This window comes from Chroicocephalus ridibundus, chromosome 6 (assembly GCF_963924245.1).
Source record: "Chroicocephalus ridibundus chromosome 6, bChrRid1.1, whole genome shotgun sequence".
Taxonomy (NCBI): Eukaryota; Metazoa; Chordata; class Aves; order Charadriiformes; family Laridae; genus Chroicocephalus; species Chroicocephalus ridibundus.
Genome location: NC_086289.1, coordinates 75,121,077 through 75,265,255, shown reverse-complemented (window position 1 = coordinate 75,265,255; position 144,179 = coordinate 75,121,077). Strand labels below are relative to the sequence as shown.

The window sequence follows — 144,179 nt, the reverse complement described above, 5'->3', positions numbered from 1 at the left end:
GGAAAACTGTTTTCCAGTGTGGCAAAGATTTCAGAATTCCACATTTTCTCCCCAGTCTTAAATAGGAGCAGAAACGGCAATCCCAATTTCTGAAAACTGGCAGTCTGAGAGAAACAAAACCTGGTTAGATGCTGCTTGGATCTTAATTAAAAATTTTGGCATTATTTCATGCTTAAATATTATTTTTTTCTGTAATACATTTTTCCTATAGAATCATGTGTTTCTATTTGAAAAATAATATCTTTCATTATAAAATGCTGGACAAGTCAAAATATTTTAAACTGAAAAACGAGATATGCCAAAACCAAGAGCTTCCCACAAGAAGCATCAGTTTTTAATTAATATTTTTGAATTAGAGAAGCGCTGAATTGGAAAATTCCCGTACAAATCTGCTTCTACACCCTGCTTAACAAGGGCTCGATGCAGAAATGGTGTGGCTGGCGGTGGTGTGAGGGCAGTCTGCGCTAGACTCAGCTGGGATCCGGAACCCACGCTAGCAAGGGAAGTGGACAGATCTGTTTGAATTGGGCACGCATTTTGGAAAAACTTTGGAGAAGTCCATTTTCTTTCTTCTCATTTGTGCTACTCACAGGCCAAAAGAAACACCTCCCATCTGAGAAGCTCTTAAGTCAGTCTTTCAGAAATACTAATGACCTGCAAGTGTCAAGGGAAGTATATGGGAGCGGTGGGTGTCCAGGATCTCTAGGAACAGGCTTGGCACCTCCGGACAGCAGGGATGATTGCATGGGAACGTTCCAACCCAGTCCTCTCCCACTGTGAGTCAGCCTTTTTTTTTTTTTTTTTGGGTAACCACAGCCCATAAGAAGCTTACAGCGCAGTTCGTGTTGAAACATGGCCATGGTTTTCAGAGATTGCCTTTAATTCCAAGTAGAAACCAACTGTCTAGCCACATTCACATACGGGATTTGGCTATGGCTCCAAGTGCTCTCACCAAATACCATTTTGAAGAACATTTCTGTATGTTGTGTTCACACTTGTTCAGGAAGATGATCTTTTCCCTGTCGTTTGGCCTACTGGGCATTTCCATCCTTGGTTCTGAAATAAACAACTAGCTAGATTAAACTTGAGAGTTTATTTTCTGAAGCCCTCTTCCTCATCTGCCCTCATCAGATCCTCCACGCCCCAAACTCTAAGGTGCCCAGCCTTGGCTAACGTTAATGAAGGAGACCATCAAGTCTCTGAGATACAAACACACCTTCCCACACTACTCCCAACATAGGGACTATGCTGGCCCCTATTACAGCCAGAAGACTGCCCCCATACCCCAACCAAAGCAAGGTCCTCCTCATGCTTCCTGCTGAGCATTGGCCTCTCTCTTCAGTTCTAATTGCTCATACTGTAGCTCAGGGGTTTTCTAGATGTTTGCAGATATCTGGAGATATATTAGATTGAGTCCCACTCATCGTCACTGGGAACATTTGGTTCCCAGCAGTAATGATGGAGCAAAAGGCAAGCCTTGCTTCAAAGCTCTTCCCCTCAGAGCACAGAAGACAGGAGGGCAACGGTGGTACGGGGATGCTTGGGGGGTTTCTGGCCCCGAGCCGGGAGCGCATGGACCTCCTGCTGACCAGGCAGGGCCACGCTCCCGCTGCTGCTTGTGCCATCCGCCACGCGGCCCATGTTTCAGACACTGCCTTTTTTGAAATCCACATAGCGTAATTGATAACTGTGTGAAAAGCCTTGGGGGCCGGACAAGATAATAGCAGTTTTACAAGAGACTAGAAGACACCAAAAACTTTTACGGTGTTTTTGATGTAAAATTATTATTTTTCCCTGCTGCTCAATGCGCACAGTAGCTGCTGGCACAGTTTCAACGGTTAGGGGGGATGACATGTTATTTTTACATTTTTGGAGTGGTTTTTGGGCCCGGCTCTCACCCACATTACAGGGGGAGAGCGAGGAACAGGGGCTCTGTTGAGAACCAGCGAAGCCCCGACTTCCTCTTGCAGTGTGGACAGAACCAAATTTTGTTTAGACTGCAGCCCCAAATTGAACTGCAGCTCTACTCTCCGCAAGCTTCTGACTGCGTCACTCTTCCAAAATTGTTTCTACCGTAGGGGGCAATGCCCAGGGAAAGGCACGGAGGTTAAGGGCTTCGGTTTAAGAAGACGCGGTGCAAACCGTCACAGCAGGAGCTTCTCCTACCAACGTTTCTCAGTCTCAAATCAGAACACACCATGGATTTCAGCCCCGGTTGGGGCTCTCCTTAGTCATGAGTGCTACAGACAGAAAATATGTCAAACAATGTGACAGCTTAGTGAGTCAAGGCAGAAAAAAAAAAAACAAACAAAAAAAAGGAACTAGTTCTCCAGAGAGCCGAGTCTAACAAACTCATTGCATTGGTGTCACCATCCAGATTGGAGACCGTGCCTCCAAAGGCAAAGGGCAGGAGCTAGTTTGTTTAATTTCGAATATTTGCATATCTCTTTCTCTCACCGCATTGATATCAGATCTGCAACAATCTATTAAAGCTTTCATTTGAATAGCCATTATATGCCTGAGAATGGAGACCGGGCTCCTTGGGGGCGCTTAGGAATAAACAAATCATTTGTGGCACATGTGTTGTTCAAGCTTCAAGCAAGGTAAATGGAAAATACAGATTATGGTGCCTCAAGTCCTCTCCATTTTCCCCTCTTGTCAAACATTCCCAGATTCTTCAAAAGGAGAATCTAGCCATATTATTAGCAATAAAATGGCTTATAGCTGAAATTTTGAAAAGATTTAACAATGTTCTTTGCAGGAATTGTGTTTCTCATTACATAAATCTCCAGGCTCTCGGGCAAACCACCACCACAGCGAGCCATTATGTCCTGCTGTGGCGGTGTCTCCGCTGTAAAAAGGTAGATTCAGGGCTTTTTGACTTTCTTGTTTTCCATTCTTATTCCTTTTAAAGGAAAAAACCCACCACAGACCCACAACAAACCAAACAATATATTCCCCACCGCAAAGCCCCCGCAGATTCATCTGCACTGCGGCAGATTCAGTCCCCATTCACACCAGTGGCCCGTGAATGGCCAGGGCTGGAGAGAGGACATCCGCGGGTGGACGGGGGGCAGGTGGGCTCCCACCTCACCCTTCGCCTCCCCAACCTGACGGTGCCGGGACAGAGATGGGGGCAGACGCAGGCCCCAAAGAACCCAACACACCGTTCAACGGCTCAGCCAGGAGCAACCTCCTTGCCCTCCACTGTGTCTCCTGCTCCTGCCCTTCCGAGCGACATGAAAGCCAAAATTGCCACCTCGCTTAAGCCAGAGGGTTTCTGTCGCTGCTCGTGGCCTTTCCCAGCCTGTCCCCCGAGAAGGACGTCCCCCGCAGGCTTTGTCCCTCCTGCCGATGCCTGCTGCTCTGTGACCTGCTGAGCCCCAGATGCGCCTGTCAAAGGGCGGGTGCGGATCCTCGGTCACCTGCTAATGTGGCTTGGAAAGGAAATGCTAGGGGTGAAATAAAATAAGATAAAGTGAAATCACAGCAATCAGATGCTGGAGCCGATGCAACCACATTTTTAAATCTTCTGTTGAAAAATACGCTGTCAATTGCCAGGCAAATTTCTCAGGTTGATATGGCAACTGGAAACACTGGAAATCAAAAAGCTGAGCAAATGTTCTTATAGGAGAAAAATAGTCTCGCTCCTGATCAGCAGGGATTTCCATGCTCTGCTCCTCAGCCTGCCTTCCTTTAAATTCACAACCAACGGGAACAGCAGTGTCATGAGATGATGCTGGTTTTCTTTCCGTCATCAGAGGCTTTCTTGGAGGCTGCGGTAACACCTTTGGGCTTTTGTGTGACGGATCTACAGTGGCCGCGCAGCGCTCAGCCTCTCCCCAGCACTGGCGTCCACCTGCCAGCACGGCCCCATGCCCCCACCAAAGTAGTAATATTTCTCTTTCATTTAAGGCGGCCAATATGCGGAGGGTAGGGTGGAAAAAGAGACAGAGCTCCTGGCTGTCTGTGTTACGACTGGATCACTTGTATCACTTCTAGTCCCAGCAGAAATCTAGAAATGTCCCAAGAGTCCTGATCCCTCTCCAACACACCCTGCAGCCTGGCCCGGTGGGAACTGGTCACCAGCCCACACCAAGGGAACGGCTCAAACTGGGCAGGAGAGCCGCCAGCTGGCAGGTTGGCTGGGAACAAAGGAATTAATGACCCGTAGGTGTCCAAAGAGCAGCTACAGGAAGAACATAAACAGTATTTGCTTAGTTTATGCACTGCCTCTCCTCCATGCCCAGCCAATTTAGTAGGAAACAGGAGAGGGAAATGGTCATTAAGCACCCAAGGCTGCCACTTGGGAAGAAGAACCAAAGAGGACATTCACGTTCGTGTGCCAGCTTCCTACTCCAAAAAGATTTAGAGGGGAGAATTAGGATGAGAGGAACGAAGGAATAGCTTGAAGGCAGCATTTCTGCAGAACTTGAATGCTGAAATTGCAGCTCTAGCAGCTGGAACAAAAACAAGGGTCCTCAAGAGAAAAACAGATGAGAAGACCAGAAAGTTATCCACCCCTTAAGAAAAACCAGGACTATACTAGTCTGGTATCTGCCTAATAAATTTTTTCATTTCTAACCTCTTTCTTTCAACCTCAATTGCTTAATAAATAATCTATAATTTACCACTAAAGGTATAATTTACAAATAAAGGCAAAAGTGATCTGTTCTGGATATGCGAAGCGGCGGGCGCAGCTGCCAGAGATGCTGGGCAAAGGAAGACGGGGCTTGACATGAAGCGCTGCGATCCGTGACGGGGACTTTACTGCTTTGTGCTAAGCTTTGGGGCGGGCAGGAGGCGGCAGCTGCCTTGAGAGGTGCGGATGGCAATGTCCTCAGCAGCTCTGGACAAAGCCAGAAGACTCTGATGTCTGCTCTGATCATCGCGGGGTTTGACTGGAGCACGCAGTCCCACTCAGCCTAGGAGGCAGGGACGGGAGGAGACTGGAGGTCCTTGGGCAGTTTTGAGCTGGGAGTCTCCCTGCCAAACCTCGGGGAGCCCCGTGCTGCTTCCCATCACGGCCTCCAGCTGCTTCATTGGTGTCCTCGGGCAGGGGGCTGCCCACCGTCAGCCCGCCAGCAGGGGCGGAGGGGCTGCCAAACCCCTGGCAGCAGCCTGCTCTCTGGGAGGACACCTGCTCAAGCGGACAAACCCTCCTTCCCCCTTTGCTCTCTCGTTCCCAAACGCCGAAAGGGTTTGATGATCATGACAAAGCCTCTCGGAGCCAACTGACCGCATCTTCTCAAGCCACAGTCCCACAGATCAAACAGAGTCAATTAATAATTATCCTCTGGAGGAGACAAGAGAACATTGAAAAACCCACCACAGAAGACCAGAGGGGATAATCAGCTCTTATTTTATATTTATTTTACCTTTCCTTTAAACAAAGGGTTGCTATTCTTTTCTCTCCCCACAACGAAGTTAATAGATTTATTCATCAAGTTTTCCAAATTTAGACATCAAACTGATGTTTTTCTCCCACTGCTACTTTTATTCTTAGCAGCACTTACATAAAGGCAAGTATTGCAATATGACAAAAATACAAACCTCCTCTGACCTGGAATGTACCAGCGGGTAAAGTACAGGGGAAAGTACAGGCAACTTCTCAACCAGGTTCTCCAAAACAGCAAGTCTTAAAATAGAACTTAGGGTTTTTTAATGCTGTTTTCTCTCAAGATCTACCTGGCCCCGGAGTACTAGGTTGTGCCCCCGCGTTAACACAGTGGCTCTGGACGATGCTGTGCTTTGCGGGAAGGCCAGGGCTCCCAGCCCCGCTTCAGCAGCAGCATCTCATGCCATTCGGGGTTCGCACCTTCTCCCAGAGCCCGTGTCCACGCTCTCGGTTTGTCAGGTGTCAGCCTCTTCCTAAATCCTGGTTTTCCTCCCGACCCGTTTCTCCGCAGGCACAGCCACGCTCAGACCTCGACGGAGATCCCAGGCACGTACCTTAAGTTTGTGTTCTTGAACTTGGCCCAGTTTGGGTGATTTGGGCCCAGGCGAAGCAAAAGAGGCTCCAGCCCTGTGTGCTCCCCAGTTCCTCCCAGTGCAGCGGGTGCTCCGTGCTGGGGGGCCGCGGCCAGCGATGCCCGAGAGGGGAGCACGCAGCAGAGGAGCTGCACCTCCAGCGGCTCCTCTTCCTGCAGAGTGGGCGACCTGCAAGAAACACGCACTGCAGGGGCTCTGCTTTCCCCCACCTTTCCCATTTCCCAGACTGACGCTGTTTAATGTTGATGAAAAAGGGGCCGCCCGCCTTGGCCACCCGTGGGCTGCCCGCTGAAGAGCCAAAAATACACCCCCACACATGCCGCAGAGAAAGAGCCACAGGACCAACTTCAGGATCCAGTAGAAAGACACCGAGTGAGAGCCAAGACCAAACCTCACGTTAAACGACGCAGGACACTCTCAGATGTAATTACCACTGGAAGAGGGCAATTCGGGGTGCTGTCGTCAGCAATGGTGAGCCCTCCCTGCACCGCTCATCTCTACGACAGCACCCGTGTCCCCGCGCTCCACCCTGTGGCATCCCGCGTCTCTGCCCAGCAAAACAAAACGCAGCCCCCAGGAAAAGCTGCAGGTTTCCACCAGCTTCTGCGACGCCCGAGTCCCACACACTCCCGTTGGCCCCGGTGGTGCCTCATTAGTTTGGCTTAATCAAGTGACGAGCATCGCTCAAGGCCGGGGAGCTGCTGTAGTCAATGCGGGCTATTCTCCGCTGGACAGCCACATGTCACAGCCATTAGCGTCAATGGGAGTCACAAATGCACAGCGGAGAAAGGCCCCAATGTGTCTAACGCGCATTAGGAAGGAACAGAGGGGCCAGTTCAGCCCCAGGGTAAGAGCCTGCGGCTCGGTCAGGCCTTGCAGCGGCGCTGAAATTCAATCGGCTTCAGTCCAACTCAATCACCAAATACAAAAAAACCAAACCAACCAAACCCAACCAAACCCCCGGTATCACCTGGAAGGTGGCTGAGTCCTCTGTAAGGACCCCGGAGGAGCCAGACAAGGGTGGTGGTGAGGGCAGCAGATGGGTGACCAAACACCAACATGGCAGGGCTCCAGCCTTTTGGCAATGCAGCTTCGGGAAAACTTCCACTTCTGGGGTATTTCTGTGGCAGATAAAAAGCCCCCAGTCTCTAGGGTGGTCAAAGTGATAGTTCTCAACAGAACTGCAAAAAACCAAGAAAGAACAGGAGAGGATGGAGGTGCTGAGGACAGCCCAGAGCGTGGCCAACACGAGCAGGCGGTGCGTTGACAGCAAGTGCAAGACAGGGGCCACCGCGTCCTCTGCGCGCGTTTGGGGCCCATCCTTAGCTGACAAAAGAGGGACTCTTCATTGACATCAGCCTGCCCCTGCCGAGGATCTGGCCTCCTATGAGTTACGCCTGAGCCAAAATAGTCAACTGGATCTTTGAGTTTCCCGGTTTTGGGGAGGCCTTTCTACTTTCCTTTTTCTTCTTTCTTTTTCCATTCAAGTTTCTACTCATTCTCTTTGAGATCTGAAATAAAATTTAAACAGATATTTTGAAAATGCATTTCTTAAAGTATCACCCCAACTTTGTAGACGAGTTCTCATCTGTGTTCGCAGCGTGAGAAGAGAGAGCCCGGAGGGTGCCCGGGCAGGTATTTCAGCGACGTGCATGTCAGAAATGTCAGGCAGTTACACCAAATGGTTTTTAAACATTCGCTTTTCAATTTGTGCTTAAACGAATGCAGCCCCGTAAATATTACCATTGGACACGTGGGACATACTTACCCCTCACGACACTGTGTGACATGTTGGAGTGTCACCCAGACACAGGGCACGGCCCTCCTGCACCCGCACCTTTCCCATGGACATCTCCCCTAGAACTTGGGCCATGTTGGGCTTGACTTGCCCTTTGTGAAACAAAAATCTCATCCAAAATACGTAGCTCCGTATCAGACCACAGCTATTGCACTGGTACTCCTAGAGTTAATAGCCATAGTATATATCCCAACAAACTGTCCTTAGCTTTCTCCATATGTTAATTCCCTCTAATCCTGTTATCAGTACAGGTAGTTGGACAAACAGTATGATAATAAAGCAGCATTTATAATACATGTCCTTCAGTCCTAGATTAGCCACAAGATTTCCCAAGCAGTTAGGGATTTGATTTACCTACTGTGTGCAAACCGCCAGTAAGAAGAAAGTACCCGGGAAAGGATATTTGCTCCCACGCTGCATTGTTTACCATCCGCTTTCCCCTGGATCCGTGTGTATGTCTGATCCACGCAATTTATTTCTTCCAGCCCCTGATGGTAGTTTAAGGCAGGCTCTAAAGACCTGGGACATTCTCAACACGCCGAAGGAGATTCCTACGAGCGTCAGACACCCTCCTTCGTGTCTCCCAAGCGCTGCCCCTTTCACCACCAAATCAAGGATTTAAAAAGCCAAAAGAAGAAAAAAATGAAGAAGCTCTTTTCCCCACGACTGCCACAGGTGCTTACTTAGTTCTGGATAAATACAGCCCCCTTCCCCCAACCCACCACCATTTTTTTTTTTAATTCCTCTCAACGTGTCGTAGCTTTATATGAGGCTAATGGAGCAAGGCAATGCTCAAACGTCAAATTAAACCGCACAGCTCTGTAATCACTCAGACTGACATGGCATAAAAGGATAATTAGTAGTTCATTACATGGAACATTGTTTGTTCAGCTAAATTGATTTCTCTCAGCTGCCCATGTTTTCTGTTTACTTAGTGAGTGCTCCACTGCACATTCTTATTTGTGAACTAGGAAATCCCTTCCCCTGAACTTTTTTTTTTTTCCCCCTCTAATCAGCACTGAGTTTTTAAATATAGTTTGCCGGAGGTAGGTGAACCTCCAAAATTACAGACAGGTGTGTGGCAACAATGGCCCGCGCGGAGCGGTACGCAGCGCCGAGCAGGCCGGGGTTAAGGAGACCTGCCCATGTCCCCCGAAAGGGCCACGTGCGCCCATCTGCTTTCCGCATAGAAACTCCCAGCCTGCTCCTTTGCTTTTCAACTTACAGCGAACTTGCCTTTCTCTCCTAGTGGAAAGAAAAAAAAAAGTAAAAAAAGTAAAAACAAAAAAAAAAAAAACCAAAAAAAAAAGGGGGGCTCTAATCCTTCAGTGCCGGGAGTGGAAATTCTGCAACAAAGTCTTCTTTAAAGCCTCCCTTTTGCTCACTGGGACCCAGAGAAAAGAGGAGATTGTTGTTTTAAACGTGCTTTTCTTTCCGCTTGCAATTAGGGCCGAGGCACAACGACCCAACTTCAGATGTTTCTAAACTAGCTGCCTCACGAAACCGCTCCGCTCAACTGCATGTCGGAATCCTGACAGCAGCTACAAGCAAATGTGTTGGAGTTACCAACTCCCACACTCTGAGCGGCAGGCTCAATACATCTCGATTTTGCGTAAAGCCCTCACCTCTGGAGTCCTTTTTATTACATTTGGAAAAGTGTTCTTGTTTGGGTAGAAAACGTGACCCCGAATACGTCAGAACACGGGAGAAAAAGGGACGTCAGCGACAACACTTCTCTTTTTGGAAGCCTATTTGAAGACTTTTGCTCCGGTGCTGGCTGCAGCGTGGCAGGTGCCACCGCGGAGCCCCACTGCGCCGCGCTCCCCAGGGCACGGCAACAGAGCGTGCTTTCGGCGCTGGCGTGTTTGAGTTGGAAGCCACGATTGTTTTAACTTGATTTCTGAAAGCAGTTTGCGCTCTTTCCCACCGTGACCTTGCAAGAGACGCGGGGCTCACTCCCTCTAAATTTCAGCGATGCTCAAGGCCGGGTTCCTCCGTTTGATGGCAATATCAACCTGAAATATTCCCACGTCCTGCTGCTCGTTCCGGCCTCCACCACCCGCCCCCCCGCCTTGGATGTGTTGCCACAACACTGTGAAGCGTATCGCTGAGCTGACGCAGCCAAAAAATATTTTATATTTGTGCCAGGTTACTTTCTGGGAAGCCCAGACGCCTCGGCCAGCCCACACCGTGGCCCCACGGATGGCTGTTTGGCGCCATGGGGCACCGGAGGGAGCAGCCGGGACGAGCCGCCGGGTGGGAAGTGCTGGGGCTCACGGCATCGTCAGCAAACGAACTCGGAGCTGCGGGTACATCAGCCCCTCGCAACTCTTCCACCCCGGCTTTGCTCATCGCCTCCGCGGGGATCCGCAGCACATCCTAGCCAGCGACGGCAGAAAGCAAAGCAATTTTAGTGCCACGTAAACCTCTCCCGATTTTTTTTCCCTTTCCCCGTCTCCTCTCACTCACATGGCAGGGACCGCTTTCACTATGTCCACGGCAACAGATCATTTTCTTTTTCCTTTAATCACTATCTTTTTCTACCCACGGATCGGTGCCTTCCGCATCCCTTGATTTATCCCCATCACCTAAACACAAATCACCTTAAACTTACATTTTTCCCCAGTGCGACCAAACCACTTCCAACCACACGCTATGAAGAAATCAGCGTCTTCCCTTCGGGAATCCCTAAGCATCTCTGGAAGCCATTTCGGGCTCTGGAGCCCACCCAGGCCTCCAGCAGCAAACCCAGGCATAGGACAGTTTGGGGTGGAAGGGACCTTTACAGGTCCACGAGGTGACTCTTGCACCTCTAACAGCTCAGGGCAACAGGGAACCCCCGTCTCCTTTGGACACGCACATTCCTCCGAGCAATTATTTCTTTGCTGGCTGGCTTCGGGCAGGTTTGCAGTGAGTCTCCCAAGGAAACCAGTCTGCACAGGGCCACGCCACCGGCTCGGACGTGCGGGGGCCTGCCCGGCCCCATGGCAGGGGGGCACCAGGCTCGCTCCAGCCCCCCGGCGAGTCTGGAGAGCCACGGGATGGGGACGTGCTTTCTGCTGGCGAGGGCTGGGCAAGCATTATCCATTTTCACCGCTGAACCAAAACCTGCTTAGAAAAGGGCAGAACAAAACCAGCGTATTTCTCCTTTCTTAACAAAATGGAGAGAAAAAAAGAAAAAAAAAGGAAAAAGACACTTGTGCTTTATGTAGGGATACGTAAAGGGATATTATTGATTTGTCTCCTTCTGCCCTGAAATGAAATAAAAATAAAATTCTATTTGAGCAGTTGCAAGAAAAACAAAGGATGAAAGATAAGCCGTGAAATATCTTGTCAATGGTCTCTTCCCTCGATTACCGGCTCAGCGGCAGAGCCCTTGCCAAAGGCATCAGCCATTTCACTCCAATTCCTTCCTCTGCTGAAACTACTTGAAAAAATGACTTGAAAAATTTGATTTCCACCCGTGATTACCTTCAGTGTGATGGAAACCTCATTTTTTGAATGAGGAAACTATTTACTAAAAGAAAATAGGTCCAGAGTGCATCCTGACCACAAATAGGAGCATCAGCGACAACACTCCCTGTGAGAGCGACCGCTCAGGGACCACTTCCAGTGGCATCTCCTCAGCAGCGTCTGATTCCTGCAGAAGAAACGGAGCTTTTTCTGCAGTCCGGCATCACCCTTTCAGGATACGGTATAATATTTGTGCCGTTGCCTTCTCCGGTAGAACCGAGAGGCATTTTACTCTAGGGCTGATTTCTCTGATGTAGTTTTTGTTTAAATCGTTGAATGGTTTGGGTGGGAAGGGACCTTAAAGGCCACCCAGTGCCACCCCCTGCCCTGGGCAGGGACACCTCCCACCAGCCCAGGTTGCTCCAAGCCCCGTCCAACCTGGCCTTGAACCCCTCCAGGGATGGGGCAGCCACAGCTTCTCTGGGCACCCTGGGCCAGGGGTTCACCCCCCTCACAGCCAAGAATTTCTGCCTGAGATCTCATCTCAGTCTCCCCTCTGCCAGTGCAAAACCCTTCCCCCTCGTCCCATGGCTCCCCTCCGTGCTCCAGAGTCCCTCCCCAGCTTTCCCGGAGCCCCTTTAGGGCCTGGCAGGGGCTGGAAGGTCTCCCCGGAGCCTTCTCTTCTCCAGGCTGAACCCCCCCAGCTCTCCCAGCCTGTCCCCACAGCAGAGGGGCTCCTGCTCCAGGCTGCTCAGGGCAGCGCCAGCAGCTGCTTTCCCACCTATCACAGCTGGAGCGAATTCTCCTGCTCCCCACCACGGCTGGCCGCTTTCTGCCACGCTACTGGAGCATCGCGCCTGGGGCCGGCTGGTGCAGAGCGCGGGTGAGCCACCGCCGCAGCCAAGCTGCAGCTTCCCAAGGGGATTTTGCCTCTCCCCAGCTAGGGGAATAGCTCTGCAGCAGAGCCTTGCCATGGAAACCTTGGCAAACCACCGTCTCCTCCAGCTCTACTGGTGTCCCCTCGATTCCCTGGTTCACTCACGGCGCTGCGGGGCTTCTCTCTGCTGCTGGCTGCTGGTCAGGAATGCGGATTTGGAAAATGGACAGGTCTTGTTTCTGCTGCACACCAACGTCAGCTTGCACGGCTAAAACCCACACCAAAGGGCTCGATCTTTAAACGGGTTTCAGTCATTGTTGGTGTTTTTTTTTTTTTTTCCATTTTTCTGGAAAACTCCTGCAGCATGTAGCCCTTATTACGCTGTCTGTCCCCGGACAGCTTGTTCACAGCAAACTAATTGCCTGCAAATCATTTGTTTGATCCAAGATACATCTTTGAAGGGAGTTTCCACAGACTGTTCCTGGCATTTAATACAAAGTTACCAGCCATAATGGCATCCAAACCAATCATTAGCTCATCTGCTATCTTTTTTTTTTTTTTCTCCAAGGGTGCAAATTTCCAAGTATTTGGACAATTGCACCTTCCTCCACAACTGTCTCCATTTGAGGGCAATTAGGTCATCTGGGTTTGGACACCTCATTGCACAGACTTCTGAATGCGTCTGGTCCGGTACGAGCCCTGCCGGAGCCAGCATCCACCGTCCCCACGCATTTCCCAGATCCTACCGCCCCTGCAGCAACCAAACTTCTCCCATAGTTGTTTAACCACCCAAAACGGAGCAAGCAGTTCTGCAAGCTAACGAAGCTAACGAAGCCTGGTTTCCTACACAGTCACCTCTGCTCACTGCCTTTGGTGTCTGAGGATGAAGTTCCAGTAGAAGTATTTGACGTAATTGGTGATTTATATGTGTGGTTTTTTCTCTCCTATATTGATTTTCTACCATTTGGGCCCCTGTCCCAAGACTAATTGGAAACCTCTTGAAACCTGTAGGAATTACTGATCTTCATGCTCTTGTCAAGCTCAGGTGAAATCAGCAAATGAATTCAAAAGTCATCAGCAGCGGACAGACGGACGTGGACAACACACCTTTGTAAGGCTTCGGTCCCGTGGGAGAAGAGGGGAGCGCTGCCGCCCCCAGCGCAGGAGCCCTCCAGCAGGCTGGGCGGGGGACGCTCGCAGGCGCCGGGGACAGCCCTGGCCCACCTCTACCAGCCCTTCCGGCGACGTCCTTCGCAGTGCTGGGGCGTAAGGGAACCACTCCCGCTGGGTACGGCACTGTCGCGAATTTCACTCGACTAATTTAACTTCCATTTTTCACCATTGTTTTAAAACGCCTGGAAGCAGACTAGAACCCCCTGTGCCTTCTCGCCTACTTGACGCAGGTTCACGTGCTGCGTTCTTGGTAGCCACCTTCCGCAGTGGCTGATTCCTCTGATTCTCCTTCATCCAACTTAGTGCTTACTGACCTGGGAGAATATAACCTCTTGTACTGGAGACGGAGTGATGTTGAGTAAACAGCTGTTCGTTAGTTTTGCCTTTCTTTTAAGGTAATGGGTAATTTTTGCACCCCGAAGATTAGCATTGTCCTTCCCAAATGATTCCAGACCATTAAACAGACCTATATTTCAAAAAACATGTTGAAAACACATTAGTATGTATCGAGTAGACTGGAGCAAGCTTCTAAGGCTAATTCGGTGCTACCACAAAAACATTGACTGATGCACAACATTTCGCTTGCTCCAGGTGACACCTGGTGTCACCACCAGACAGGTGACAAGAGGAAAGCAAAAGTTCAACCACTGGTGAGAAGCTGATTGACATGGGCAGAGCCAAGGACCAGAAGACTTATGAGGTGGAGTGAACCCACTGTACGCTGTTCCGACAGTAAACAGTCAATTTTGAACTGGTACCTTGGAAGAAGTTTAGCCTTAGCTGAAGAGATCCATAAACCACACATAAAGCTCCCTAGTGAGTAGGTATTAAACACCACCAACCACAAAAAGCCCCTCTCTACATGTTATCCAGCTCCCTCCCTTCTCCTGGAGAATTCTGCACAGAACAGCGATGCTGCAATGAATAATTTTTCTCACAGGGATGAATACATAATTAGATAATAAACGCATCTCTGAATCTTTGAGAGCAGAGTTGCCATCCGCTCTGTATAATGAAGGCTGGAGAGGAGCTAATTCACCTGTCACTGACTACACTTCTGCTTACTTAAGTTTGTATAAAAAAAAAAACCCCAAAAAAGCAGCCAGAAATCCAGCAATCTCTTAGGACAACGTCCGCGCCGCTCGCTCCTGTGGAAGGGCTGCCCGTCCCGAGACCCACGAGCAAGCGCCTCTTTCCCACCCTTCATCCAACTTACTGCTTACTGACGTGAGAGAACATAACTCCTGCCATCGGACCATAACTAATGAAGTGCTAAAGCGGCTGCGAGCACTTGTGCGGCTGCTGCGGAGGCTGCACAGGGAGAGGAAACAAGTCCCGCGGCAGAGCCAAAGCCACGGCCGCCAAGAGCCTTCTAGGGCCGGGCGATGGAAGCTCCAGTCAGACACCGAGGCTTGTCGGTTCTCCTGGTTTTAGACCCCGATCATACAAAAACCCTCACGCACGTACAGTCATGAATACAAATTGTGCCTCTGAAGCCAAGGGAGCTTTTCACGTGAATAGATTTTAAAAGAAAATGTAAGGATTTACAGGATTAGGGCCTGAAATTCTTGGCTTTATGTCTTCCAATGGAGTTCTACAGTGCCAGTTACACTGAAGAAATGCTGTCATTTTAAGAGACCGAATGTTGTCAAAAGCCAAGAACTTCGCTGGAGATGAGATTTGGGGTCTTCTTACTTGGCCAACCTGATGAAACAGGATTAAGCTCCAAATGAGCCAGATTGCAAATTGAGGCTATAAAGGTCAATGATCCTTATTTTCTGCCTGGTGAAAACAGGTGTTTGTTCCTCTGACTTTAGCTCGTGACCATGGTAATTTTGAGCTATTATCTATATTTTGGTCCAGACCCAATAAATAAAAAAATGTTTGTTCCTATATTCAGTGTATAGTACAAGACTTCCATCCCTGATTTTAGAAATAGCTTTCTAGGGCAGCAGCAGCGGCTAATTGCTTCTGAGCGTACTGCGTCAGCCATACACTAATTCAAAGGTACATCTCTGGAAACCTGGGTCGTAAGATAGCAAAAATAACCCAACAGACACGAAGATCAACAATGAATAAGTAAATTTCCAACAAGCTACAGGTCAGGGGATTTTGCATCCAGCCCAGGTCCACGATTGACTAAACGGCAGCGGGGTCGTCCCCAGAGCTTTCTTGTTTCTTGCTGCATGAAAGTGAATGCGACCATTTCGTCAGTAATTAACCTCTTCCTTCACGTTTGGATTAATAAAATTAAAACCCAGTAAAATGTAAGTAGAAAGGAAAGGCCGGTATAAACCAACACGCACTTGCAGAATCGCTTATTTTGGTCAGGGATAGAAAGATTAAAGTTCTCTCCCTTTCTTACACTGTAACAGAAGTGGGTTTTTTGGGCCTCCAGTTTCTGGCGAGGAGACCCGAGGAGGGGGGCGAGAGGGGCATGTGAGAGCGTAGAAGGCACACGGGGTACAGACTCCAGGAGTTAGGAAATGGGAGTTACGGAGCAAGATGGCCTATTTTTTATACTCTTTAATGTGAGGCCTGTTTTTTTTTAAAGCTCTCAGCAGGCATAGCAAAGTTTTCCAAGTCGTCACCTAGCAACAAAACCCAGAAAAACATTTGCAAAGCAGTTTTGCATCACTGCCATCCCTGGAAGAACTAACTTGTTGAAGGCTGAATTTGCTATGGAGAGGGACTGAATGCTCCGCTCCCATTCAGAGTGCTGAGACGGGCAGTCCTCTTTCACCGAGAGCAGAAATTCATCAATGCGCACACACACACACACGGAGCGTTGCTTTGGAGGTGTTCTCAGGCAGAGTTTTTGGACCACAGGGGTGTGGCTCCAACTGAAAAACCGTGTGAAAACAAATAAAAACAATTTCTTCCTGTACACTATATCATTCTGTCTTAACAGCTTGTGTTTACACGCACATTCTGCACGGCGGGTAACAGGATCAATCCTTAATCTCAAAATATATTCTCAAAAGGATTTCACTTCAAATTAAAACAAATGTGATGAAAAAACCCAACCCACCTCTTCAGCGGAGCCGATCACCGTTGCTAGATCTGTTTGACGTCCCGGTGAACAGCCTGGCTTAATACACCATATATTTCCATGAAATTAAATCATTTTCATCAGTATGTTTATTAAAAAAAAAAAAAAGGAAAAAAGATTTGCTGAAAGATTATCTTTTTCTTGTAAGATTCCCCCTCTTCCCTTCCCGCTGAACACAAGGAGCTTTCATGACCACCAAGGGCTTTAACTGTCGTGAGCGATGGGAGCAAGACCCTGCGGGACCTGCCACAAAGGCTCTGCCCACGCAGGGCGAACTCGTGCTTTCTCAGACACCCTCCAGTTTGCCCCGTTTGCCCACCAGCTCAGAGCCCAGGAGCAACAGGACCGTGCCAGCGCAGCACCACGCCAGGGGAGCCAGCCCAGGCTCTCGCCAAGGCTACCCGGCCCCGTGGCATCGCCCTGCTGACTTGTGCCTCTGGTTTTCATTAGCCCCCCCCGCTGAAGCTTCTGTACAATGTTACGCCGCACAGCGTAAGCAAATAATGAATTTATTTTTCCATATTTAGTGTGCAGAAAGGCTATAGATATTATTGGTCCAGGAAAAAAAAAAATAAATCAGCTAATAGTCAAATTACTTAGTGATAATATTACCAATATTTACACGTTCACCTTCCCTCACTGCTGCAGTGGCTGGAATGCTGCGAATGGGCCAGCCCCGTGGCTAATACCTCCGTGGGCCGCAGCACTAAGCAGAACGGTCACACTAAATGGCATTTAAACTCAAGATCTTCCCCGTCCAGGTTGTGGATACACTCGCGAGAGGCATGAGTTGTTGTCCGCAGTCACCTTAGAGCAGGGTTTGGAGAAAGCAGAAGAATTTACCGGAGGACGTGGTTTAACCCCCCGTTGGTTATATGCAATCACTGCGCAGCTTTGCGTACGGTCTTCTTGCAGGGCTGGTTACGTCCCTCATCGCTGAGGCAGTTCTCCACAGCTTCCAAATACTTCCTGGGGTATTTTTGGCTTTGTTGCTTTTCCTAGCTCTCGCCAGAGAGAGGAAAGCATTTGGAACTCCACGGGGCTTGCGGTGAAGAAAAACTCACTCACGAGTGTTCCCATTTTATTGGGAAACGTTTGCAAAGGTAGAACCTTTTCTTTCTTTTCATTGCAGCTGAATAAATGGTTTAACGCCGCACTCTTAAAATCTTCCCAAAGTGTTCCTGGGCCGTGGGGAGCGTGACCGCAATCGCGGGTTTGTGACCCACCCCCTGGGGGTTAAGAGCCCCCCACGGCTCGCTCAGAGGACCGGCTGCTGCTTCGCTCCCAGCTTTATGCGCTGCGGTCACGGGGGTATCGCGCACGCACCGCGGGCGCAAGGGAGTGAGGAATCAGGCCCTTCATCCCCGTGTCGCTCAGCAGACCCTGCTGTCGTCTGCGGTGCCGTGCACTGCCAAGGCCTGCGCCTGCAAGCATAAGAGGGAGGACTGACCCTTCGAGTCCTCATTCCTCTCATTTGATCTCAGCAAACCTTTCATCCCGTCACTTCTTCCTCTTGTGTTGCGTCTCATCTTTTTAACATCTCTGTGTCACCTCGACTCAGTCGCCATTCACAAGGCTGGCGAGGGCACACGCAATCTATGGAGGGGTTGCTTTCCCCTCCCAAATCATCTCCAGCGTTACCCCTCTCTGTTCCTCTTGCTCTCATTTCTTACGTTCATTTTTCTGCCAAACTGTCACCAGGTGCACAGTGGTTGTTAGGCTGACACGGGAAGACGGGACTCTCAAAAATCGACGTGCCTGCGGGCACATACGGCCGTCATTCATGGACTGTGAAGCTGTGGCTGAACGAGTGACACTACCGACAGTCTCTCGCCACTACCGGCCTGTAGAGAAGACAACAAACACACAACAAACGTTGCGCATACGCCTGCAATTCCTTGCGCTTTCTACCCGATACCAGTTTAAGATTACAGTCAGCATTTTAATAGCGCGGGACACATTGTAAGTACTGAGTACGTGGCCTTCAGACACAGACAGTCCTGCAGCAGGATGCTACACTCAGAAGAGCACTTTTTGGAGAGACCAAATTTGTCTAGTAATTACAATAAGAGCCTGAAAGTCAAGATGCTCGGCTACTGCTACTTTTCTTTAGTCTCTTCTTGCAAAACGGGAGTAGTATCTTCCTGTGATACTCTTCAGGCTCCTTTGCAGTTTCAGTGACTTTTGTAAAAGACATTGAGATCTTCAGGAAGCCAATAACAAAGCAGAATTTGATGAGTAGGGTGCCATGGTGGAGACAACTGTACATTCCAGGCAAAATTCATATCCTCGTTCCCCATCCAAACCAAGGGTACGTGAGCTGCTACTCTGTGCAAGCCACTGCCCAGGTCAGCTGCCGTTGCCTGGTTTAGCCGCTATGTATTGCTTCATATTAATAACTTCTCATTTTCTTCTATATTTATATATTCAGAATGACAATTGACATAGCTTCCAGCTGCTTCATGCTGAAGCAGAACAACACGCAGCGGCATTTTAGGGCCATATTAACAGTTTATAATAATAAAGATGCTATCTTGGAGCCCTCATTAATGTCAATATTGCAGCTGTACATACTGCAAGTAGATGCATAACCAGTGATTAAAGCTTGTGTACAACAGATGGAAACAAGATAAGGTCAAATAAAAGCTGTAAGCTAGAATATGTAGTCGGCTACTCACTGAAGCCAGCAGAATTCCTGAAATATCTGTGGTCTAAAGAGCTGAATAGAAGCCTTTTAAGGAAAGCTTGTTAGGAACACACAAACTATAGGTCACACGTATGATCGCTGCTAGCCCGAGACGGAGGAGAGACAAACAGAGCTGTAGAAAGAGGCAGGAACTCTCTGCAGCTGCGTCTGTCCTGCCTGTGGGGCACAGGAGGAAGATGCCACCTTCTTAATAGGATGCTGGCACTGGACTAGAAATAAGGGTGGGACACGGTACCTGCCAAAACCAGACATTTTTGCAACAAGGGTTGTACACAACACACTGAGGCGTACTACAGGAACCAGTTGAGAAGCGGTACGGTAAACTTAGTCTAACACCAGAAGACAGTGGGGACAAAGACAAGCAACCTGCCGAGACGCTCTTCCACCAGCGCGATGCCATCGAATTACGGGATCAGCTTTCCCCAGGGCCTTCTCTTAGATGAAGTATTTGGGATCCAGCAGGCTTGGCTGAGCAACGGGCATTACGTTAAGCCGCCTCCTTTCACTCTTTTTGTTGGAACTTGTTTACAAAGCTTGCTAATAATTAGCATCTCTGGAACTTCAGTCTCGCCAGGAAATTTAGCTCAAATTGGCTAATAGCTTCAATTGTTACTGGAGAGAAATGAGTGATGTCCAGATCTGACTAAATAAAATTTCCTTAGGAAACCAGACTTTAAATTACGTGCAGCATTCTACAGAGGCTAGCTCAAGAGCCATCCCAGAAAAATAATGGAACAGTTTGTTCAGTATTTTAATAGCAGATAATTAGCGCCAAGGACATAATTCGTACCAGTGTATGTATTAGTGTACTTTTGACACAGGTTAGGAATTAGCAGACCTGTCTGGGAGATGTTTTTGGGGATGGGAGGGTAGAAGTATTACAGGGCAGGCTCATGAAGACAGTTTGTTAACATAGGGTTCTTGAACTTTTCCACTCTAAGTGGAATTTTGAGTTAAAACTTCTGCCACATGGAATCACATAGTATATACTTTCTATAGCTGGAAGCCGTCTTTGTGACTGGTGCAATTTTAAAGGGAGAAATACCAATTAGCAGGATACCTCTAGAGAGATGCACAGAAAAAAAAAAGAAAAAGAAGAGAGAAAGTATTCCCCTATGGTCTGGCCGCATTTAAAGATTTTTACCAACAACCTGGGTGACGATATACAATTCTTGCTGATAAAGTTTCAGCAGACACCACCAGGATTGGTTACCATTCCAGAGCGCGCCGAACGTCCTGGTGAAGTGATTGTGATTCAGTTTGGCTGCACATAATACAGCCAAATGCAAGGTGATACATCTGGGAACCCGCGGGGCAGATTACAGCTATAAGATGCAAGGCTCCGTCTTGGAAAATAGCGACCCTGAGCGAGACTGAAAAAGTCAGTGGAGATAACAGCTTCAACATGAGCTCTCAATGCAAAGCTGCAGCTAAAAGGGCAAGAGCGTCGCCTTTGTGTAGGAAAAGGGGAGTATCAAGTTAGAGGTGGGGAAGCGATCCTGCCTCTGCAGGGAGCTACGCCGAGATCCTGACAGCAACACTACGCCTAGCTCAGAGGTCCACTTGCGTTTCTGGAAACAGTGGAAAAAGTTCAGGAAGGACCCACGCAAACAATACAGGAGCTGGAGAACGAGACACCGGGGGGAAGATCCAAGGGGCTCAGTACATTCAGGTCTTTGAGGAGGAGCCTCAGTCGTTACAAACGTTGAATGAAGAGGCTTTCAGAGGGAACAGGCAATTTGTGCTCCAAGAATTCATTTTGGCAGTATCTGTTGCCACAGGAGCACAGCAGAGCCTTCTGGGCTTCCAGGCAAGACGGCGCTACCAACGCCCGCTGGGAAGGCATTACACCTGGGAAAACCAGGCGCTGGCACGTGCCATGGGTTTTGCCTGGACTCCATGTAACAGCAGAATAATTTTATTTCTCTGCAGAGAAAGATTGTCAGGAGAGACTAGCACGCTGCCGTGCCCAAACTCTTCTCATCTAACCTCGTATTGACTGCTCAGGAGGCCGGGTCTGCAAAACACCGAGTGCTCGCAGCTGTAGAGGGATGAAGGCTTTTTAGTAGTATTATTATTAATTTTATATTCATTTTAGCATTATCATTCAATTTATCCCAACTGATCCAGTCTGCCCTTATATGTGCATATATAATTATATGTAAATACGGTAACTTATATCAGCTAAAGGGAATTTTGCCTGGAAAATTATTGTAATGGTGCAAATCTCTTTGTAATAGTCCTAGCCCTGCACATCTGGGCGGTGTGGGGGGATATTCCATTGATGTTCCCGCATGGAAACAGGCTGTGAAGACTGTGCTGCCATCAGTTCCCTCCCCCTCTCAACTACCTCAACGAACAGAAATCCTGAGATTGAAATTCAGAAGTTACCACGTTTTACAACAAGATACTGAGTTAACTCTGTTTTCTAACTCCCTCTGCGAGGATCTGCTTTAATTTCTAGGGAAGCCAGCGTGGCTCAGGGAAGGTTGGGGCAGTTCACACGACTACCTTAAAGAAAGCCCCAGAAGCCCGAACTGCACACAGCGGTAACTACTTTGAGTTTCTGCTAAGTGATGCTCCCAGTTTTGCCGGCTGATGTGCAGCTAATCCCCAAATACTTGCGCCGGTGAGGATAACCCCACCCACTAATTACCTGGGGAGAAAATAAGAAGCATCCCAGGTCAGGTGTTCGTGCTGCGGAAATACCTGGCGGCACACAGAAACCAACGTTGTCTCCTGACAAGCCGTACATGACGCATCATGTTGTGATGCGAGGGAAGAGAGGCTTTTCCGTGTTTACCACCCACTGCTAAACTCGGCGTGAGGAAACGCCGTCCGTAGGGTTTGCTCAGCAGAGAGAAGCTGCTCGGCCCTCTCAGTCCCTCGGCTCTCCAAACAGCTTCGGAAAGCTGGTGACCGCTCCCTTAGAGAAACAGGTCGGAGGCCTTTAAAACAAACCTCCCACCTAAAAATGTTTTCCCTCAAGTCCTAGGAGCTAAAGGAATCCCTTCCTGCCCGCCCGTGAAGGGTTATCCTCGTGGCCTGGGTGAGGTGCAGCCCTGCGGCTGGCAGCTGTTGAACTCACTTCTTCAGATTAAGGAAGGCGAATGTTTCCCGTGCTTGGGCTTGGAAACGGAAAGCCTTCTCCATGCCTTAACTCCCAGGGGCAAAGGCAGAACGAAGACAGCTTAAATGCCCAAGCTCTGGTGGGCACAGACTGGATTTTCGTCTAGCTGAAGGCAAGAACAAAGACGGAATGATGTCTGACGGCTCAGAAAGAGCTGGCGATTGAGTATCTCGAGCACATCTTTCAACAGCCCCGTTCTGTTATGAGGGCATTCAGAGAAGGCTCAGGGGAATACCTTCAGTTACACCTACCCGCTTCCCTGGGAAGAGAAATTCGAGGGAAGAAGAGTCCCAACAAGAAATTACATGTGAGGAAAAGAGAATATTACGAAGGAAGTGTCTTCAATTCTTTTTCCCCCCTCCCCGTCTGCTGCCAATGAACCTCGGACCTAGCCTACCCAGGAGCCTCCCTTGGATCTATTGCTTGTAATAACCCTAATTGCAGCTCAGTTGGTGTGTGCAAAAAATCCTTCTCCCCATTAGGCAAAATGAAAGGTTCCATCAGAGCGAGCACATCTGCACGTGCTAAAAATGGAAATGCAAGAGCAACGCAAAAAATCTATTAAACAAATATTTCTTTTCCTGGGGAGGAGCAGGAATCCAGAAGCACCGGGACTGAACCGCACCAAACCGCGGCAGACGAAGGCCTGTGTTGGAAGCTGTCCTTGCCAAAGGGGACGCCTGGGTACGACGGAGGTGGCTTGAGCTGCACCTCGACGCCCAGAGCCATCCCTCCCCAAGCTCTCGGGCTGCTATTCCCTGTTCGCTTGTGGCCAGGTATAGGGAAGATATTCTTGCCGCCACACCGCTTCCAGTTTTGTTAGTGGGGATATTATCCTCAGAATAAATAAATAAATAAAAAGGAGCTACGATTTCCACCGTTCCAAACTGATCTGCGCTGGAAAAAGTTGTGTATCTTTAAAACAGACAAAGTCCTGTTTCTGCAGAGAGAGGAAACCCTCAGAAAAAGCAGAAAAGGAGACTGAAAAGCTAAGAATTCCAGTACCTCGATTCCGGGTAAGTTTAAATAGAAGACAGATAAATAATCACCTTCATCCCCGTAACCACCCATACGGCAATGGTCACGATAAAGTTCTCATGATTTCTCCTATAACTTCTCTCCACCCGGAAGGTGGAGGACCCTGAGGACCACCCTGTTCTGCTCCAGGCTCTGCGTTGTCTTGCGCGGTGGTCGCTGCCTGCCCACGCCAGGGCCCCTGTCCCGGCTCAGCGAGAGTCAGACTCGTGGCTGACGTAAATCGGGTTCTGTGCGAGCACAAGATGCCGTTTAGCCTTAAATGTTTTAGGACCCGAACTGCTGCCTGCGTGTATTTAGTACAGCAGAGACACGTCGTGTTGAACTGTCACATATTTGGGATACCTTCTTTTACTCCGCAGTTCATTCAAAAAGTGCCGTTGCCTTAGAAACCAGAAAAGTGCAGAATAATTCTAAGATAAACCAAACTGATAGAATCACTCGGCAGCGGCTCAGAGGTACACAGCGTTTCTATAAATCCAGAACGATACACTGCATTAAAAGCAGGGGAGGAAGATCGTTTCCTCGTTAAAGACGGGGGGCAGAGAGGGCCGGCTGGCTGCCCTGGTGAAGATGACAGATCAGTGTCTCGCGTTACCCGCTCAGGTCGCCTTCGCCTGGGAAATGCCCCCGTTCGGCAGGTCGAGCCTTTCCCGGCGGGAAAGGAGGCGGCTGTGGCTGCCGGGCAGAGCTCAGAGCAGGCAGCGGGGCCAGGAGTCCCCTGCAGCTCTGGAAGGACGAGGAAACGCAACACGTATGTCTCTGTTTCCAGATGTTCCTTGGAGAACAGGCTCCCTCTGCCTGCTTCTGCTGGAGGCGTTTCCCCCTCCCCGGGAAGGGCTTCATTGAGGAAGTCTCAGCCCCCTCCCCTCCCCTCCCCAGCCCCCCTCTTTTCTCAATGCCAAAACGCTGAAACTTGTCTGCGCCAAGGTGACGATTTCCTATCTGAAGAACATAAAGCGAGCTCCCGAATGGAATGCGATCTCCTCCAGCTAGTAAAAATTTTATAACCGAGGACAAAAAAAAAAAAAACCCAATGAAAATAAAATAAAATCAAATCATGCACCTCAGCTGGTGTAAATCAGCGCTGCCTAACTCCAGTGGAGCTTGCCTCAGGCAGGGGTGGAAATTTTGAGGTATTTCCAGTACACGAATGGCAGGTTTATTGGAAGCCATTAAAACACAACTTTTCTTCTAAAAACAAAACAAAAAGCCCCAAACCAAACAAAAACCCCATAAACACTCCAGCCTTCTCTCAGGAGCATCCTCTGTTAAGATAGCTTCAGCGAATCCCTGTAAACACGCAGACAGGGACTGCTAGCATTGAGTATTGGTTATTTGGGTATGTTAATAAAATAATTTACACCCTCTGTGGCTAATTCGTGGTTTAGTGTGCATAAATATGACTTTTCATTACTGATCCTCATTCTCTATTTCTCCTTCCCATCTGTCCCACGTGCTTGCTTTCGGCTGCCAGAACATGCTGCTTGCAGGTACGATTTGTCTATCATACCTGGGGCAAGAAATGGAAAAGTTTCCTTTGGAGGGGGGTGAGGGTCCCCAGCTGCTCTGAACTTTATAGCCTGGGAACGGGATGGGTTTGGTCTGGGGCTCCAAATGCAGCCACGCGGCCTGAGGAGCCGTCAGAGGCACCGCTGAGCGCTGGATCACATCCACGGCGTCTCCAGTAGCTGCAGCAGGGAGCAAAAGTCTTGATGGCACACTCAGCTGGGTTGGACAACAGTTTGGTTTTGCTCAGAGGGATGTCTGCCCCCATTCCCGAATCGCAGCAGACGGCTGGATCTGGAGGGCGAGGGGAGCAGGAGAGCGTGGCCTGAAGCAGGAGCCGGGGTGACTGGGAACATCTTTTTTTAAGCAGGGCACTGTAGCCGCAAGATGCTCAAAATCAATTTATTTCTTTAACATTTTCCACAGCTCGGGTTCTGCTTGACCAGCCAGAGGAGAGACCTAATACCGTCAGCAAACTGGCAGCTCGTGCCCGCCTGCCCTTCAAGAGGGGATGTCCTCAGGGATGTCCTAGCTGAGGTAGGTTTGTGGGGCGCAGCAGACCCAGAGGCTGGTTTATGCTGGGAGCGGGAGCGGAGATCTCAGTGATCCCTTCCCAGTTAAACAGCAAAAGAACCTCTGAAGGTGCCCAGCTCCAGTTGACTGCTAATGACAGCAACTTGCTTGGCTATTATGAACATTAAGCCTTGAATAAGCACAGAAAAGTCAAAGCAATATATATAAAGCAAAGGAACCACTTGCAAAGAAGGTTGAGAAAAATTCAACTAGTGCTTCATTTAGAACGAACAAAGGAGCTGGTCCTCTCTTTCATCTCATCCACCCTTTCCTCCCCCAGAAACAGAACACAAAGACCCAACCATGCCAAGTAGGGGAGGAAAAAAAAAAAAGCCAGATGACCAAGGCAAATGATTGACTATGAGCTATTGACTTCACAGGACAATGGTGCTAAGTGCGGCGTGTAGATCCTCCCCATGTGTAGACAGCCTCCTCACCAAAGATCCCAAGGAACTTCCCAAAGCCTCCCGCGCTCATTCCACATCCCCAGACCCGCTGGCGATGCTGAGGAAAGAGCCATGCGCCTTCACACTCGGTCTGACGAAAATAACCTTCCTGAAGCACGACCAGAAACAGAAAGGCTGAAATAACAGTCATTAGGAAAGGTCTGGAGAGCAAGAAACACTCCCCAGAAGGGAGATGGATGGAAGGATAAAAGATGTCATGGATCCACTTATAGATGAGGTCCTTCTGCCAATCAGATAGTGTCTGGAGGCGCGGGTTGCCCCTGCGGGGGAATCTGATTTCAGACACGAGATCACTGGATTTCCTTTTTCCTCGGCGCAGGCTGTATCTGGAGATCAAAGCCCCGCTGGGAGCTGGTAAACGGTATATTCTCACTTTGATGCATTTGTAACTCCCGCGAACGCAAACACGGCAAGAGGAGAATACATCCTTTACGTGACAATTCCCACGTTTCTCTGACCACTCAGATTGGTGGCCAGAAGAAACCGATTTAAAGGGCAGATTTAGTCAAATTCTGCTCTTTGTGCCTTTCCTCTGCTATTACGGCGCTTTATTAAGGGTGATGAAGGATCTATTCCTTTGCTCTCCCCCTCCTTCTACTCCACTCAGTCCTCCTCCAGACCAGGTAATGTATAACTCCATTCATTGTGATGCTAACGAGTTCTATTTAGCTGTATTTAACTGGATATCATGGCTCCACGCGATGACCTTTCACTCCTGGGAAGTAGATTTAAATTTGATCCACAGCAAAGGAAAATCCCCCTAATTCATTGGCTGTGAAAGGTCACAAGTGAAATGTGTTCTGATGGTATCTGCTCGTGGTTCAGTTCTCGGTATACCTGAGCATCAAGCCGGTCTGAATCAGCTTTTGTCCCGCCAGTCCGAGTCCCGAGCATCCCGAGAAAGCTCCCTGGAAAAGGCAGCCAAGTGTCTGGCACTGCCCATTGGCGTGGGTGGCGCTCGGAGGGGAGATGCCCCATTGAACCCAAAGCATGTGCTACCCAGCACGAACACAGAGGTCCTACCCTGACTGATTTCAGGTTTTGACATTACAGTTATAAAAAAGCTTGTTCTGAAGATATTAAAAATGCAATTAAAATTCAGCTTTAGGTAGAAACACACAACGATCTCACGTACACAGCAGAGAGTGATGCCACAGAACACGCTCGTGAACACGACTAACAGGACAGAAATGGATGGAGAAAAGAAAAAAAAAAAAAGGACTTAAACTGTGTTAACAGTGTGATGCTAAAACTTCTCTGGCACCTCTTCTCCCCTTTGCTAACGAGTTAGTGCAAACCATTCAGCTTGGGATTTCAAAATAAAACATTGCCAAAAAAATTAATCTTGTCCGTCCTTCCTCCCTCCTTCGTGGCCATTCCCCGTGCAGAAGCGCAGGGGCTTGTTTAGCTCTTCTCACCAAAAATACTCAGCACTGGGATCTGGTGTACCCCATACAGGGTGGGAAGAAGTGTTGTCTCACTCATTTCTCATTCCTTAACGTCGGCATTATAGCAAAAGCTAGAGCTAGCAGCCAAAGAAACCCAACCAAGCAAGCAATCCACCCCACCAAAGGGGTAGGAAGGGCATCCATCTGAAACCTTTCCATTAAATGGGGAGGAGGGAAGTACTGTCGCTCCACTTTTACAGCAAGAACGAGGGAGACGCAGGTGGCTGAAGGGACTTCTCTATCACACCAGCTGGTGGCAAAGCTCAGATCCCAGCCTGGCCCCACCTCCCCCCTCCCCCGAGTCTGAGTCACCCTTCCAAATCATAACAGGTGTATCAGGTGTAACAGAAGCCAGTCCTTAAAAACAATAAAAGCCAACAAAACCAACCTTACAGTGGGAAAGCTTAGTCACAAGGTTGTGTCAGAAAAGCAACCAGTTTTGTGGTTGCTCTGGTCAGGTTTGTTCAGCTGTGAGCCCCCGGCTAAGGTACCCAACGAGGTCTCTGTGTATTTAAGACACCGAGGTGTGCCGAGAGGGCAGCCTGGAAAGACTTTCCCTTCCTCAAAACCTTAGCGCACTTGCAAAACCCTGCTCAGATTGGAACACCTGAAGTCCCATTAGCCAACACGAGGAAAAAGACCAGCCTTTTACCGCTGCCCAGGCACGCCCTGGCTGTACAGCTGAGCTGAAACACGCTCAAAAAGTGAGCGTTGTCAGTAACTGAAACCCCAGCTGATTTCAGACTGTGAAAGCACAGAAAAAACTGGCAAGCGGGTGCCGAGCCCGCTAGAGAGACTGAGCGGCCCCAGGGTCCAGAATAAGGGGTGCTGCTGCCTCCGGGGCGTTGTAGCTGAGCTCAACCTCTGGTCTCAGGATGGTGAGCAACCAGCCTCTGCAGCCAAGGGCACGTGGGTGTCCCCTTACAGGCAGAAACAACCGAGTGACAAAAAAAACCAACCCTTATTTGTGCCACCTAGTGCCAAGGTGCCAATGACAATCCGTGCACAGCACAATCAAAGCTTCCCCCAAAGCACACTCCGTCCCCCGCGAGCGCTCTGGGCTCGTCCAAGGAGAGAGCAGAGCCAGGAGTGACCACCCCACAAGGCCCACCAGAGCCCTGCCTCCAGCCACAGCTAAACGCCACGCTCAGAGCGCGGGGCGGAGAGAGAACCCTTACCTGGCTGCTGCCATCGACTGATGGCCAGAGGGCAAGCTGCCCCCGGCCCAGGGAACGACCACGGTGCTACGTGTCTGCTCAGAGACAGATCACACTCAGGACGGCTCGAACCTACAGCGTTGGTACCGCGCTGCGGCGGCAAAGCACAGCCTGTGTTCCTACCTTGACACAGCCACCGGGGAAGGAGGAGGAACAGGGCACAACTCCAGCTGAGAGCTCTCAAGAATCTCAAGATCAGCCAAGTTTCAGTTATTTATGCTGTTATGAAAAAAACCAAACAAACAAAACGCAACAAACCACCAAAACCCCAAACAAAACAACAGCACGAGGCGACCTAGCGCAAACGTGACCCTGCCTTTGTACCGCAGTCGGAGCAAAACAACGTGAGCGGGGCAGGGAGACCCAGCCCTTGAAGGTTCTGACCTAAAATGCAGCAGAACTACACGGGGAGGTGAGTTAATAAAACACACCTGCAATAACTGCTTTTGGAAACGTGCCCCAGCTGAGGTCCCTGGCGTCACTCCCGGCACCGACAAACGCTCCCCAGGCGGCAGGGACTGCTGTTCAACAGACGGCACCCTCGCCGGGGGTCCTAAGGAACCCTACACTGACAGATTTCTTTTTTGAAACACTGTAGTAGCTTATGGAGCTGTCAAAGTGGGGTTTTATTATTATTATTATTTAAAAAATGCTCCTACGTTAAGTCCTTGTATGACAAATTTTTGCCAGCAGGTAATTTTTAAAGAAGTCAAGTGACGAACTCCCGAAAGCTGAGAATACACAGAAGCTCCGACACAGCTTTAACTGGGGGGTTGTAACCAGGTACAGGTAAATTACTAAAATGCGTCGGTCAGAGGCTCTTCACTGTTAAAACATCCCTAACACCTCTGCTGTGACACTGAGAAAATGCTTTTATGCTGCTCAACAGATACATCTTCCTAATAGAGTTCAAAAGTGAAAACATCCAAATGAGTCCTTATCTGGCTTTTGTGCCTCCGTTCCCCGTTGCTCTTAAATAGCAACGTAAATGAATTAAGTTTGGTTAAGCCATAGTTCTTCCTTCTGAGGAGAAAGTAAAACCACCAGATACAGTTGTGACTCTCCTGACAAAACTACTTCTCGACCCGTTTGTAGATAAACGGCCCACGCCAGAAGGGTCTGTGGATCCAACGGCACCGCAAAGCCGCCTCTGCCCTGGGGCCTTACCTTCACTTTCCCCCTCTGAATAAATACAATTACGTACTCTGCAATTAGAAGCTGCCGCTGAGGTTCCCGTTGCAAATGTTCCTGTCATTGCTGCTTTTGCACAGCTTTTTAATTCCTCGCTGCTCCACCTCAGCTCTTTCTAGAGACCTGCACTGATTGATCTCACCTTTCCCCTGGAATAGCTTTTAAATTCCAGCTCTTTTCTCAGTTCTGATCTAGAGCCGTCACAAAGAAAGGCCTAGTCTGCCTTGGGTTATAGATTAAGAAATAGTCAGATGTCAGTAAAACTAAAGAAAAAGAAGGTGCTTTCCTCATTGTTTATCTTTATGGAAGCTTTCATAATCCCTAAAGATGTCTTTTGTTTTCACTTCTGACAAGTACTTTAATTTCCCCGTCTTATTTAAAACCCCAAAGTCTAAACAGAGCAACTGATGGAGAGTGCTGAATTCTTAGGGCGTATCTGACCTGTAACGAGGTGTGGAGACATCCGAGCCAGCACTAAAAAATCCAGCCTGGGTACCTGAAATGACGTAGCCACCAGAGCCACGGGTGCCTGAGCTACCTCTAGGATCACGTACGCATCTTCCATGAATTTTCACCTCCGTGCTTCACGCCTTCGCTTTCTCCAACAGCAGACACTGGGGTCTGCAGGAGCCACCCTGAGCTACGGCCCATCCCTGCAGGGTGCTGAGCTCCACGGCACTGGGCAGCCTCCGGGGGGCTGCGGGGGCCCAGCACCCTGCAGGGCTGAGCTCAGGCGGAGCGGTGTCGTGGGTGGATGCTTCCTGACGCACTGGGAAATTCGCTGAGGCTTGGCTTTGCTGCCAAATAAACGCCAGCTGAGGAAGTTTCGGCTCCCCGGGGGCTTTCTTCGGTGTGCAAGTTCTACTTGGAAAAAAACTTCTACTGTAAGTTTTGCATTCATAAACTGACGTTCCCCTTTGCCTTCCTCTCTTGCCCTCGCTGACTTCTGCCCTCCCTCCTCAGCTGCCAAGAAAGTGCCCCTTTGTGTGCGGAAATGCCCAACAGTTCACAGGAGTTAACTAGAAAAGACACATTCAGCCACTTTCTGTCAAAATGCCTTGACACCCTCCTTTCTGTCCAAAAGACCCTTTTGCTTTGGAAAGGCCCCCATTGACCACCTCCCCCCTTTCGCCTCCCTCTTGAACTTACCCTGCGACAACAATGCAAAATAAATAAGTGAGAGAGCAGCCCTCTCCCCTGCCCCGAGCGGGTATTTTTATGTTTTGCTGCAATCTTCACCGTTAATTTTATGCAAGATCCTTGCAAAGTCCAGAAAAGAGCAAAATGCTGCCACGTGGCACTATATTCGCAGAACTTCTGTTCCTCTTTCGTGACTTTTCACGTTTGCCTTGACGCTGCTTTTCCCGTGGCTGGGTTTCGTTGGGGGTGGGAAGGGGCCCTGCCAGGCACGAGACCCTCTGGGTGGGTGCGCGGCGGAGGGAGGGGACACAGGCGGGTGTCACGCGGGGGCAGGGGGACAGGGGGACACGGGCTGCTCCCCGTCCATCCCGCGCCCAGCGCACCCGGAGCTGCCGGGGCACGGCCAGCGCTGTTCGGAACAGAAATAAACGCAAGGTCGCCCCTTTGGTTTGCAAACAAATAAGTAGCACGTGAATTATCTCCCAGTCAAAGCCGACAGCACTGGAAGGACGGGCTGCATCATTTCGATCGAGATTTCAAAGTCCTTTGGAGGCGCCTCTGCTCAAAAAGACGCTGAGCGTCCGGTGCGACGCCCGTGAAGCTGGGGTACGTTAAGGCAAGCACAAGCGCTGCCGTTCAAATAAATCTCAGCTTTTTTTTGCGGTATAAAACTTTCTGAGACAGGCTGGGGAACGGGTCCTGCGATGGGTAAAACAAACGGACGTTAAGGCAAATCCAGTGTTAATGGGTGAATTTATTTCTGGATTCACTGTCGCCAGAAATCGAGGGGCTCTGCCCCACATATATCATCTGGCTAGAAATTACGGGAGGTTTTACACAAGGATGGGCTCTTTGGAATTTGTAGCTATGTATTTTTAATACTGTCAATAAACTACTTCCTTGAGACACAGAAGGGCAATAATGGGAGCTGTTAACAAAGTGTGAAAAGAAACGGGCAAGCAAAGGTTAATCACATGGCTGTCCACTAATGACCTCTCCAGCCCCGAGTTTAAACCCTCCGCTACTTGTAAAGACCAATCACGTGAATAATTTCCTGTCTGAGGTAGTCTTTATGGTTAAGAATAAAAGCTGAGCTTATTGTGAAAAGAAAGTGCTCAGCAGGGGAGAAGGTTATTATTTTTAAGCTGATCTAAACACCTGGGTTTCTCAGTAGACCCTATTAAACTTCCTCCATTATGTCTAAATATTTCAATCATTCCTACCACAGTAGTAAATTAGTGCATTACTGCTCAAAGCAGATAAGCCCTGGCGATGGGGACATCCTAAGCCGCTGCTGCTCACCCACCCTGAAGAGAGACCTACGCGGCCTGTTTCTTCCCCATAAATAAGGCAGCAAGGCCCGATGCCGTCCCAGAATGTCACCTCCTTTCGGTGTGCCGAGGTGTGGGAGGAACACGGACCCCTCCTGCTGCCGGGGCCGGGGCCAGACCCCGCCTGGGCGCAGGACGGCGCCCGTAAGCGGGATGCCCTGGGAGCAAGGCCGGCCCTCGGGCTGCCTGACGCGGGAGAGCGGGGGGAGAGCTGGGGGCCATCTCTTCCAGATGCCCCAGCCAGGCAGAGAGCAGAGAACACGGGGAGAGGGGATATTCCGGGTTAAAGAAAGGTTTAGCTTTTGTAGCTAAAGGAGTTCTGCGGGAGTGAAAGAAACAACGCTGTCCCAGGCAGCGGCTCTGTGCCCTCGCTCCCTCTTCCTTCTCCTCTCACCCCCCACCCTGTTCACGAGATTTTTTTCCCCCCGCAGTTGTGGTCCTGGAAAATGCCCGGAGACCAGGCTGTGCGTGGGGGCAACACGCAGCCTGCCTTCCTCCCAGCCCACCAGCACATCCCCAGTCCACCCAGTCCTCCCAGTGCTCTCCAGCCAGCGCAGCCCCGGCAGAGAGCCCTCCTGAGGCCGCCGCGCCGCCGAGACCGACCGGACCGGGGTTTGTTCATGGGCTGTGCGTAAAGAGTGCCAGATCCTCAGCCAAGTCCGGTTTATCTCAGGGTAAACTGCGCTTCTGCCATTTAGTTCAGTCCTGATTTACACACGTCAAACAAAATCCCTGCGCATCTTTCCCCTTCTCAGCTTCCCCAAAGGGGTCTGGTCTGGCACATTTAAACTGCGAGAGTTGTAAAAGGAGCGTGGAATTTTAACTCAGGTCAATACAAAGTGCCCACCTCGCAGCCTCGGGAGGGAATGATATTATACCGTATTGACCCGTTCGAAATGCTGCCTAGAAGCCGTTTGATACTGCACGAGTGGTGGCACTGCGCTTTCCACCTAATAAGCGGAGTCCTTGAGTTGGCCAAGCGAGCGGGAGAGAGAAGCCCCTCTGTTCTGTCAGCAACGGTGTGTCCAGTTTCCATGCACGGCTCCCCGATTCGTGCGTGCCACAGTAGTTATTGTGCATTCAGCCGGGGCGCACCACTGGTCACGGGCCCGGGCTCCTCGCCAGTGTAAAAGTCAGTCCTTCTGGATGTAGGAAGAGCAAGCAGTATCCAATAGAAACGGCGCCCGGCGTGCACTCACAGCCCTTATTCAAGGCTCTCGGAACAATGTCTAACTGTTAATCTTCCCAACGCTGCCGTGAGGCAGGGAATATTTTATCTACATTTTACAGTCAGAGGAAACCGAGGTTAAGTGACTTGCCCAAGGTCAAAAGAGGGATTTACGGAGGGGCTCAGGACCTACGCATGAGAACACGCTGCCCCGACACGGGGCTGCTACACCTCGGGGTGGATGCGGAGTAAACGTGTCCTTCCCGTAACATCCGGGCAGTGCCGTTTGCTAAAGGTCTAATCCAAGGAAGCTCAAACAAAAATCTGCAGTGGTGCCAAGATTAGGGAAATATCTCCTCTGTGCTCGGGCTCTTTTTGTGTTGTAAATGCAGAGGCTGAAATTTCCAGAGATGTGGATGCCCAATTTCCGCTAACATTAATAAGCCGATGTGTCCAAATCCTGTAGGCAGCTTTGAAAGCCTGTTTGTGCTTTCCCTCTTCCTACTATTCAAGCATAGAGTAAGGTCAGGGCTTTCCCATACCCTCTCCCTTCTCTGCCGGTGGAAAAATTCTGGCCATACCTTCACTTACTCTGCAGTGAATGGATAATGTCACTGGGGATTGATTGATCTAATACCCACAAAAGGCCAGAGGAGAGATTCCCTTGGTTGCCACAGATACTGGATCAGGACCTTATCTTTTTATGGCATCCATATCACTCCCACTATTTTAATATCTGAACATCTCATGGTTTATAATATATTCCACTTCCTAACTCGCCCATGAGATACAGGGGTAGCATTAATCACTTAATCCCATTTTACAGACGATGAACTGAGGCACGTCGGACTCCATACTCCTTTCGGTCTGAGCTACTGGAGACACTCTTGGCATAGGCAAGAGGACGAGATAAGCACCTGCAGCCAGAGATTTAGACACTGTCTTGGGAGGGGATACGGCAGCGAGGACCAACGGCCCTTTGGAAAGAGCCTTTTTTTCGCTGACTGCAAAGGGAGCCCGGATGACGAGGACGTTCAAATGCCTCCCTTGGAGATGGCTCCTGCTAGGTGAGACCAGTCCCCTCCTAAACAACTTGCCCGATGCCATGGAGAAAGGCTGTGGCAAAGGAAGAAGCCGAGTCCCAAACACAATCGCTAGGCTATTTTCCTTGGACTGAGCTTTGATTTCAGGTAAAGGACTTCTGTGTCAAGGCAGGAAAAATAGTACTAAATTTAAAACTACCAGCTTTGCTTGGATTAGTCACCGGGAATCTCAGCGGCTCTTGAGCTCTGGCCTCTTTGACTTCCGTATGTTTAGATGTTCAGGCCCTAATGAGTTGATCTCGTTGATCTTTAGGTACCTATTCATATGCAAATCCCGGCATTCTACTTTTGCTAAATAGTCTTTGTATTAACACATGAAATAAATTTTTAAAAAAGAAAGTCAGTCTGTGGTAAATCCTCATACTTAGGTTTGTTTGCATTTGGATAAATGATCACGGTCCCTCTTTATACGATCTCCTCGCTGTACCCCTGTTGGGAAAAGGAGGGGAGAAAAAAGAAATCGGAGTTTAAATCTCTTCCACGTCATTGTAAATGTTTTGTCAAAGCAAAAATTGTCTGAGAACCAAGAGACAAATATTCAAAAATATGCTAATGCCGCAGCTTCCTCTTTGGTCACATTTTTGAGATGCCCACAGGAGCGTCCTCATTCTGGCGTCCCTACGTGGTTCCTCTACTCAGCCCCGTTTCCTCCGGCCCCAGACCCCCGTCCTGCGGCGGCGCGGGGGCCTTGTCCCGGGGAGGTTTTGCAGGTTCGCAGTGCGTGTGTGCGAGGGACCCGCGCGTCGCCGGCCGTGCCAGAGCACGCTCCGGAGGGTCTGAGCCTGAATCCTGACCCCGGCGGTCAATGAAAAGCACTCAATGACTTCAAAGGGCCCGGGATTTCACCCATCGTTTTTCAGACCCTGAAACTTGCCATCGTTAGTGGTTTGCTCTAAAAGTGGTGATTGCCGTGCAGAAAAGCCATGTGGGAATTTCATTCGACTCTGTCACGAACTTGTGCCGTCTCTGTTGAAACCCCGTATACGCTGCAGTTACGTATACAACGCCTGCAGCACAGCTGACTATGGCACTCGGGTAGCCACGGAGAGGGACATGAACCACAGAAACACAGGAAAACTGCCGCAGGGCCTCGAAACGTATCCTGGACGCTACACGTATGTGGGTATATATTTATGGATGTGGGTACGCACTTAAAGCTTCCCAAAACATCTCCGCCCTAATTCGAGCAACTTGCTTGGAATCGTAGCTGAGTTCCATTTGTCAAAGAAAAGCTGTTTCGGAGCGAGTGCGGGTTGCAACAAAATCTTAGGAACAAACTGTCCAGGATCTTCTTTCACAGCAATCCCACGCGCTTACAAATCTCCCTTTAAGAATAAAGTGGTAGTGCAAACACTTAATTAAAGAAACGGCTTGTATTCGGAGTTACTAATTAAAAATCCTCATGTTCCCCCGACTTTTTCCCCCCTCTGTGGAAATCTGCAAGTTATTTAATTGAAGTCCCATTTTGGCGGTGCAGATGCACGAAGTGTCTGAATCATCAAACAGATTTAGGGTGTTTTGATTGTTGTGTGCGCCTCATTGCTATTCCCAGAATGTCGAGCTGAGCTTATGCTGATCGGCAGGACTTAGAAGCATGAAACAGTAAAAGAGTCCTTTCTTCTCATCCCAGCCCCATCCCCCTTGCCCCCCTGGATTTACATTGAAACTTTGCCAATCTCGGATCGCGCTCTGGCTGCTGCCTCTGCATTAAAATGGAGCCGGCTTTGCCGGGTTCTTTGGCCCCGCGCTCCGTCGCCGGCTTCCCCCGCGCTGCCGCAAGGCGCCTCTCATCTCGCCTCAGCGCAACTTCTTTAAGAAGACGATTTCGGTTTTTTCTCTTCATTCCCCCCCCACCCCCCTCCCAAATAAAACTCCTTCCCGGCCTGCGCGCGGTGTGAAAGGGCGGGCGAGCGGGGCCGGGAGGCTGTTTGGGGCTGGAGGTGCAAACAGCCTGGTGAGCAGCAGGTGCAAAGCCCCGCAGCAGCTGCTCGCCGCTCTCCAGCCGCAGCGCCGCGGTCCCCCACCCTCCACGCCAAGAGCACTTCATCTAATCCTCTCATGCAATTCACACTGTAATTGCAGATATCCAGGCTGCTAGGGCTCATTTTATTATTATTTTTTACCGATAACAAGATCTGCAAACAGGGGACCAGTCGTAGCAATTAGTCGTGTGTCGCTAGGCAGCTCCTGCAGAAGCAAGCCGGATTCTTTTCCTTTCTTTTTCAGGCTTTTTTGGGCAGGAGATGGAGGGGGGGGTGGGGGCCACGACTGCTTTGCCCCCTCCTACCTCTCCTCCCTTTACCCCCTTGAAGGCCACTCGAAGTAGCACACGGGGAACTTTCCTGCTGGCTCTGTAGGTCCTTTTATTATCTCGCCGGCCTCATTCCCTCCTGGAGACGGAGCCTGTCGGATGGGCGCTGGCAATGAAGATTAGTGTCTTGAGGACCGGCTTGTTTTCTCAGGGCTCTGCTCGTTACATTGCTAATTACGGGTCTATGGGATCCTTTTCTGATATTTGACTAAGTGGCACGGATTACTGTGTAATCATTTCCCACTGGGGAGGGGGATCTTTTTTATTATTATTATTATATACCTCTGGACAACTTTTCAGTGGCTTTTATTTAGGTAATTGCTATTCCCCGTAATCCAGGGATTCTTATTTTTTTAATCACATTATGGATTTCACCAAACACTAGTTAAAATGTTAATTACTGGTAAATACACGCTTCTTTTTTCCCCTCTGTTCGGAGTGAATACAGATCCGATGGACGTGGTGTTTGTCATCTGTACCCCCTACGTGTTACCTCTACCTCACAGGACACTGTTTGCAGAATGAAAAGACCCAACACGGACATTTGGCTCCAAACTTTTGTTTTAGATTGAGGCTTAGTGAGTTTATGCTTCCCCCCCCCCCCAGTTTGATTTTTCAAGCCAGAACATAAAGGAATAACTGTCAGTTTGACGACATTATTTTTTTTAATAACCCGACGGTGCTGAAAGACGCTATGCAAAAAGCCTGGAAAACGGGATCCTTTATCTAGCTGCAGAAAGCCGGCTGCGGGTGTCGTGAAGTCACGGCAGATTTCCCACTGAGCCAGAGAAACTCCCACCCGTGTGGAAGGCCAGACCGGCTTCTCCCAGAGGGTCCCGGTAACACACCGCGGCCCCAAACAGGGGAGTGTGGCTCTGGGCAGAGGAGAAGGGGGGGAAGTTCTGCTGCTGGGTCAGTTTCTAGAAATGTTTTCGATTTGCCTTAAAATTGGATTATTTTCCTGTTTTACGACAGCTGTGTGACTTTTGCAAAAATGTAAATTACTGAAATCTTTCTCATATGGTGCAGTCCCGGGTTCGGATAAATAAAACCATTGCTACGCTGACCCTTGCAAAGCAATGGTTTGAAAGACCCCGCAGCGCCAGCAGCCTCCCTGGGAGAGCGCTGCCAGGAAAAGGGTGTTCGGCTTTCGGGGCTTAGAGAACCTCAGGCCAGACTGACGCGCACCGAGAAAGGCTGAAGAACAGCCTATTTGGGGGACTGCACGAGTGAATGATGACTGAGGCGTAAATGAGAACAATCTCAGGCTGATTTAATCTGCGCCGTGCTATCGAGGATGTCAAAGGCTCGTTCTGGCACTGAGGATGGCCCAAAGCGTCGGTGCACTCTGGGGACACCTGCTTCTCGTGGGCCACAGCCCGTAAGTCAGGACATTGCGTTTCACACTTTCTTAGGGCTTTTTCAGTCACTCCCAAATTGGCATGGCGTAAACTTTCAGCTGAAATTTGCAGGCCAGCTGCAGGCCAACTCCAGTGCTGGAGTTTTGTCAGAACCCAACGGCACCGCGGACAATAATCCATCCAAAACAAACTGTGGCCTTATTATTACAGTGTGCCATAAACACATACTTGCCTGAACGAACATAACAGCTCTGAGCTCTGCAGCCCCTGGTTTGTTGCCCAGGAAGTCGCATGGCCGAGGTCCCATTTGTTGTTAAAAACGTCTTGGTAGCCTCTTCTCGAGTTTCAGCCCAAAGAGCTGCTGGACTTGGAGCAAAGGAAACACGCTCCCATACCCGCCCTCGGGAGTCAGTCCCAAAGCGCTTTTCCCTGGGGGGCGGGGGGCAACAGGGATGTCCACAAGCTTTCAAAATAGACATAATTCAAGGTGACACTGGCACACCAGGACTCGCGTTAGGGATATGTCAGAAGAAGTAAATTGCAGGCCGGCAGAGCGGGAGAGAGCAGGTCAACTGACACGGTGGAAAAAACCCCACGTTGGTTCCTGTAAAACTTTCAGGCAGTTCAATTGGCTCAGTGTAAATGCTGTTAGCTGTGCAACTATCGTGAATTTAATCCGTAATGTCGAAAGAGCTTCTCTTCTTTGCCATTAGAAAAGTGAACGTCTTAGAGACACCCCTGAAGATGAGATTTATTAGGCTAAAAACTGACAACGCCTGACTATTTCCTTGAGAAACGTATTGTTCCATCTCAACTAAAATTAAAACAGGTCAAGTAAACAGCTCTGAAAGCTGGAAAACTCGATTTCTTGCCCATCCAATTATGCCTAGCTAGACCAGCCCGTACAATTTTCCATTATGGCTGTTATGAGCCGTGGGTGGTCCCCCCGACTGTACCACGCGGGCTGGAGCACTGCAGCACAATACGGCATGTTTGGGGCTGTCAGCGCGTTTTAGGATCTCCTAATCCTTGCTCACTGTAATCATACCGTTGTGTACAATATAGCATTTGAGATGACCCTTTGAGCAAAAATCCTGCTTTCAGACATTCCCAGACTTTGGAAAAGCTCAGTTTGAGAGATAAATAATGTTATTTCACTTTTCTGATTAGGTACAATCAAAACTTTGGGTTCCAATAGAAGCGCTCTCTCGTTGGAGCCAGACTGCAGCCTTAATTGCTCTTTCAGGCTCCTCTTGTTGATCCGTGATTATTTACGTATGGATTTTGTATTTTTTTTTATCCCGGCCTGCTTTGTGCCGTGGTCACCTATCTTGCATTCTGGTTACTTTGCTGTAATTCATGCGTTTACTGTTTCAGCGCTGCTTGGGTAGAACATCGTAAAACCTTCTAAAGTACCAAAGAACCTCCAGCTCTTATAAAGGAATCTCTTTTTTATTTAAATCAAAGCAATAAAACCCAAACAGCTTTTCTTTCTCTTCACCCTCCCAACGCACACATACTTTCCAGTAGTTACAGAACCATATAACCACCCTACAGAAAAGAGCTCATATTTTCATCTCAGCACTTACCAGCTTTTTTAACGGTGCAGATGGGCCGACAGAGCAATTCTTCCGCAGCAGATCAGGAAGTTACGGCACCGACCCGGGAAACCGGTGAAACGAAGCAGCAGCGCAAGCTGGATTTTCAGAAGTTGAGAAATCCCTCATCACCTGCAGGGCTGCGGAAAATATTGCAGAAAGGCCAGCAAGGAAGGAGGAGGAAATGTCTAGTTTGGCACAGCCCCAGCTCGCTACCAAGGGCCTGGGAGAGCCGGGGGGATGCACTAACTGCTGGGAGGTCTCTGCCGGGGCGGGGAGGGCGCAGAGGTCCTTGGGCATGGGAGCATGCCCTGTCTTATTTCGGGACACCACTACATAGGAGGACAGGGCTTCTTGTGGAGAGGCTGGATTCAGCCAAGGTGGCGCGAGCCCTCGAAGGCAGGGCCGGCATCCGTAATCACGTTAATCACAGCCATTGCAATATCATTTGGGAATAAGAAAGGCTGTGTATTCCAACGTGTCCACCTCTGTGTTGCTGTCAGCCATTTCATAAATCATGGAATGGTTTGGGCTGAAAGGGACCTGAAAGATCATCTAGTTCCCATGGGCAGGGACACCTCCCACCAGCCCAGGTTGCTCCAAGCCCCGTCCAGCCTGGCCTTGAACCCCTCCAGGGATGGGGCGGCCACAGCTTCCCTGTTCCAGTGCCTCACCGCCCTCATAGGGAAAAACATCTCCCTGATATCTAATCTAAATCTCCCCTCTTCAAGGCGTCCCTGCAGGTTAGCAGCCATATGGGCTGCGTGCCTACGTGGACCATACGAGGGAGGAGTTGCTCCCTTCTGCCCTCCTTTGACTCCTACCCTGGGGGTCAGGGCCAGTTACCCAAAGAGGTTTCCTCACGTGCTGGTTGTGCTGTAAGTACCTCCTTCATAGCTGGTCCTTATTCCCGTATCATTCTTTCATTAGATATCAAACGGCCAGCCCAGCTCCCGGTCAAATCTGATCCTTGTGGTCCAGTCACGATGATTCCAACCAAAAATACCTTTGGGCTACGCTCTTCCCTTGGGAGGATACCATCTGCAAAATCTCTCACGGCAAACAGCCCAAGAGGAGCGGGCAATACCTTGGTCACCGCTGTGCTGCCACCAACCCCAGCGTGCCCAGGGGACGGCAGGCCGGAGAGCTGTGGTGGTCCCACGTCTGCAGCTCCCCGTTGTCCCCTGCTACTACTGTAGCGTCAGGGAAACCGGTGCTTGCACAAGTCCTGCTTTGCGCCCGGAGCTCCCAGATGTTGTAATAACGCTACAAGAGGCAACACAAACTTAAAAAACCAGCAGTACGTGGGCAGGCCGACACCACCCCGTGATTTGCGTGTGCAAATACAGGTACCACCGTGAAAATCCGCTTGTGAAACTAAGGCCGTAGGTATTGCTGAGGTTTGAACGCAGTCAAAAACCCACCACTGAAGCCCAGTTATGCACAACAATAACACACCTAACGTCTGTGGACCCAGTAGAGCACAGCCATTCCCGAACTGCTCGGAAAGATTTCACATTTCAGATTTTGTGCCATTCTGCTAGACCGTTTTTATCTCTGCTGGTAGTAGAGCTGCATCAAAAAACCCCAGGTAAAGCTGGGGCCCTGTCCTGGTGGACAACATAAAAAGTTATCTTCATGTCAAAAAATTTAAGTAGACGCATTGAGGGAACAAAAATGGGCGAAGGGACTTGCCAGGGGTTGTACATGAGGTCGATACCCAGGGCTCAGAGCGCCAGTGACACATCCCCGGCACAGCCCTGCCTGCGCTGGCCCAGACTGGGAGGTTGGTTTCCTCCCCGTCCGCACACACGCTCACGACACCTACTAATTTTCCCTTCTCCCCAGCAACGAGGACAAAGGGCAGATGACTGGATTTGGCTCCTCTGCGGCTGCCAGCTCCTCGCAGCCCTCCTGCGAGCCTGAAAAACGCGTGCTGCGTCTGGAGCCCGAGCACCCAGCAGCGCCCATGGGAACCCTGGCCGGGAGCGACCTCCAGCCAGATGTTCCAAAGAGCATGGTACCAACTTGCCGACATCCTTGGCCGCTTATGCCGGGGTCTGAGCGAGAACAGAACAATTTTGAAAGTCTGAAAAACAGCCTGCTGGGTATTTTTAATATAAATGTGCTTCAAGCTCTAATACTTGTAAGCCAAATATTTCAAGCAGCACTCACAGCCGAGCTTTGGGGGATCTGGTTATAAAGCTCAGCTATCTACTGGGGGAAGAGTAACTTTTTCTTTACAAACAGAAGCGCGCGTAGTCTGTGCCGTGGGGAAAATGCTTTTTAAAAAATTGTAAATAGTAACGACTTTTAGAGCCAAGTCAAAGACCTCTTATTAAGCGCTGTTCCCCCACATTTTTGCAGTGGGATCCTGTTCTCTTTACGCCCATCTCCCCCACGTACCACAGAGAAGGGTGGCCCCCAACGTTAGCAGCGCCCACACTCGCTTCCCCCCAGCCCAAAGCCAACCTCTGGGGCTTGTAAGTGCTTTTATTCTTTTTTATAAGCCAGGAGAGTCCTGTTCATCAGAGTTCATCATGGCTCTACTTCCCTCCCCCCCCCCATTTAATTTTAAGAGTGGACCAGCCCCAATATTTGAAGCTCCTCCTGCTCCATTTCTTTTCATTCTCTCTTTCTTCCTTCCTTCCTTCCCCCTCGCCCCCTCCCTCTGTCTCCTACCCGGTCCCCTTCAGAAGCCCCCAGGATGACACTGCTCATTGATGCTTCTCCTTCATTAGCATTTCAGCAACTTGGCTCAGTAGTTTCAGAGACAATCCGTCATGAGAAAACTGAAGAATGTGCCCCATTTGCATGATTCTGTGCCAGAATGCAACTTTTTCTCAGCTGTTCATTGTGTAATTTCCCCTTGAGCCTTCAACTTTCCCATGAAGTCCCAGAAATCATATTATAGAATTCCAGACCAGCTGAAATGCCCCAAAGATTAGTTTTATGGACATTTTTAACCAACCTCGCAGCTCTACAAAGAGAATCACATACATAAGAAGCGCGGTTTTACTTTCTGTTGTTACGAAAGGCAATGTGCCCGAGATGAATAAAGTCCTTTGAAACTACAAGAAGGAATTTATGCCCCATGATGAGAATGATCCAATAACTGTTGTGAATCCTTGGGCATATTTTTAACTTCCACTTGTCCTTCCTTAATTATTTTATTCCTCTTACAATTAGATGTTTGTAATCCATTTTGAGAGTCTTTCCGAAATGAATGGATATGCAAACAACTTGATTGAAATGCTCAGTGCATATGACTAAAAGTTACTGGCTCTCACACATCAGCAGAACAAATCAAGCTTTTGGTTAGTTGGTTTTAGAAATCAAAAAGTGGTTTATAAAAAAAAGACAGGCAGATAAAACCTGCTTCTAATTACTTTCTTGAGGGCATCTGAGTTTGTAGAAATAAAGACTTTATTATATTAAAAGTAAGCAAGAAACTGAAACTCGGTGTAAAGCAATCGAACTACTTTGTCAATTAAAATGTATCCCATTAGGAAAATTAGACACCTGTTCCACAAAAGTTAGACAATAGAGGCTGGGAGGAGAACACTGCATTTTAACAATCTGGTTGCTAATTAAATTCTTTACTTTTTCCGATGTACGCCAATAACTATCATTTTTCCCATGTCACTTTTAACCTACCCAAACAGAACTTGTTTTTACTTATTCTACCTCTGAAAAACACCGCCTTTCTTCTATGCTTTCACAGCCGTAGCATAAAAAATACAAATATATAGAGAAATATTTTATACGCAATTCAGAAAAAAAAATCTTTTAACTACAACGTGGATGCTTTTAAATACAGAATTATTTCCTCCCCCTTCCCCTTCCCAGCGGGGTTGGCTGTGTAAAAAGCATCCTTGCTGACGCAGGTAAATAGATCGAACAAACACATAGACACGTTTACACGAGATGAGCATATGCGGATATACACGCTTGTGTTTTCATATCTATATATTTATATATGTATATATGTTGATAAAATCCCATGGAATTAGAGTTTGCCAAGATTAGAACTTCATAAACAGATAAATGAGGGTCGTTCCGATGCGAAAGACAGGGTTTGTTTTTTTTTTGGTGAGAAGCTCACACGGTGATTAGAGTGAGGTTGTGGAAGATTTCATTAATTATAGGTGACTGGTTTTCCTCTCAGAGGACAGCTCAGGTCCCCCAGCTCCCCTTCGGCAGCTCATCTTAAATTGTTGTCTAACCTTTCCCTTAATTCAGCTCATCTTGAGCTGATGGGAACTGCTTTCATTCCACCTCTTGTGGAGGTAATGAAACAATCTTCTTATTCACTTGGTTCCTCTGAGCCGGTGACACACAACAAAAAACCCAGGGCCCTGATTAATGGCCGCTAATTAGCAATGTTAATGACCAGGTGTCCAAGAGCATGGCCAGCTCCTCTCAGCATGGAGTGATCCCTCAATGAGGGCCCTGCAAATCCAGCCCCGCTGACCCTTCCCCTCAGCTGCCAGTAATGAAGCTCCGCTCTCTCATTACACCCAGGAGAGGCGCAGGGGGAGGCCCGCGCCTCCACAGCCAAACCTTTTCCTTCGGGTCTAGTGGGCCTGCCATTAATTAAGGTCAGCATTTTTGCTGCCCCCCCTCCTCCCCCCTCCCCAAGCCTTTTCCCCCTTAAAAAAAAAAAAACAAAACAACCACCAGCCCTCAAAGGTAAAAGATTTGGAGGAAGGGAGGCTTAGCTCTCTCCGCGTTCTCCGCTTTCCCAGTGCTAAAGACGCTTTTTTCCCAGTATGGTGGGGCTGCTGGTGGCCCCTCGCTCCCCCTCGGCTGTGCAGCCCCCCCGGAGCGGGGGGGGAAGGGGGGACCCCCCCCACCCCGCCGGCAGCAGCCGCTCCCCCAAACCTGCCCCTGCCAAGGCGGGGAGCGGGGGGCGGAGGGGTGCTCGCGCTGGCGAAGGCAAAAAGTCACGTTAAATAGCCAAATTCACATCTCCACAGGTCAGACTGGCCGCACAGAGATGTATTTATATATTATTCCTCATCGATCCTTCAGTCATGTTAATTATTCTTAATTTCGGATGTGTAAAAAGTGACCTTTGGCACAAGCCCCGCTACAAATGCCGCTGTGGGCAGCGTGTTTGTAACTCCTGCCCCCGGCGCCCCGGCGGAGGCGAGCGCTCTCTGCCCCCCGGGCTGGGGAAAGCCGAGCGGGTCCGGCCGTGGCCAGCACATGCCGAGCCGCCCGAGCCCCCTCAGCCTCTTGTCGTCCCGCTGTGGGCCACCACTCGCCTTTGTAACTCCTAGAAATCGGTTTTTGGAAAGAGGGGGCTACTTAAGGGCAGGGGGGGATGTTAGTGTGCATGCAGCACACGGGTACAGAAAAAGACCCACATTTTTAAAGAAACAGAGATGTGTTTTATTTTTGCTTTGTTAACTTCGCAAGCGTGGTGATTATGAGAGTGAAAAAAGGGCAAAGCACCTGCCGGCAGCCTGTGCGGTAGGGCTGCGTGCCCCGTTGTAGCCGAAGTTTCCGTTAACTGTAAGTTAGCTTTAGCTTTGCCAATACAAACGTTTTCTCTTAATGGGAAGAATATTACTCCAAGTCCGCCATTTCCTCCAGTCATGCACTGCGAAACCAAGGCACAAAACTGACACGCACCTCGAGCGGGAGCCGCAGGGCAGCCGATGGGGAGACAGGAAGCCTTTTACTCCAGGTCACCTCTGGAGCTGGAAGTGACAGAAAGTTAATACTGCAAGAGTGCCATTTGGTGGCCGTTGGCAGATAAGGGGGAGCCTGGCTCAGTCCTTCGTGTGTTGGTGCCGTCACAAACCCATCAGCAGCCGCTGGGGAGGGAGCTGGACGCCGTACTGCACCTATTGTTTTCCTGGAAATCCTTACAGGAGTGATTTCTCTCTAACCGGGTAATAGCATCTCCTCCCAAATGACAATTATTCCCTGCTCTCTTGACCATCTGGGCATTACAGCAGTGGCTAACATGGCAAATTAATATCAGGATGACAATGCATTTGGATTTTCCCAGCAAAATTTAACGAGCTATCAAAAAGAAAAGGTGCTGCCTTTTGCGATGCCTGGGAGTCCAGGCACAGGAGGTGACGCTCCGCCGACTGCACTCCCGTTACTGGGCTTCTGTGCATAAATAAATTACTAAACTTTCCACTTTTGCCTGTTGAGACTATTTTACTGGCACCCAACTTGCCTAGAAAAAAGATCTTGCAAGATGTACTGGTTCATTCCCAGTCCATTAGTCGCTCTCCGTGGGATCGTTGGACTTTCTAAGGGTCCGCAGCCTTGAAATTGTGCTGCTTTCACCTTGCACACAGCAGGTTATTCAGTAAGGACCTGCTCCGGCTCTGGCTTGCTTCACCTGAGACTGTAATCCTGCAGTAGGTCATCTGTCTTTCAAAAGGTGTTTTTGAACCTGACATGGATTTTGGATGAAGGTTTCTATCTATTCCCTATCTAGAGGTGTGCGTTGGCTGTCATTACAGCTAAGAAAGGTGCAGTTCCCAGCTCTCCCATTGACCTCCTCCGAGATCTTGGGCAAGTTACTTACTGCCGATGGGGGTTGCCGATGGAAAGATGATACAGCGATGGGGAAAGCATCAAAAATAGAAATGAATATAAGAAGCTTATTGAAAATTTGGCCAGGCATGAAAAAAACCAACCAAACAAAAACCCCCAAAACAACGCGACAGACTAAAAATAAGCCTGCCCCTCTGTGCCTCAGGTCCCTAAGTATAAAACGGGCATAACGCCAGTGCCTTGATTTTCCCCCGTGAAGGCAGACTGACGGAAGGACTGACCCTTCACGTGCATTTCTGTGGCATCAAAGTCCTACGGGAAATCAGTGGCAATTGAGGGCTGCAGCCGGATGGCATAAAGAACAACAACTCGGTTTTCAAAATATCATCCGCTCGTCGTACCCTCATTTACAGCACTGTGCTGTTCAGAAAGCCTCCCGCAAACTGTAAGAGCTTTTGTAACTCCATCCTACGCGTCTAATTGATCGGCTATGCCAAAAAGAACAAAAGTCTTTCTATAGCTACAGTTATTCTATTACAGGTTATGCAGATAAGGTTACAGCTAGAGCCAGACACTTTCTTTCCAGATAAACCTTTGTCACTGAGAAATACACGTTATGGTCACAAACTTTTCATGAATGAGTATTTGAGTTGATTATTTTTTTTTTTTAAGCTAAGAGTCTAAAAATGTTTTCATCTAAATTTACTTGCAGTTAATTAGAAACATCTAGGAAGCCTGAAACTGCTTTTCAGAGAAAAAGGAAATATTTTTTCAGGGTTTTAATTTACTGAAATTTTGCACAAGCTTTCACTTCAGGCCGTCACCGCTGTTATTTCCCACACGCTCCGGTGTTGAACAACCAGCCGCCTGGGGAGCTCCGCTGGCCCCTTCTGCCCCCCCGTGCTCCTCCTTCCAGCAGCGGCTGTGACGCCTGCTAAACACATCTCCCGAAACCTTCTCCTCTACAGCACTGCTGAAGTCACTGTTTAAATAAAACAACGGGTACTCTAGTTGCTCTCTACATATTGGTCGTTCATTTCTGAAGAGAACAGGGATCAAAAGCAAATTGTTGCCTGACTCCAAACTTTCCCAGGAATTGGGACACAGCTTCTGCTCAGTGTCCCGCGGGGAAGGGAGAAAGGAGAGACACATCAGGGCCGTGACCACCACGTGGGCCAAATCGCAGTCACTCGTGCCAAGGAAGTTCCGACACTGGCTCCTGCAACAACAGGAGCCTGAAGCCTTGGGAGAGGAGAGACCTTTATGGAGTTGCGAAGTCCGTTGACAGCAGAGATGCTCATTCTCTTTCATCCTGTAAGGTCCGTGTTACGTGCGCTATACTATTTAGTAAACTCTTCAGCAACAACAAAAATCAGTCCCCAAAACTTCTGGAATCCTGGCAATGCTGGCAATATTTTGCTTTTATAAAAATTTACTGGCAATACTTTGCTTTTATACTGTCTGGGTTTATGCCCATTAGAAACTCCCCAAAGGGACAACGCTGAGGAGTGCCCAGCAAGTCTAGAGACTGGGCTGAATATTTTGATTGCTGGGTTAAATTCTTGGCATATCAGGTAATTTACTTTGCGACTACCGTTTATCAGGATTTTATGGGAGGTTTTCCAGTTGCTTTTTCTAATCACTTTCCACCACAGTCGTCTGCCTCAGTCTTCCCCACTGAAAAATGGACACGTCACTCCCTTTTCAACACGATAAGGTGAAGCCTCGTTTGCTAACGTTTGCAAAGCCCTTTGCAACGATTGGTTTGTAGCTGTGCTGAGTACAATGTATTATTAATAAAATAATCAGATAAAAATAAATAAGGAAGGAATTATGCGGATTCTGATAAAAAGTAAGAAGGCAAGAATTTTGCCCATTATTGGAGCACGTAGCTCCATAGGCAAATTAAAACGGGGGCTCTGTCCTCAGAGTTTTGGGCAATCCAGGCTACATAATTGATTTGAGAAGAGCTACTCCAGGCTACTGTGTAATTACAGAAGTATTCGCTCTTCTGGCTCCCACTCTCCTTGTCATGTTCTACCTCATTGCCCTTTATGCTAAAGCCTTTGTTGATGAGGGGACGGAAGCGGTAAGGACAAATAAAGCAATTAGCAGGTAGGGGGAATGCTACCACTGTTTAAGGACAACACACAGCCTTTATTGGGACATTTACTAAGCAGAAGTCTAGAGCCTGCAGGTCAGAAAGAAAATACAGGTAATCCAGAAAAACAAACACATTAAGAAAACCAGCCAAAACCTTTTCTCGTATGTACGTGGCATTCAAGAAGTCTTGGCAGGAGGAAAATATTTTCAAATAGTCTATATCAAAACCATGATGATTTTACTTTAAATAACCATATTTTTAGTGAGATTAGCCTCCAACTTTCTAATTACTTTCAATAGTCTCATCACTAGAGTGCTCTTCTCTCTTGTTTCAAGGGTGCACTGGCAGTAAGCAAGCACTAATTTTTGAAGGGCTAAAATCTCATTTTAAGTTGCTGCAAAACCAGCCAGGAGAGGGAGCCCAGACCTTGAGCAAACCTTTCTTCCTGGCGCTGGGACTCCCTGGGAAGGAAGCTGAGCCATTTTGGCCGGGGCTCCACCGTGATCACAGGGCTTGTGTGGATGCACTGCATGAGGAGGGGACAAAAGTGACTGGTAGACAAAATAGCACGCGGTGTCCCCAGGCATCAAATGTTGGATGACTCATGCTTAAGAGGGAAGGAAGATAAATAAGGACTAATGAAAATGAGTAGTACTTTAGTTTCTCGCGTTTGGTGCTTCCATCACTCATCAGGAGACTAGTTTGAGAGATTGTTGTGTTCTCTGGACTCTGGTTCTCTTCAAGCCTCCGAGAAAGCTGGGGAGGGACTTTTTGGGATGTCGGGTAATGGTAGGACTAGAGGGAATGGATCAAAACTAGAGCTGGGACGATTCAGACTGGATGTTGGGAAGAAGCTCTTCACCATGACGGTGGTGAGACACTGGCACAGGTTGCCCAGAGAGGTGGTGGAAGCCCCGTCCCTGGAGGGGTTCAAGGCCAGGCTGGACGGGGCTCTGAGCAACCTGATCTAGCGGGAGGTGTCCCTGCCCATGGCAGGGGGGTTGGAACTAGATGGTCTTTAAGGTCCCTTCCAACCCTAACGATTCTGTGATTCTATGATTCCTAACTCGCTATCAGTTGAGTTTGAGACAGGTATGAAGAAAATCATAGGTTTTCTGCAGTGAGGCAGACTGAGATTATGGCAGGTCTAAACTTGGATCAGAACGGCAATGCCAGGCCCTAAGACGCATGGAAGTGCTGCTGCTCCTCCAGAGGCACCCCAGTGCTTGGGTGGAGTTTGAGTTCTGATCTCCAGAAAAAAAGTCCGAGTTACTCTTTATCTCCGTAACACGCCATCCGAGGCGCCGCGCCCGGCATGCCCGAACGTTTCAGCTGGCGTGAGCCTGGGTGCGGATGTGACCTGAGAAACACTGAGGGATTTGCCTAAGTAAATGTTCTTTACCTCCACATATTCCGTCCAAAACCACTGCAGGAATGCTCAGGCTTACTTCATTCCTCCTTGGGAACAATGTAAAAGTCAGCTTTGTCGTGTACTGCTAAAAGCGAGAATTGTGGTTAGTCGATATCAGGGATACGTATGTCCATACAGACTGTGACTGTGCATGTTAAATAGCTGAATCACTGTCACTCTTAATCAGAAATTCCTATTTTACCAGAGCTTGACTGTAGAGTAAAAGAAGCATGAGAAATTAAGAGAACAATTTCATTCAGGCCTATTTGTCATATTTTTCTAGCTGAAAATCTAGAGGAGAGGAGAAGATTCTGATTCCAATTTTGCGTTCTTGATCTTTTTCCATTTCTAAGCTTCCAATGTTTATATAAATCTCTCTCTGCCATTAACTCTAGTGGGAAGAAAACAAATCAAGGTATTGAGACCGGTCTGTAAGGGAGAGAACAACCACCAGGGAAATTTTAAAATTCTTTTTTCTAGTTAAACTGAAAATTGTGTTTCAAGATAAACTTAAGCAAAAATGGCTTAATTTTGACTTTTTTATCTTGAAATTTCTCTCGGAAGTGATAAAGTCAAACTTGAAGCGTGTACTTTTGTTTTTTCTAAAAATCTATAGGAAATGTTTTTCTCCAAATATTTTAACCAATTTTAATTCTTGTGATCTGTTACAACCATTGATTTGTAGGCTCAGGTGAGAAATTAGTTCCTTACCACTGACTTAATTGTTTTCTATATTCTTTTGAGTTCTTTTTCCCCATTGTGCAGGTAGCAACCCTCAGAAGTGCATCCAAAACAAACTAACAGTGATTAGTGACGAGCTGAACTGGAAACAAACAGAACTTTTCCCCTATTCTTATCTTCAAGATCAAAGTATTTGGGTGGGAGACAAACACGCTGCACTTCGTTTTCCGACCTGTTTTCTCTTTACGAAGCCCAGCCGTGTTTCCTCAGGTGCGTTCCCCCCGCCCCGGGAGGGTGAGTCTCCCCAGACCCCGCTAGCGGGGAGCGGGGGATCAGCCTGGAGATGTCTCACACCAGCAGCCCCAAGGCCAGACACCAATGGAGAAACTTCTCACCACTCTCTTTTCAGGCAGCTCAGGGGAAAAGACTCGGTCCATGTGCCTAAAGTGAGACGCCAGCAGCTTTTTTTGCTCCTCGTGGTCTCCATAGAGCAGGATCTTCCTCAAGCAACACTGATATCGATTTAGAGAAGAGAAAACTGAGGCGCGGGGGGAAGCAACCCTGCATGGAAACGGCTGGCTGGAGATCCGAACCGAATCTCCGGAATCCCGCTCTAGTCCCCTGTCACTGAGCCCCACCGTGCTAACCTCAACCCTGCCACGCTTGCTTTGCCCGTGAACACCAAAGTTAGCTTCCCAGGCTTTCCAACCTGGCCACGTGCTGCAGAACTCTACCAGTTGTGGTGTTTCCCACAAGTGGGAGCGAAAGGCAGGGGCTGGCGCACGACGGGCCGCAGAGCGTTCCTCGCCAGCCGGCGCGGCAGTGTCGGAACCATTAGCCGGAATCCCCACAGCTATCCTGTAAATCTTATTAAAGTCAGGGGGAGTTTCAGGCCTGTTATTAAACGTTCAATTACACTCTGCAAGCAACAACAGAGGCAAATTGATAAAAATGCGGTAGGAGACAATAGGTTTTGAGCAAAGGAGAGCAGTAAAATATGGTTGCGAAGAGAGCCCGGAATGATTTGAATAATGAACAAATTTGTAAAAATCAAAGTCTGTTTGCAGGTGAATAACAAACAGAGGGAAGGGCAGAATTGGTTGAATGAATTATGCATTATGAATCATTTAACAAGCACTGATATCTATAAAGATAATGATTCTAATGTAAGTAACAAGCCTTTAATATTTATGCAGCCCTTAATAGTCTGGAGAGTCTGAAACGATAGGTAAAAATTAAAACGTCTCCTCAGTGTTTTCCAGTGGAAGACAGCTTTATCACAACGTCACGAACCCAAAGCAGTATCGCTTCGTGCTCGGTTTGATCCACCGCTGCTCCACGCGGACCCTGTCTGCCCCGGCGCCGAGGTCTGGCCAGAGCCAGCACCTCCAATTCACACTGATGCCGTGAGAGACAAACCGGTGCCCGCTGAACTCCCTGGGCATTACAGAGCGCTCAAACAGTGACACAACTGGAGATTTCACTTTCCTCTCCGCTTTGAGATAAGGATCTCTGGGCCGACTCAGTGCAATCCCAGCAGCCAGCGGAGAAAGGAAATGAAAAGCCCCTTCCCCTCCCCTCCGTGCCCGCAGTATGTGTGGGAAAAAGGGAGAGAGGCTGCAGAAAGCCCTGTGCAATCACAGCTGGGCTCTTAATTGCTTTGCCCTGTGCACAGAGTCACACCTTGTCGCTCCTCTGCAATAGGAAGCGGCCGCCCAGCCCAGCAGTCTCAAGGCGAGGGCAAAAAGGTTTCCGCATTCACCTGGATTATTTTCCTGCCGCCGCAACGCCCGTGTGCTACCCCGGGCACCACGCTCCCCGGGCTCCTGTGGGCGACAGCGGTACTGAAAGGCAGGGAGCGACCGTGGGACTGAGAAAGGGCTGGGTTTCTCAACCCCCTTTTTGTTACATGGAGGTTCGAGCAAGGGAAAAAGCGCTGGCTCACGGGAGCGAAGCCAAGGCAGTGCCACGCGGCCAGCCCCGCTCAGGGCAGCAGAAGGCCCAGCCGCTAGGGAAAACCGGACTTTCCCCACAAATCTGTCTCTCCCGTAGCTAGCGCTCTGATTCCTGAAGAGTTTTCACACGTACCTTGGGGAGACAAGGTGGCCGTGTCCGTTTTCCTTCTGTGTGGCCATGGATTTCTGCAAAACCTACTTACTTGGAGGTCTGATCTGGTACAATTCCCTGGCTCTAAATTCAGACGCAAAACTGGCATGTACTAAGCGTGACACTATATCAAATTGCATAGAGCCTGCAAAATGTGTTGGTTCTTTTTAAAAAAAAAAAATTAACTTGACCTGCAGGATATTAATGTAGTGGCAACTACCCCTGCAGGATATAAAACTGGCACCAACTATAAGAGCCTCCATTAGTGCTGTAGGTTTCTAGGCTCAGTAATGGTCATTTCATCTGAACATGTGGAAATAAAAACAAACCATAATAGGACTTAAAAAGCATTCAATGCATATTTGTCCATAAACACGTCGTATAAATAAAAGCTCTTTTAAAAAAAAATGTGTCAAATGAATCAATGTGTATTCTATTATGGAATAATAATATCCCATACCACATGTGTTGCTGAAGCAAATAACTTTAGCTGGTATAATATTATTTTCCATTTTGTGGTACAGCTTATATTTTGATCAGTTGATTAAGGACCTGCCCCTGAGGAAGTCAATGACAAGAGTTCCCCGGGCTTAAAAGGAGAAGGAAAAATGTGTAAACGATTTGGCCGCAAATAAGGAAACAAATGTATTTTTTTCCCTTTCTCCAAGCGTGAGTGAACGCTGAATACAAAGGCAGTTGAAGACAGTGGAAAGATTTGCTCTTTGCTCTCAGCAGCTTTGGATCTGGCCCTAAGTATGTATGTGTGAGAGAAATTTTGGCACTACTGGAAACCCCACCTCATACCTCCCACTGCGAATATGTCATCTTTCTCTGTGCTCATGCATGCCAGAGCTTTATCTCTTTTGAAATATCGCCCAGAATCAAGCTATGTTTACTTAAGTAATAGGGAGATTCACTTATATGCAATAGTTTCTTCAATGGAGAGGCTGTCTTTACGCAGTTGTACTTTGGACTTTGTTCCTAGTTTGACTTCTATTTTTCTGACTTGATGGTTTTATCCAGGTTTGACAACAGGCTTGGATTTCTGTTGGATTTTTTTTTTTTTGAAGTTACACACCTGGAATTAGCTTTTTCTGCCAAGAATTACAGTGCACCTGGAAGTACTAAATCATTTTTATCTGCTTTTTAGTGGTTTTGCACAATGGAATTGCATCCCTTTAAATCTTCCTTACCTTTTACAAAACCACATTGCAGCTCTAGACAGAGCATTTTGTGCGTGCGTAGACAGCGATAGCGTGAGATAGCTGTGCCCTACCAGTCTCGGCCTCTGCCAGCCCTAGAAGTAGTCAGCTGAGAACGACCTCGCAGGGTTTCTTTCCTCCTCGGTGGCTCTGCTTACCTACATAACATATGGAAATGTGAGCATACACTTACAGCAGATTGTTTGCTATGTTTACACCAGTTCTAACACTAATCCCCATTAATGTTTGATATTGCTCCCAAAGAGTTTAAATAGATGTCAGGCCCCAGATCCATTGCATACGCGTTAGGCATCGTATAAACGTCAAATAGAAAGATACTGAAACACCGCGGGGTGTCCTTTTTTTAACATCACGTTTACTGACTGGATTAACCACATCAAGCGTATGCAAAGCCCTGCTACTTTCATGATTTCTGTCATCGCATTTGAGAGTCCTGTTTTCATGGAAAACATAAACCAGTTTCACATCACCTTGGGAGCGCGGCTTCTCGCTTCTGCTCGCAGTTTCTTCCATTCACTGAACACGTCTGTGAGCGCGAAGTGAAAGAACAGCCAGGTGCGAGCAAACAAACATAAAACTTTCTTCCTCTCTATTAAAGGGTATCAGACCCAGGCCATACTGGCTGGGTTTTGCTGCAGAACAATAACCGCCAGGGTCAGGGGGACGTTTTCTGCAGGCTCTGTATCCCCTCCAGCGGCAGCCTGGGTGCCCCGACTCCTTAGAACACGTTGAGCTGCTGTGCAGAGACATGGCCCCTTCTGCAAGGGCAAACGGGAGCTGCCCGAGGACCACAGAAATGCCAAGTGCCAGGCACGTGCCCAGCTCAAGCTGCTCCCAAGATCAGCTTTCCCCAGTACGTAGTTACTGGGATTTTATGTTACAGCAGGGAGAAGTCTTGAGACCTTCATTCTTTGTCCACCACCTGGAGCAGGAAGCTGGTCAGGCTTCCTCCATTCCGGGTGTTCCCTCTCACCTCCCTTTGCCAATTATTTTATTTTACGTGAGGCTGTTTCTTAGGCTAATTATTTTAAAAATTACTGTCTTAGGGGCTCGGCTCTGGGGCTGCAAAGCTTTCCTCTCCGCCAAACTAACTTGGTCTGAAGCACTTGGGACGCAACCACTCCGCGTTTAGAGGTCTGTTTCTCATTATACGTTTATACAGCACCCAGTTCAACAGGACCCTGATTTTAGCTGGAGCCTTTCTGAAACCCTCCTACTGTCATACAAGCAATAGCAACAGCTTTCACCTCCAAAAATCAGCAGCACAAACGAGCAACGCCGTGTGAGAGCGCCGGGGACGGCAGGCAGTGAAGAGCAGAAAGTGGTTATTGAGACGCGCTTGGGATTTGACGGAGTTGATCTGCTCCTTTAGGCTACAAACAGCTAATTCTCACTTCAGCCAACCCCAGAAAAAGTAAATAAAAGTTGTAGACGCAGCCGTATCTATTAAAATATGCTCTGGTTTAGTGGCAAAAGTAATTGGACTTCACAAGGCACTGTATTTTGCAGCTGGGGATAATTTTATGTTAAATGACTAAGCTGTTTCTCAACCTTTGCTAGGCTCATTATAGCCTTTAAGTAGTTCAAGTTTCCAGATAACCAGCAGCAGAACCAGGTAAGCCGGCAAAATTAGTATGGCTGGGAAAATTTGTATCTGTCACACAGGTCTGGTTCCCACACACTCTGGTTACATCATTACTGAGTCTGTTAACTAGGAAACCAATTAGGCCAGAGAGCTACCGTCAGGTGACCAAAACACGAAAATGCACAAGAAACCCTACCCGAAAGATGGGATTTCAGCAGAGGCCCTCAGATAGCTGACTCCTCTTCTGCTGCGCTGCAATTTTCGTATTTCGTTTCACCTTTGCTTTCAGGCTGAGCGCCGAGGTCCCACAGATTGACGGTTGAAGCAGCCTCCTCTCTCCCCCCGACAGGTGCACCGAGAAAATTGTTTCCTGCATCAAAAATTACACAAAATTATGTAATAATTTCTCTCATTTACTCTGGAAAATTTCCTTCTCCTTCACACCTTTTAATTTACGGTGCGAGAACAAGGCAGTGGCTGCAGAACTGAGTGCTGCACGGTGGGCAGTGGCACGTTCGTCTTAAAAGAAAAAGGGGGTGTAAGACTCGGGCACGGCAAAGTTTCAGCGCACAAGCAGCTTCAGTAACTATTATTTGTTTTGTGCAAAACGTTGAAGGCACTTCTCCACGCACGGAGGAAGTACGAGGTAGTCGGGCTCGTGCGTGGGCAGAGGAGGGCGGCGTGGGGCACCGTGGGGCCAGGTGAAAGCCAACCTCCTGTAAAGCATGCGTAAGAAGGGAGGGTGCAAGCCTATATATCTCTAAATACACCTATACTCCATACTGCATCATTGATCTAGCTGCGGTATTATTACGCGTATGAAAAATATAGCTTATTGTGGCTACAATATATTTTTATAGGCACATTATATGTAAATAGACATGTAACGCATACTACAAACGATGCAGGTGTTTTCCAGCTTGCACATCTTCCCCGGTTCTGGCCTCACCTGAAGATGTCAGTGACTTGCGAAGGCCTCGCTCATACCTACGGAAACCCCTCCGATAGCTCAGCTCCAGGCCACGAGCGCTAACCAGCCACGTGCGCTCTCTGCATTCGCGCTCAGGTTTGTTTTCCGGCAGGACAAGGAGAAAGCGGGGGAAGAGTTAATTAAAACCTCGCCTCAAAAGCCTCAAGGAGAGGTTTCACGTCCAAGGTGAGGGCAGGCTGAGCCCTGGTGGGTCCTCACCTGCTTGAGGATCACACTCAGGTACCAGCACTGCTACTGTTTGCCCAGTACGGCAACACCAGTGGGTTAAAGATTTTTTTTCCCCGATGTGCCCCGCTTCATTTCTGATGGCCCGTCATCTTCGTCGCTTTTGGGAAAAAAAAAACAAAACCCAAACAAAAACCAGAGGAAGTAAACTAATCAGGAATACTTTCCTTCCCGATGATTTGGTTGAGCAGATGATTTGATCACTGTGTAGAGAAGAGCAAAGCAGTCTCTGCCGGCCGCCTGCCAGCTCGGGGAACAGCCGCTCGCATGTTTTCCAGCACAAGCACCTCATTATTAATTCATGCTCCAGGTCCTCTGGACATGCTGTTACTAATATTAGGTTTCGACGGAGTAATGAGCAACAGCAATAGGCTGACTATCTTAATATATTTTAAATAATGTTTGAAATATTAAATTTGAGTTTGGATTTTTAATTAGGGCCGGGGCAGGGTATTGACAATCTTCCTACTGTTTTGCAGCCAGCGAGCAAATAAGATAGGGATTGTTCTGGTCTGAGCACTGCGAGCCGGTCCGACCTAGGGGATGGATCTGAAATCTAACACCAAACTTTAAAGCACGAGGGAAGTTTGGCTCTGGGTTCTGCAGCCAGACTTTGACCCATCTCTGTACTAAAAGGGGGACTTTTGATACGGGACTGTAGGAAAAGTAAATAGTTGTGGGACCAGCTCTCGTGGACACGTTCTGTACCACACTGTCCGGGAGCTGCCCGGGGACAGTCTGACCCTCAAGGATGCCACTGTTATTAAATAAAGGGGACATGGGGTAGCGGAGCATAGAGAAAAGGGGTTGTTGTGGTGTAAATCTATACCCTAAGGATATATACAGTAGGGACAAAAAAAATGGCAGGCAAGCTGTGGGTCTGCAAACCCTCCAGGGCTTCAAAGTCCTTCCCACCGCTGTGCTTCAGACAGGAGCACAGGTCAGCATCTCTTCCTTGGATGGATATACATATATTAAAGGACTCGTTTAGAATTTGAGCTGGGCAAAGGGCTAGAGCCGTTTTTCTGTGAGCGTGCTGTGCACATTTCTGAACGCAATCTCTTTGAGAGGGAGTTCGCAATGAAGATTTCCCCGTTCTGGAGCTCACTCCTCCCACTTGGTCTGTTGGAGCCTGAATACATTGACCTATGGGGCACACTGCAAAGCCTAACTATTTTCCCAGGATTTTTCTGAATGAATGACTTGAGTAGGTAGAGAGAAGAACGTTTCATTTGTACAGTACGTGGAGGCTTTTAATTAATAATGTTCCCATTTGAATGCCTATTGTATTTTTAAACATGCTTTGTACATATGCCTAGAGCATCGGATAACTGCAGGGTTGGGTTTTTTCCCAATTAAAACCCAAAAAATCCCACAACAACGTGGCCTTGCTGCAACGTGGCGCCGATCTTCTTTTCGTGATGGCTTTATATGGTGTTTAGTGCGGTGGCCCCTGATCTGGACCATGACTTCTAGACGCCGGCACCCAGCTAGCACCATCCAAGCGATGGCAGGTCTCAAGGAGATGAAGCTTCGCATCAGTTGGAGAGTTTGATGCTGCTGATCCTCACCATAGAGTTCAGCATCTTCTACATAGTCAGTACATCAGAGACGCGCCTAGGTACCTCATGGAGGCTTTACCTTCTTCCTTTCCAGCCTTAGAGTTTTTCTTGAGAGATTGGCTCTTTTCTTGGATAGGTTGGGCATTTCTTATTTTTAGAACAAAAGAATCAGCCTGGTGAGTCTTTTCACAGCAGAAGGGTTTTGTTTGTTGAAAAGAAAGGTCTTACAAGGAAGTGAAGTTGCTACTGGTTCCTGCAGTTTGAGTAAGCATTTTTCCATGTTTTTTTTTTTTAAAAAAAACCCAACACAAAACCTTTCTTGCTAAAAAGATACTAAGTTGTGATACCACAAAGTTGCAATTTGATGTCTGCTTTGGTCCCTCCCTAAACACCCTGGAATAGCCTTATTAGGCTACTATACAAACGTTTTGTTTTTTCATTTCAAAATGTCTCCAAATTTCAAAATTTCCTACAGGTATATTTATATAGCTCTTTGGTCCAGCTGCTGGTCTGTGGGTCAAAGCTGACTCAGGGAAACGCTTCGACATGGCCCAGTTCTCCTGTGGGAGGCGTAGGCAGCTTTATTATAGCACGTGCTTCCAAAACCCATGGGTACGTCCTTTTGTGCCTGGTCACCACACCTGCCCTGGACATGTCCACGCAGAACAGGTCACCTTCTCCCGTGGGTTTGTGTGCGTGGAGCAGGCACAGGGCAGATAACGTCACCCTATCGGCATAACCAGATGGGAGAGGTTTTTCTGATTTCACTTTGCTGATTATTACATATTTTTCTAAATTTACACCTGGAACAGTGACAAATATTTTGAGAAGACAGATGAGGGCGCTGCCAGCAAACTGGAGCGCTATTGCACAACTCATTGTATGTAAGCTGTTTGCTTGATGAAGAGAGTTGTTGTGCAAAAACAAGTATCCAACAGGCTTTTTCCACACACTGTATTTGTTGTTTTAGTTCATTTTTTTGTTTTGCTGCTGTTTCTTTGAATTACAGGAGAAAACCACCACCCTTCCCGAAAGTCTTAAAAAACCCCTCCTGCCACCTCCGCTTTTTCATTCCTTTTCACTGAGTAGGCTGCCAAAATTGATTGGTGATTAGGTACTGCAACGTGCAGTCCCTTTCTTGATCGCCATGTGGCCTTCCCTCCCGTGATCAGGCAAGCGAGGGGCAAAGGACCAGCTGAACTCAGACCTGTCTCCAGAATCTTAATGCAGAGCTCCTTTGAGAACACTGTGGGCAACCACACCGTTTTTCTTCCTCCCTGAAAACCCCGTAAGAATCTTACACGTAAATCAGGTATTGTACGAGCTTCCTTATGTAGCGCTGTCAGTGCGCCACAACCCTGACCTGCAGTATCTCCATCTCCCTCAGGAAAGACAGCGTGATTTGTACTGAACTGTGAGAAGAGCTCAAATTTGTACAAATTCTGCCCTTACATGAGGATGCACAAAGGTCAGTTACAAGGAGAGGGCTGGATTTAGCTTTAAGCCAAGCTAAAACACCATTTTCCAGAAGAAAAAAGGCTTATGAGATGCAGGATTCCACTGAGTTACTAATCTATTGCAGGTACAATGACCAGCATCTTATTCTATTCCTGTTTTTATTTACATGATGCATGTTCTTCAGAATTAAAGGCCCTTACTTTTCCATTGCTTTTGCAGCCCGTGGAATCACAAGAAGATTTGGACTGGAAAAGCCCCATACTTGGCAGCATGAATTATGGCAAGGGCAAACACATATATGAGATGGAATAAACAGCGTCAGATTTAAAAGCCCTTTCTATATAAAAATTAAAATGTGTCTTAAAAAACTGATTCACAACAAACTGCTCTCAGGCAATCAAGATTTACGTCCAAAGGAACGAGGCACAATCACATATTTAAAGTATCCAACGCTTGGTATAGTTGTTCATCTGTGCTTGCTGCTCCTGGCAACGAGATGCCACCGAGCAAAAGGAGAGTTTATTGCAATTGTCTTGCCCTTAAGGATCCCTCTTTTGAACCACTTCCCTGAACGCGTGCTCTGGCGGAGATTGTTATGACTGAATTACGGAATCTCTTTTGCAATTAGAAATTTGTACACAAAGCCTGAGAGACGTGATGGGCAACTCCTGCTCTTCTCTGCTTACGTTGAGCATGAAGAGCTCTGGGAGACAACCTTGCAACAACTCCAGGAAAGAGCAGAAGGAATTGCTGACTCCAGAGCCTACAGCAGGCAGCCGACACCACGTAGAGTCCCCTCTGCAACACAAGCCCCACGGCTGGTGGCAACGTAATACAGGCAGACACCGAACAGCCAGCACTAGAAAAGCACGAGTGGTAACGGTGGGAAGTGTTTACAATGGCTTACCACGGGTGTTTCTCACGACCAAATGCAGGTCGTTATTCTCCAGCTAAGTTGGACTGCAGTTTGAGAGTTCTCGGTCCTACAGTGCCCATGGATATTCAGATAGCAACCGTGGCTTGATGTGTCCGTTTCCATCTCCTCTGGCTGCGAGGTGCCTAGATCTGTGTCACAGTGCTATGAGCTGCACAAACGCTGCTTCCAGATTCAGCTGCTGCAAAACATTTTACATGAGTCCGAACAAAGAGATTCCAGCTGGTCCAGGCTGAAGCAACATGTTTGCTTCCTTCTCCCTTTCATCTCTAAGCTCATTCATGCTGAGAGCGGATATAATTGCTCTCTATAAATACATTCAGGTTAGGCACTAAAGCGAGAGAAAAGATACTTAAGCAAATGGACAATGATGACACAAGGACAAACGATTACTAATGAGCAATGAATAAATTCAACCCATAAATTAAAGTTTCTGATTTTCAGAACTGAAACACCTTTCCACTAAAACTAGGAAGGAAAAAATAGAATTTTCATGTGAACCTTAATAAATATATAGACTATGAGATATCGTTGCTTACAACACCAGAGGAAGGGGCTTGGAAATCTGGGAGATCCCTTCGGCTCCTGTGCAGATAGTGAACACAGAATCTAAATCACTGCCTGGAGTTTATATTAGTCTTCTATTCTATTTTTATTCCAGGCCCTTTGGAATCTGGCATTTGTACTTTCAACCAAGGTCGATCCTGGAAAATCTCTCAGAGGTTGTTGTTGGTCAAATTTTAGAACAAACACGTAATCATTTTCCTTTCTGGATATCTACTACTTGAGCATGATCAACCTGACGGCTTCTCCTCCTCAGCTTCTGTGACCATCTATGAAGGAGAGAGCTTTACATGACTCATTTTTATTTCAGTTCTAACCTAGCTACTTTGTGTCTCCTCTCTTCAAAAGGTTACGCTTCTCACTTGTGCTCTACACAACCTGCCTTCCTGAGTTTAAAGCCTCCCGCTCTTCTCTGGGGAGCTCACTGCAAGAGAAGGTCTAGAAAGCAGCTCCACCTCAAAGCTGTGGCCAAACCTGAGGTATGTCACATCTCCACAGCACAGAATCCTTAATCTAACATTTCTCTTGCTTCCCATATGGTATAGGAAGAAGGAAGAAGTGGAAAACACATTAAATGTAAGAGGGCATTGGCCTTGGTAATACTGTACCCCATCTACCAAAAGCATTTTCGTGCCGTAACGACTCCATTCACAGTCAATAAGTCCGATGAGAAAATGCAGGCATGGGGCACGCCATTCACCGGGAGCGGTTTGCCCGTCTGCCAGCAGGGTTCGGAGACTCCCTCTGAGCTCTTTTCCTTCCCCGCGATAGCCCTTAGGTAAATGTTTGCAGGAAATTCAAATACTTGTGAGCTGGCGGAGTTGCTGCGTCTCAAGCCCTGACAAACGTAAACACTTCTGGTTCAGCACATCTGCCATCGCAATACCTACGGCTTTTCCAGAACCAAAGGATTAACTTTATTGTGCATTTGCTCAGCAGATCTGGTAACGCAATATTGTACTTCTAAGCAGACAGATTACTCGCAAGTTTCTGGATGCTACATCTTTAGAAACTCACCCTACTTAAAGATAAGTGTTGAATCTTGTAATCCCAGAAACATCCAACTGATGTAAAAAACAGTTATACCAAGGGCCAGATGGATGCTATTTTTCCTCAGGTTATTTGGATATTCCAAAAGTAATGGTTTTAATATTATTTTTTACACTTTAATATTAAACAGATGCAGCTTGTTTGTAAAGACTGCCGTGAGCCATTTTTTTCTTTAGATTTATAAAATAAAACAATAAAAGAGGTAAAGTTAGAAGTTAGTTTTGTATTACTTTATCATAAAAGGGAAAGCGAGACATTATATCAATATAGGTAATTACATGGGTTTTACACGATACATGTATTAAAGAGCATTTCATGAACCTGTATAGAGAACATCATTCGACACTTGTAGAAACCAGGAGTAGTGCCACGGACATCAAGTGATTTTATTTTTCGTAAGGGTAGACTCAAATCTAGAAAAAGCATATTTACGTATGTGTGTCTGTGGGTGCGGCGAGCACATCAGACACACTTTATTAAATACTAAGACACTTACAGAAGCGTTTTCCTGGAAAGTCAGGTGCCATCTTCTTTTCTGGCGTATTTTTCAGGAGAGCCATCATCCTGTCCCAGTCCAGAGGCTAATCACGGGAAGTGCTGAGTTCTCACAGCTTCCACCTGACCCCGCGGCAGCCGAGAGCGCTGCACCGCTGTACGTCGGCCCTGATGCCCAGTGCTAGCAAGGTCTGAAGAGACTAAAAATAAACGTGCCTTTATATTGAAGGAAGCAAAACGTGATTGACAACCCTCAGAGCAATTTGCCTGCTAATCAGTTAGGAAGCTTCTCCCATAACCCTGGTCTCCATGTTCAGTTGACCTCTTCTATGGAGTGTTTCGCCCTTTGACCTAAGGAGAACGTGAGCCTCCAAGCGACTTTATTTAACCAAAATGTGTACCATGTAATATAACTGATTTCTTTGCGCTTTATAGACCTGAGACAGTCTAATTGCAAAAGCTTGGAGATAAACTGTGTCCCTGAAGTAGATGTACAATGAGGATGTCCACTCGGCTGAATGCGTTCCTTTCCTCACAACCAAGGGAAATTGGCCAAACCGATGAGCTATTTAAGTGTTTTGTGAATAGGCATCCTTGAAATGTGAAATATTTAATTACAAAGAGTATTGTTGTTGCCTCTGACTATTAATTTCACTCTGCCTCCCGTTACTTTATTTTATTATAATGTGAGGATTTCTTCTCAATCAGATTATAAAGCATCTTGCGTTATAAAACCTTAGGTTCAGATGGTGATCATTTTTTGTAACATTCATTTTGTCTGGGCTGATAATTGCCATGCTGAGTTCTCATTCAAAAGCAATACTATTATTATTGTTGTGAAAATTCAAACATGAAGATTTCAGACATTATTGAGTGAATGACAAAAGTAGAGTTTACAAACTATAAAAACAGATTTTGACTTTAGTTCTTACAAGAACTCTGCAGCCAACATGGAACGGATCCATTCCATCTTAGCGTGGAAATAATCTTTACTGAGAAAGTAGCACTTAGCCTTGTTATGGAGGAAATTGGTTTTATTTGACTAAGTTCTGAGAGTTTAAAAATCCAACATGTAAACCTGTTAGGTACACACTTTCAATGCACTTTAGAGTCCACATTACCAACAGGTTGAGTATCCAACCTTCCTCCCTCTCTCCCTCCTTTCCTCCCTTCCTTCCTTCTTTCCTCCCTTCCTCCCTTCCTTCCTTCCCTCCCTCCCAGGGGCTTTAACTGGTCTGAGGCTGCTGAGTACTTCCCAGAAGTTTTCACTGCCTCGCAGAATCGTAGGGATTAGTAGTTAGACGTCCTTCTAAATGAAGTGAAGATACAGTCAAGCTGAGCAGTCCAGATCTGAGCTTTTCTAGACCAACCTCAACGTTAACACCTCTGTAATGAGTATGTAGACTGTTCATAATCTGCATCTATGTGATCATACGTAATTTAGTTTGACAAGAGTTTGCTTCAGGCAGTATGATGAAACCCTGGTGACATACAGACAACATAGAAATCAGTCAAGATGACTCTGAGCTTCACGATTGCCTGACAGCATGGTTTTGGGCAGGGGACCAAGACAGACTTTATGGATAATTACCAGTGTCACCCTGGAAGTACCAACACCATGTTACTGTCTGCAAAACAATCACCTCCTGTCCTGCCAGGGGGCTGCTGAAGATACCAGCCTCGTTCACTGTGAGGAAGAACACGGTAAAGACCAGCCAGTCATGCACAATACAGGAGACTTGGCTTGGGGTACAATTCCTGCTCTTTCAAAGACATCAGCTGCAAACTTAAATAAGAGACTGGGCCCACTTACGTCCTGCATGCGACAGGGGAACAACAGCCCTTCCTACTGCCCCGGTGTTGGTGAAGGTAACCACACACGTGGGGGTGGCGTTTGGGCGTGTATTCATCATGTGAGCGCTGACGCCTAAAGTCAGGAGCACGAGTGAGTGTGCCGTCTGCTGGACCCTTGCTCCCCACGCAGTCACGGGAGAGGATTTATACTCGCTGCCTGAGAAGAACTGAGCAGTCAACATAGGATAAGTGCGCTGTCAACATCAGTGTCTCAGTGGGTATTTAAAGTTATTTGAGATCAAGCCAGGCCGTCTGCCAGGCGCCATGACGAAACCTCTCCATCAACTGTGCAGGGAGCGAAGGTCCTGTACATCTCCATAGCAAATACTCCAAGAGTTCTCTTTAAGTTGGGTAGAGAACACTAAAGATGACCCTTACAGACTTTGGTGAGGTCGGCACTGTGAATACTGCAGAGAGAGAAGTTCTCAGCTGCTCTAAAAGTTGCCAAGCGCTTTACTTTACTTTAACGTTCCATCATTTTGCACTTTTCCTATCGCTATATTTGGCAGAATTTTTCTACCGATTCCTGGACTAGTTGACTTCTCCCTTTGGCAAAATTGTTAACCGGGACTACAAACCCAGTTCTGCAGTAATACTTCAGCTCTGCGTGTAATGATCATACTAATAAATATCTTCTGTTCCAGTAGCATTTAGCCACGACCAAAATGGAAACCTAATGGGCCCAGATGTGAGCACAGCAAGTTACCATCAGTTTTATAAAAGTACCTGATAGAGATCTGAATCTATTTCGCGCAGTTGGGTTTTTCCTTTTTGGGGAAAAAAAAAAAAAATCAATCTCTGTGCCAAAAAATGCGGACAATGAAAACAGATGTGAGCCTTTACTTTTCTCACCACGCAGTTGGGAAAAGTGCTCTGAGAAACAGAGCTCTTCAAGGAAAAATTAAAATCATAATAAACTCCTGTTGAAAATAACTGTTCATCTGGTTCATATTTTGGATGATCATTAATCTCTTTTCCCCCCGCTATCTTGAACTCCAAACAGATTCAGGACAAGGTACTAGAGTTTTCCATAACACAACAAAATAAGCAAAATCTGTAGTGACAACTGATAGTCTCCACAGAGTGCATGCAGAATCAGAATACAAATCCAAAGTACTGCCGAGAAATAGAAATACTGCAACAGCCAAAGCTTTATACTGGCTTGAAGGCTCTACCTGGGGAGAAGCATCTGCCTTAGGTACTTCTATGGCTGCTTTACCATAATAGCTCAAAACCTTACACCTTCTAAACGATCACATTCTCAGAGAGGCACTATTTATCTCAATTTTACACAAGGGGAGTTGAAGCAAACACAAAGATTAAAGACTTTATCACCAAGGTATGTAGGTGCTTCCATCCTCATTGCCTTCGACGGGAAGTTAGAAGCCTGAGTAGCGTCAGATTTTCTCAGTCTGCAGGACTCTCTGGAGGCCACGGGGCAATTGTGTAGCAGAACAGGGAAGAATTTCAGCAGGAAATTTTATCCAACTTTAGTTTTAATTCGGATCTTCCAACTAGCGGTTAATACCCAATCAACCAGATCATCTTTCTTGTGTTTCGTGTTATCCTTACTCCCTAACCCTGCCCAGCTCTCTAACCCCGTACAAAGACACTACGGTGCTATAGCAAAAGTGCTCTTTGCAAGCTACAGGCAACTGTCACGTCGATGCTGTCACATGTGTGACAACAGCTCTGTAAAAGAGTTCAACATAAATCACTAAGTCTGTTCGTCACTTTTCATACTAACCAAGCGGCTCGTTGGGCACAACGAATGGTAAGGACACAGGGCACGGTGAATTGTATTAGGGGAAGCAGCTGCCGTCCCGTAACATTGCAAAGATTTAAAATAGATACGTGAATTTGCACTAACTTCTGTGTGATGATGTCACTGGGGAAGAATGTCTGTAGTGTATTTTCCATCGTCTCCAACTCAGTGTTGAATCTATTCGTATTCCACGGTGTTTTATAGAATCATAGAATCATAGGGTTGGAAGGGACCTCTGGAGATCATCTACATGAGAGATCGTTTTCTGCTTTTGTTCTATGTAACATACGCAATAAAGAGATTTATACAGCCAACATCTAAATGATTATAATAACTATTGTAACAGTAAAATTAGTATGTGTAATAATGACAAGTCGAATAATGTACAGTTTGCATACAGTGCTTTAATTCCATAATCTCACATGCTTAAGCTTTCGGATGGACAAGGAGGCGGATTACTTATATTAACAGTCTTTACCCTTTTTGATATGCCGCTCTTGTAAGTTTACCAGCCGAATAGTGAATTTAAAGGCTTACTTCTCTTCCTTACCTCTGTTGGTCCTCTTAGCAGGAGACCGTGGACTTCCAGGCGTCTGTAGACTCCAGGTTGAAAACTATTAACTTACATGCTTAAAATTAAGCAGCGTTTGGAGGTTTGTTGAATCAGCAAATACAGGCATACGTTAGTTATTTGATGAAATTCATAATAATTTTTTTAATAACTTCTTTGATGAGTGTAAATTTATTACTTGGCTCTATTTCAGTTCAGTACTCTTTGCTTGGGTAATGTGTGCTTTGAGATTATTTTCATTTTACCACACTGGTAATGTGCACTAATCATGTTTTATCTTGTTGTAAGTAAATAGCTCGGGTATTGCACAGAACTGTTTGATCAGTATAGCATGATTTAAGAGAATGGTTATGCCTTGATTTGTCTCATAATCCTTCTTAACATCTGTATGAATCATTATAGTAAGGTGCATGTTAATAATAGCTTCCACGTATACATTTATATATGCGAAAGCTGAAATATTTGCTGTCTTTTATTTCAGTAGATTTAAAGTGACATTGTATTTTTCCATCAAAGCAAAACACTTTGAAAATATTTCACTTATCGTATGTGTTTTCTCCCTCTGTTCACCCGTATCTTGTTTCATGAGTGATATCAGCCCGCGTTGCATGAACTGAAAACCATGAGCCTTCTGATCTTTAAAGCCTCGTGTGATAGAAAGGCCACATTTTTAAGCTTCCTTCTGACATTATCAGTAAGAAAAGCTCTTGAGTACAGGGAGACATCTCAAAAAGAGCTAATCACCAGGCCCATTACAAATCTCATCAGGCAACAGACCAAGCGGTCTCTTTGCACGCACAATGTACGTGTGGACCGTCTACCAGCGGATTTCCTGCACCCTGGCTGTGTCCCCTTTGAAACTGGGGGCACTGGGGAAGGGAGGAGGCCGTGTCTCAAGAGAACATTGCACCAATCCATCCACATGAGCCTCTGTAATCTTTTCTTTCCTTCTCCATTTCCCTATCTTTGCTCTTCCATAGATTCCCCAGAGAAAATCACCCCCCACGTCGATATAACTGCTCCTTCTTTACAGCTCGGTGAAATGCGAACATTTTGTTTTGCCACAGGCCAGTCAGAATTTGGTTTGACAGGGTTTGCATGGAAACAGGCCCTAAGAAACCATGATTTCTTCCTTCCCCTCTTTATTGTGTCATGAGCTAAAAGCTATAAAGCTCTACCAAGGTGGTAATATTGTGTCTTCACCTGATGCCAGGATTTATGGCCTCTTTGCTGGATTTTTACCATAACATTGCACAGATTGGTGCTTCTCAGCAGACACAGGAGTTCTACACTATTACACAACCCTGCTGCTCCGGATTGTAAACATCTCTTTTCATTTCAGTCACCGTTTCACTTCCTTTTTATTTGGCTCGAATGTGCTCATCTTGAGATTGAAAGCTTTCAAGAATTAGTTTGACGTTATTGCAGCCTTGAATACGAAGGTGCAAAAGGGGGAGGAGAGTCGTGACTGAAAACGAGGAGGTGTCTAATGTAAGCCTGTGTGCCACGGACATGATGCGAAGACACGTACCTTGTATTTGAACCGCCTGCTACGCTTGCCTGCCGACAAAAATCTCACTTCAGCACTACTGCGCAGAGACTCGTAGATGTCCCACACAGTATTTCTAGACAAGAGTCTCAAGAGAGAGTAGCAGAAAAATGCAATTCTAAATCCAGGAGTGTCCTGTTTGGACAGACCATGCCGTACACCACAGTGGTTGGGATCGCTCCTCTGGAAACCCAACATTTCACTCCTGCAACTCATCGAGGAACGTGTCTGCTGCCCCTCCCGCCTCGACTTTGACACAGACCTACTTAGAACAGAGGCCATGTTTCAAAAGGTCTCTGTCCATAAAGGTATGTTTCAGGCCAAAATCCTGACCATAGAAGTTAAAGGAATTTTATCTATTGAGTTATGTGGGATACGATTTTATCTTACATAATTTAGAGCAGAGAAACTCTTTCAAAACCTGGGGCATTTCACCTGCCCACTGGCCTTTACTTCGTGAATCTTGCTCGCTACTGACAGCAAAGAGACTGAAATTTCTGCTAGTCACAGTAGAAACCACCTATTTCACACCAATAGTATTAGAACTTATTAGTGAATAAATGATAGGAACATTAGATAACTGACAGTAACAGCTGGCGCTTGCGTAGTACAAAGCTTTTCATCCACCCAAAGAGGCTTCAAGAAAGACATAGGCCATGATCAAGAACTTGGCCAGAGAGATCCACCTGAAGAAATACTCCCTTGTAAAAGCAATTCATTTTAATTCCCATACCTACTTACCAAATCTGAAATATTTCGTAACAGGTCAGGGAAAGTCATTAACAAATCCAACCTCTCCTGCACTTCCATTTCTGAAAAAAAAAAAAAGAGGAAAAAAGAAAATAGGTTTAAAAGAATATTAACCTTCCCATGAAACAGGATTTGGTTCCAATTTCAACATGTAAGTTCAGACTTTCAGTAATTACTCCTTGTGTATATAATGTGCTTACAAGATATTATTTTAAGCTGAAGTTCACTGCTGTGCAGTGAGCACATATAATAAGGGTGTGCACTGGGATAAACCGGAATCTAAATCATCAAGTGGTCGGTAGTACTGTTTATGATCTTTACGATTAAAGATTCACTGAATAGTTTACTGTTGAAATATCCCAGTCTTGTCAGCCTAAGCCGGATCTCAGCTCTATGAATCTCACTCACTTTAATGGGAGCAAAATCAAAAAAATTTCTACTTTAATGAGTTGTAAAAAGCCAGCCCCTCCTAATTTCCAGACATTTGAAAAAAAGATATCAAGCCATGCATCAGATAACAGAGAGTTTCTCTTTCACAGCAGAAGGCCAAAAGTTTCAAGCTCTGGAAAACATCTCATACTAATAGATCTAGCCCCAGGTGATACACAAGCCACTTTTTCACCACAAATATTACTGTAAAAATTGCATCAGAAAGAAAAGTTAGTTTGATTACAGATTGGAATTTACCTACATGAAGCCATCTAAAAAGGTCAATTTATATCCATGAAAGCAGGCGATACCTCCACCCTGTAATGCACTGAGGTCATTCCTGAACGGCATTCCTTATCTGCTTTTCCAGAAAAACTCCCAAGATACTGGTCCGATTTCTCACATTTTAAAGCACACCTTCCTCAGTTCCATTATTATTTACAATTCAGCTCAACTGAACTTAACTGTTTTTCTCCCATTTGATGACACACTAAGTAAAAGCACTATATACCATACTTTTCAACCACATCAGGAATATTAATACTTTCTGAGTTTTATTACTTTTAATAGAACCTTTTATTAATTTTAATAGAAGCTTTAGAATAATTTTAGTTTAATTTTTTTTTCTGTTCAATCAAGGCAATATTTACAGTGAAGTGAATCAAATAAAAACCAAATTATTTTCTCAGGTGCGTGTACAGTACCACAGTGATACCAAATCATCTGTGAAAAACTTCCTCTAGCTCTCTCCAGATGTTCAGCATCCATCCATTAGATGATTTTGGGGGAGTTGGTGAGTGAAATCCTGACTCTATTGACCTCAACAGCAAAGGATTTTATTCAATACTACTAAACGAGTAGGACAAATATTAAAAGCAGATTTACTGATATGTATTTAAAACTTTCAAAATAAACGGATAAATGACACGTCTTCTCTATTTAAATGAGCCAGTCAATGTTGACTGCACCCATTAAATAAGAAGTATCACGTGTTGATGGATACTATTAAAGCCATGTCTGACTGCAAAGACACTGAATTGTTCACATACCCCAGCCAAATTAGTTTAGTTTGTCTCAACACCACTTCTTAAATATTTTTTAATATTTGTTTTAATATCTTGAAACAGACATTCAAAAAAGCAGAAACGCAATGTAGAGTTTTTCTATCATTGATAACTAGGTGCTAGTTTACCGGTATGTCCTATTTCTCCCAGAGTCTGTGCCAATTCAGAATTTTTAGCTGCATTATTTCTGTATATGCAGATGATGCTGTTTTTCAACAAACTAAATGAAACCTCCTTGATCTGCATTGACATAGCAAGCAATTGCGAAGAGAATGGCTTTCTTGTTTTGCCTCATACTGCCCCGGGACTGGGGAGATGACGCTTGTGATCTTTCTCATTTACAGATTATAAAGCCTGATAAGAAAAGAAAAAAACCTTTTAATGAGGTGAAACCACAATCCCTTCTTGAGCTACTGGGTAATTTAACTCACATTGCTAACGCAGATAGATATATATGCTTTTTGTTTCCTCTAGGATGGAATTCAAAATAAACACCAACTAGACTAAATATAGAGAACTGCAAGGAGATTACGTGATTTGAAGAGAGTTTCTAAGCAGTATTTACAGGATATCCTTGCTGTGTAACAAACACTGATTCAGAAGAAAAAGTGGCGCAGGGAATAGACAGACATGCAGATTAGAGATAATCATTAAGTTAGTAAAAGATATCACTTAGGAAAAGGCTATCAAATGAAGAGATCGGTACGAACAACAATGGTAAAAACCAACCCAAACAAGAAAAGACTCAAGATACAAGAGACGGAGTTTTGTCCAGGAAGATGTTTTTTGATAATGAGATAGATCAGCGAAGGAGTGAACAAAGGGGATCCAAGACAACACTAGAAGAGAGGAACTCTGCTAATGACGGCAGAGGACACGGTGAAGGGAAGAAAGAGAGGTTGCAGGGCTGGAGACAGATAAAACTAAGGGACAGCTGAGACCAAAAACGTCTGCATTTTTAGGAGAAGGAGCCAGAAAAGAAGGCTAATTAAAATGGCGGTAAGATGAGAACAGAGGCAAGAAAATAGAGACATGAAAGAAGAGTAAATACTTCAAGTACATCTGAGTTAGCTGCCAAATGAAAGAAGTCAAGAAGCCACAACGGTGGTCAAAAAGAAGGAACGGTATCAAGAGGGAATCAGAAAAGATGGACATCAGCGGATATTGTTTTCTTTGAAGAGGATGGTGAAATCCTCCTCAGAGATCAAAGAAAATACAAAGGAAGTGAAAAGATTTATTGACCGAGTGTCATCCTTAGCTCACACACACGCTTGTCTGACTAGAAAATAAGTGAGATTCGGGGGCTTACATAATATCCCCGCTAAGCACAGGCAGAATGTCAGCTCAGAGAAGAGCTTGTAGGCAGCAGGAATATCTAACATATCTAATATTTCTTAAAACTCCTATAAAACAGGAAAGAAACTTTCATAGGATGCCAAAGAAGGTCATTTTGTGCGTACTTTGGGAAATAATTACCTGAAGCGTTATTTGAGAAGAACTTTTACATTGTAGCAAAGTTGAAAAGGAAAAAGATTAACTGTTTATGTGGGTAAGTTTGAGCCCTTCTGTACTAACTTGGCAGATATTTGAGATCAAATAATGGGTTTAACTTTCGTAACAGCTTTGTCTGGAATTTCAGTGAAGCCACAATCTTGCTGCTAATTCATTTTCACAAAATTTATCACAACATCTTAAATGTATGACTTCAACAAAAAGACAATCTGTATCTGAAAAAACCTCTTCTTTACATTTCAAAGGTCTCTAGTAGATTTAGATAATTCCTTAACCGAAACGAATATTATGATAACCTCTATTGCAACAACAACATCAACGCGCTTTCTCCATGAAAACTTTTCTGCATGGAAATACAACCTAAAAGATCAGAGGGAAAGTGTTCCTCTACCAGACCTGTGTACAAGTGTGCTTTCTGCAAGGATGCTGTCTGTAGCAGTGTTTTCTGTGTGGCAGATAGGTAACCCCGTTACACACGCAGCTGAGAAGTGTGCTACACTTACGCCCGCCCCCAGCAAGACTGAGGATTTACTGTGCTGAGCGTCGTGTGCATGAAATGGGAAGGTAGAGCTTCTGCCCCAGAGGGCTCGGTCACTCTGGGTAACACGACAAAGAAGAGGTACAGAAAATAGAGAAGAAATGACATTTTCAAGGTCCTGCAGCGAATCAGGGTCTGCAGGAAGATAGTGGGGATGTGGCAACTTTGGTGCCGTTTCCCAGTAGGGTGCCAGCATCTAGGCCCATGGAATTAAGGAAGGAGGATCTCCCAGTGTTTGACACACCAGAATTCTTTCCTCACAGTGCTTTCCTTTAGCAAAATCTCTCATCTCTTTCCCTCTTGCTGAGGTCTCTCCTTGCTCCTTCCTTCTCTCTTCCTCACCATTGCTCTTCTTCCTCTCTTGTGCCCTGCGCCACTCGCTCCTGGGGCCGGGAGCAGGATAGAGAAAGTGAGATACTCTGGGTTTGGTAAAAGCTTATCCCCTGGTGAGACAACACCAAGGGCAAAGAAAAGTACCAAACTCCTCTTCACAAAAACGTGTAAGCGTATAGGCAAACGGGGGCAATCACACATCTAATTTGCCATTTGCACAGCCAGTCTGTTCCCTCATAACCAGAGCGGTTATTCATATGAAGTAGGTGCAAAAAAAATCAGAACTGCAGTGATTTGTTTATTTAGTCTCCTTAAAAAAAAATTGTGCCAGCTTTCATATACATCCATGACACTTCTCTTACATTGCCAACCATCAGTAAAGTTAGTGATTGTCATTAGCAAAAGAATCAAACACTGACTGACAGTAAAAGCCAGTAAAATATTCACTTGTCAGTAAAAATGGCAAGATAATTTAGAACTTTTCATTGCTTTGGCATAAGTTCCTGGACTATTTGAGTACTTTTAATATCAAAGGGCTTTATTTATCATAGTTGAAATGATGGGTTCTATAAAAAATTGACACATATGACCATAAACAGAAGCAGAAAGAATCCCAAATTGCCTGGAAAAATGTACTCCAAATTGCACAAGTTAAGTCAAAATTAAAAATCTGGGTATGTGCGGAACTACAAAATGCAATTGGATGACGTGGTAGCACAAGTTGTTTGAAAAATGTCATTGTTCAAATTGAGTCAATATTTTGAGGGGTGTCTTTTTCCCCTCCCCACTGAGTTTCATTTTCAAAATCAAATAATTTTGGAGCCTCTGTACTGAATCCTTTAAGAACGTTCTCTCTAACATTAAAGCATGGGTTGCCCAGGCTTAAACACAGCGATGATTGCTCCTAGGCGTCAGTTCCTGTGTTCCCCGTGACCACCACACCAATTAACAAGGCCAAGTTCATTTCCAGCGCCGCTGCTTGACTCATCAGCGCAGCCCTCCCAGGAGGTGAGGTGCTTCACAGGGGACCTGTAAAACAGCTGCCCTCTGGGTGTCTTGTTTTGGCGGCCTTTCCCATCTGTTTTACCTGTCTCCTCTTCTGAATAATTTATTTCACCATCTCCCTAAGTAGAGCACCTGGCCTAGGGCTAACTCTTTCACCTAAATTATTCAGAGCTGAAAACTCTTTGGTTTATACTCAGATAATGTAATGACTCAACAGGACAAACCCCTTAACTTTGGAGCAACTGCAAGCATTTTGAGGGTCTCTACTCTTTCAGTCTAAAAGGTTGGTTGTGTAAACTATGTACAAAAGCACCACAGAAATCCTTCATCCTTAAACGTCTCCTCCAAAGCCTCTTTCAGTGGGTAACACTTTCCGAAGCAGGGCTGGCTTACCTTGCTGCCTCCGTGCCCTCCTGTGCGCTGCAGCTGGCTTCTCCCCGCTCTTCATGCGAGAAAAGCTCCTGCTAAAGCCACTGAAAACTGGCTGCAGGGCTGGACTTCATGCACACCTGTTCTCTTCACAAGTAGGTTTTTGTTCAGAAACACCAAAAGCCACCCCAGCGCAGAACTCCCAGCCACGCTCTGTCCTCCAAAAGCCACCCCAGCGCAGAACTCCCAGCCACGCTCCGTCCTCCAAAAGCCACCCCAGCGCAGAACTCCCAGCCACGCTCCATCCTCCAAAAGCCACCCCAGCGCAGAACTCCCAGCCACGCTCCGTCCTCCAAAAGCCACCCCAGCGCAGAACTCCCAGCCATGCTCCATCCTCCACTGCCTTTATCTCACGAACTCAGCAGTTAAAATGATTCCTCCCTGCCCTGCTGATAACAGCGTGGAGAGCTGCCGTGTCCAGCAGGACGGGGCTGTGCAAGGTCTCTGCTTTGGATGCCCCAAAGTCAGCAACCTGCTCTCAGACTGAAAACCCAGTGGTAATTTTGGGTGCAACTTTGACCACCCCTGGCCTGCATTGACTGTGACCAAGCCAAAGCTTCAACTGTTTTTTAAGTTCTTGTTCCATTTGTTTTCCCACAATGCTTTTACCCTTTTAATTAAGCTCAAAAAGCTTACGACCAGCAGTTTTCTCATTTCTTTTGAAAATCTTCTGAAGCTGTTTAGAAGGCAGTCGATACAAAGAGATGGTCTCCTGTCTTACAAGGTATTGGCTTGAGCAAGTGTCTTCATCACTGAAAGAAGTATTACTGAAAAAAGTCATGGTATCAAGGGCATAACGTAAGATTCCAGATCAAGGGATATCTTGAGACCTTCTCCACTTCAGGTCCTTTGAATGAGAACGATAAATTGTCCTTGGTGAGAAAAAGAAAGAACAGAATCTTCATAAATGAAGGATCAGTTTTTAAGGAGGCTATTTCCAAATGGCCTTACAGTAAAAAATGAAAAAGTTAATCAGGGCAATCTCTATCTGGGTCACTCTGGATTTACCTCCATGTCACAAAGGCAGGCATAGGAAAAAAAAAGAATTATTGAAGTGAAATCAGCTTTGAAAAATCAGTGTCATGTCACTATTTTGCACATTTATTTACGTGAGCTAGCATAAATGCTGGTGATAGAATAAAAAGAAAATACAATCATCTTTATCAGATCACACCCAGACAAAGCTACAGTTAATTTCGGTTGGATGTTTGTCTGCATAAGTACCAAAGAATCGGGCCCATTTTGCAGTAAGTAGCATGGTGTGTTTACTGCGGGGATATCCGTACTGCCCATCACTGCAGCCCTCATAGGGACCATACGAACTGCTTCATTTTCCTCTGTGAACTTTATCAAGTATCAGGTACTTGCTTTTTGGTCCAGCTTCGGGAAATCAGGGTCATGGATTTCAAATGAAGTGCTTTGTGCTCTCCAAGGGCGGTGAGAAAACACAATAGCACAGACAAAATCTAATCAAAGTATTTTGGCTTTCTGCCTCCTTTTTATTTTACAATGGGAAAAAAAAAATTCAAGGTGCGACTTGAATCCCTTCAGGAGTTCCCTTCCTGCGGACGCCGTCTCTCGCCAGAAACGCGAGACCGACAGAATGATAAAATGCGATGCCAGGTCCTCCTGCCCGTTCAAAGACCCTCCCTCAGGTATCAGGTGCCTTGCCTGGGCTTTGAGGTCAACCAGACACCTCCCCTGAGGCTCACCTGGGCTGGAGGATACATCTACCCGAAAATCCGCTCAGGTAGAGCAGCTGTTATCTGAGCTAGGATCAAAGTGCCCCTCTGCACTCCAGAAAAACATCTTCCGAGCTGGTCTTCTTTCTCCATGATTCAAATGAATGTTGAATGAGTCTCTGGGGACAACAGTTGTTGTGCTGAGGAGCAAGCTGTCAGAAATACTTTATCATGAAAGTTCAGTTCCTTTCAAGGCCTTTTATTATTAATAGTCATCGCTGCAGGGGAGCATTAAACACAGACCCTATTTACTGTACAAATTGACATATTATAAACCACAAAAGCCATCCTGGTGCTTTGCTACTTTACCTCGCTTTTCAGCATGCTCACTCCAGGGAATCCTTTAACCTCTGCACTGCTACAATACAGAAGGAGAATTTTGGTTTGTCCTGGCCAGGCTGGGCTGTTCAGAGCAGCTAATTTCTTGAAGGCCATCGTCTTGGGGAGTGGGTGGAGACATAATGCTCCGGAGCGACAATGGGTTCATCTGTACAGAACCCCAAAGGCACGGATCCCTCTGTGAACGGGCCACAGGACGTGTCCTACAGGAGCTCATGTTTTTGCACCAGATTTCCAGTAGCTCCCACAGCTTTCTGCTGCCTGCAGAATATTGCATCTCATGCAAAAGATGGGCATGTTTCTGAAGGTGGGTAAGAGCCTGGTTTCTTCAGCAATAGCATCTGAGAGAGACGAGGAGGTAGCTGCTCCGTGCCATAAGAAAACACAGCAGGATGAGTCCCAGCTGCGGGAAGAACCCAGCCCTGCTCCAGCCCTCCACGGCCGTGGTGCCATGGGCAGATGAGAGTTTACAAGGCCAGTTTTCAGCGCAATATTGGATTTTAGCGGCCTGGCAGAAAACTCTCAGGAACAAAATATACAAGGACCAGTAGAAACAAAACTCAGCAAGACGGCACCAGCCCCGAGGCAGGGCGAGTGATAAGGAATACCAGGTTAAAGACCCACAGTCTCTGGCACTTGGTAGCAGACAGGGCCTTGGCTTTGTACTTTCTGCCCTCTGCACTTTGGCATCAACCTGAAAATACTTCCCAGGCTCCTTGACAAAGTCCTGGAGTGGGGCTGAGGGCAGACAGTGCTCTCCCATCGCCCAGCGCGGCGTCCACTGCGAGCAGACGGACGTGGTGGACATGGCACAAAGTCACATCTCAGCAAGCGGCAAAGTCACGACTCTGAAAGCGGCGCCTGAGGAAGCTGCGACTGAGCGAGTCACGAGGGATGGAGTCGGTGAATCACGGTGTCACCACACAGCAGGGGGTGACACAGCAGGTCCGGGTGGGGTGAGTCAGCAAGTCACAAAGCACCTCCTCAGCACGGCACGCAGTCAGCAAGTCACAAGTCTCAAGCAGCTAAAAGCAGTCCTAGACACGCGTTTGGACGCCATGCGACCCTGTCAAAGAGGCAGCACCACATGGCAGACACTGAGTGGCCCCTGTGATGGGCATCGCAGGGTTCGCAGGCCGGTTCCCAACAGGGAGAGCCTATCTCTAACGTCACCCTGGCAGTTGTCACAGATAGTGTCAGAAGGGACACGGGGAACGGGAGGGAGGTGACGGTCCCGTGGCTCCTGCGCCCCCCACCGCCGTGTCCTCAGAGCAGGTTTGAGGCACAGTCCCGGGGAGGGCGAAGCACCGACAGCTGCTGGGTGCAGGGTCCCCTTCCCCGCGGCTGTCGATCTGTCTCTCATGAATATTGCATTGCGTGTGCAGAGCCAGGCAGCAAGGGGGTGGAATCCGCTGCTTTTTAAAGTACAGAACGTGTACCCAGAAAGAGCGTTCAGAAGTGGTTCTTCCAACCCACAGTGTGCTACAAACTGGGGCTCGGTGCATTTAAAGGGTAAGAAAAAAGTTACACCACTCAAGTATAGAACATCGCTGTGACTTTTTTCAATCGAAGAGTTTCTGACATTCAAAAATGTTAAGCGCTCCTCTGACTAAAGTCCTTAACAGCAACCGAACCTGTTGCAAACTTGAGCCTTTTCTTAGATAGAGAGCATACCTGGCCTCTTTGTAACCGGACTTGGACAAGCTTCTGAGAAGGACCACACACCAGATTAGATTATGCAGATTTATTGTGAGAATAGTCGACGTGTGTTCCTTTCCCATTCTCTGTCCGGTCTTTGTTGTAAAAACGGACTCATGTTGTGCCAGTTCAGATTAATATTATAACATGAAAGGGCGACGTTTGTATCATTTTCCATGCTCGTTACATTCACTGATGTGGGAATAGCGTTATATTCTACCTGAGCCACTTTTTGTTTTACGGCCAGGATAAATAGCACACAAATACTTCACAGTCTTTGGTGGATTCAGCACCTGCCCCTTGGCATCAAATCACGCGAGGGACAAAGTCTCTGAAACTTTCTTTCGGGCTGTGAAACAGCCTTCAGGTTTCTCTAGAAGGCCTCAGCATGTTCTCCACACCGACACCTCTTTGCTCTTTCCATAACAGGACACGGCCCACCAGCTCTTGCTCTGCTGAAAATCCCCCCGAGAATGGGTTATGTGTCTTCCCTCCAAGCCTATATACGACCCAACATATTTTGGTGACCATCATCGCCATTGGATACAGATTTTCTTATCAAGTTTCACTAAACTTTTCATGAACCTACATAGTATTTCCTTCTAGTTACAGCTGCTCATTGAGCACACCACCTTATTAACATGAAATAACGCTCTATCCCACAGCCCTAATTCCCAATATTCCCATCGTTTTCAGGTAGGTGATACTATTTGTAAAATCAATTGTTACGGAATTTCATTATTTTCACATGCTACTTTTTAAATGTAATTCCTTGCAAGTGCTAATACAGCACAGTTTGTGCATTAAAATCAAGGCTATTGTTTTATGTATTTTAGGTGTAACTTGAACTCAGAAAATGCCTAACTATTTACATTTATACAAGCCCTTGGATTTCAAAATAATATAAGAGGAAGGCAGTTGATACAATGGTTAGATAACATCAAAGAGCGGGCTGGGAACACAAACCGTGATCCTTGTGAAAACTGATTCCTGAAGAACTGGCCAAGAGAGTTCTAAGTGCGTTTCTTCCTTTTTGCTGAAACCTAATGTTTGTTCTCATTCTTCAGGTAGAACCTGCGAGTCTGTATTTGCACTTGTTGATCTTTCCCAACATAAATCTCTCCATTGTAGTCATATCAACAATATGTTTTCTTTACTTTAGTAATAAAATTTCTTGTAATGTATGCTCTTTTAGACTTGCGTGCAGTAATTATCAAGTTATTGAGGTTACAGTTACAGAACATTTCGGTATAATATGGCAAAGGACAATGAAACCTTGCGCAGGTGTAAGATCTCTCTGATCTTCTTTTGCATCAATTAAAAATAGCCTACAGGTGTAAGATTTCTCTGATCTTCTTCTGCCATCTCCTAAAAAGAACATCGAGATTATTGGAATATGTCCTAATAAACGTGATGGTACACCCTTAACCAGAAGATGTACACTGCTCTCATAACCTCTTTACACTGCTCTTGTAACCTCTTTGATGTAACCAACTAACTGATCTAATCTGCCATGTTGCTGGAATTGTGCCTGGATACATAGCCACTCCTGTCCTGCGATGGATACTCTAATTTCTTTGACAAACCATCAGCAAAGCTTGGCACACTGATCTTCACACAAGTAACTTTTGATTTAATACTACATTAGGCATGTTTCTGAGGGAAGGATTCAATAGGAGTTCCCCATTTTTAGGAAAAAAAAGAAAATCTGAAAAGCTTGCTCCAAAGTTATACATTGGTCTGTGTTTCACTTAACACTTTCACAGCACGATAATTACTTTGCAAAAGCGTATGTGGGGAAATCACCTCTTGCCTGGGCCCACTTAAGCCTCAACTTACGGTCAGGGGTCTGCCTTTGCAGGTGTTATTTTGGAGGATGGTGGAAAACCATCATTATCTTTCAGATACATCTTTTTTCCCCCTAAATTCCATTGCAAATGTATATAAGTACAGACATGATCTTAACCAGAAGATGAGAGCCCACCTACATATATGCACATATACAACAGAAATACGCAGTACAAGAAACACCGAGGTGATCCTTACCGACATGTCATAAATCAAGACCGTGTCTAACCCACATAACCCCAGCGAAAACTCAAGAGTTTACTATTCCCGTCACCATTTGGGATGACAGCAGCTGGGATGCCTTTGAGCAATGAAGCTTTATGGAGGATCTCACAGATCTAGCCTGACGCCACCAGGTATGAAAAGCTGATTGGGGTTTTCTTCACAACCAAACAGGAGAGGAAATCAGAAACTTCGATAATTCCTATTTGAGCTACATATGGAAGAGTTCATCTCCAGACACGGGCAGGAAGTGCTTCTGGCCAGTCTGTATTGAGGATTTAGAATCTCCCACACAAATAATGAAAATTCTTCCAGTTGGGTGGAGAGGTACCTTTCCAAGTCAAAATACGAAAGTACCACAACAAGGTAACTACTCCTATTTTGGCAGTTCCAACAATGCGGTTGGCATTACAAAACAAGACAGAGGTCCTACATGAAGATTTTGCCTTCTAAGAAGATAACTGAATTGTGAAGGAGGTGAATCCACTATGCACTGCTTCCGAAGCAACCAATAAATACCAAACATACCACACTGAAAAGCTGGCTGCGTAGCCAGTAACACAGTAGTAGATATTTATCTCAAATGATTCACTTAATTAGTTGCTCTTTTTCATCCTGCCAGAAAGTGTATGTCCATGCACATTTCACAAAATATATAGAATGCACCAATGGTCTTAAAAACACTTTAAAAATTATCATCCACTTCTGCTTTCGGAAAATTAAATATGAAACTTGGAATGCGAAACAAACAAATAAGACAATTTAGAAAAGATTAAAAGCAATTGTTCCGTTACCTTGACAACACAATCTAGGTGCAGCCAATCAGCAAGGTTGAAGTATTGTTTTGACACGCATGCACATATTTCTAACATAAATAGCAACAGAGACTTAATAACAATAGGTTTTAAAACTAGGAACTGATGTCATTTTAAATGTGTCAATCAAAGAGAACCTATGAAAGTGTTTCTTCTATCAAACTGACGTTAAGTATATGCTGGAATGGCTTCATGAGAGATAGCAGACTTCTGACAGGTCATACAGGAGATGCGAAGTCTGTAATTACATTCCAGCTTCTTGGATTGTGTCCTTTCGTATGTCTAAAAAACTTTGAGAAGAAAATAAAACTTGAAGGCTATGATATATCATTCATTTCCGTAAGCAGGCACAAAAATTATGCAGCATATCTGAGAATGGAGATGAAATATCAGACCGAAAGAATCCGCCTGGCCTTCAAAATAGAGGCACTTAAACTTCTTATGTCTCATTTTATGATCGACTGGTGCCGGTGAAGTTCTGCAGTGTGAGTTTTCAAGGATACTAAAAATTAACAATAGAAGAAATGTACAGAGGGAGATTGCTAATGGGATACAGAGCCTTCCACCTCTTGGTCCTTGGTTTGGGTCTGGCCTGTGTCGGCAGTAACAGAAAACCATTCCTTTTTGACAGGTGTCGGAGGTCGGTATGGAAGGAGAGCACCAGCCATCCTACTCCAGACCCTGATGGATGGTTGCCCAAAAGCAACCCTCAAAACCAGAATTCTTCTTGAGCCTCGAAAGAAAACTGGCACCTCCTCCCTCTCCCAGGGGGCATTGCCCCAGCCAGCTCTGGAAAGCGTTCAGCCGGTCAGTCTAAGACCGTCCTACCGCGGACGGCCCTTTCAGTCAACATCGTGGTTAAAGAACTTCAGTTCTAAATAGGCAGCATTTTCAAATGCCGTTAACAACTAAAATACATTTGAACACATTTGCACATTTCTGCATGGGATCGATGTTTTTTAGGAAAGCTAGGGTTGCACCAGCCTTAGATCTACCCCTTGCAAAATCCCAACTTTAGCAAAAAAAGGCAAAAAAATTATGTCAGACCTGACAAATGTTCTACACATCCATAAAACTCACAGATACAGAGACAAGCACCTTATTTTGTCATTGGGTGGGATTAAGTTACCCATTCTGGCACATCATCTTTTTTTCTTTTGCCAGATTTATATGACTCTCATCATAGCAAATGCTCAGAGTGAGGAATTTCCAACTGGAACACATTGAAAATAAAAAGGAAATAACCCACTATAAACAGCACTGAGGAGGAACAAGTGAACACGCAGGGTACAGTATGCTGCTTTTGCAGAATGCCAGTGGCGTGCTTTTGTCTAGCAGCTATTATCTTTCCTTAAGAAATACTGACTTTTACTTGGAATTTTGATCTACATTTTGATTGATTTCTTTTTCAGGATGTACGAAGAGTGATGGAAAGGACTGGGGATAAGGACAGGGAAGATTAGAACAAGCTAAAAAGTTTCCAGCCATGCTGTCAGGTTTGGTGAAAACATCCTGAAGATTAACTGTTGCAGCGCTGTGGAACCTGCTTGTTATTGGAGGCAAAAGAGACTGAAAGTTTCTTTGTGCATCAAACTCACGAGTTTTGGGCTGCCAGCCCGCTGTCGGAATCTGCCTACTCAAAACCCTGCTGAAGTGGGGACTCTGACAGCCACAGCCAAGGCTTGACAGCAAACAAAGACTACACAAATGCATAAAACAAGTGTTTATCCATAAATTACCACTTCGCATTGGTGTTCCTTGACTCTCTGCAACGCATTTCACGGAGCAACAGGTAAGGCGGTGCCAACCTACGATACAGAGTTAGTGTATTGCATCAAAGGCTCTTTTTCAAAGGGTCTACTTGTTAGAATTCGGTTGGCAGGTCAGCTCGGAGCCGAGCTTTATCCGCTGTGCAATATGTGTTTCTCCACAGTCAGCGTGCTCCCCGTGCAGCCACGTTCATTATCGAGAGAAGTCCAGTCTCTCGTGATCAGGATTTGGTTCCTTTCCCTGATCTTACTGCTTGAAAATCATCAGATCGCAACACTCCTCTCCTTCCTTCTGATTAAATATCTTTATAGCCCCTTTGCACACTGTTTCCATCCCGTATTTGTTCTAAATACGGGTCAGAGCACGCGGAGTCAGAGGTTTCCCCAGAGAACTGAGCCCTGGGACTGATGGAGGCAAACTTTATCATTTCATAACTGGAAACAAAAAAGTAAATTCTCGTAGCTAGAAGTAGGGCAGAGCACTGTCCCTGACAGGCTGATCGCCTTTATCTTAGAAGCCAATAATCTCACATCGGAACTTCTATCTTCCGTGCTATAACATTCAAAAAAGATACCAAGACTTGATTTAAGAAGCTGCCATGGCAGAGAATCCACCGTGTCTCCAGGTATCACAGGTTAATTGTCCCTCTTAAAATATACAACTTGTTCCTATTCTGAATTCGTTTGGTTTCCATTTTCAAGACACATATCTTTATATCTTTTTTCTGTTAACTAGTATTAAAAAAAAAAGTCCCTTCACTGTGTAGATACCTGAAGTCACCGCTGAAGTCAGGCAGAGGGTGATGGACAGCAGGCCCTGGGAGCAGGAGGTGAAGCACTTATCTCAGCGTATGCGAGGGAGCAGGAATTCAGTAATTGGACCAGAATATTAACATTTTTCATCACCTATAAAAAGATGGATTTTTGTACGGAACTCTGGTACATGTATTTTCTTGTTTTATCAAACATTTCAAAAATCTAAATGAGTTCTGACCTATATTTCTGTAAACCTAATTAGAATTTACATCTTCTACATTCTCCTCCCCTACATTTAAATCTCTTTCCCACACTAACGTTTTCTGGTTCCTGCTTTTTTCCTTTTACCCATTATTTTCATATTAAGTAGCAAAAACCGATCTAACAGAGCTCTCTGTGACTCGACTGATGAGTCTTTTTCCTCTAGAAAACAGCTCTTGCAATCACTCTAAAGGCCAAGCCTCCAGAAGCCGTGACTCCGCGCGGGCGGTGAGACCAAACGGCCCTGCGGAGCAGCCCCTGGAAGAGATGGATCCAGGGGTCCAACAACAACCCCGAGGGCCAGCAGAGTCAAATCGGCCGATTGACCGCGTACACGAGTTACAATAAGCACAGGGGTGCCGAGTCCGGCCTCACCGTCCCTGTCCCTGACCTCATCTGCAGCAAAGTGTGCTGAACTGCTGAGCTGAATATTCTGCAGGTATTACTTCATGCTACCGAGCAAAAAATCCCTTCCCTTAAGCTCTTCCATTCCCCAGTATCAACAGCTTAAGCTTCGCTAGCCCGTGCACATGAGTTCATGGGAATCCACTGCTGTGCTGCTTACTAGCTATTTCCATTACAAAATCCCTCAAGAGGTTCCAGCAAGGAATGAAGGCTCCTTGGGCTGATTAAACTACCTGGAAACTCCCAAAGATGAAAGAGGTAGTTCTAGTCCTATTAGGTTCAAGGCAAATTTTGAACTTGAACATCAAGGAGGTCAGGCCTTTGTTGCTATTTAAATATAACTGTACGGAGAATGAAATCTTACTGAAAAAGTGACTGTAAAGGTGCCCAGAAAGGAGAGAAAGCTTTAATACAGTACTTAAAAAGGGATTTAGTGCACACTGGCTGCTATTCTGTTAGTAATTTTTTTTGTAATCAAATCAGAGCCAGAACAAAATGACACATCTTCTTTTATGAAGTGGTGGTTAAAGCAAATAGAATAAAGAAATCTGAAGAAAAAATAACCTGGGCAACAATGAACTAAAGTCCTTCAACAACACAAATGCCTATGAAATTTGCACAGGGTTGTATTTTGTACATATTCCTAAGCCAAACACAAAGAAAAGGAATAAGTACGTACGTATGCCGCCACGCTGGGGCTCTCCCCTCTCCTTTGCAAGCTAAAAAAACCCACAACCACAAACTTCAACTTCTGGATCTTTCATTGAGTTATTCCAGAAGCACAAAGACAACTCAATGCCTCGGTCATTTGTCAGTAGCAATGTTGCTCAGTGTTGAGAAACTGCATTTTATTTCTATCTGAGACTCTTAAATACTTTTAAACACTGACTAAGCCTTGCAACCCCTGTACGACGAGCACTACCAGGCCCATTATCAGCAGCCGGGGACGGACAGACAACACACATCTAACAGGATGAGTGAGGAAAGCAAGATTTGGGAGATCTGCTACAGATTTCCACTTTCACCTCAAGCAGATCAGTGAAACTCTTTGGCCCAAAAAGTCAGAGATGTCACTTCATTAATTACACTAAGAGGAAACTAGATAAATATGAAGACATACGCCTGAGTTGCAACCGCTAATGGGAAGAATAAGTGAGCGTGCTGAGAATATACTGCCAAGAAACAACAGCGACTGTAGACCTAGAAATATCCAGAGTCATTATCAACACTAAGATTCCCGGTAGTTAGACCCACTCTTTAAACCATCAAATCTTATAATTTATGATATTACTGTAAAAGAGTTAATTTCCTAAGCAGAAACATATCTTAATATTATGAACATAAGGTTCTTACTGATGTAATTTATTTGTCTTTTCTATGAATCAAAATGTAACGGTGTATAATAGTTGTAATTATCTCGTAAAAAAAGAAAAAACCCAAAAGAACAATAGATCTCTTAAAGTGTTATCTAGCCCTAGTTGTAATCTCACCTAAGGTAAGGAACAAGACATTTTACATTCCGTGGTGAGCAAGTGCCTGTTATATTTTTGACTGCATATTCCTTACACTTCTCCTTCTCAAACCAATTTGCAACATCCTGCAAAGCCCTATCGTTCCGTAAAGTTGAGCACCGTGTAACGTGAGACGGAGCCCAAAAGAAATGTAGGTCAATTTTTAACTGTATTTCCTTGAAATGGAATGGACTTGGATTTTACATGCAAAGGGCCACAGAGAAAAAAATAATTTGTGTCTAATCGTCTTTGCGAGTCTGCTAGGCCTGTTAGCTTAAAAAGCTTCCAATATGGAAATAATGGGACATACTAAAACATGTAAAACAGAACGGAAATTATGAGATAAAATGAATCTGAGAAGCGTGACAGGTCATGGAGCCAATGAAGGACGCTGAAAAAAGCCCTGTCAGACTGGGGGAAGGCAGGGAAGGAAGGAGGGGAAGACGGTACTGTGGAAAATTAAAAAGATTTCCCTTACCTGGCCTAAAAAGGGAATGACATAAATAAATACGCTCCTTGTAGTAAGCAGTCCCCTTGGCCCAGGGAACCATTTGGTCTCTCCTTCCTTTCACAGACCCTCCCGATGGAGTAATTCACTCCAGGTGAGTCCCACCATGCCTGGGCTCTCCTGGAATCCCCCAGTGAGGGCAAACACCTGCAGTAGCTCCGGGACAAAATATTCACCTCTTCCTTCCCAGAGTCCAGGGGATTTGCACTTCAAAAGGGGCATGAAGGCTCAGTCGTATTCTTGTTTTTAACAGTAGAAGTCAAAAAGCTGGAGGAGAGGAATTAGCTTTTGTTCTACTGCGCCAAGTCTTGCCCATGGAAAAAAAAACATAGCACAGATATAACTGCATAGTCGGTATTTCGGCTACCAAAGAATTTTGGCTACCGAAGAATTATTCTCATTAACTTGAAGTTACCTACCAAGACTGAAAAACTTCCAGCACAAAGCAAAAGCAAGATCTTCACCAAATGAACACACTCAACTATTCAAACAAGTTTTTTGGGGAATACTAGATCCAATCAACACAGAGCCCAAAGGCAATTAGAGGCACCACAGAGGTTAAGAAAATCCTCTCGTTTCCAGGACTGTAGCAAGGAAGGGAACGTTTCTTTTGTTGTGAATTGCCAACGTTGACGATGTACGGTACAGAATTGGCCCTTAATTCTTTCTAGGTGGTCAAAATCCCTCCACGGCACACAACCCTCCCCCCCAGTTTCTTATCTTACACCTATTTAATTTAACCAAAATAAAATACAAGGCAAAACAACTGCCAGGAAGCGCCGTCTCTGCCTGAGAGGGGGAGGTACTGCATTCACGAGCTGCCAGAGGCAGCGATGAGCTGAGCCCAGCCTCTGCGGGCCCGAAAGCCTGAATGAAGCGTGTCAGGTACCCGGGGGATTCTCCAACAAAGGCGAGAGGGGGCAAAAGGGGCTGTACAGGGGTTGTAGAGCTGGGTGGGGAGCTCCCTGCCCTTAAATATGATGCTGTGAGGGCTCAAACTTGGCTACAGCACCAGATCAGGCTTCCCGAATTAGCTGTGACAGCAGAAGCACCGCCCTGTCCCCTTCGGCGAGGTGCCTGCCCCGGCCGGGAAATTGGACCGGTGCGTTTGGGGAGAGCTGAAAAGCGCAGCCATCCATATGCAGGGACTCTTTCAGAAGCTGAAGGGGCTTAGGAGAACAAGAAGAGTTGCTTTTGCTTTTTCTTGAGGGAAGTGAACATCGGCTGTGTGTCAGTGTGGCTGAGAAGGGTTTGGCCATAGCGCTCAGCCCGTGGGTCTCCCTGCCGGGGACAGTGTCCTCGCAGCAGCACGACTGGCAGCGTGTTAGGGATCTCTGGTGACCGGCCCAAGACCCCTTCACGGGATCTGACTTTCAAAAAGTGCAGAGGATCCAATGCTCCAAAAATCAGGTCCTTTAAAGATATCTCAGAATCAGATCTCCCAAATCACCAGCTCTTCCCGAAAGCCGAAATCCCAGTCCCGTGGTAACACTTTCTGTCTCATTGTTCCTGCGGCGCCTTTCAACACCTTCACCTGAAACAAAGCCCTGGCTCTAAAAACCACCCAGACTCCGTGAGATACGTATATTCAACCTTTGGGGATGAATCAAATCAAAGAAAGAACAATTGTTTCTTCCAAGACTTCGGGGTGTTTGGAATCCGTGCCCCTCTGTATTCAGGGCATATTTATTCAGTCCTTTCAAGATGAAAGTCATATTCTTTTGATTTGTGGGAGGGGTTGCTGCAGCCGGGAACTGAAGCCTCACTTTTATTGTTGCGTAAAATCTAAAGAAATAATAACAATTAATAACACTAAAGGGCTGAAAGGAAACTGTTTCAGCGGAACCCATAGGTGAGGTTGGGTGGATGAGTCTCTTTAGCTGCAGGGTCACATTTAGGTCACCCGTAGAGCTGGCGTCGTGCAGGTTTGCAGTGGGCAACCTGGTCTGTGGCACCTTGGTGGAGGGGCACGGGGGCCGACGGAGCCCTTGGCTCGTGTCCTGATAGCACCTCACTATGAGCTATCTTCTCTGACCAGCCCCTTCCACTGCTGCTCTTGTTTTATCTCCTTCAAACCTTGTGGCCGATATCACAAAGCAGGTTTGGAACAGAGCTGGGCTTGGAGCCCCAGAGCCATGCTCCGGTCCCGCACCCCTCCACCCCGCGGCATCTCCCAGGGCTTTCCCAGCAGAAACTGTAGGGAGAGTAGATCCAGGTGTGCAAGTTTTCCCACTGTGCCCAGGAAGCTACAAACTGTAAGAATGAGAGTCTGGCTTCTAATTTCTCTAAACAGCTGGTGAATTGGAATTTGGATGCTTGCTTCAAAGGGAGAGTTTAATGTCAAAATTTTTAATCCTGGACGCCCTGTTTTATCAATTAAAACGTAGACCCTTTTAAGGGGAGGCCCTCATTCAGAGATGAGAAATTCCAGCAGTTGACATCTAAATCTGACGTAGTGCATGTGTTTGTATTTAGCTGATAACCCCTTACATACAGAAGTCCTAGCTGAAAAGAGTGGCCCAGTTGTTTAGAAGTTTCCTATTTTGCTGGTAGCTTTTGACTAGAAGTGACATCAGCGCATGCTTCATTTCCTGATATGAAGCTCCCGAAACCACCTCTTCAGTTTAATGTTCCCTCTCTTCTTCAAATCTCTCTTCACTTACTTCTTCCAGGCACCTTCAAAGGTGGTCCCCTGCCAGCTAAATACAGCTTTGAACTCTCAAAAACTTACAAAAGTCAATGGAAAGACTTAACTTTCAGGTGCTCTGCATCAGTGCTGTCTGAATTGCTGTCCACCATTCTTAGCTTTATTTTTTAATTACTTTTAAAAAGCACGCTCTCTTTCAAGAATTTCCCTCTTTTACCCATCGCCACAGGAGGAGATGTGGAGGACACTCTACACCCTAAAGAAACTCCTTTCTCACTAACTGCTAACCAAAGTTAAAGGGCACCAGAGTCAACACTGCATTTCCTCCTCGCCCTGCTCCGCTTCCTGCTATAAAGGAAGCGAATACGCAATGGCCTTTGAGATCCCCCAGAGCAAGGACCACTGCGTTCTCACCCAGCTGAAATTGCTGTGCTAATTCCAGGAGTCATGTTTTGGTACCATTAATTTCAACCCCAAAGCTGAATCTGATTTTGAGGCACATTGAATATCCGCAGCTTTTCCATTAATTTCTCATGACGCTCATTCCCATCACAGTCGTAAGAGTGCTTGCAGCTCAACCATAACGTAAACGTTTTTAGGACGAGGCCTAGGATTTGTATATACGGACATAAAATATTCTGCTGTAAAAAATAAGCAAATGAAAATCAAGTCCAAAGTGTTTTCAGAATACTCGGATTCTACCCTAAAACAGCCAAATGAAGCTTTTTGTTTAACTTTATGTTTTAGGTACTCCAGGAAAAGCAACTGGTAACTAACTCATTGATTTCTCATCTAGAGATTTTCCTGTAAGCGCTCAAGTTCAGCTCATGTAATACTCCCTTTGGGCTGTATTTTGCATTCTGTTTGCTTGATTGTTTATGAAAGGATTAAGAACGGATAGATTTGGATCACCCTTGTTTCGTTTCAAAGTACTGGAGTTCTCTTGTCCATTCCTACATAAGGGATAGATCTTGGCCTGAAAGGTCTTCACTCTAAGCGTGCAGAAGAAGAAGAGAGAAGAGGGGTCATTGTCTCCATTTTACAGAACTTTTAAGTGACTTTCCCAAGGTTATATATACTAGGTGTAAAAGCAGAAAACTAACATCAAATCTTCCAAAACTCAGCCCAGTGCCTTAATTCCACGAAGATCCTGAGTAGTTTGAAATGATAGGGCTTTTCTTCTGGTTGTCATGTGTGCTTGGCAGATTATTTTGCCATTCTATTTTGCCATGCTATTAAACTGAAAGACTTGTTTTTAATGATTTTTTTTCCCCATTTTGTAGAGACCATGATACATCTCCAAAACATGATGGTAACCTGCAAAAAGAGCTATGCTTTGGAGGACCCAGGGAATGCCTGAATCCCTCTGTGTTTAAGCTTGGTGGTTAAAGTCAGTCCTTCAAACTTTTAAACTCGTTCCAAATTTTCAGAACTGCACAGCATGCAACTGAGAGAGTGATTTGACCCCAAAGATCAGGATGTTGTAAGTATTGTTCAAGAAAAATCCAGTTGAAAAAGATTCTAAAAACGTATCAGGGGCACTTTTAAAGCCTTTCTTTAAAAATAAAAATCATAAAACTAGCTTTGTTGACTCCTGCTGTTAATGTGCTTTTATTCAGGCGTTTGGAAACAATATTACTTTGCAGAGCAGACAGCCACTGTCAAGGGCAGTTTTCTCATCTGTGGTCACTTATGTGCTGTGACTTCGTGAACTAATAACGTGCGTGCTGCAAGCTGGTAGAGAAAACATGCCCTTGACTGCACACAGAGGGAGAATAATTCAAAATTTACCTGGTAACTTTGATGCTTTTGAAAATTTCACTGAGATACCTTTTAATTAAAACTTGAAATAAACGTTTAACTTGTCTTACCATATGAAGTTACTTCACCGACATTTATCAGCGCACATATATTTAGCAGCTGCCATTCAGTATAACATCTATGTCTATCATTGTCTTCTTGAAGCTCTTTTCATGCACTTCAAGTGCATTATGGAAGAGCAATTTCCTTATTAACGAGCAAACTCTGATCAAGTTACTTAAGCAATAGGCCCACTAAGTACTGAAGTCAAAGGACGGGCTGGGCAAGGACCCCTGCTCAAAAGCACAACTGTGGCATGGAACAAGCGACATGGCCAGGCCGGACACAGAGAGTTGGTTCCCAGTCCCCCTTCCGGCAGGAAAGCTCCGGCCCATCCTTTTGCCTACCTGCGATGGACCCATATGGCTCCAACCCAATACTATGCCCAGAAAGACACATGTGGGTAAGGATGAGCCTGCTGAAAAAAAATACTAACTGGGTGTATTCTTAAAACGCATCAAAAACTACAATACTAATTAAGCTTTCTAAAAAAAAATTTTTCCAGGATGCCTGCGGTTTCTAGCAGTAGAAAAAGTGCTCTACGACATAGTCTGCAGCTCAACGTAAGTGAATCACAATTGCTTTTCTGTTTCCACTTGTGGAAGAAATCCAATAGTACATCATTAGCATTATTCCATATATGCCATGGATGTTTTTAAAGGTCAATTTGTTTACAGAAATACTTCCATTGAGGATGAATGATGACACTATTTTGACCCCTCTGACCTTGGTGAGCAGGAATGCACTTTTCAAGCATCCAGAGCCCCTCTTCACAATTTGTCTAATCCTATATCTCCCCTGCCCTTGCAGGCTATTTACTGTTAGTGGCCACAATAGCCAAGCAATAGTACCATTATAGGCTTCTCTAACAAAAGACTTTCGTGATCGTTTTCTAGTGACTTGAAGATTGACAAGATCCCCTCCTGTTACCCAGATGCATTTTCCCCTCCTTCCCGGTGATTTCTTTTCTTGTTTCCAAGGAGGAAAGTGCCTCCCTGAGTAGCGACCTCTCTCTCTGCAGAGAGACCTGCTAGAAACAACAAACATTGCATGTTAAACCTCCTCCTAGAGGGCATTATGAACAAAGGGAGTGCTGGCTCTTCTTTGATAAGGTGTACACCCGTGGCACAACTTAAGAATCAATTCAATTATAAAGACACAAAAATGCCTTTTGAAGAACGTTCCTGAGTGACTCCGAGGTAGAGAGCACAGCATATATATGAGTCTGACTTTGCCAAAGTTACTTAAACGAAAGAAGTTGCACAGAATTGCTCCGGCAGCCTGATTAACTAACTGGGCACTCCTTTGTTGGTGAAAGCCTGAGCGTGAAAATTAAAGCTATCTCACCGGTTTTGTCACATCAGCTGTCCTTCAAAGCAGTCAGAATTTCTCTTTTCTGGAGCTTTCGCTTCCTTGCTACACAGAACCTGAGCGACCTGAACGGTGTGTTTATTTAACAGAGATGCAGAATGTTTGTACCTCTCACTGGTGTGTGAGGGCACGTCTGAGAAGAAAGCCCTGGATCGCTCAGGCTGGATACTCGGAAACCGAGATGCCCTTTCTCTGCCCCAGCCAGTCGTTACTTTGGAAAATTTCGGCTGTGCCGTCTTTGCATCTCATTTGTAACATGAGCGGGTAATAATACCAGCCCGTGCTAGAATATTTTCTGAGGGTTACAAGTATTTTGAGAACCCTCATAAATAATGGTGCAGACTAAAACAGTAATGCAAATGTTAAGTCTTATTTGTTGTTTATGATTCATATGTAGAAAAAAAAAGACAGAGGACCAGCGCTGACCTCTTCGTATGCGGCACTTGACAAGGTAATGTGCTTTTTAAGTGGCAGATATACTTTAACGTGCTCCGTACACTTTACAGAAAACTGTCTAAATGGCACTTTAATGTTTGCTTTTCATTTACTAAGAATAAACATTCCTCTGCATTGTCGTTATTGGAAGAGGAAGAACAAGAAATCCACAAATAACATTATTTCAAATCCCTGGATCTCAGCGCCCGCTCGGGCTGCGGCGGCTGATGTCAGCGGGTGGGGTTGCTGGGTGCCCGCGGGGCAGGATTGCCCCATCCATCTTCTCTCATAGCCAGGGAGGGAATCAGCAAAGGATTTCACTGAAGGCAGGATGAGTAAAGATTTTGTTTAGATTTGAATTAGGCTTAATACGAGATGTTATGAGACACACAGGAGGTCTGCACTCAGATCTGGGGTTCATGGTTACACCTCGTGTGTGAAGTTTTTTCCCTAAATTCAGAAAATATTTGAGGACTGTTGTTGTCAAGGGATTTCCATGACACTGATTCAGTACTTTTGTTGTGCAGAAGACAACACAGAATTGGGCTTCCACCAAGAATCCATTACACAAAGTTAGATCTAAGGATGATGATCCGGCTTCTGGTGAAACTGAAAATCACCCAGACTTTAGGTTGAGTCAAGGCCACATTTCATTTCTTACTTGCCTTCATTCAAGCAATTGAATTTATTGAATGGGTCTATAGACCCAATTTCAGTGAAAAACTCAGCAATACACTAAGATCTAGTAATTAGGTAAATAGAACCCACACAGCACTGAAGAACAGAATAAATTGAACTGTCCCTAAAACTGTGTCTTTTTCCTTCTGGCTTTTTATACTGGGGCTGCAGTCACAAACTGTGGCCGTTCCCTGTCTCCTCTGTCTCCTCCAACTTACAGAATTTTCCATTGGGCCTCCTGCAAGCAGACTTCCAAGATATCACAAAAGAAGTGGTGCTGCATGGGCAAGAATTCACACTCCGCTGGGGAAAAAAATCAGCCACTCCTTGGAGTCTCCTTTCAATTGGGGACCCAAGTCCTGATTTAGTACTTAGCCCATAATTAGTAGTTTCCCGCAGCTGCCTAAATGAGTGCTGTTCAATGGCTTTCATACGGCGGCCCTGACATTTGCTGCCTCTCAGTTTCTGAGAAACAGAGGGCCATGCCTGAGGTCTTCGCTGCGTCTGCTCTTGGTGCACTCCAGTCCCAGTAGGGCAGACCCAGCAGGTTTTAGCGGAGAAGCACAGGCCTTACCCGGGTAATTTCTGAAGAGTTCTTCAACGAAAGCATTAAGAACTTCTGATCTTAGAGGAAAAGGTTCACCAGAATGTTTCTATCTCTGGAAAGTTTTGATCCACGATACTTTTACGTGCAAAGCCACCGACACCCATAGAATTCCTGAAATACGCATGAAGACACTTTGTAATGTTTCTCTAGTTACCTCATATGGCGACCCTGGTGTCTGAAGGTATAACAGGACACTTGAAGTATCTCATAACTGCATCTTTTGGGTTTAAACTTACCTATGAGGTTCTGACTACATGCCGTGATGCATATGGTGTTTGTGAATATTTCACGTTTCCAGTGAGGCCCTTTTTGCTGGTCAGAAGGTGAGCGTGCTCAGAGAGGTAATGCTGTTTTCTTTGCTTAGTACCTCCAGGCAAAGCAGAGCGCTCCGAGGTCCCCGTGTTTTTACATACACTCCGTGTCCCCATTCCGAGAAACAGAAAGGTTTTGATAAAACCTTCAGGAACTACTGAGGTCAACTGTATTGTTATTATTTGCTTTTATGCTCTCCAAGGTATGTTGTTCATTGGAAAATTCTGTTTCCAAATTACGCTGATGGTCTTTCAATTAAAAAAACAGTAGAGCGCTGACCTCTACCTCTAACGTCACGTGGGAAGAAGAGTCACAGCATATCAATGCCAATCTAAAAATAATCAAAGCCGTACTGGATTCATGTGTTCTCACTTCTTTTGCAAAGCTTGTTTGTACTGGAAGAGTTAGAATAAGGGCAAAACAACAAAATTTGTCACTGATTTTTTTTTCCCCCTTTTTCTTTACTCTGCTGATCTCCTCCACTTAAGTGCAATTAGCATTATCCTGATGGTCTATTTATCCATAGCTGCTCATATTACTGTTTGTTCATGTGATCCTTTTAACCAAAAAGACATCAAATGCACTCAAGAAAATTATTATCCGGCTATAGGCCACCCTATGCTGTCTTACGGGGAGGGAACCAAACTGCAAAGAAAAGCGTGAGTCACTGTAAGCCGTGAGACACCGAGACTTTGATGCTGTAGGCAAAACAAGCTGTTTCATGCCACGGTTTGCAAAATGTTTGCACGGGAGAAAAATTCTGCCAAAAAGCATACCAGGAAGTTTATATAGCGCAGCATCCAAGATAAAGAGCATCCTATAATATGTGGTAGTTATGGACAGGTAACGGCTATGAGCTTTCATTCATCAGCAATGGTTTCTGTACCTCCCTGTTAGATTTTGATCTTCCTTGGATCCTTGTCTAACATATCGACTGTCAAGTATTGCCAAGGACAGGTCCAGCTTCTCTTCCTCTTTGAGTGCTAAGTTCAGAAGAAACATCCTCAGGTACCAGAAGGAATAAACTGGTCTCTCCAGCAAACCCATGTATGGCTCCTCCCCTCTTGACCACCTCCTTTGTGCCATTTTTCACACATCAAGTTGGCTTTTTTTGCCCAGTGTTGAATCCCAGAGGAAGGAGCCATGCTGGCTCCTGCAGCATTGGCCTGACGGCAGCGTCACTCCCAGCTGGGACAGCGGAGCTCCAAGTACGGGGAAAGGCTCTCCCCGTGCTGAGACACTTCCTTAGCATTCCGCCTACACGCAGCCACACTGCACCAGGGTGGAAATTTAAGGGAAACACAAGTAAAGGAAAGTGCCACTGAAATCTTGAAAGGAGGTAGAAAATAATAAATACTTCGGCTGGAATTTGGCCTGGATACAAGTTATCGGGTCTAAGGGCTTGTTTACATTTGTTTGAAACGTTCCTAAACGCTGCCTCTGTCTGAAAGGGAATTTTCAAAAGTATGATGAAAAAAATCTGGTTCAGATCATGTGTATTGGTTTTAAAACCAGGCATAACATTGCAGCCGGTTCTTTTATCCAGAAAAGGTGCGACTGTCATGTCAATTTAGAACTTCAGTCATGTTATTTTAAATCTGCATTAGTAAAACCTGTAACAAAACATGTTTCTGTTGGCCACATCTTGCATCTGGAGCAAAGTTATGCTGAAGTCTGATCTCTAAACCCAGTATGGAAATTATATCTGGTGTGCTCTGCGCTTTGTAACATGGTACACGTGGACTTTTTTACTGTAGTGATAACACAGCTCTGTAGCCCACCTGGTAAAACCATTATACATTAAAAATGACAGTCAAAAGAAGCCGGTGCAAATATACTAGAATTACATACAAAAAGGTTGCACTGTGAGGCTAAAAACAAACACTTACATTTATAGGCATTATCTGGCACCCTACTTTTAAACAAATGTCTGTAGCTTATAGTGTCATTTTAAAAGCTTAGTACTGGGCTTTCAAGTTGGGAAACAGTATCAGACCAGTATATTAAGGAGCTGAAATTTTGCTGACATTATGGAAGGTCTTACTAGTTGGTCTCCTACCACTTGATAATAGTCTACAGATGCTGTGGAAAAACAGTATCAAAAGGCAATTCTTGTATATATAACCCCTCAAATCACAGCCAAACATGACTTCATGGAAGTAATAAATTCAGGAACTTAGGCTACATATGGCAGAAGTGTTTATAAACCAGGAGTACAATACAGAGAGGTATCCAGATGAGACCCTCATCTCGCTTCGCCCCTTTGCACCAAGTCCAAGGAGCACAAGGTCTTGCAGCGCCGGCACAGCAGATGAACGAGCTGGTGATGCGTTAGAAGCACGGTGCCTGGATAAGCGTCACACCGGAGAAGAGACTCGGTGTTTGGGCAGGGCTACAGCAGCCCTGAACCTCGTCAGGTTTATCCTTCCACACTTCATCCTTGGAGATGAGGGCACAAGGGTTCGGCCCACACTCTCATCCCTGTAAAACGCGGTACCAAACTGGTCTCAGAGTGTGATGCTGGATGCATCACGCTGTGGATGCATCTTTTTCTAGAAGAATGTGTTTCTTCCTTAATTTTATCCCTTCTTCCAAAGCAGAGTGAAAGTTCTTGAGCCTGAAATACTAGCTAAAAGCAGACTGTATACTGAGCATCTGTATGGCAGGGTGCGAGGCTTCAAAGCAGATGCTTCTTGGGATTATGCTTCTTTCAATAATTTCTGTCACCCTCGGAGCTGGCAGTGCTCCGGGAGACTCCGGGGCTTGCCAGGGCCGAGCTGCCACCCTGCCCAGGGACGCGGCACCAAGCCCGACGGGCAAACCCCAACCTCCTCACTCCCCAAAAGATCTCCCTTTAGATGTTTATTCTAGTGCTGTGATTGTTGCTATATTTAAAAATACTTCAACCGGTTCTCTCGCGCAACTCAGAGGTGAATGTTCTATTTGACGAATAAACCCCTCATCTTTGATCATTTTAGAAAGTACCCAAAAAAAAAAACAAACAATGTGAGAAAATTTAAAAAGTGCACAGTACTGCCTGCAACAACACAGATTCGTGTCCTCCGTTTCTTTCCGTCTGGAGGAGGAACTTTATTGGTAAGGGTTTGCAATGGTAGTTATAAATCTATGCATTTACTATACGACATACACACAGAAAACACCAACTGAAGTACTTAAAATTACTAAAATTGCCTGACAGATGCTGTGACCACTGAAGTCAAAAGGATATTTTATAATTTGCTAACAAACAAAGGCAGTGCTGCCAGGTACAACTCGTCAGTAAATTCCATAGAAGCATTTTTATCTTTTTTTAAGTAGCCCTTGTTTTCATAACTTTAAAACTTTAAGTAGTTGACATGGTGCCAACTTCTGGGGGTAAAGAAATCACCTGTCTTATTCCCAAGCTGACACAACATGTTTTAAGTAGATGAAGGCTCGGTTTCATTACATTAACAGCATCTCTAGGTGCTCTTTGATGCATCACTCCAGTGCTTAGTAATTTAGTAACAGGTTGGAAATGAGCAAAGGGGTAAAACGAGATTCTGTTGCCAGAGCAACTACTGCACACCTCTAATTTTTGAATCAACAGACAGCAGAAGTTGATACTTTGCCACAGAGTATGAAGAAATGTCTTCCAAAATATTCTGTGAATGCAAACTTACTTTGTTCAAGGAGTAGCTCTTCCAAGAAAACACTTTTCTAAAGATAGTCCGGATCTGCTATTATTGAGCTGAAACGCCAACAGGAAATGTGACCGAAAGTCTAGTCACCTGCTCAAGTGCAAAGTCTTTGCAAACCATTCTCTGAGCTACTTTATCTCTTAAAATTCTTGAGAAATTCACGCTTCAGGTGGAAATGTGAAGCCATCGGAGCACGGACACTGTGTCCCCTGTAAGACAGCCTCCCCCAAACAGCTTCTCTCTCAGCACAGTGATGGAGCCCACCTCAGAAACGGCATCACGTTGGATTTGCTCTCCAGTACATTGGGATGAAGACTTTAATATCACAGGAACTGGGGTTTTAATGATCTTTTGCCTCACTTTAAGTGCTGTTATGCAGTGACTTCTACTAAAACACTTCCATTTTACAGAAAGCACCATATTTTAAGAGGTCAAAACTCCTCCAGTATATTTAAACTGCATTTTTGCATGTTTCATATTCATTTAAAAGCACATTATCATCAGTACAGCTTCACAAACCAGTTACTCAGAAGCAAAATAGAGACTTCCTGACGCTCTACTGAATTACAGATGATTTTAAAGCGCATTTTTTTTCTCTCACCCCTCATCTCCCCATCAGGTAGAACAGTTCCCGGGACCTATAGCTGCTTCCATCAGAGACGGAGAGGATTTTGTCGTGGCCTGCCTAGCTGTTTAAAGCTGTTTAGTATGGGTACAAAATTCTGCCGTCCCGAGTCGGAGGCTCTTTGCTGCCACTGTGGCCGCCTACACATGGAGTCGCCTTTCCTCTTATCAGCCTTTCGGTCTAAGCTGCTCTGCTGCCTTTCTAATCTGGGGCTGTACAGAGAAAACCTCAGAAAGGGCAGCTCATCACAGCTATTTAGACACGTATCTCAGGGCGGGATGCAGTTCCCGAGGGAGGGATCTGTTTCTCTTCATCAATAAGAAACAACCTCGCTGACTAGTTCAGGCTCCGCAGCCAGCTTTCAGGTGCTGGGGGTCAATGGGAGGGTTCCCCCTCGAAACCCGAAGCAAAGGGAGTGGAGGCCCTGCAGGTCAATGGGAGAGACCCCAGCCCCCAGTAGAGCACCCCGAACACGGCAAGCAACAGGGGAAGAGATGACCTCTCTTGGTGGAGAGCTACGTTGCTTTGTACAGTTATTCCCAAAGCTAAATCTGTTTCCCTCCCCCAAGGAAAAGAACTTGTCAATAGGTATTTGACTAAGAGGGGGCTGGGGAGAGGGGACCGAATAAACTCTCCAAACTCTGTTGTTTCATCCAGGGCACGCTTACAAAAGAGTCCTCGCAAACTTGCATCTCTCTGGACACACTCGTGGTGCTCACAGTAAAACTGGCAACGCACGGGGACACTGAATGACAGGGTGACACAGGATGTGCCAGGCAGCGATGACCCATGTCCTGTGTAGTCCCAGTGACTGAACTGGGACTCACCCAAGACCTCCTGAGCAGGATCAGTGCCACAGATGGTCAAAGGAGACAAGACTTTCAACATAAAATCTGACAGTTGATGTCATTTTTTTTAAATATCAGAACCGAGCACCTGGGAGGGCGACCCCGTTCCCCTGCTCCCCTGCACTCTCCCAGTTTAAAGCTGGATTACTCAACTGAGCCAAACACGGCTCTCCCGGCATAAGACTGCAGCGAGCAAAGTAGAATCCAGCCCCTGAGATTTAAAGTATCTGTGAAGGATTTTCAATTATTGCTAGTATCAGTCTGAGTGCCGTACCAACCTGTACAAGCCACAGAAAGGAAAACAAAGAACCACTCATATAGATGATCCTCTTGCCAAACTCAGTGTGTGAATGCGTCTGAGAATCTGCTTGCATACCTTTAATACATGGGCTTAATATCTTAAGAATACGGCTCCTTCAAATTCCTAAATTTCAAGAATTACTTTCCATGTTGTGTTTTAAGAATGGGATGCATTTGTAACCATATAGGCAGGTAAACGCTTCTTTAAGCAATAAACTGTGCTCCAAAGAGGAGTTAAAACATGAGATTTACAGAGCATGTTTCCTAATACGTCAACAGACCAAGCAAGCAAAAAAAAGATCAGTGCTGGTATTTTCAAATCCTTCTACTAACGCGTTGTTATGAAGAGAGCAGCCACGCGTGCTGCCTCACCAGCCTCCAGAAGCAGATGCAATTGCACTCCATGCAAACACACAGAAGCGAGACAAAAGGGACTCAACCGTGCAAAGTACTCGTGGAAACTTGTGGCTACGGCGCAGATAAGCAAATCCTAGAACTGTTCAAGTATTTCTCATCCATATTTAAGAGCAATGATAGTATTTAAAAGTCTATCAAAGGCAGGTGTAGCCGTTGGGCAGTGAGTTAGCAATACGCAAAACTGCTATTTACTGAAATCACGAATAAGAGGCCAAGCTCGTCAGGAAGTATAGGTAAAACTTTTTTACACATACTTTTTCATATACATGTGTATGTATATATATGTACACGTATATTATATATGTACACATATACTTTACATATACTTTTTTACAAAACCTTTTTACAGCTGGTTTATAAAGCCAGCTGCGTTATTAATTTGGGATGCATTAATCACGCTGATTTCTAATATTTTTTTTATGTGTGTAATGCAGTTGTTTTTTCCTTGATTATACTTTTTTAAGGCTCCAACTACTAACAGCATATCAACGACCACATCCCATATACATTCTGACCTGCACCCACGTGCTCAAAGATGTAGTATGGAACTGTGTAAATACCCACTAAGCCGTTCCCTACCCATTTGTCTTTATGGGAAACCAGACACACAAGAGGACACCTCACAATCTCGCAGAAGAGCACGTGTGCATTCCCATGTACAGCACCAGGCTTGGCCGAGGACGCCATGCCTCCTTACCAACTTCTTGGAGGGTTTTAATAGTTCGCGTGGGCGATCTCAGTTGTTGGAAAGGCACCATTGGCAACGGCATTGCTACACCATCGCACAGCTGGGTTTTCTAGGTAATGCTTGATGCATTTATGCTCTACTCCTTCACCTACATGCCGTGCTGATGATGTCAGTGATGACCAAGTGTGGTAGGTACAAGACGAATCTGCCTTCCTGCTCTTTGCTACAGCCCCCAACGCCCAGAACATCCCCTGAGGAGAAAAAACCACCCTTCCCTCTCTACAGGATTTACCTCAGTAACAGCTTCAGAATTAATCATAGAATTGCCTAGGTTGGAAGGGACCTTTAAGATCATCGAGTCCAACTATCAACGTAACGCTGCCCAAACCACCACTGAACCATGTCCCTCAGCACCACGTCTACCCGTCTCTTGAATATCTCCAGGGATGGCGATTCTACCACTTCCCTGGGCAGCCTGATCCAATGCTTGATAACACTTTTGGTGAAGAAATTTTTCCTAATATCCATCCTAAACCTCCCCTGGTGTAAATTGAGGCCATTTCGTAATGACACACTGCAGCCCTGGGTTAGGGCACTGAAGCGATGTTGGGAGGTAGGTACAGGACCTCAGGTGAGTGGAGAAGCACCGCAGCCAGGGTCCTGTTCCTTACCAGGAACGGGTGGTACCACTTTGGTACTATTGCTCAAAATGAGTGACACCTCTGTAAAAATTGTCACCTTTTCAATTAAAAAGTCCGTTCCTTACCCCTAATGCAGTACAGACTTGGACAACAAATTCATTTCTGTTAGCCCTGTTAGACCACAGACCCATGAAGACCAAGAGAGAAGGAGATGCAGGTGGTCCCCTCTTGCACAGAGAGAAGGCGACTGTTAATCCGACTGCATTCAGCCACACCTGGGCAGTCTCTCTGAAAGCAAAGGGTGGCACAGATGTCACTGCGGGTCTAATTTGACCTGCAAAACCTTAAATACTGGTGATAATGTGCAAGAAGGAAAGAAGCCAGCTGGAGCTAGAAGCTGTGCAATTAGAAACAAACATCTTTGCACCAGCAAAATGAACACATTTCATGTGAGAAATCAGTGAGAGACAAACATGGAAGCTCCTGATGTTACCCCGACAGTCCTTTTCTCAAGGGAGAATCATATTTGAACTAAAAAAAATAATAAAATATCGCTTACAGATTTTTCTTGCATGGGAATAACGTAAGTTTGAAACCAAAGGGGTTGATGTAACCCCTGAACAGCCACAGCCAGAAGGCAGAGACCGGGCTGAACTGAGCAGCAGAGTCTGTAGGACGGAGGGAAGAAAAGTGGTGAAAGATTTCAGTTTTAGTCAGAATTGAGTTTGGCAAAAATTCTCATCCAATTCTGTTAAATCGTATGCTTGAATAAGTTATTCACCCAGGCCAGTAACATCTGTTCAGGAAAGGGGCCAACTCTAAAATGTGTTTTTTCATCCTACGAAACAAAGCATAATCTAGGCTATAAATACACATGTTTTTACTATGCTGGATAACGTATCTCATGAAGAATAAAAATCTTTAGTTTAGGACTTTTTTGTTTCTAGAGACATTATTCATCTGATGCTGGATGCTTTACATATTCAGGAGTCGCACCGGTCTCGACGGGATGCTGAGGGCTGCGGGGAGCTTGGCCTGAGTGAGTCCGATCCATCTCAGAAATGCTCTTGCCCCTCTGTGAATTCAGAGCCACCCCAGTCCCCTCTCCACCGGCACATTTTTCACGTCGTGTATAGTAAGAGCTGTCTAGTCTCTCTGACACATCATCACAGACAAAAATCACTCCAAATGCCCCACTGTCATGTGAAACTAGTGACAAACTTTGAAATAATTCAAAGCAAACAGAAAAGCAAGCAGAAAATAAGACATTTTCCACCATGGATTTTGTTTGAGGTGCTCGACGAGGCCAGTATGTTTTACCGAGGCACTTCCAAGCGGACACATACACACACTTAAGACAAAGACGACTGTACCTCTAAAAAACCATTTTAAGTGATAGATGACTGTCGGCTTTGCGAAAGCTGAGCATGCAGTGGCTTGATAGCACAGAATGAAAGCAATCTACAAGTGCAAGTCTGTTTCTTTTGGCAGCAGCAGGATGTGCTAATGGATTCATCATTTTCTGTTAAGCATGAGCGTCAAACAAAAAAACATTTAGCGCTCTATTCATCTGAATTTCCGGCCCTACACTTGCCAGCCATGGAGGCTCTGTGGCTTAGTGCTCCAGAGCTCAGTTCTGATTCACGCCTCCCCAGCTCAGAAAGGAAGGCCCCCCAAGACCTGGGAATCGGCGCGGTCATCCTTGTCCTCCTCACCAGTGCCCTCACTCTGCAGCGGCGCTGGGGTCTGAGGTCCTGCTTCCCAAGCACTGACCCCACCATTAGTGTAGCCACTCACCATCTTTTCCCCATTGACCCATCCTGTAACAAATTCCTACATGGCAGATGACTGATGGCAACAGATCTTGAGGTTGGCCAGCCACAAAGAGCCACCGAAAGGGACCCACCAGCTAGGAATAACATTGCTAGAAAGTTAATTGCAATGAGCAGCAAAGAACTGAAAGAATACTTAAGCAGGAGAGTTCCAGCAGGTGGGAAGCAGGGTACCAGAGAAAAAGGAAGCGAAAAAGGAAGCGAAAAAAGGCTTATGAAAAAGATATTTGGCCTCCTGGGAAAAGGCTGATTAGTGCAGACGCAGGGGGTTGGAACAAGATGATCTTTAAGGTCCCTTCCAACCCAAAGCATTCTATGACTCTAAATGTGTTTGCGCATTACTGTGCACACAGCCAGGAGCAAGCTAAAAACACCGACACCAACAAACAGATCATGCACGTGGTAGACTTCACCTGCTTCAAGGCAAGGAGCACCTTCATCTTCTGCCTTTTCCAAAACATCTGAAAGATAAACAAGGTGAAACTACAACAGCTCGTCTTTACTATTTGTAGGGCACTCACATGGTGTCTAATGTGCTTCAGATGAGTATTTTCTTTTTAATACGTTGAAATTGGCAAGATTGGAATTTTGCCGATGGAAGGATGGAATAAAGGGAAAGGGCCTTACGGGAAATCACTTCACCGTTTACTAGCAAAATACTTTACTGTACAACAGCAATAGTTCATGGCAGGGGCTAAAATTACAGCATTACACTGAAATATGTCATTAGGGTTGGCTTGTTGCTGTCATTTTTTCTTTTAAAAAACTGACTGTCTACAGAACAATTTAGAAGAGATTTCAGACACCCAAAATATTACCTTAACTCTCCAGAATCATATTTTAGATGTCTTGTTTCACTGATAGTTTCAACAAGGAATGCACAGAATGATCAAACCACATATAGGTAGCAGCAATTATTGGTACATTTCAGATGAGCACAGCGTGAAGGATAAGTCTAAAGAAAGATTAAGACCCAAATACTAAGGGAGAGAAAAAAATGAAAAGATGGAGTAAAAAGGCCTGAGAAGCAGGAAAGGACTAGCTGTCTGCAGGAAGCTTGTATTCTTATGTGAGGTGTGAGTGACCCAGTGTAGGCTGGAATGTTATCTCTATGTGATCTACAGAATTTCTCTCTCAACTGTAGCAACTGAAGAAGAGTGAATTAAAGTCTTAAAGAGAAAAATCAATAAAGAAAAAAGGGAAAAGTATGGCCGAAGAGCCTTTCAATGGCTGTATAAAATGTCCCTCGAATGGTCCTGGGGAGCAACCCTAAATTTCCATGTTTGCAACAGAAATACCTTGTAAAACCAAACAAAACAAAGAGGATCCTTTCCCCTTTGTTTTCAAATATTTGCCAGAGTCTCCGTATGGCATCATCAGACTCATTAGGTCACGGTGGGCTTTTCACTGATGCTTCTAACCAAAAGGTAAACTTCTGCTTGTTCTTCCTTTAGAATCTTGAGTGTTACCCCTGTTTCTCTGTTGGGACAGACAACATTTACCCCCAGACCTCAGTGAAAATGTCCAAAGGGTAACATCTGGTTCCTTGCAGCCTTGTCAAACAATAAAGGTCAGTGAAAAGGTCTACTCCAACCACCCTTTCCTGCGTTCGGTTTTATCTTTAACAGCCAAGTCCTGCTCTCTGCGCGTCTGACAGTCACCCTCTAATAAACCTTTGTAGGTTCGGTGGGTTTGAGCCGCACCGAGTCCCGCTGTTCAGGCTCTCGCTGCGAGTCTGTAGCCCCTAAATAGAGCACCTCTCTTCTGAGAGACGGGGCTTTGTATACCTGCTGGCTGCAGCCAGCTGGAGTATTTCCCTTTTCCCTTCGGATTTGTCTTAACCTTTTCCCTACCAGCTGCATGAAATGTGATATATCTTTCATGACAACACGGAGAACGGGTTTTTTTCTTAATCAGTAGGAATTTGCCATTTGGTTTCTGCTGGGTGGTCAAGGTCTTTTCCAAACGCAGGGCGTATAAGAAAAACCTAGAGGGTCTGAGGTTCACCACAGCGGTTACTACCACAGTAATCAAAATAAACAGAGCAGCGTGTCCACGTCTTCCCAGCTCTCATCCCTGCTTGCAAATTCAGGAAAGGCAAATCTTTCTAAGACTGATCATTTCTCAAGCCCTCAACTGAAAAATCGATGATTGTTGCAGTACGGTGTACAGTCACGGAAATTACCTTCCACTGCCCCCGCCTGCCAAAACTCTGCTGAGAGACCGAGACGCCCAGGTCCAACAGGACACCTGACTTTAGAAAAGCCAAACTTGTACACGAGCATTTGAGAATGGCTGCCAAAACAAGGGCACATTTTCTTAAAATCTAGAGAACAGATTTTGAACTCTACTTTCCAGGGTTGCGAATTATCAATATGGTGAAGGAAAGGATTCACTGAGAGAAGGAATCGGTACCTCTGGACAAAGAGCTGACCTTTCGCTTGGGGGCCATAAATAACAACTTGCTGGCTCGACGGGGAGGGCGAGGGGAAGTAATTTTTTCAGAAATGAGGTGGATTTTGTTTGTTGCTTTCTTTTCCGAATGGTTATAGAAGCTTTTAAAAATAATAATGAGTAGTAGAGATCGGTCCTAAGTAATGACTTTAAGAACATTTAGATCCAAGCTAGTCAAAAACATAAGACCTGGAACTACCTCTGCTTGTCATTTAGAGGGAAAAAAAAGAAAGTGCCGGAGAAGCTTTAACCGAAGAAAGGCTTTGTTTTTAAACAGAATAAAAGAATTCACAATATTGCTTCTCAGCAATGATCTACCACCTACCGCTGTACCTGTTCACGAGGAACTCACTCCCAAAATAAGCCAATTTACAATAAGGTCTATTGTGTATCAATGGAATGATTCCCGTCTATTCAACACCACCGGAATAACACCACAGATCCACCAACCCCCGCCTGCGCCTACAGACAGTGCCCTCATCACACAGGCCCAGGCTGGCACCCACCTCACTCCTGTGCCCGTTTCGAACAGAGGTGAAGGAACTTCTCACTTACTGCCCAGGGTCATACACCTGGGAAACGATTCCAGACTAGAACACGACTCTCGGTGCCGCTCAACAGCCCCTCAACGTGTGACACTAGAAATCTGCCCAAACAAAAAAGAAGCAATGCATGAGCAAGAGATAGAAAAGAGAAAGCCCTTTTTTTTAAAAAAAGGCGGTGCTCAGTGCGTCTCGTGGCTTTTCAAAACCAACTGTTTAAATACGCAAATATCGCTCTTCAAATTTCATCACTTTACAAAGTTCAGGGGTCAAAAGCAGGACAAATATGAATCAGAGCCCCCGAGTTTTTATCAGATGCCTGCAATACCAGGTGCTGAAAAACACTGGGTGGTGGTTTTTTTCTTAATTCTTTCTTTTGGCATCTCTAGCACATCAGTATCATAAACTGAGTCAGTAGTCATTTTAAAAAATGAAAGAAAGAAACATTTATTTGTGTGTTATAAATGGGTGGATTATTTAATAGTGCTACCCACATTCTTTTAAGGTTTGGCTTGGAAATAGAGACACGTTCCCTAAATGCAGCCAGGGTTTACAGATAACAGACATCCACATTGGTCACGGGTGAATCTCACCTATTTTTCAAAATTGACGCTATGGTATTTGAAGGTCACTAAAAAACCCAAACAATTATTGTTGGGACATGACTGTTCCTTGGACCTCAGCTGCAGCCATTTCATTTGATGAATTACCAAACTAAACGTAAGCAGAAATGTTCTTTCATTAATCCAAGAATTTTACTGACCTCTAAAGAAAAATATTAAGATTTCATAGAGAGTTGTGAAGAAAGAGAGAAAGTCTAAAAGACACGCAGTGAAAAATTCCGAGATGTTGTCATTAGTATTTGCCGCATCCTGCTGGTGGGAGCGCTGCCAGCTCCCGGTGTGAGAAGCAAAGATCTCCACGTAAAAGAGGAGACAGTGTGGGGACAAACTGTGCCAACAGGTACATTTGGGGATTCCTTAGAGCGGGGTACCGAGGACAGGAGAACAGTCAGCTGATGGATGCACCAGGTAAGTGGAGGCAACGTCTTAATTACCCATTTTGTTTCACACATTGGGAACCTTAGTTCACTGGGAAAAATAAGTGTTAATTAGGAACTGTCTCATGACTGGTTGCCATAATTACATGCCTAATGGCTGATTGACTGGCTGACAGCACCTCGCCCCGGGAGTGCGTGTCACACAACCAAGCTGAAGGCTTTGCGGGATTGCTGACAAGCCCTTTCTCCTTCCATTTGAAAATGCCCTGTTAAACACTTCAGGACTAAGCCCCCCCAAGTTAAAACCAAGTCAAGTGGCACGCATGGAGCATGTCTGGTACAAGGATTTCCTGGTACTCGCATTTTCCCCACGTGAGAGCTAGCAAAGGCACGGAGTGCAAGTTATCGCTGGTAAAGAAGAGGTTTACCATATAGAATAATCAAACAAGTTAGGCAGGTTGTAACGTGATCATTTCATATACCATGACAACTTAAGAGCAAAACAGTCACCACAGAACTCCCAGAGCAGAGAGTTGAGGCGGCTGCTGGAGACCGGGCACAGGAGAGCTGTCGCAGAGAAACGCAGCTACCAATGGCCCAATGTCAGGTGTCGGGCTGAGCTGGTACCGGGCCATAAATAAATAAAAATGACAAGATTCTTAACCCAGCTATATTTTCCCATAGGAACATTTAAAATTTTGTGTTGGAATGTACACATATTGCATTTATCATGTACAAAGCCGGTAAAATATTAATAACTTCAGACTGGAAATCAGGAGGCTTCTCAAGGCAGCGTGATTTTGAGATGACAGCTTCCCTGGGCAAACACGGCAAAGAATGACCCTAAGTAGTTTAAAATGGAGATTGGTACCTTTACTAGCTTTCCATTCAAAATTAGGAATTTTCCACTAAAAAGCAGTTTGATTTTTTTTTTTCTATGACAATTTTTTCTTTCTAGTTTTCCCAGTGAAACGCAGCCGCTGACTGCCCGCTTTGGTGGTGCCCAGGGCAGCCCGGCAAACCCCTGCGAGCCAAGGGGGAGGTCTGGCTCCCAGCGAGGAGACCGGGAACGGAGAGAGACCAGTTGCACGTGAAGGAGCAAGAGCAGTCCTGAACGGCCCAGCTCAGAGCTGGCGCCGACGGCTGGCTACTGGGGAGCCATGCTAATTTGCACTGGTCTTGGTCTGCCTTGGCAAGCATGTCATTGGAACTGGGACTTCTCCATGTTATGACAAATGTGTGTGTCCTACTCAAACCACGTCCTATCAAAACATTCCCTCCCATCTCCAAGAAAAGCTTTCTGAAACTTTGAAGAGATTTTTGGGGTGGAGGGAACATGGGAGGGTGGGCAAGAAGATGTGAGGGGCTGGCCAGTGAGGCACCTCAGGACAGGGGAAAGCTGGAAAAGTGCAAGCATGGAAGGGGAGAGAAAGGAAAACAAATTGAGACGTGAGAAGAGAGTAGGAGAGCTACACTTGAGGAAAGAGTTTCCCAGCTGAGGTAACGGGAATCAGGGAAGGTTTGCTCTCTTTTATTCCATGGTACTTTTATTCTTGAGTGCTCAGTGTGGCATTCGAGGGCTGCAGTGCGATGGCTTTGCATTTGCTGGACACGGGAGGAGTGGAAGATCCTGCCCCAGTGGGATAACCAGGGTGAAACTGAGCTAACAGTCCATAGCAGCCCCTACAGTCCTGCACAAACACAGTCTCTCCTCTTGAGGATTGGATTTAACTGGGAGCTCCAGAGCGGCACCACTTCACAATCCGAGCACCATCTCAGCGCAGCATCCTCAGGTCATCTTTCCAGGGAACTGCCCTTCCTAGATCCTGTCGCTTGGACAGAATCGGGAATACGACTTAAATTAACAGAGGAGTGATGCGTTCTAACAAGATCTGCTAAGCCGCGATGCAGTCTCCTCCTGTCCCCTGGTAGGAGAAATACGCTAGCTGCCAAAGAAAGAGCTAATAGAGATAAACGAGCGGTGTCCCAGGCAGCCTGCTCTGTTGTCCTCTGGATGGTGAAACATGAAGGCAAACATTGCACCGTCAATTGGCCGAACTACGGCCAGAGCCTGGCTCTGCCCTGCCGGAACGGAGAGCTCTGCCGGAGCGCGGCAAGGTGGACGCCGTCCCCTAAGTAGCCCAGCCACTCAACATTAGTGATGCCCTCGGCTTCCGAACACTGAGCTGCACCGAACTGGAATGCTCCGCTGATGACTGAATTGGTTAGGAATACAACTGAACAGCAGGCTGAATACCCTGCGAGGTATTGTGGGTAATTAGAGATTAATTACAATCCCATAGTTTGTATCATGGTTCGGGGTCAGCACGGGGTCAGTGCACATGGCAAACTTAGAGAGCTGTGACTGGATGGATGACGCCAGCTCCGAGTGGCTCAGCAAAGTGAAGCGTACAGAAATGAGGAGCCGGCGGGGCTGGGGAGGGGACCCACAGCCAGGGCGCTGGCGACAGCCCTGACACAGGCCTGGAGGCACCGAGAAAATGTTAACAAGCGGCAGAGAGAATACAGCTGCACTAACTATCCAACTGCAACCCTGACTTTTCCAATTAACCTTTTCCAGGCTTTCTAAGATTTGGGAAATCTGGGGCACTGTCCTGTTGTCAAAGAAAGCTCTTAAAGAAAGAAAAGTGGCGAGGAAAACTGCCAAAAAAAAAAAAAAAAAAAGAAAAGGAAAAAGGAAGAGAAGCCTCTGCTGTTTAATATGGCTATTAAATTTTTATTTAAGGCTAAATCCAGAAAAATGTTTTGTCAGACTGCACTGAGCTGTTCAGGAGATGGCATTCGCAGGAAGTGTGGAATATATGCTTGCAGAGCAAAGCCCATTTATCATTAAAACCCTTCCCCTTCCATTGCCAAGAACAATTTGTCATATTTTTATCAACAATCAAGATACGCAAATAGCCTCAGACAGCTGAAAAGGCAAATTCGTAACCCCAATATGCAAAATAGACAAGTGATAATGTAGCAAGTGGAAGATACAGAACAGAAGCGTTTGGTGGGGAGAGGAATAAATCAATATAAAACTCCCAAGTGGTCATTTTTGGCAGTTAATTATTTGCAGGAAGTTTTTCTCTTAAATAAACCATTTTTTTTTAAGATCATTAAACTAAAAAGCTAGCTTGTGGCATTCAGAGGAGGGTGAAGAGGAGACTGGCTCTTGCAGGGGACAGCTGGTACGTAGAGGATATACCCGCTCTCTTGTGTGCCCCCAGCCGTATCCGCAGGTGGCCACTGCCGCTGGGCCCTACTGAATGAGGATCTGTGTGAACTCCCAAACATGTGAGCATCAGTTCCTTTCTGTACAACAAGGGAGTATTTTCCCTTCTGCCTGGATTTGATTTCCAGAGGCATCTGTGCATTTGCCCAATTCCTGCCCTGTGCTAGGAAGCGTTTCCAATTATTCTTTATAATTTCAAGGAACGTAGTAATATTTCTGCTATTTCCATAATAGATAAAAACATTTTTCATTTCCTTTTTCAGCGCTGGCTCTCAGGACTGTAAAGTTCCTGATTGCACTGACAAAATCGCGCTGTTTGTTTCAGAGCTTTTAATACAAAAGCAGGTCTCTGGAATTACCTCCGATGGCAACCGAAAACAATGGAGAAACGAAGTGAATTGACCAACGCAATGCAAAAGGCAGTAGCAGAGGTGAGATCATTACCAGTCCTGCCTCCTAAACCTTTATCCTTGTCACCAAACCATACTGATAGCGATCCATAAGAAGCATCATCTTTACCTTCCAAAACGCTCAGGATGATCTAAAGTTTGCGGTTCTTCTTCAAGTATCTAAATCAGAGAAAATGAGCCTGTGAAGACCTCTGGCTGCGGAAGTGGGAGAGGTGGGCATGGCCAGAGGAGCTGACTGCAGGAGCCCGGATGCAGAAGCGGAGACAACAAAGCGCAGTTTGCTTGCCCAGAGGGCAGGGACAGCCTGAGCCTCCCCAGCAGGGTTGGCCGGTTGTGAGGTACCAGCGCGGCCGTCGCAGCAGCAGACCTGTTGAAACACAGCAGTTTGAAGACCAGAAGTGGCAGCAATGGGAACCTGTCCAGCTCCTTCCCACTCGCTTCTGAGCCAGCTGTCACCTGAGCACCCAGAGGTCTTCTCGCCTCTCCAGTCCAAGCGGTGTGTTCAGACTGGACCCTGCATGAATGCTGCACAGTTCCCACGAAGGGATTTCACACCATAAAGTATTCACGCCATAGAATATTTCATATTCTATAAAAATAACTAGTATTTGAAATTCTCAGCTAAAAATATCAGTCCACCCTGTCAGTTTCATCGGATGAGCATCACAGCTACTCTGTTTTGTTTATGAGGCTTTCTCTTATGCTTTCCCCAATGACAAAAGATTTTGCTTTCCTTCATCCCAGGGTTACCTGGCCGCACAGAGCCATTACACTGCAAAACCAAAGAGCTGTTCTGTCGTGTTTATCATTCTAAAAATGAATAAAAAGTACATGAAGTGCAATTTGAAATGCTTCCTTCAAAAATGCCTGTTTTCCAGCAATGTATAAATGTATTCACACATCTTAACATGCTATCCATGGCTCCGGGAATCGGGGGATTTCCTGACCCTAAGCACTAACCTAAGTGCATCGGGACTTAACACAGTGGGAGTGCCTGACCTGCCTGTGCCAAGGGATTAAGCCAAACGCCACATTTCTGCTTATGTACGTCTCTGGGCTAGGATGCGAGGGGTGACGGGTTGAAGGGACAGATGGAGGGACATGGCTCTCCAGTCGCTTCCGGTATATCAGAAATTAATATACGGTTAAACAGAACCACATGGCTGAGATGGTGATGCTCCCGCTCCAAAGATGAGTACAGGTTGTCCTTTTGTATTTCGTTACCACGTCTTTGCATTCGAACCTCAAACCAAACGATGTCAGTCACAGACCAAGCCACCTTGGGCATATGCAGGCACAAATGGCACATACAAATAGCACTTCATATCGGTGACTTTAGCTTACAAGACCGTAACAGATTAAAAATAGGGACCGATGAGGTCTATAGGTCCAAGCCTCCTAGATTTGGAAAGAACAGGTCCTTACTAAAGCTTAATAACTTGGCATTATACCAAAGTGCAAAGTGCTGTCTTATTTGCTTAAAAAAACCCCAACAGAATAATGCATTTCCCTACGTACCTCTCAGCTCCACGGGATACCAAGAAAACTTGTAACTCTTACCAACTTTAATAGAAAGTAATTATCATCTGTGAATAACAATTACTTCATATGTAATATGTTATTTGTTGTCTTCAATTTCCCTCTAACGTAGCCAGTGACCTACTTTACCTGTGCAGAAATCCAGCCCTGATTCATTCTTTGTCTCCTGGAGCCACCATGGGAAAGGTGTATTTTTGGCCTGATCCCAATGCACAGTCGGAGCTGAATGCCGTAGTGGATTTAAATATATTCATTGCATACAAACATGAATTCTTTTGACTAATCCATTTCCTTGATTTCAGGGATGGTGAACCAATTTGTTCTCAAAAAAAAGAGCAATTCTTGCAAGGGTCTGCCTCTGCAGGGCTACAAGAAAATAAAGGCTGCAGAGCGTCCTTGGAGATCTGCCATTTCTTCTAGGGCTCTTTGTTCTTTTCGTGCAAACCTCCTCAGCTATAATAGAGCAAGGAAAAACATGGACCAAAATGTTTGTTCCACTGAAGTTGCAAAATCCCACTGATGCCAGGATTCCTCCCTGATTTCCAAGAATCGAGAACATCCTCAAGCAAAGATTTAACCTGCAGTAGAGGCTGACAGTGAATTACCAGAATTACTTTAAGCAACAGCAAAAGAATGGTGACTTGGAACCAGACATTTAATGCGGTTCAAGTTCATAAAGCGTATTTGTAGAGCAATGGATAACTGTTTGTAATTTTCCACTGATTTTCCATAATTTTCCATAGAGCTGTGCATTTAAAAGCAGTTTACTGGGAGGTTGTGAAGGGACACGGCCTTTTGCAAGCTCTCTATCTGCTGATACACTGTTGGCCCTGCAGCTATACTTGTGGCCAAAACACTTAACATTCCAGATCAGCACCTAAATATAACAGTCAACAGAAGAACGTGACAAAACCAGCCATATGTAATAATTTCAGCAAAATGATCATAGAATCATAGAATTGCCTAGGTTGGAAGGGACCTTTCAGATCATCGAGTCCAACCATCAACCTAACTCTGACAGTATCTCTATCTCAGTGATCTGTAGAGCATTGATCTGTACCTCCGCAGAAGGTTTCAAAGGCAGAGCAGGCTCCTGTGGGGCACAGACCCGTAAGGCTGTGTTCAGAGATGGAAATCTGCAGAGGGAGGAGAACGCCCAGACTGAGAGCAGACTGACCGTACCGCTGACACGGCAGAGCAGAGGTCAAGGAAAGAAGGCACCTTCTACTCTAAGGTCCCAGACGGCAAGCACAAGGAAAATATTTCCTCAACAAAGGAATCAGAAGAATTATTTCATTAAAACGTAAAGAGGATTAGCTGTGCCACACCTTGGGAGCCTGAGACAACCAACTGTGCCAGCGTGGCACTCCGGAGCACCCCGCCATCGCGCCCGGACCGCCCCGGCTGGATCTTCTGCACGGAGCCACCAGCACCAACACACCTCCAGGGAAGGCTGACCAGGCTGTTCCTCTCCCACAGACCTCATAAGCAGACTCTTTTCTACCTTTGCAACTTCATCCCAACACAGTCTCCTCAGATTAGAACAGAAAGTGGTTTGAAACGGGGACTTTTGGATATAATTTGAAATTTCCTAGAGAATGGAAATTGTGAATTTCTTTCAGTCCTATAGGACACAGGCAAAAGGCAGGTGTGTAAAAAGCAAGAGAAAGCAGGCACAGCTGAGGATTGGACAATATAAATTGAGAAAGCTCACCAAAACATATGCCTTAGGCCCTTTTTCTTAAAGGAAAGCTCATTGTACCAAGAAAAGTTGCTTCAGTTATGAACTACAAACTTTAAAAAAAAGTGCAGTTGTAAAATTCTGAGCCCTATTTAGTGTCTTTGCTACAGACGTTTCTGTTTTGAATTCCTACCCCCATGCAAAGTGAACCAGTGTGGTTTTTTCATGTATACATGATCACATTGATATATTATTAAAACAAGGTAATCACTACTGTGGAAAGAAATAATATAAAATAATTAATAAATAATTTGAAAGTAAGGAGCATATCCATATTTTACCATCCCTCATTCAACTACAACTAATAAACTTTCTTAATCATCACTGTTGACCAGCCAGTGGCTAACCACTCTGTTACTTGAGACTTCCCAGACCATATTTCAGAAATTTAAGAAAGACAACTCATGTTTCAGGGAAGTAATTAGGCAGGCCCAGTGGCTAATTATCTGGGAACATTGCAAGGATGATTGACTGTCATTTACTTACTATGGGATGGGCTATGTTTTTTCCAGAAGTATATCTTGATGGTGCATATATACAAAAAATCATCAGCCGCATTAACAGAGGTGAGAGCAACGGGGATCAGCAAAGCAATCCTGAGCAACTGGAAACCCTGGTGGTAGCACCCAAACCTGAGTCTGCCAGACACTATTAGTAACATCTGTGATCCCATCACAGCAACCTTCTCATTCAAACGTCCTCACATCCTTGCACCATCCCAACCACGCTCATTGGCAACCGTCGACTAGTTTCAACAGGGAGAGGTTTCTAATATGGCAATGCTAAAAGAGCAACGATAACGACGAGGTCTTCTAGGAGAAGTCAAAGAGGAGAGAACTGCTGGATTGTCCATCCTCAGTGGTGGGTTAATGCCAAAGTGAAGGCCCTTTGGCACTGTGGTAGAGTCATGTCATGTCATGTCATGTTTTAAAAACCTGATGAAGTTTTTGGCCAACAGTAAACCAGTCACCAGGTGTGTATTTATTACATACTCCTGAAATTCAATTTAGTCATTTCAGATCCAAACCGATTCCCTTTGGAATTGTTTTTACTAATTTCAATGCAACTTGGTTGGGAGCACTGGAGAACAGCTTGTTGTCTGATATTACTTTCTACTTCATTTTTGCAGGTGGCATACCAGCACAGAAAAAAATTCAGACCAAATCACTCTTCCATCTGCTTCTCTCTTTTGTAGGCATATAGGCAGAACTTACTTTAATCTTTCTGTTTGATTGACATTTTCTGAGTGGAAGGATGACGTACAGTACCAGTTCACAATTCTTTAATGGCCAATTGAGAAATTAAAGAAAAATCATGATCTCTGAAAGAATTCTTGCTCCAATAAGATTAATACTGCAAACGCTAATTACTTCCTTATTATCATTTCAGTATGACAGAAGCATCTAGTGACATTACTTTGCAGGCAAAAATCACTGACAGCTGCCATCCTTAATCCCAGTTCAGGCCCGCTCTAGGCAAATCTTACATCCTTATTATTGGGAATTTGATCGAATAAAGGCAAGGTCAGCACTTCCAGCATAGTCCCCAGATAACTCATTTTTCACTTACCATTTTACATTTGTGTATGAACTACCTACGCTATTCAAAGACAACAAAGTTTACAGATGCTTGAATGGAACTCTATGGATACGATACTGTCGTTTGCGATGGGTAATTCTATTTACTGTACTTATTGACCCATGGTTAACGGACGAATTTATGTAAATCAGAGAAAGACATTTGTTCCACCTGCCACATCTAATACCTCGTCAACCCTACAGTGCACGAGAGGTGCCTTAATAACCAAGTACCTCCCCATGGGTGAAACATTCCCGCTCTCAGAGACGGGAGAGCTCGCAGCTCCCCAGGGAGATGCACCCACCCAGGCGGGGACGGCTCTGCCTTTTGCCCAGACACAACCCCAGACTCCTGAGAATCACGTGTGAAATACTCTGCTTCTGCTCTCAGGATGCAGCAAAAGTGAGGAATTCCAATTGCACGACGTGATGATTTTCAGTTTACAATCCAAGGTGAAGGCGAGAGTACGGGGGAAGAGGGGGTCGCGCAGACGCTTACGGGGGGAGCAGAGAGAGAAGCCCACGAGGAGCAGGGATCAGCTCTCACAGTGGTGGATTTGCACCCCAAAGTGGGTAGAAGTCTGTGGGCTTCAATGCTGCTGCTGCAAGTCATACTCTGAAAACCAGGGGGGTGAACACCACGCAAGATTTTAATAAAATATCATAAATAAAGTTACATATTTTAATTTTGCGTGTACAGTGTCTGTGCAACTGCACGGACAGAGAAGTACAATTGCCATGGGCATTTTTATTTCACGCTGATCAAATGGCGTACTGTTTATGATCAAAAAATAGAAAAGATTTCTTTTTAAAAGAAATTTGCACAACTGGTTTTCTAAACAAATTTTTTTTCAAAAAATCCAGTAAATTACTTTAAGCTTGCAAAATTTACCTGTTCAATTACCAGGCTTTTCCTTGGTGGTCAAATAAATCACTTTTTTCTTCAACCTCTCATAATTGTCATGCCAGAGCAAGTACAAAACCTACTTACCCACTGGCAAATGCTCACGACAGTCTCGCAAGGCTGAGTGATTCATTTGCACTGTGGTATTCATATACCATAGACAGGCTTCATAAAACCCTCAATGATTATAGTTAATAAAAGTGAGCTCCAGCGACAGCAAAATACACTGAAGGTGCAATTAGAGACTATGTATCGGGTGAGTAATGAATATGAAGCTAATTAAAATTCTACTACTCCCCACAAAAAATGGCTGCTGAAGTGTGATTCAGCCCTCCTCATCATTCTTTAAAATATTATACACTGTACGTATAAATAAATCCTTAGGCGGTTCATCACCTACTTTATATAATGAGATAAATTTCAGTCTTTCCAAACTTATGGACATTTTATAGCCTATTTCTAAAAGCCAGCCATAATGTGGCAGGAAGGACAGTAAACAGGACTCTAAATATCTATTTCTGAATATTTGCAAACCATTTCTCCTTCTTATATATGTCAATAAGATCGAATTAACTGGGCTTGGCAAAAAGAAAAAAAATGTGGTGATTGGGCAAGTAATTTTAAGCCAACAATTTATTAAGTAGACTTTTGCATCATTTCTCTTTGAAAGTCTTGACGGTTGTTAAACCTGGACGTATAGGTCATATCATGTAACTCTGAAAATTTTCCCAGAGAGGTATGAAAATACGGAGGTGAAGGTATCTCCTTGCACGGCGTGCTCCGCCACAAGCATCCTTTGTGAAGGGGGAAGGATGATATGCTCTGCTCGTCCTACCTGTACCTCACCCACAGGTATCGAGGGGTTAAATCGCACCAGGGTGGGAAGTGCTGCGATGCTCTAGCAACCCGTTTTTTAGGCTTGGATACCCATGTTTTTATTTTCCACTTCAACATTCATTTCTGTATATATTTTTCAACATTCACTTCAATGTTTTCACTAGTATCCCTGCCGCAATTGAAGGGGAGCCTGCACAGCGTAAGCAACTTCTGTGAAAAAGCTAAGAGAATTTTATAGAAGAGCAGCTGCAGCGTTTGCACACATCTAATTATCCAGAAGTACGTAGACTTATTTGCTGTTCAGGTAGAGCGACAGATGAACGTCTGCTCCCATCTCTGGGTAAGTCGGGCGTACAGACTGCCATCAGGCTGCAAAGGTTTTGCCTTGGAAACCATGCTTATACACAAAAGTATTCCAAAACATAGCAACGAGAACATTTCTTACGCTCTTCGCAGCACCACACTACGATGCTTAATAGCGACTCAGAAAAGTGAGCAGAACCTGCCCAATTCCTGGCTTAATAAATTACAAAATATTCATTTACAAATTGTTTCCCTTAATCTTCTCATGCCTGGCACATGATTAAGGGTAAGTGCAAGTGTTATAAAAGCTTCAGGTTCCCACCATATTCAGCTCTAGATTTAATAGTTATTTTAAAGGTATAATTCATGCTCTCAGCCCAGCTGTGAAGAGCGTGTGTGTCAGAAAAGGAAAGACTAAATGGCTGCCTAGGAATTTAGAAAAGCATGGCGTCAAAACCACCCTAACTCTCGAAGGGTGGCAGAAGAGAAAAACATAGAATCATACGATATCTCAGGTTGGAAGGGACCCGTAAGGATCATCGAGTCCGACTCCCTGCTCCTCACAGGAGTTAAGACAGAGTTAAGAAAATTGGAGAAACTGGATGGGACATTGATGTTTCTTAACTCCTCAGTGGCCTCAGGGAGGCTTCAGCATCTGACAACCACTGATAAGTAGGCAGGCACAAGGTGAATTCAGGCAGATCCCCCGCTTGCTGCACACCCAGTGGTCACAACTTTGGCTCTGTTACCAAAATCTGCGTGGTTACAAGGCCAGTTATCTGCCCTGGACTGCTCTGGAGGTGCCTATTTTAGGTTTAAAAAGGTTAGGTCGCACGTCTTAGGTTGTGAACTCCTTTATGAACAGACCTGCCGTATTTTATGCTCATGGCGACACTGACCTCCATTCACAGCAGCCAAAGCTCAGGGTACGGCAAGGCACCCGCTGTCTCCTAGGGCCCTGGGTGCCAGGGTGGGTTCTCCCCACCGTGCCAGCCTGCATCTCAGATCCGTCCTCCTAAAGCAGCGCCACGGAGAAAGGAGCCTGCTACATTCCAGCCCCAGACCTCCTCCTCCGGAGGGGCCGGCAGATAATCCACACACACCCCATCGCACGACCCAGCACTTTGACACAACTTCTACCGCAACAGCTCGAGTAGGGTGTAACAAATCGGGAGTTTAGAAAACTCAGATGCCCATTTGCATCTAAACGCTCTGACTTTTAAACTGTTAGTTAGACGTGGTGCCTCTCTATCGCAGGACCGCTCTGACCCACAGTCTGCTCCCACGCAGCGTGTATCTTGGGAAACAAGATGCACAAGAGTTACACGATGAAGTAGACGACCCTGCAGAGGAAGCTCTCCGGAAGCCAACTGGAGCGACCGCATGTCAGCCCTCACTTTGGCAAAAGTTAACGCAGGTCCCATCTGACTCTGAGGCACATACCCCGGGGTTGGACATTTCATTACGGCAGAAAGGCCGCCTCAGACCTGTGGGCATCTCTACAGCAGGAGGATGGGGGTCACATCAGGCACAGCTGTGCCTTTCTAATCCTCTCCTAACTAATAATTAGTGCTCTACCTGGGGCAGGCACTGCATCGCTTTGGAAAACAGGAAACAATACGAGAAACATCACCCAGGCAAGTCCAGAGGTCACCCACAGTATCTGGAGGCCATACATGTGTGACACAGACATTTTCACAAAATTGTTTCCCAAACACACCGGAGCTACTGAAAAAACATTTCCAAGCGATTGTAATACTCTCCCGTTTATGGGAATGCATGGGCTGAACGTGTGTCCGCTCTGCTCCTAATGAGCGCGACCCAGCGGTCATTTGCGAGCCGTCTCAGTGATGTCTCTACAAGGGTAGTGGTCAATTAACCATCATCTTCCTTCAATGCCAGCACAGTCTTGTCACTGATTTTATTCCGTCAGTTGTTTGGAACTCTGACACTGGACAGCAAATGAGACAAGACTCAGTGCTGAATCACCTATGGATAACGTGCTTTCTTTCCTAGAGATGCGAGATGTCACTGAAATGAGACCGGACAGTGGCTGCAGCCACAGGGACATCAGATATCCTTTCAATGTTTTTTAGATCCCATCTTTAGACTGTGTACATTACCATATATTACAATGGAAACTCTTAAGGCGGTTGCCATTTTATTGAAGGCTGCATACTTACTTCTAACAAATGGGGACCGATCCTTTGCTTTGAGCCGTGCAGAACAGACGTGTTTTGGTTATGGTCACTGATATACTGGGGGCCAGGATGACTGAGTTCCTAGTTGGAAGGTGTGGCTGCGGCCACGTACCAAAATGCTGCTGCATCCCTTGCTGGAGGAGCCTCTACCTTTGACTGGGATCCACGCAGATACGTAAGATGCCTTTCCCTTTTCATTCCCATGCAATGCATACAGGTGTATTACACTAAATGTGGTTTCTATAATCCTATTATCACATTTTTTTTCGTGCACATTCACATGACAACTCTTGGGACCCTCCACGCCTCTCTCAGCAGCACCACTGAAGAAACGAGCACAGCTCCAATTGAAGGGAAGCCCCAAGTTCCCTCTGAGCCCCCAGGCAGCAGCGCTAATCTGGGTTTAAAGCTCTGTAAAGTCTGATGAAATTAAACAACCCCACCATAATACTGGGCTAAAGGCTAAGACAGAGCCAGTTCTAAATCACACCCGTGAGCGTTGCTCAAGGATAGGAAGCTAGGATGTGCGCAGGATCATCAATAGTCACACAGTGCCTGAAGTGGATTTAAAGGAAAAACAGGAAAGAGGGTCTGGACTGTCAAAGGACAATTCTCCCTGAAAAGCAAAAATATAAGAAGTGAAACTTCACTGCAGATCGGCTTTCTCTGTAGCCCTCCTTACTCCAACCAAGGAGCGTGAACAGGATGCTTCTTTCCTACAAACTGGTGGAATTGCTCACCGGCCAGTTCCTGCTCTGAAAAGCTCCAGTAGTCAATAAAGTGGCAAAGATGGCAGCAAAGGGCACTTGTTAAAGAAGTCGGTGCCTGTCTTAGCTTTCTTCGCAATGATAACGTGCAAGAAGGAAGAAAAAAATCAGCCCACCCCAGTTTGAATCTCAGAGCCTTGGCTGAATAGCTTTGCCTTTGCTTGGTCTCTGCCTTTGGCTTCTTATTCACGGGCCTAGAGGCAACCCTGGGCTGTCCGAGGTCAAACGAAACCCTGAAGCCTGGACCCACCTCTGCCCTGAGGCTTCCAGGGTCATCTCACACAGAACTGGCAAACATCATACCATGGATTCCCGAGCAAATATTATGGTGTCAAAAGTGAATCCCACCTCTGCAAAACTGCAGATGGCCAACTTCTGGGCAGGAATAGGGATAGAGTAGGTAATAACGCAGCTACCAAGAGTTTTCTTTCCTTCTGTTTGTGTTATCCAAGAAAGGGACAAAGAATAAAACCAAATTCTGTTCTTTTGCTGGGCTGGGCTGGTCTTTTTTTACTTACTGCAACACCATGCAGTGTTTGCTGAGAAAAAGATAAGCAGAGAAGTTTCACTTCATAAGCAAGATTGGTTTGATTTTGCCAAACCTGCAAGAATTACGTTCTTTGGCCACAGCCTTTAATTCCCCTCTGAATTTACCATCTCATAATAATTTACATTTGCCAAGAACTATTTGGTGAAAACCAAACACTTGGATTGCTGCTCACCTTGCCTGCTGCCCTGCCCTTTGCCAATAACAAAAGGTTTTAAGATAGAAACTGGACTATTTAACCTTCATTAATCATTCATACTGTTCAAACACATCATCCAGTAACTGAAGAGGGGTTAATGGTAGCTAAGCTTGAGGCTGTTGTCAAAAGTAGGTTTAACTTTCTATGAACTCACTGGACACAAAGAATGCAGCCTGCTCACTATTCCGAATGTCACCAGCTCGCAGCAAACTGATGACTGCTAATGGTAATTAAATACCTCTGCAGCTATTTGTACCGATAACAAAGAGTTACTGTCAGAACTTGAATGAGGTCCATCTGCCCATTTTTAAAGAATGTTAACATTCTGTAAGTGATAAAGCAGATGGCAACCCAAAAAGGGGAGACAAAATCAAAGTTCTGTATTATAGCCCCTCTCTGGACCTGCTCTGGAGGCCCTAATGTTTCTCCTCAGAGACAGAAGTCCAAGAACAAGACTTCCAGACAGATCCATTGTTTCATGGCAGATTTTCCCACTGTTTCCTTTCACCACAGGCTGTAAATCCTCAGTGCCCGTGAGTTGATGGGGAAGGGCCACTCTACCGCTGCTTTGTCCATCCTCACCTCGCCATGGACACGTAACGTGGTGTCAGTCAGGCTTGAACAGAGGAAGAAGCTTCCCAGGATGACAACAGAGCTACTTCTCTGTCTGTCTTGGCGGGCTGCAAGCTGTACAAGGGACACGTGTATATTTGCAAAGGCAGCGCAAAGCTTTCTCCCAATTAGTCCTGTAAAATTTTATTAATGGGCTTGACTGTCACGACGTTTGTGAGTACAGATGGAAAAAAGCTTTTCTTCTCTCCACTTCTTTAATTATACTATGTATTTTTCTGAAATCTACCACCCTAGGATTTATGCTCAGTTCAGGAGAACTATTTAGACTGAATCCTTCTGGGCTTGTCCAGTTAATTTCATTTGCAGATAGATTAAATGTTCAACCATTTAGTGATTTTACGCTGATTCACTAGGCAGTCCCTACACAGCATGCAAAGCTTTGATGGGGCTGGCCTGTTTCCCACTGCAGAATAAACACTTTATCCAAGCGACTCCTTGGTGATAGCAGCTGGGGCACCACAGGGAGAGTCCTGCACTTATTTACTGTTCTTATCAGCACACTGTTAATGGACAAATTTATGCAAATCAGAGAAAGATATTTGTTTCATCTGCCACTTCTAATAACTCAACAACCCTACAGTGCATTCAGAAGAGCCTCAATAACCAGGTATCTCTCTGCGGGTGAAATATTCCCGCTCTCGGTGCAACCATGGCCACGTCCAGCACCAGGAGCGCTGGCTGCAGCCCACACTGCCGCTGCCTTCCATACAGCACAGACACTTTTGTGATGCTCACTTTGAAAAGGTATATTTTTATTGTTTCTGTAGGAGCACCTTGACAGACGTCCGTATAGATCCAGTATTGTCATGAAAGCACGTACTTACTACTACCATTTAACAAATACGGTATCTCATTCCTCAAGGTTTTTTTACTGTATTCCCCAACTGCATTTTCAGCTTTCAGCCAGAATTAGAAACAAAATAACTTCCTTCCTTGCATTGCAGCATCTTTACAGTATGTGCTTCCAATAAAGGTAACTAGGAAAAAAAAAAACAAAATCCGTAAAATCACTGGGTTTGATTGCAAGATTTCCATTTTCAAAGGAAGGAGCAGCATTGCAATCATTAGTTTAGAAACTCTTCACATTTCTTAAACTCCTGCCTCATTTCTTAATAATTGCTCACACTTTTCATTGCTATGTTTGAGGAATGGCGAAGAACTTATTTTTGCTGAATTAAAACAAATAAATGAGAATGAGAAATGAAATTACACTCTGGAGCAGGGAAAGCCAGGAACAACTTACAGATAGAATTCTCATCTTTTGTAGCATCTCCCTCAACATTCCAACTTCTGTTCAAATGAAGAAAAACTTTTCTGAGGTCTTAATTCAGGAAGGCTCTAAGCACGTACCGTACAATAGTCCTGCTGCCCTGGAGAAGTGAATCTCTTTGAGGTCAGTAGAACCACCACTGGACCCACAGGCATCTAGTTAACGACATGCCTCACTGACTTGTATAATGTAAATTTCTTTCCGTACAGAAAGCAAAGGTTATTTTATAATCAGATCAGAAATTCCATGATCACATAATGCAAATCCTTTTGCCATGTCAAAATTGTTCAAAAGCAGCTTGTAGGAACAACACTCGGATCTCCATTAATTCTGCCAAATTTGGCACCTCACCCTAGCAGACTGGCAGAAATCAGGTAGCAAACATGAAACTGGCACAAGACCGTATCTCCACAAAAGCTGCGTTATTTTACCCAAACTGACTCGAAATAAACTGATGTCATTTCCAAGTGTCGACCGCTGTGACGGAGAGAGGAATGTTCAAGGTGAGCAGCAGATGGGTCACCGACTTCACAGACCACTCACTTTAGAGCAGACTTTTTTCACCGCCATCTGCGTTGGAGTTATCTCACTGACTATTCTGCTGCATGTTTTTAATACAGGTGTAGAAATATAAAAAATACTGAGGTTTTTGGCTGTTCGGGTGAAAGAAGTGCTCACCCATAGAGTCCTATGGATTCTCAGGGAGGAGAGCAGCCGTGACCTGACCGGCTTTCAGAGACCTTCAAGGACTGACCTGGTGGGCCTGGCCCTCGACTCTTCCAGGGGGCAGCCGCCCACCCTCAACCAGTTTGCTGAGGCAAAGGCGGTGTCTCAGACAGGCTGTAACAGACCCAGAGCCTCCCAGCACTTCACAGCCTCCCCGCTCCGCGCACTGAGACTACCCAGCATTTCCCAGACATCAGCTGGCGAGAGCTCAGACCCTACTACTTCAAAAAGCCCCCCAGGCACTAGAACTAAAGGAGAATCGCACTTCACATGCACTAAAGCACAGCTGACTTTCCACCCAGGGAAGAGCAAAATAATTTTTTAAAAAGTTAACTGAACTTTTTGAACATCACCAAAGGTTCATTTTTGAGATCACACTGAGCTCCCTGTGAAGATCTGGGCACCTTCACATCCTCGCTTGCAGTATCGCAGCGAGTCATTACTCAGCAGATAACGATCCAAAAGAGAGGAGCCCACCCCGCTCCTGCGCTGACGTCAGGGAAGACGCACTGAGATGTCAAACCCCCGGCGTGATACGTCAGGCCTGCCTGATTCTGCGAGCAAGCGCTCCAGGTTAGATCCTCTATATGCTTATTAAGGCTGCGGTCACTCGGCGGGGAAAGACGTTTTGTGGTCCTGTGAAGATCACAAGCTGCTCGCAGCCTGCCCTGCGTGGCCCAAGGCTGAAGGAGGCGCCGAGGACGCTCCCTCCTTGCATAAATGTCAGGTTGAGAAGGGGAATCAGCCCTGCAAATTTCAGAGGACTCGTCTCTCCCCAGCTCCGTAACCTTTCCCGGGGGGAGAGCGGGGGGCGGGAATGAAAACAAACCACACCGGAGAAAAGGAAAGCTGCAGACTGATTCTCTCACCTCTTCCTCGGGGAACCGATGGTATCAAATGCTCACATTGATTTCCTTGATTAGCCAGCTCAAGCGCTGCCTGGATAGCCGGGAAGCTCCAACAAAGGCGTGCGCCAGCCAGACACAAGGCGGCCAAATGAAGTTACAGAACTACTTCTTTAGAGAATGATTTCTCCCGGTGATTAGATTGATTAATGTGCTGATAAGCGTTTGTTTCATTAGGAACAAACTGCTGATTCGTCTGCAGGATCCGTATTCGCAGTGCTCCTGAATGGCTTTGGAAGCCCATTTGCAAAGCTGTCAGGCTCAATGAAGATAAACATTGTGTTTGATATTGTTTTTGCTGGGAGAGATTTCTAAATTACATTGTTAATCCCTCTTTGAAGGAAAGAAGCATTTGTTGTCTGTTTAAGAAAAGTGAACTTGTTAGGTGACATATTTTTTGATGATAGAGAAGTGCAAGCGCAAAATATGTTTCTCTCTGGGATCCCAAGTGAATGCTGAAACTTATTCCTCTGGACCAGGAAAAATAAGTAAACGCTTTGCTAAAGCAGCAACGAGAAACTCATCGCGATCACGTGGTTTAGGAGAGCCCTGTCCATCCTCACGCTGCTTTCTGTCTCTGGGCTCCCACCCTACTTGTACTTTAGTCTTTAAATTCTTCAGAGCACCAAGATACAATTTACTGCTGTTTAAACTGCACGTGACATTACAAGTAATGTCTCCACGCTTAACTAGGGACTGGCATAACATTAAAACCAAGGATCTAACTTGATCCTGTCAGAAAACACCTAAAATTTATAAAGCAAGTTAATGTTCTTTTCTCTGCTCTTTTGTGCGCTTGTACTGACGGTCTCGGGGCTAAGGAGCAGCTTCCTTTCAGTTTGTCCAACTCTTCAGAATTTAAGATCTCGCTATTTATCGTCACCGATATTGTGACTCTACTGACAGCGTACTGGGAGTGGGGAGCGACCTAAGGCGGCCCTTTTGACTGTGTGCAGCCCTGTGTGCCTGGAATGATCTCCCTTTTTCCCAACCACTTTACGTGGTCTGATCGAAGGCGTTACCCCTCCCCAAACGCTGCTTCTCTGACACCCGTGGACTAACAGCACAGCAGAGCTGCAACTCTACAGACAATTTCATTTTCCAAATACCTACTCAAATACCTGAGCTCCTAATGGTGTAACAGAATAGCTCATGCACATCTCCCCATAGAAGAGCATTCTTTGAAGAACATCTTTAAAAACATTTGCAAAATAGTTCTGCTTCCTTTAAAAAATAAAAATGCGCTTCTGGCATGTTTATTTTACCAGCTTGCTTGTTGGAATTCTAACATTGCATCAACACAACAGGACCTTCCAAAATTCGAGTTGCAAGGTTATACATTGCAAACAGCCTTCTGATACCAAGTGTCAAGCAACGAGCAGAAAGAAAGGAGAGACAGAACAAACAGGGAAGGTAACTATGTGGCCCAGGACCAGGACAGGAAACCCAACTGGAAAAACAAGCAGACAAGGAAAAGCAGCAAAGAATTAAACAAAGGATACGTGTGGGTGCCCTACCCAGCCTTTGAGAGCTCACCTGGCGCCCACCCGCCCCAGCTGGTATCTCCTCTTCGAGAAATGACTGTAGGTGCACCTCGGGGTTCCCCGGCTGGGTGCATGCAGCCTCAGAAACGCCTCGTACAGAAGAAGTACAAAGTCGGACAACGGTAATGCATATGAAAAAAGGACATATTCTCGCAATGAAAGAAAATGCTGGACTACAAGCACTTACCCTGGGTGTAAAAGTAGGCGCATTATTTCTGACTGGTGAGATGAAATACATGCCAGACCCATTAGCAAAGGAACACATTACGTGGTCAGTCATCTCTTGTCATGGTCCCACCACAAGCTACGTGTACGTGTTCTATCCACGGGTGCAAAGTTGGTTGTTGGTGCTACTACTGACCTTAGTCACTACGTTCATTTCTAAACAGCTCTTCTGGCAGAAAAATGGTATTTTTCCCCCAAAACATCCATGCAACTAATACCAATCATGCAGAAATAAATGCTGAAGAACAGCCAGCACCATAAGGATTTATCAGCTATGTTTGTATTTCACACTCTGTTTGTAGAAAGAGCTGAGCTTTCACATAAAGCAAAAGAACAGAGATCAGGCACGTCACAGGCAACAGCAATACAAGGTTTCCTGCCCGCTTGTTCTCTGCCGTTATTAGAGCATGGACCTCAAGAGATGGAGATGGGCAGCTCAGTCTCCATGGCCCACTAGTCCTTTTTTCTCCTTCCTCTGGTTATGACACCAGACACCAAGTAAAACCAATGGCTTTAAAGACAACGGGTATTTCAGCAAGAGATGAACGAGTCTTCTGAGCTATCACATCATGAAAAAGGCATTTCACAGGAAGGGTCAAAACCAGGACTTTGCAAATACCCATGGAAGTTCTATCACATTGAGTTAGCTAATGAACTTGCAGAGACGCTAGCAGCAGAGTCACATCACCTGACTTTAAGCCCATAATTCAGTCAGATAATCTCAGCTACCCCTTCATACTCACAAGCTTCTCCACAGAATAAATCAAGGCACTGAAGCCCTGTTCCATAGGGTCAGCCAGGAACTTCTCTCCTCCGACTGCTGAGGAAATATAAAGTGACTGAGTAACTTCACCAGCGGAGAGAGGTGCCTAAAGCCAGGGTATAAATACCTCCCCAAGGTTGAGTACTTTTAGAAATGTGCTGCTAGAACTATTCATTCTAAAAAATGACAGCTTCAAGTTCTTATTGTCACTTGCTATTTAGCATGGTGCTATGATGGTTCCTCTTTCACCCCCAGGATTTAGTGGAAGTTGCTTTGTTTTTCCTTCGGACAAGAATTTTCTCTTTCCTAAGTCTGCCCCCACTTTTGCTACAAATGCAGATGAAGAGCTCTCTGGCTGCAGAAAGTCACATTGGATAGAGATTGAAAGGACCTGGTACAGTTTGCAAAGAAAGAAATTTACATCTCCTCGCACCAGCCAGTGCTGAAGAAAACCTTCTCAAAGGGAGACAAATCTCGAGCGACGCAGACTGTAGAACAGAGATCTCCGTTGTAAAGCACAGGTTCAGTGACATGCACTGCAGCAGAGACAGCTCAGTGGAAATCCATCAGAAAAGAGGGCTTTCTCCTCTGCCTGGTTCCATTCAGGTCAATAGATTGCGGGGAGCAGGACGTGGAAGGGAGGAGATGCTGTTATCCCACCTTACAGACACAAAGCCAAGTGAAAAGTCCGGGGTCACACAAAGACTGCCGCAGCACAGGCAGCACTACACCTTGGAGCCCGACGGCCGTGCTCCAAGTACCGGATCGTTCTTCCTCTCCTGAATTCTCCCGGACCTCCATGCGCCCTTGCGCAGTCACACTCGTCGGTGTGCGCTAGACCAGCCTGCGTAGGGCAGGTCTCATCGCCTTCGTTTTCTCTGCAGGGCAGATTACCCTGACGGTAGCGAGAGAAGAAACCCTGTGTCAGGTCTGCCTCTAAGCTGCCTGAAATGAAACAGCACAAGAGGAAAGCATCGCTACGTACGCTTTAAGGACCCCGGGGGGTTACCGTGCCTTCCAACAACACCCTCTCCCGGCAATTTCTCAAGCACAGTGAGCATGACCACTACTCGGTGCTTTGCGCGTAAGCCAACGCCAAGAAAGCGTTAGTCATGCTACTGACACGACTAGTGCTTTGGAGGGATCCTTGAACACAGCTACGTCTCCTGTTGGTTAATGGGGGCTTTGAGAAATTGCTCATCTTGGCTGGTATAAAAACAAGCATTCATGGAATGGGAACCTTCCCCCTTTAGCTGAAAAGCTCGATGGAAGCAGAAGGTTACTTCGTGTTTGACACTGTTTAGCTAAGCGTGGCAGTGAGTGAAGCTTTCTCCCCCTTTACAGAGCTCGGTATTTAGATGCGCTCTCTTTTGCGCTAAAAATAACAAAGGGAGTATTTGGAAGAAATCGGAATAGATGAACTGATACATTATTGATAGAAGCTTCGAGCAACCTGCCACTGTGTTTTGTAACATGGTTCAATCTCAATTTTTAATGAAGCAACCTCTGAAAATCTGATGGGGTGAAAAACATGACCTCTCAATGATACGGTAGGCAAAAGCTCCCACCACACAGCTGAGCTGCCCCCTTTCACAGCCCAGCGGAGTTTTACCTCAACCTGACCCTACCGTTTACAGGCAGAAGGGACAATACGCTGACTCAGACAGGAAAGGTGGCATTAGAGAGATGCACAGCTCTGAAAGGCGCCTAAACAAACCAGCCTTCTCTCCTATTGTGCCCAGTTTCCATCACGTGCGTACTGACTAATACTCCATCCTATTGGAAACACACCTCCAATTCGTTGAGAACGTGTTTACTAAAACATCATTTGTAAAGAAAAATCCACGGAAATCTTGCCATTAATTGCACCAGGAGCAGAATAGCATGACAAGGAGGTACACACGGAATAGCCAGAAAAGACCAGCAGAAACAGGTTTTAAAACATATGAGCGTGGGATTAAGAGCCAGTTCTGGAGCATTTGTTCTCGATAACGCAAGAACAGAGAACTTTATGCAAGTGGGTTTTGTATGGGGTTAACTCTTTGTCTAAAATAATTATTCCAGTGTCGTTTTGACTGTGGCTGTGGCCTTATTCCCTGTGGCTGCGATAACATCCTCAAGCTGCAATCAGAGAAACTGCTCGTCCTTCTTCTGTCTCCATTTTCTCAAATCTAGAAAGAAAGCACATATAACCCTCCTTCATTCAATTACCCTCAAATCTGCTAATGAACCAACAAAATACTAACTCTTAACAAAATACTAACTCTTCCACTATGAAGACTGGCTAATTTATAGTTGCTGCCCCGCACGCAAAATGGCATTCACTGGCCTGGAGTAAAGCAACGTTGATGATAAAAAGGTGACAATAATGGGATTACATTCAAGCGTTCACTACTCAGAATAAGGAAATAATTCATGGAAAATGCTTTCATAAAATTAATTATAAATGTGTTCATATGTCAGGGAGATAAGTATAAATGATTTCGCAACACCGTATGTAAAAGAGAGAAGCTTGACAACACACTTCACAGAGAACATTAAGTCGCAAATACGGTCCTGTATATAGTAAAAGCCAAATTTTTCCCCTAGCATTCATGAATCAACTCTAACGAAGGTGGTGGAGTCACACCTGCAGATTCCAAGAGGGAGCCGGCTGTACGTGGCTCCACCTGCCCACACAAACCGTCCGTGTTCAGTTCATGTTCTCAGAGGCACCAGGGGTTGGTATCATAGTGCAGAATCGCTGATTTGTCTTCAATGCAATTTTTAGCTCTTCGATCACCATTTTTTTAATTCTTTAACATATATTATTGCCTTTCGGAACGGAACTATATGTTTCTATATTGTGCCAGTCTTTAGAGAAAAGTTAGAAATCATACGGAGCATTCCCTGGCTCTTCATAAGTGAAATTGCTAAGGTACAACGACAACATACCGTAACCCTCCCATCTTGTAATTCATGAGTGTGAAAGGGTATTCCTAACACAGTACTCAAAGAGCGTCGCTTGTTATCAGTAATCACTTCCCAAGGAAAAGGGGAAAAGATAGGGAGAAAAGGAGTGCAACAATACTTGGCACTGGAGAAAAAAATAAGAAAGAAAATGTCAAAATTAGAGCCTTTATCTCCTCTGAGTTATACTACTCTCAATCCAGCATGAGCAGAGGGACTTTTGCTAAGTGTTGTGTTCAGAAATCACCTGGCTCTCCAAAGTGACCTACATTCAAAGTCATGCTTAATCACAAGACCCCTCTTCTTGCCAGGCTTCTGAGCTCAGTTCCAGCAGGATATCTTTTCTTTCTACAATTTGTTTTAACCACTACATGTATTCGCCTCTTTGGTTGGGATTCACAGCCATCTCTAAATATTAAGCACTAAATTAAAACTCTTGTTTTTCTCTCTAGCAGAATGGAAGAATGACCTTGCGATCAAAAGGGCTGGACTAGGATTCCAAACTCTGGGTTTAATTCCTCACTTCCACACAGGATCCTTGCATGACTTCAGACAAATCACCTACCAAATCTCTCTCCACTTCAATTTCTTGTTATAAAACGGGGATAAACATTATGTTATCCGTGAAGACATGCCACAAAGCTTTGTACGGCCTCTGGCTGCCCAGTGCAATGGTATCTCAAAGACAGTGGCAGGCTGCAATGATGACTTGGATTCCCGTCCTGGAAGCTGTCCCACATACCTTGCGAGAAAGCTTAGGCCTGCTACAAAATCAGTTTACATGATTCCCTTCAACCAGAAGGAGATAACAGGAACAAAACGGGAGCTGGAGTAAGCCCCTCGAACCCACTGGAGCCGGCAGAGCAAGATGTGCCACCCACACACAACCGCTTGGGTACCAGCACCGCTCTGCAGCGGTCTCATCGCTGTCACGGTTCACAGTGACTGCCCCCCACCAAAAATGCTTTGGTTTTAGCAAGGGACCCCACCATTTGGTACGGCCCCTTAGCATTAGAGTGTTACAGCAGCAAAAGTTGGCTCAAGCTTGAAATAAATCTCACCAGAAATGGCCCCAGAGGGAAAATCTGTGTCCCCTAGAAACCTCACCAGGAGGCCTGGCTGCTCCCACAGCCCGTGCCCTCCATGAGTGACACGGGGCCGCCTCCCAGGACAGTTCGTGGTGGCACGGACGGCTGAGCAGGAGCCAGGGCGGTGGGGTGAATGCCGCCGCTCCAGAAGCCGGGCTCTGGGCTTTGCTCCCCCTCCCCTGCTGCTTTCAGAGGGTTAACGTTCTCACAATCAGATACGGGACCAATCTAGAGTTTCAGGCCCACAGTCCGCCCGGCAGCTTGAAGCGAGGGAGTTAAGCACGATGCCCCTGATAATTTGTGTGTTTCTCATGCAGTTCTGTTTACCTCAGAGAATAGCTCAGATTCATGTGGTGGCTCATCTGTTTGTTTCCCAGGAGTGTCCTCCTCATCAGGTACAAATGACTTGTTGTTTCCCCGTCCCGTCTGCCTCCTTGGTGACGGATAGATGAGAACCGTTCCCTGTGCGCTGGGACTCTAACGTGATCTGGGTCGCGCTTGTGGCAGGCGGGGGCGGCGGGGGGAGAGGAGTGCCGGGACGGGGCAGTTAACGCTATGAGAACTACAATCCCTTTGTAGACGAGCGTGTTTGTGTGCGTTTCCAACCCCGCCGCAATCGGCTGCCAGCTGCTTCGCCATCCCCGAGTCAGGGGAACAATGGCCCAGGAGCAACGCTGGCAGCAGAGACAGGTCTAAAAATAGATCTTCGGAGGGCTAAAATTGGTGGGGGTGGGGGGGGCACGTTATTTGATTGTTTGTAGTAACAGGTTTATTTTCTGCAAAGTGAAAAGTCACCACGTTTATTGCCTTGGACTGCAGGAGCACTCCTGGAGGCCGGATTCTGCCCTCACTCAGAGAGCAACGGGGAGGCACCAATCCACCCCTGTTACTTATGTACATTAGGCAACATATTACCCAAGTCACAATCCACGGCTTTGCTGGATGCCTGCCTGATGACAGAAGATGCAGTGGTATTTATAAAGCCGGCCTCCATTCCCTTTCACTTTTTCTTTAGACACTCATTTTTATAGGCAGTCTTAATTTGGCTGTTGCAGTTCAGCAGGGATCACATGAGCATTTTTTCTTTTGATTCCCATAGTTTCAGATGCCCTGAACTCCATTCAAATTCAAGTCCAAGCACAGAGAAGCCAAGTTTCACCAGGACTATGACTGAAATCAGACATTTCTGGGAACATCATAGTTTCTACAGAAAACCTCAAACTGACCCCATTTCTGTCACATCTGGCTAGAGATTCATCAAAAAAGTTCACAAACTCCTTAACAAACCTGAGTAAAAGCTCAGTCTTGGCTCTTAATGATATCCACAAGTCGTGTTGCTGACAGCAGAGGCAGCAGGATTGGGATCCCAGTTAATTAACCTCCACGTTTTACACTGTGTGCAGAAAACATTTCACACAATTCCACTTGTCTCAATCAACCGGCTCAATTAATAAAAACAGGTCTGGGAAGATGCTCCCACTGGAGTTTTGGCAGCATCTTTGGCTTGCCTGTGTTCTCCACTTGTGTGACTGGGAGGAAATCCTGTTGATTTCATTTTCATCTTTCTCTCTCAATTTGAAAATAGAATCTATGATTTTCCATCATTTCCACTTAGATAGAAATATGTTGTGAAAGGTAATTTTATTGCTGAGAAATAATCTTCCTAATGTCAGCCATTATTTCACTCTCAGTGTGACAACTAGGGTAAGTGTTGGAAATCACTGTATGTTTCAGCTAAAGTATCTTGACAACACAAACGAAGAAGAAAAAGGTAGTCTTTTTGTTAATGAAAACTGCACTGTTATTTTGGTCTATAATGGAGAGATTCATGTAAATGATTGCCTGTCGTCTATACTAAAGAAAAATACCAAAAAAAAAAAATTCAGCAAGCAGGAGAAGCGGTTTCCTTCCTTCCTCCTTGAATTTACTCTTATCATCTTTACTGTAATCAGCCCTTTCACAACATTCTGCCTCTGATGTAATGCTCATTGACTCCCTTAGTAAAATAAATCAAAATCTGTCACCAGACCGGGGCAATAACCTTTGCAAAAACTAGGGAAACTACTGCAATTCTAGCCATTTGCTGTTATGAGTAAACATTATCCTATTTATAGATCTATAGGCATTTGGTATGTAATATTATACAGTACAATCCCCTAGCCCATGCCTCACAACCACCTTTATGTCAATTGAGAGTGGAGGATTCCTTCCTTTGGGGACGGGGGACAGATGATATCTCCTACTGCTGTCGTCCCTCAGGGCTCCTCTCCAGCGCCACATTTCTCCCCTTCCTCCACTGCACCTGCAGACAAAAGAGCTGTCCTCCCATGCCGGCAGTGCAGAATCCGAGCTTAGGGACAGGGAGACAGAAACACGTTGATAAAGATGCAATATTTGATGGGGTTTGCCCAACTTGAAAGTTGGAGAAAGAAGAAATTTTCCGATTTTTTGCTGACCTGTTCCCCCTCCATACCAAGTGAACAAGGACATTTTTGCTAACTCCCTAACCTAGTTTCCAATTAGCTTTAGCAATCAGGTCTGCAAAGTCATAGAATCACAGAATGGTTTGGGTGGGAAGGGACCTTAAAGGCCACCCAGTGCCACCCCCTGCCCTGGGCAGGGACACCTCCCACCAGCCCGGGCTGCTCCAAGCCCCGTCCAACCCGACCTTGAACCCCTCCAGGGATGGGGAAGGCCAAGCAGCAGAGAGGGTTATGAGAGAACTGAAACCACAAGTGGGCTGTCAGGGGGTAAAACAGAACTCTGCAGCATCTTCAGTATCTCAGCGCTCTGGCTGCTTCCTGTGGCCACTACTGCTCTCGGTAATTTATTCATGTCTTAAAATTCTAGGCCATCAGATCTGCCCTTTGCAATCATATTACAATCTCTTAAATTTACGCTTTGCATTCAACAGAGAATCTCTGATGAAGTTTTTCAGCTTGATTTTCCAACTATCTGGAAACTCCAGATAGTACTTCAAGCAGATGGAATATGTGAAAATTTTGCTTCTCAGATTTATAGCTCAAAATGATGAATGCTGGTATTACATTTGGGCAAAGCTTACTCACACAAATAGTCTTTTCTCATGGAAATAGCTTCACTTAAGAGGGAGTGAGCAAAGAATTTGCCGAATTGGATGAGAATTCCCTGAATCTATTCCTGGTACAGATCTAGCTTGCTTTTCACTGCCTGATGAAGAAAAACAAGCAAAAACAAAACAAGGAACACTTCTAGAATTTTAAGAGATTGAGGGACACAGAGTGCTGGACGGCGGTGAGTGCCTCCACTGCAGTTCTGTAGAGCAGCAAGAAGTCCCAGGTCCCTTGAGTTCAGCTCGGTGATCCTGAGTTGCCCCCTGGGGAAAAGATAGAGCAAACCACTCCGGCTTAGCTCCCCACCGAACCATGCTGCAAATATATATGTTACCTATGAAAAGCACAACGTAGGACAATTAAAATGCAGTAATGTCATATGATTAGTGTGGAGCAGCTCTGCTGGCAGCTTGTTGACGAGGGTAAAGCTGCCAGGCCCCTACTTTGCTTTCCAGCCGCCACTTTGTTGCTGGGGCAGTCAAAGATAGGGGGCAGCTTCACCAGGTGAGGGAGGGAAACTGAGATTTGTGCCCTGATTCTTCTTAAGCCGTTTCCATAGGGTTTTCTTTCTTACATGCAAAACAAAAGCACACCATCTGAAAAACATTGGGCAACAACCCGGGAGCACTTCCCCACCTCAGGCAGTTGCACGGGGAGAGGCTCCACTGTGCCCTACCAAGACGGTTTCCCCTTCTTCTGTGTTACTGCAGCAGTGTTAGGCGCCAGGCAGGGATCTTGTTACCCTTTACCAGCTGTAGTCTTTTACCCGTCAAAGTCTTGCAACCGATTCATTTGTCTACGCTAATTTTAAAAGCAGCGATGACCCCTTCCTTCAAAGCACGACCCTTCCTAATTGAAGAACTATGAAACGCCTGGCAGGACTGAACACTACTCCTCCTGCACAGAAACGAACATTAAGAGATCTTCCGTAAGCTGTCACAGTCTGCTGATGTCCAGAAGGTTTCCTAAGGCCCCAAAAGTAAAAGTCTGAATCTCTACCTCTGCCCAAACACGCACATGGCTCCTGAGCTCAGGAGTGGCCTAACAGATAGGGAATTTCCCATAGAAATAAGAATTTCTAACAGAGACAGGTAAAGATCCACCGTTGGCCTCAGGCTGTTTTCCAGCATCAACAGGCCGCTTCTGCAGGGACATGTATCTACATCGGGGCAGCTTTCGTAACAGGAACGGAACAACAAGACACAGAAGCCTCCCCCGAAGCGAGATGTTTGCAGAGGGCCGAGACATCCCTCCCACGGGTGCACCCACACGACGTCCCTCGACCCATCTGTCCTCCGCAGCCCCCTGGAGCTGCCTGCCCGGGAGCTGAGCCCCTCCGCTCAGTGCTGCCGGCGCGCACACAGTCGCCTGCCTGCAGTCCGAGTGTAGGGAAACATAACCGATTTGCTCTTACCCAATTTAACCCAGGCATCCCAGCCTGAGGGAAAGGAAATCCGTTACTTCCAATCACTCAGGCTTCCTGCCCCGCTTCTGCTGTGGGCAGCATCCCCGTTCCCAAGCCGAAGGTGCTCCCTCTCTCTCCTCTCTGACCTGAAGCTTTTCAGAATCATAGAAGTGTCTGGCTTGGAAGGGACCTTTCAGATCACCGAGTCCAACCATCAACCTAAGACCGACAAAAACCACCGCTACCCCATGTCCCTCAGCACTATGTCTACCTGTCTTCTAAATACCTCCAGGGATGATGCCTCAACCACTTCCCTGGGCAGCCTGGTCCAACGCTTAATAACCCTTTCAGTGCTCTCACCAGTAAGAGATTGACCAAGGAATCAGCCTCAGATGGGGAGGCAATTCAGTCTTCCCACTAACCCTTCAGCAGCAGTAATTTTAGGGCACACGTGCCTCTGAAGAGACCCACAAACCAGAAATTATAGCTCCAGACAGAGCAGCACTGACCCATGCTTGTCCACGCATCACCGCCCAATTCCCCTGCTGGGGGAGAGGGAAAAAGAAGCTCAGCCTGTGAAACGACACTTGTGTGCACCGTACAGCAACAGGGTGGAAAGCCCTGAACCTGCACCAGAGGCGATTTACCGGCAGTTTCCAATTTAATTGCTGGGAAGGCAAAGAGCAGGTGGTGAGCAGCAACGGGCAGGACGTGCCACACCACGTCGTGCAGAGCCAGCATTCTCCTCAAAACCACCTGTGTTCCGTCCTCTTCACCACCGGGAGTATGGTAGGAAAACGGGCCGTGAAAGTGCATTCTCATGGCATCGTTGAGGAAAATGCAGATGTAAAGAAAACCATATTTCCAGAGACCTCCAGAAGCTGAGGTCTGGCCCTGCCACCCGCCTACAGGTGACTGATGTTAACTGGTGCAAAACCCACTCGTACCAGTAACGCACAACAAGGATTAATGAATTTTCATGCACAATTATGGCAGAAATTTAAACACAAATTTGCTCCTGCTTTCTATTAATAGCAAGCTCCCAGGCATTCTTGGGAGGTGAATTTAAACCCCAAACTCAGGCACTTGAGTGTGGCAAATGTTAAAGCAGCACGGACAAGGGCTGAGATACTCTGTACAGGAAAGTTCTTGGGTACTTAAGCCAGCAATGGAAAAGGCTTTCCCAAAATGTATTCACTGTTGCGATTAAGTGGTATTTCTTGAGGTTATATTATATAAGGAAGAAGGACAAGGGGAGCAAAGGCCTTAGCTCCCTTGGAAATTCCATGGGAATTAGGCACCCAGCATCATGCTCTGAAAGGTCTTACTTCAGTTCTTTTTCAGCCTCTTGGGATTTTTTTTTTTTAAAATATATTTTGAAAAACAACAGCCTTGTTTACAAACCCTGCCCGGGGGGGGGGCAGCTGTTTCCTTCAGATTAGGAGCACAGAAAAACCTCCAACACCGCCCTGCCTGAGACAAAATCTCTTTCTGCTCAAGATCCTTGCACCAGGAGAGGTGGTTCCAGAGCGCGGGAGGCAGCAGACCCTCTGCCACCAGCCGGCCCCTGCAGCCCCCGTCAGCCCAAGGCGACCTGCTGGCGTTGGCAAAGCTGCCCTTCCGCGACTCACAAAAAAAATAAACCAAAATATATCCTATATATGATGACCCAAAACCCCTGAAAGGGTTTGGGGACCCTTTTTAGGGACAAAAAGGGGTTTTAGGGACAAAGGATTACTATTCACTACTTGTTTATATAAAATCCAAGCTCACGCAGTTCATACTCATCCATATACAATGGAACGTAATTGCAGGGAGCAACTGCCTTATTTTTTCATGAGGCGTGTTTATGTGTGGGTGGGTAATGGGAATAGCAATGGGTTGGTTGGGCTTGGTAATAGAATACTTCGCAGGTATGGCAAAAGAACTAAAACACAGCAATCACCAAGGTCAGCCTGCTGTTCCTCAGAACAAGGTCTTTGTAAGCCACCCAAGACCCGAAAAGCAAGCGAGAGTGTGTGGCACCTGCGTGGATGCGGAACGGCGGGACTATTTCAGGACGGGTATTAGTTCAGCATCTAAGAAACAGGGCAGCGCTTTGGCCTGGGACATCTGGGTGCTACTGGAGTCTTACCAGTTGAAAAAGTCACAATCTGCTCACAGGCAAAGTGTGACCAGGAAAATAAGCTAATTTTTACAGTAAATAACTTACGGCAAATTATTTGCTCAATGTCATACAGGGCCTTGCCTGTTCAAACCTTACAGATTGGCAATACTTTGTGGTCTCTGCAGAGTCTTCAAATCCACTACCACAACTGGGTTTTGGTTTTAAAAAAAAAAAAGAAAAGAAAAAGAAAAAAAAGAGGGAGAGAGGGTTTTTTTTCCCTTTTTTTTTTTCAGAATTAGCCGTTTTCTTTGAAGGGAAAACAAAGCTAACAGGTTTGAAGGAAGGAGTTTTCACATTCTTTTTAGAAAGTCTATTTATGAGGAAGAAAAACCTACTTTTCAAGTCTATACTTAAACTTGAAAGAGGACTGTTGCCTAAAACTAGCCATTTGCCTACTTTCTCATGCTAATGTCCTGTTTATAATTGACACCTTCACGGCCTACTGCTATATCAATTTCACTTCCCCAGAGAAAGAAAAACCAGATCCTGTGACTAGTGCACTGGATTGATGATCTAGCCTAATGCTGACAGATAAATGCACTAATTTTCTTCTGTGGTTGGCTCCACATTGCGGAGTAAATCTGCTTCTAACAACTGCCTCAATAGGCTCTGTAACCTGTCCAAAAGATGATGTCAAGTGCTACAAGGGCCTAGGGCTAGTATGGCAGGTAAGAGTTACCACCGGGATAAAGTTACAGGTGAGGGTTTGAATGGGAGGGTTATTTTAAACGAAAGCCTGGCTGGAAATACAGGTTGCTTTATAAAAAGTTGAAAGAGTAGAGAAATAAAGAGCAACTTATATAATTTTTTAGTCTATGTCTTCACTCGGAAAATCAGCACGTTCTTACCAGAAGTCAGCTGAGGGGTTGCACCCCCCACGAAATCCCCAGGGTTGGTTACGCTGGGTATAGTGGTGGCGCGGAGAGGGATGCGCCTTGCCCTGCCTGTGCTGGGTCCGGTGGCAGCACAGGCTCTGGGCTCCCGTGGAGCACCAGGGCCGTCCCTAACCCAGGCGCAGAGCACGAGCCTCAAGAGCATTCCCTGCGCGCGGGAGGCTGCTGGGGGATACTGGTGCCTGCTCCCACCTCCTGCCTTGCAGGAAGCTCCAGCGCAGGCAGGTGCCAGGCTGACTCCGGGTCTGTGCGGTACAGACACTGGTGACTGTGTCCGTGGCTCCCTGGAGATATAAACTGCAGACACTGATGGAGAACCAGAGGCTCTGGGATTTTTTAAATTTAGTTCAAACGGTGGAGGGGAGGGGGGCAATGAAAAACAATTAACTATTTCTTTTTAATTCCATGCCAAATATTTGGGTCGTTTCTGAGAATGTCATCAGCATCTGCAGAGCCAGTACGGTACCAGCGTTGCTTTTCTCTTATTGGTTTTCTTGCTGAATTCCAGGATCACTACGCTGGTTGCTACCAATTTATAGCACTTCAATGTTCATTTATCATTTTGACCAAAAGAGCAACTTTGGTGGACGTTTATTGATTCCCTCTTTGGAAAAGATCACAAGCAATAGCTTTTTAAATAAAAAGGGTCTTTGGGTTACATGGATAACCCTGGCACTGAGGGACACGTCTCTGACTCTGCTCTCATGTCTAAAATGTTCAATCAGCTCCCACTCCCCCAACCTGAAACAAAAATAAAACCTCATTTTAATCACATCTTTTTCTCCTGATTTTCTCTCCCCACCTCCTGACCTTTCCATGTGAAGAGGATCACGCAGAACATTTCAGCTTTTCTTAGGCTAACTTTTGCTCACTTTGAATAGCACTTATATAGGTCAATAGCATCACTTCCCCTTTTGCCCCCCTCCCCATCACAGAAGAAATACAGGATCTGACCTCTTTAATGCCTCAGTTAACAGGATGCCTTCTTGTTTGTTTATGGCGCAGAAAGTTTGATATTTAAATGAAACAAAATATTCAGGAAAGAGACTGACCTTATAGTTTCTGGGTTTTGGGGGTTTTTTTCACGTTTGTCCAGCACCAAGCACAGCTGGCTCTGACTCAGGCTCCTCGCTGCTATTTCAGTATAGCACTAAGAGCAGGAGTACTCTGACCACCAACTACAGGATTAACAATGGTAGCTCTACCCTTGTTACAGAATACATGGAAAAAATATGCCATACTAATAGCGTGTACTACAGCACGCGCAAACCCGCCTGTACACTGCAGGTAAACTCCAGCTCACTGCTTCATTGCTACAGAAAAACGCCAAAAACGAAGCCAATGTCTGAACGCAGTGGGTCCCCAGTTCGGTCACATTCTAATATGTCATTGTTACGGTCACAAGGAGACAATAAAACACGTGTAGGAGGACACAGAGAGAAAATAGTCTTTGACAGCAATAACGGCGTACATATTTTGTGCACTTTCTGAAATTTTCTACAACAAATATATATTTCTCTTCTAGGTTGTTTTGGGTTTTTTTTTTTTCTTTTTCTATGCTAAATATTTCTGAATGCCCCCTTCCCTGAGCAGAGGAAGCTAAAAGTTTCGTTAACATTTCAGGCTGAGTGTTTATCTTTTAATTCTGTATGACTGTTCAGTGAATCCAATCCTGCTCCCACGGAAGTCTAATGAGAGTCTGGGTACTGCATTCCCCGGGAACTGGATGGAGCCTCCAACTCCTGACTTTGTGAGGCTTCAGCCATGCAAAACCCTGCTGGCACAAGTAACGCATGAGAGCAAAAATAAAAATTCTGCCTCTTTGAAACGTCTAACCACGGCTCGTTTGTTAATACAGTAGTTGAAAGGTGACAAAAAACACCCACTGATTCTGAAAAGTTTGGAAACAGGTATTATTTTTTGGACTGTAACGCCTTCGCTAGCTGTTAGCTTTGGAAATATTTAGACATAAATCAATTTTGTCCCAAAACAGAGGCCAACAGGAAGACTCGGCAGAAAGGGGACCGCGTCCTGCGCGGGGCTGTTTCAGCAGGGGGCGCCGCCGCCCCGCCGCCCAGCCGCCGCGGACAAAGGCGCGCTCCGCACAGCCCGCTCCGCGCTTCCACAAGCGCGCTTTAATCGCATCGCAGACATTATGGGGTTTAATTTTTTTTATAGTAGCGGGACTTCGATAATCGGCCACGTTATTAACCAGTTTGTACACGGCGCCTTCGCATCATCGAGCTCTGACTGGCTCATTAAAAATAGCCTGCACTGAGTTAGCAGTTCTCATCACAACAGCTCAAGGAGGCTGTATTTGGGAATTATGCTGCTGAATTAGCACAACAAATACGGAATAATATGGGGCATAAGGCAAAGGAAACTTACACTTGGGCTGCTTCCTTTCTTTGTATTCAGCGCTGCTCACAGGCACCCTGCCCGGTCGAGGTTAGGGAAAGAGCTGAAACTGGGAATCACAGGGGGAAAATAGGGAGAGAGAAATATAAGGGAACTATGCTTTTCTCCCAAACAAATGCTACCCGCAACAACCTGTGATAATTTCTTAACTGCATTTCTTAAAATAAATTCGCCTCACTGAAAGGAAGGTGCAAAAAGATTGAAACGTTTCATGCTTAGGCATTTTAATTATTTTTTTTTTTAAGTATTTTCTTTGATGGGTATGCAATGCTTGTCCCACTCAGTGTTAGAGGACAAATACAAATGAAGGTTTTCTTTCAATGCTTCTGGCTGAGAGAGAGCACAGAGGTCGCTTTTAAGGCGACTAGTTTTTAGTTTGAAAATGGTGGGTCCCCTGTTTCTCAAGAAACTCGCTGCTTTGTAGTCCATTGCTATGCACCTGAAAACTTCCCACTGACTTCCAGGGGAAATTTGGCTGCTCAGGAATGTGGGATTGGGCTCTGGAATGGCAATCGCATACAGAGAACTTAACAATGCGCAAAAATTTAACCCTTCAATGGAGCTAGTCACATGCTTAAAGCTATTCATGCATTTATTACCCTGCTTCGTATAGAAGACAGCAAGCAATGCATTTGTTATATTAGAAAATTATAAGGAAAAAACCCCAACAGTCAGGTGATTTGAGTTTTTTTGAAACCATATGGTTCATCCAAACACTTAGCTTCTTAAGTCTTCACTGATCTAAATCTGATTTCTAAAAGCTCTTGAAATTTGGCATCTGGTTTAGGGCACAATCCAACTCCCTTTAACCAGATAAGAATTCAGCCACTTCTAGTCGTGGTTAGAGGCAAGCCCACGATTATAAAGCCCCGCTAAATTCCTGCACTGTGCTTAGAATTCTGCAAATACTTCGTTGGTGAAATGTTATTCCTAAACTTAATGTAAAAATCAGTTTATTGCAATGATTAAAACTGACCTGCTTACGGCATCCATCAGATGGAATGGCAGCCGACTAAAAGGGTCTCGTCTCAGCGGGGCTGGGAGAAAAGCCGAGGTGTTTCTGACTTGGGGGCCTCCTATGTCAGATAGCAGCAGACGTCAACAAAAGTTGCTGGTAAGCTGCAGACAAAACGTCAGCAAAGCAGGGCGAGCAGGTTGTCTATGGGGCCAGAATGTCTGAACTCTACCAAGTGCTGCTGAGGACCACGGCGTCAAGGCCAGCTGTGTTAATTGGGAAGGGAGAGCAGCAGTGAGAGGGGACCCTGCGGCCCCCGGGATGAGCACCGTGCTCCTTAATACCTCACTATGGCTCTTCACTGCAGGGCCAATAACAGACCCTTTGGCTATGAAGAAAGTGCAACTGGGGTAATATTAAAAAAGAAGCCGAGTCCCAAGGTTTTGGCAATCGTATGTTTTGCTATTATGGGTTATGGAAAACTAGCCCTGTGCAGACAAGTCTGGGAAGGGATGAGTGAGCAGAATGCAATGTCTTTCCTAATATAAACAGATTATTTTGCATTATGGCAGATTTAGGAATGTAAAATGTTCACTCTGTAGCTAGTTAAAGGCTTACTATAATTGCTCTACTACTGCTATTGCTACAGGATTCCCTGTCTCGCCCAACTGGTGGATGTTGCTTGGCTTTCAGACTCCCTTTGCAAGGGGTTGCTGGAGATGGGAAGGAGGAGATCTGAGGACAGATCCTCCATCCACAGTGCCACAGACATTCTGCGTTGTACAACAGTTCATAACTCATTTAATCCAGTCTGAGAACACACCTTAGAAACACACAGAATCCAAAACATGAAAGGGAGCCTTCGCCTCCTCCCTTTCTGCATGAGCAGCTGTTTGGGCAGCACAAGGATATGAGACAGGGAAAAACCTGGCCAGACTGAAGCCAACAGCAAAACATCACTGGATGTCAGAGGATTTGGAGTTTCACCCGAGACAGTACCAGCTGAGCACCGAAAACTGAGTAAATTCCCTTTGCCTGGGCCTGCATCTCAAAATGGAGGTCTCAAGCCCAGCCACGGAGCATTCAGCTGGGGAACAAGAAACCCAACCCCTGTCTCTTATGTACGAGGCAGATACTTTGCAATCCAAGGTCAAAACTCTAGCTTCAAGCAACCCAAGTATTTTGTGTGAAAAGACAGATGTAGGTACAAATTTAGTTACTAATTCATGCGTCAATACGAGATTAAGCCGAAAAGCAGAATCCAAACACTCCCAAAATTTGGACAAGAATTCTAGTCTGGGCTTGCAAGCAGGTCTGTGTGTTCAAATGGATAGTCAAAGACAATCTGGCTTCTTTTGTCAGAGAACCACTTTCTTAACTCCGCCAGCAGCGCTTCAGCCTGTCTGACGTTTCGTGTGGTACCTTTTTTTTAAACACAGAATTAAAGAGGGGGGGAAAAAAAATCCTTAACCCAACATCTTTAGGGCTTTTGTTTTGTTTTTGCAACTTTTCTGTTTCTGAAAAAAGCATCAAGTAATCTGTTGATGAGAGAAGGAAAAATATATTTAAGCAAGGAAAAATATGCTGCTACAGTAAAACTGTGTCAGATTCTATTAATTCAGGCTTTCATTGTCTGATATTTCCAGGCACAGTGGGCTTCTTGGTAGACCTCTGAGCTCTGTTTTCTAACAGAGGCATAGCACAGGGCCTGGCAGGAAGAGGTAGC

The 144,179-nt window shown here is 45.9% G+C and overlaps 1 long non-coding RNA gene across 5 annotated transcripts; it reads right to left on the bottom strand.

The window, feature by feature from the left end:
• Window positions 1-31,563: 31,563 nt before the first annotated feature.
• Window positions 31,564-132,002, bottom strand: LOC134517470 (uncharacterized). 5 transcript variants are annotated; one of them, XR_010071631.1, is made up of 7 exons: window positions 131,851-132,002; window positions 69,028-69,098; window positions 62,549-62,747; window positions 60,412-60,619; window positions 55,465-55,638; window positions 39,625-40,899; window positions 31,564-34,792 (listed from the first exon to the last, which is right to left on the bottom strand). It is a non-coding gene; the product is annotated as an uncharacterized LOC134517470 (long non-coding RNA). The 5 variants fall into 5 exon arrangements; XR_010071630.1 differs by lacking the exon at window positions 31,564-34,792 and adding an exon at window positions 37,731-38,773; XR_010071633.1 differs by lacking the exon at window positions 31,564-34,792 and adding an exon at window positions 37,731-38,639.
• Between the last annotated feature and the right edge of the window lie 12,177 nt (window positions 132,003-144,179).